This window comes from Salvelinus fontinalis, chromosome 42 (assembly GCF_029448725.1).
Source record: "Salvelinus fontinalis isolate EN_2023a chromosome 42, ASM2944872v1, whole genome shotgun sequence".
Lineage (NCBI taxonomy): Eukaryota > Metazoa > Chordata > Actinopteri > Salmoniformes > Salmonidae > Salvelinus > Salvelinus fontinalis.
The window spans coordinates 22,034,254-22,170,649 of NC_074706.1; the positions used below are offsets into that span (position 1 = coordinate 22,034,254).

Genomic DNA, 136,396 nt, shown 5'->3' on the forward strand with positions numbered 1-136,396 from the left:
GTTTTAAAGTTTTCGCAGACTTTTCTTAGCGTATGTACAATCGTCGCGAATTGAATTATGGGGAGTTTCAGGCCCCAGAGTGAACATAATTGTACACTCGCAAAGCCGACTTAAAACGAGGGCTGAGGGGCTTACGTTGCAAACTTCCCTTGCTTGGCTAATCACAAGATGGCGAAGGGGATTGTCCCAAGGGCATAAGGCGAGGGAGGGTAAGTGGACGAGGGTGTGTCTTAAGTGTTTGAACCGTAAGCCAGTGTCGATCCCAGTACGCAAAACAATTCCTCCCCCTTGCTATTTCCCACATTCCCTACGTCCAATGCTTTAAATATGGTAGAATAATTACATACAAGCTTTTAAAGTATGATTTGCACATGTAAAATATGAGTGGCACCTGTATACTGAGTTTTGCAATTGCAATTTTTTTTTGCAAACATGTAACTTATATTGAGAACAAATTAAACACTTGCAAGTGCATAACTTTATGTGTGAATAAATACAACACTTGCAAACATGTAAGTTGATATGTGGATAAATTCAATAAGATTTGCAAGCATGCATCTACATTTGAGAATGAATGCAACTCATTTACTAAACTTGAGACTGGTGAATCTTCTGTGTATCAAAACTACATTTGCTGATGTCGAATCTGTGCGCTCAGAGTTTTGGCACAAATTTTGCAACTAACCAGTGTCAAAAGTTTTTAACTTGTAAAAAAAAATATATACAGTATTTGTTACATCCTTGGTAGTTATTGCCATGTATTGGAGGACACTATTACATTACACAACAAACAAGACTAAAGTAATTGCTAGGGTCAATTCATGTATGGAATTTGGTAGTTTATTCAATAAATTGACAGAATAAGATTTGGAGGGTGAGGGGCCAGAACACACAGCGAGGCATTAGCCTTCAGGAGAGTTTATAGGCAGAGGTGGAGATAGCAAAGCCTGTATCAAATATTAAAGAGCATCTCTGAAGATGGTAAACAGTTAAATAAAACTCCCCAGTGTTACTGTTCATGACCAACTCCTTATCCCACCTCTCTGAGTGTAAGTCACGTGATTTCATAGAAAATGTGTGTTAAGTCCTGCCTCTCCCATCTCCTCACTGGTTTATAGAAGCAGATACTCCCATACCATCTCCTCATTGGTTCTACCCACGTGGCTGACTGAAAGGCTAACACCGTGTCAGTCACATGATTGCAAAAAAAAAGTTTCTACAGTTTGCGTCCCACTCCAGGCAGACTACAAGTTGCCCTTAGACACAGATCTAGGCTCAGTTTACACAACACCAATACCTACCTACAAACCGTTTGGGGAGGAAACACAACTGATCTTAGGTAAGTTTCTACTGCAAGACTCCTTATGTCCTTGCCACCACGTGACTTCTTATTAACTAAAAGACACTTTACTTTGCCCCGTTGTTGTAGCCTTATGTTACACCCTTATCTTTGCAGGTAGAAAAATTAAGTTCCCATTTCTGTCTTAAAACGTCTTATGGCTGCAGGGGCAGTATCGAGTAGCTTGGATGAAAGGTGCCCAGAGTATATGGCCTGCTCCTCAGTGCCAGTTGCTAATATATGCATATTATTATTAGTATTGGATAGAAAACACTCTGAAGTTTCTAAAACTGTTTGAATTATGTCTGTGAGTATAACAGAACTCATATGGCAGGCATTAACCTGAGAAGAAATCCAAACAGGAAGTGGAAAATCTGAGGTTGGTTGATTTTCAACCCAGCCCCTATTGAATACACAGTGGGATATTGATTATGTTGCACTTCCTAGGGCTTCCATTAGATGTCAACCGTCTTTAGAAACTTGAATGAGGCTTCTACTGTGATGTGGGGCTGGATGAGAGCTCTTTGAGTCAGTGGTCTGGCAGAGAGCCAGGTCCTGGTCACGTCCATTTCACATGAGAGCGACCTGCGTTCCATGGCTTTTCTACAGACAATGGAATTCTCCGGTTGGAACGTTATTGAAGACTTATGATAAAAACATCCTAAAGATTGATTCTATACTTAGTTTGAAATGTTTCTACGACCTGTAATAACTTTTTGAACTTTTCGTCCGACGTTCGGCTGGACCTGTACGAGCGTTTGGATTCCTGTACTAAACTCCCTCACAAAAGTAGCTACTTGGACATAAATAATGGACATTATCGAACAAATCAAACATTTATTGTGGAACAAGGATTCCTGGGAGTGCATTCTGATGAAGATCATCAAAGGTAAAGGAATATTTATAATGTTATTTCTGATTTCTGTTGACTCCGACATGGCGGAATTATTATTTATTTTTTCCTGAGTGCCGTTCTCAGATTATTGCATGGTTTGCTCTTTCCGTAAAGTTTTTTTGAAATCTGACACAGCGGTTGCATTAAGGAGAGGTATATCTATAATTCCATGTGTATAACTTGTATTTTCATCAACATTTATGATTAGTATTTCTGTAAAATTGATGTGGCTATACAAAATCACTGAATGTTTTTGGAACTAGTGAACATAACGCGCCAATGTAAACTCAGATTTTTTGATATAAATATGAACTTTATTAAACAAAACATACATGTATTGTGGAACATGAAGTCCTTTGAGTGTCATCTGATGAAGATTATCAAAGGTTAGTGATTCATTTTATCTCTTTGTGCTTTTTGTGGCTCCTCTCTTTGGCTGGAAAAATGGCAGAATTTTTCTGTGACTTGGCGGTGACCTAACATAATCGTTTGTGGTGCTTTCGCTGTAAAGCCGATTTGAAATCGGACAATTTGGTGGGATTAACAACAAGATTACCTTTAAAATGGTATAAGAAACATGTATGTTTAAGGAATTTTACTTATGAGATTTCTGTTGTTTGAATTTGGCGCCCTGCACGTTCACTGGCTGTTGTCATATCGATCCCGTTAACGGGATTGCAGCCATAAGAAGTTTTGATACAGAAGGTTACTCACTATCCATGTTCAGGCGACATCATCTATATGAACACAGTTGCAACTTCATTAACCTGTCTAGGATGAGGGTGCCGCTAGCGGCACTCCCCCCCCACCCCCACTGAAAAACCAGTGCCGCGAAATTCAATTTTTTTTTTTTTTTAAATATTTAACTTTCACACATTAAAGTCCAATACAGCTAATGAAAGACACAGATCTTGTGAATCCAGCCAACATGTCCGATTTTTAAAATGTTTTACAGGGAAGACACAATATGTAAAGATGTACATCTATTACCTAAAAACACATTAGCATAATCCACCATCTTTTATTTGTCCACCAACACCAGTAGCTATCACCAATTCGGCTAAACTAAGATATTTATAGCCCCTAACCAAGAAAAAAACTCATCAGATGACAGTCTGATAACATATTTATGGTATGGGATAGGTTTTGTTAGAAAAAAGTGCATATTTCAGGTAGATGGCATAGGTTACAATTGCACCCACCGTCACAAATGGACTAGAATAACTACATAGAGCAACGTGTTTACCTACTTACTAATCATCAAACATTTCGTAAAAATACACAGCATACACTAATCGAAAGACACAGATCCTGTGAATACAGACAATATTTCAGATTTTCTAAGTGTCTTACAGCGAAAACACAATAAATCGTTATATTAGCATAGCACATAGCACATAGCAGCCCAGCATTGATTCTAGCCAAAGTGAGCGATAAAAGTCAACATCGCCAAAATATATTAATTTTTTCACTAACCTTCTCAGAATTCTTCCGATGACACTCCTGTAACATCATATTACACAATCCATATAGAGTTTGATCGAAAATGTTTATATTTAGCCACCAAAATCATGGTTAGACAATGTGAAATGTAGCTCAGCTGGTCAGAAAATGTCCTTGCGTCACTTAGACAGTGATCTACTCTTATACATAAATACTCATAAACGTGACTAAAAAATATAGGGTGGACAGGGATTGATAGACAATTTAATTCTTAATACAATTGCGGAATTACATTTTTTAAATTATCCTTACTTTTCAATACAGTTTGTGCCAAGCGAAGCTACGTCAAAAAACATGACGTCCTAAGCCACTAACATTTTTCAAAAGAAACACGATTTATCATAATAAAAATGTCCTACTTTGAGCTGTTCTTCCATCAGTATCTTGGGCAAAGGATCCTTTCTTGGGTCTAATCGTCTTTTGGTGGAAAGCTGTCCTCTTGCCATGTGGAAATGCCAACTGCGTTCGGGATGAACTGGAAGCGTGCCCAGCAATTCACAGCGTTTCAGAAATAAATGTCCCAAAATCGCACTAAACGGATATAAATTGCTATAAAACGCTTTAAATTAACTACCTTATGATGTTTTTAACTCCCATAACGAGTAGAAACATGACCAGAGTAATATTACTCCCTCCACTAATGCTTGGAACAAGTGCGGGTCGATGTCCTCCAGGCGCATTACGCAGCAAGAAAAGAGTTCCTAGCTACAGGGTTTTTTAATTTGTAGTGCCTGTGAACGCGCAATCGACCCCATTCAAATCGTCATCACGTAAAGGCATCCAGGGGAAGACGTAAGCAGTGTCCGTATACTCATAGCAATAACTGTGACCTTTTAACTGACTCCAGATCAGGGGCCAACATTTCTGAAATCTGACTCCATGTCAGGGAAATTGCTGTAGAATGGGTTCTGTTCCACTTAGAGACAAAATTTCAACTCCTATAGAAACTATAGACTGTTTTCTATCCAATAATAATAATAATATGCATATTGTACGATCAAGAATTTTGTGGGAAGCCGTTTCAAAAATTACACGATTAGCATAAATAGTGACAACAGCGCCCCCATCCTCAACAGGTTAAAGGCGTTAAATGCAGTTTATCATAGCGCACTGTGCTTTATTGCACGTGACAGTTTTAGTATTCATCATTGCATTCTCTACCAGAAAGTTGGTTGGCCCTCTTTGATGTCACATAAGTTGATAAATTGCTAGGTTTTCATTTATAAAGCTTTTTACAAAAAGTCCCACTGTATCTAACATCTTTACCACACCTGGTCTCAGGGATGGCTGACTCTGGAAATTCCCGCAGTCAGCAATTAAATTACACAAAACTTGAGACATCGATGACGTTGTGTGACAAAACCGCACATTTTAGAGTGGCTGTAACGCTCGTCGTTGGAATGAGAAGAGGAGGACCAATGCGCAGCGTGGTAAGTGTCCATATTGATAATTTATTATCATGAACACAAAACAAAATAACGAGAACGAAACGAAACAGTCCTGAACGGTGAAATACAAAAAAATACTGAACAGAAAATAATCACCCACAAAACACAATGAAAAACAGGCTACCTTAATATGGCTCCCAATCAGAGACAACGACTGACACCTGCCTCTGATTGAGAACCATACTAGGCCAAACACATGGAAACAGACAACCTAGACATACAACATAGAATGCCCACCCACATCACACCCTGACCAAACAAAACATAGAAACACACAAAGAAATCTATGGTCAGGGCGTGACAGTGGCCTTTTATTGTCTCAAGCATAAGGTGCACCTGTGTAATAATCATGCTGGATAATCAACTTCTTGATATGCCACCCCTGTCAGGATTATCTTGGCAAAGGACAAAACAGAACAAAAATATGAACACAACATGTAAAGTGTTGGTCCCATGTTTCATGAGCTGAAATAAAAGATCCCAGAAATGTTCCATACTCACAAAAAGCTTATTTCTCTAAAATGTCATCCCGGGATGAAGCCAACATTTTAGAGAAATAAGCTTTTTGTGAGTATGGAACATTTCTGGGATCTTTTATTTCAGCTCATGAAACCAACACTTTACATGTTGTGTTCATATTTTTGTTCTGTACAAGTAAAACTGGTTTCCATTGCATTTTCAACTTTACTGATGGTTTTGACAAAACAAATGTTACATTATATAGCAAATGTGACCACTCTGGTCATGGCATGTGCACTCTAGCCCACATCATACAGGGCAGGTATAGCCTACATGATGAGATTATTATTGATAGGAGCTAAAAAATAAATTACAAAATTGTCAAACAGCCAAGCATTCATCATCACATTACCAGAATAAGACCCTCTATATTTATTGGAAAGGAGAATCAAGCTCATCACAATGCACTTTCACCACCCTGTGAAGTTCATAATATATTTAAATTGTAGCCTAATAAACTGCATGCTTTCCCAAGTCGTAGTTGGAGGTCCAGACAACATATCATTGCGTGACTCCGAGTTTACTTCGATATCATGGTTATTATACAAATATTCGCGCATAGACATTTTCACTGCCATTTCTCACATAAGAAATTTTGCAGACACAAAAAGATCCCACCTTGTCTAGCGTAATATTGTTTTATCGATATTTGGAAAGTTTATCAACATAATCGTTGTTTCCATTAGGCCTGTCATGACATTTTTTATCTAACATGTACTTTACTCACATAAAAAGGTTGGATGGAAACCTTGTTAATGAGTCCAAGTATAACTCCTCCAGTTGGCCAGTCCACTGCTAGAGTTGCATCGTTTAGGTTTGATGTAAAAGGTGATGGTTTGACCTCAGCCGTCATCTCTATCTCCCAAAACCACATCAGCCATTATCACATATAATTACATCTAGAACATATAAATACACTGCTCAAAAAAATAAAGGGAATACTTAAATAACACAATGTAACTCCAAGTCAATCACACTTCTGTGAAATCAAACTGTCCACTTAGGAAGCAACACTGATTGACAATAAATCTGTGGCCTGCTGGAGGTCATTTTGCAGGGCTCTGGCAGTGCACCTCCTTGCACAAAGGCGGAGGTAGCGGTCCTGCTGCTGGGTTGTTGCCCTCCTACGGCCTCCTCCACGTCTCCTGATGTACTGGCCTGTCTCCTGGTAGCGCCTCCATGCTCTGGACACTACGCTGACAGACACAGCAAACCTTTTTGCCACAGCTCGCATTGATGTGCCATCCTGGATGAACTGCACTACCTGAGCCACTTGTGTGGGTTGTAGACTCCGTCTCACGCTACCACTAGAGTGAGAGCACCGCCAGCATTCAAAAGTGACCAAAACATCAGCCAGGAAGCATAGGAACTGAGAAGTGGTCTGTGGTCACCACCTGCAGAACCACTCCTTTATTGGGGGTGTCTTGCTAATTGCCTATAATTTCCACCTTTTGTCTATTCCATTTGCACAACACCATGTGAAATTTATTGTCAATCAGTGTTGCTTCCTAAGTGGACAGTTTGATTTCACAGAAGTGTGATTGACTTGGAGTTACATTGTGTTGTTTAAGTGTTCCCTTTATTTTTGGGAGCAGTGTATATAGGATCTCTGTGCATTCCCCTCTCTAGGATGCCAATCTTTGATGGTTGTGACTAGAAGCAGTACAGCTACGACCAGAAGTGACTTTTCGTAGCAGGTTAGGAGAGCATTTTAGCTAACCCTAGCCCCATTCCTAACCTTAATCTAAGTATCCTAACCTGTCCCATTAATTATCCTAACCTTCTGCATAAATTGTCCTCACCTGCTACAAAAAAAGTCACTTCTGGTTGTAGCTGTACTCCCTCTAGTCCAGGGATGGGTAACTTCAGTCCCTGCTCTAACCAAAACCATCTTTGATCTCTGTCATGAAGTCCTAAATTTCCTGTCTGGTGATGGCCTAATGACCCACACCTGTTTGCCTCATTTCCTGATCTTGAAGTGGTACTCCAGTCTCCTTTTCACCTCTAACACCTGATTTACTTAAAAGGCACACCTCAATAGGTGGTTGAGGTATGTCATGACATTGCACAAGTGGGGGGGGGGGGGGGGGGGGGGGGGATCCTATTTTGTTCTCTATTGTTCCTCAAGTAAGGGTGGCCGATGACATCACGGATTCCCATCAGACCAACTCCTCCTGAAGTTGTGTCTAATAAAAACCTTTTGTTAGTACTTTACTGTATTTATACTTGGGATATTGATTATCACCAATTAAAGATCAAAAATCACTGAAGGACGTTTTTAATTTGTCAGTAAACCAAGTTATGGCCCTCTAGTGATGGGATGTTAGTGCTAATTGTGGGTTGGAGTTAAACTCTACAAGTAGACCTGGGTTCTTCCTTCTAAACAATAAAATGCATTCCTTCCTTGTAGTAGTCACTGATCTGATAGGGATTGTATCGGTGAATGCAGTAGTACAATTATTCTATCAACACAAACGTGTGAAAGACTTGAGTCCGAGGAGGAGTTGAAGCAATAGCTTTAATACCGAATTCTAGGTACATGCAGTCACATTCAAAAATGCCAGATGCAGGAGTAAGTCCCAATCTCAAGATCAATATATAAAATACACCTCAAAGTATGCATGTATCATTACACTCATGATTATTCAGGTTCTTTCTCTCTGATATTACAGTCGTCTGTGTTACCTGTTACACAGGATGATGATGATGATATACTTCAGATATATTAAGTTGGGTTAGCAGATACCGTTAGGTTCAGCATTTAAAGCAGGTCACTCAATGGTATGATTGTAAGCAAATTGTATGAGTTCACTTGGCATCCGGGCCATCACTTGCCATCAAGGGCAAATCAAGTCCTATCCTAATATTATTTGCCATGCCACTTTATCATTAATGAAAAGTCATGTGATTTGCAGTATAGTATTGTGGTGCTCTTTCCCCTATTCTTCAGTACTTCATGTCTTGTTCTATTGTCACATGCCTAATGCCATCCCAAGGTTCATGGTTTTTTTTCTGATGACACCACCTCAGAGGATACTACACGAAGAGCTCAAATAGCGCCAATAATTGTTTGTGAAGTCGTTTTGTCCTTCAGCTACAGATCTGGCTGATGCTAAGGTGGTTATACTTAGGATGGCTTGTTGTTTCTTTAGGAACTCTCCTTCATATTTTGCCTTTAGTTCCTCCTCCGCTCTGAGTGTCTCCTCTTCCTTCTCTCTCAAGATCCTCTTCGTCTCCTCTTCAATCGCCCTCTCAGCCTTTTGGAACATCTCAGTGGTGTAGTGGCTTCCTCCATTCATCGTGACCATCTTGTTTATCTTCTCAAGCAGCTCAGTGACCTGGGAGCGGTTCTTCTTATCTCTGTTGTTGAAGTCATGATACCGCCCACCGCAGTTGGCAATGACATCCTGAAGATCTGAAGAGGCACGTAAAAAGTCTTCAATTGTTTGTTCTTCTTCAAGCTGGTCTGCATTTGTGAAGAGGACCATGATGTATCTTGCTGCATCTTTTCCAAAGATTTTCTGAATCATCTCCACTGCGTCTTTCTCTTCCTGTGTGAATCTAACCAAAGCAATCACTACAAGGAACACATGGGGCCCAGGAGCAGAGAAGGAGATGCACTTAGCAATCTTCTTCAGGGTCTTCTCTTGTGATAAGTTAGTGTCAAACAAGCCTGGAGTGTCAATAATAGCAACTTCTCTCCCATTCACCTCCCCTCTAGCCTTGTCACACTCTTTTGTCAGAGAAACAGGGGAAGGTTTAGACTCAAAAACCTTTTTCCCCATGATGGTGTTTGCTGTTGCACTCTTCCCAACTCCAGTCTTCCCAACCAGAACAATCCTCAGTGCCTCATTTTGGTTTTTCTGCACTGTTGGATGACAGAGAGACATTGTTGTTACTTTTCTTCTTGACATCCGAGTCAAACATGTTTGGTCTGTAGAACCTAAACTGTGCACAAATTAGCAATGGCTTTCTATCAATTGAACTGTGTAAATGCAACTGCAACACGAAATGACAATAATCCTGTGCATTCTGCAATGAAATATAAAATATCACAAACAATTAATCTATCAAAACTGACTAAGCGTTATTGTGGTATGCGGTATTAACACGTCATTACACATACACACCAACAGGTGGTGCAGTACTGAATATGAGTTAGTGGTGCTGTTTGTCTACCCCGCACCCGACCGCAGATATCAATTCTGCCTCAAACGAGAGTGAAAGAAGCTGTCTGTACAACAGGATTCACAGCAACGGCGCGCACACAGGCAGAGAAGCACAAGGGGAGGGGGTGTGCGGCGGGAGAGGGGGCGAAACGCTACATCAAGGACCGCATCTGTGTCGTGGCATCGACAAAGCATAATCTACAGTAGCAACAAATCAAGGCCCTAACCCGTGATTCTCGCTGAAAAATAGTTGGCAACACTGGCTGCTACTGCATGTCTGTTACACCATGCTCCAGTTTAGTAATAAAGCAATCTGTTTATAAAGAGCTACTCCCTCACTTCTTCCAAGGCATAAAGAGTTCCATTGGATATTACAGTTATGGTTGAATCAAAAAGATTGTTATTAAAAAGCAAAGCAATGACAGCATTACATGCGTAGATGATTTTTGAAGAACATGAAAAACAAATACTAGACATGAGTTTCCATATGTCGTATTACCATGTAGGTAGGTTACTCACCACCAGCCATATTTGGGTGCTGTAGAGTCGATCCGTCAGGTCCTGTGAGAGAGAATGGATCTGTCCAGATAACAGAACAACTGCTCTTATAGTATCACTCATGCGGTCCGCCCCATAGACACACCCACAGTAACGTTATTCTCTTGGCAACAGCTCATTTTCGAAAGATGTTTCCACAACGGTTGCGGTCCAAACATTTAAAGGACACACCCAATCCCCTCAGCCCTCAAATTACTGCAGTTTAAAAACGATTTTCGTTTTTTGTAAGGGCGTCTCTTTGACGTTTGAGTTTTGTCTTAGGTACAGATATCTTTTCTATTTATTCACAAAACATGTTTATAATTATTTATACCCAACAAGCGGCACCATATATGGTAAACATATCGACTAATACAATCATAATAAAAATTATACTTCAGGCCAACGCAACAAACACCTACCAATAGCTGAAGTTGGAGACATATCTCCCTCACTAACTTTAAGCTTCAGCTATCAGAGCAGCTTGCCGATCTCTGCAGCTGTACACAGCCAATCTGTAAATAGCCCATCCAACTACCTACCTCATCCATCATATTGCTTTTATTAACTGTTTTTGCTCTTTTGCACACGAGTATTTTTTTACTTTCACATCATCATCTGCACATTTATCACTCCAGTGTTAATTTGCTCAATTGTAATTACTTCGCTACTATGGCCTATTTATTGCCTTACCTCCTTACTCCATTTGCACACACTGTATATAGATCTTTCTATTGTGTTAATGACTATGTTTGTTTATCCCACGTGTAACTGTGTTGGTTTTTGTCGCACAGCTTTGCTTGATCTTGGCCAGGTCACAGTTGTAAATGAGAACTTGTTCTCAACTGGCCTACATGGTTAAATAAAGGTGAAATAAAAAAAATAAAAAGCACTAAAATCATCTTTAGACTCATGAAACATAGTGAAGCTGGATGTGGGAATAAAATAAATGTTAAGAAATCCTAGAGGGGGTTAACCCAGATGTTTAAAATGAAAGGTGTGGCTCAACAATGTAGCCTCTAGCACCAACAGACACTTCCTCCCCAAGTGCACAGTTAAGGAAGGTGGCTACCCAAAACAAGTGCAAACTGATTTACAAGAAATCACATGATACAAAAAAAATGGTTCTCCAATTTCACCAGTGCACAGGAAACATGAACGTATCATTTTAGACTTATATTCGTTATAAATATATTGATTTGATCTAAATACAGTTCTACTACTCACAACATAAACATGTATTTAAAAAATGTAAAAATGTAAAGTTAGAAAATCAATGCACGTAGGCTGGCAAACAGTGATGCTTATATTTAGAGTGTTGGAATAGACTACGAAAATACATTTGAAGTTCAGTACAAGCCAACCAGAACTATTTCTGAATCCAACTGGACTTTTGATATTCTTTAGAAAATTCAATGTATATTCAAGAAATAAGTTGCCTTGTCCTCGTTCCTCTTCTTTCAACAAAATGGAGCTGGTTTACATTCATTTCTGGGGTTGGGGCTGGGTAAGCTGATCTGTGTAAGTGACTTCTGCCTAAAGAGAGTAGTGCCTCTGTGTGGATGGACAGGGAACTTCAGCTACAAACCATAAGACCCGTTACTGCTTGATCTTTGTTTTGTCAATCGCTTTGGTGCAATTTTCACAAGTAGCCTATGTGGTACATTTTCACAATGCTTAATACAAATCTCAAAACAGATCATCAAAAAGGCCGTTTCAAACTCTAAGCACATTTTTAATTGACTAAGGCTGCTTTTACACAGGCAGGCCAATTCTGAATTGCCTTCCTTTGTTACTTATTTGTTTACTACAGTATGTCACTTTTGTCACCATTGCACTGTGTGAGAAGCCTGCAAGTACACTATCGGTCAAAAGTTTTAGAACACCTACTCATTCAAGGGTTTTTCTTTATTTTTACTATTTTCTACATTGTAGAATAATAGTGAAGACATCAAAACTATGAAATAACACATATGTAATCATGTAGTAACCAGAAACTGTTTTATATTTTAGATTATTCAAAGTAGCCACCCTTTGCCTTGATGACAGCTTTGCACACTCTTGGCATTCTCTCAACCAGCTACATGAGGTAGTCACCTGGAATCCATTTAAATTAGCAGGTGTGCCTTCAAAGTTAATTTGTGGAATTTATTTCCTTCTTAATGCATTTGAGCCAATCAGTTGTGTTGTGGCAAGGTAGAGGGGGCATACAGAAGATATCCCTATATGGTAAGACCAAGTTCATATTATGGCAAGAACAGCTCAAATAAGCAAAGAGAAACGACAGTCCATCAATACTTTAAGCCATGAAGGTCAGTCAATAAGGAACATTTCAAGAACTTTGACAGTTTCTTCAAGTGCAGTCACAAAAACCATCAAGCGCTTTGAGGAAACTGGCTCTCATGAGGACCACCACAGGAATGGAAGACCCCGAGTTGCTTCTGCTGCAGAGGATAAGTTCATTAGAGTTATCAGAAATTGCAGCCCAAATAAATGCTTCACAGAGTTCAAGTAACAGACACATCTCAACATCAACTGTTCAGAGGAGACTGTGTGAATCAGGCCTTCATGGTCAAATTTCTGCAAAGAAACCACTACTAAAGGACACCAATAATAATAAGAGACTTGCTTGGACCAAGAAACACGAGCAATGGACATTAGACAGAAATTTGACCTTTGGTCTGGAGTCCAAATTGGAGATTTTTGGTTCCAACCGCCGTGTCTTTGTGAGACGCGGTGTGGATGAATGGATGATATCCGCATGTGTATTTCCCACCGTGAAGCATGAAGGAGGAGGTGTTATGGTGTGGGGGTGCTTTGCTGGTGACACTGTCTGATTTATTTAGAATTCAAGGCACACTTAATCAGCATGGCAACCACAGCATTCTTCAGCGATACACCATCCCATCTGGTTTGGGCTTAGTGGGACTAACATTTGGTTTTCAACAAGACAATGACCCAACACACCTCCAGGCTGTGTAAGGGCTATTTTACCAAGAAGGAGAGTGATGGACTGCTGCATCAGATGACCTGGCCTCCACAATCACGCGACATCAACCAAATTGAGATGGTTTGGGATGAGTCGGACCACAGAGTGAAAGAAAAGTGGCCAACAAGTGCTCAGTATATGTGGAAACTCCTTCAAGACTGTTGGAAAAGCTGGTTGAGAGAATGCCTTGATGACAGCTTTGAACACTCTTGGCAAAGTGTGGCTATTTGAAGAATCTCAAATATTTTTGATTTGTTTAACACTTTTGGTTACCACATGATTCCATTTGTGTTATTTCATAGTTTTGATGTCTTTACTATTGTTCTACAATGTAGAAAATATTCAAAATAAAGAAAAACCCTTGAATGAGTTGGTGTGTCCAAACTTTTGACCGGTAGCATACATGACAATAACATTTGATTCGATTTGATTTTATTTGTTGTCACCAGTGCATCCAGGCGACCAGGGCTGGCCTTTGTTATCGGATATATTTTGCACACACACAATTATTTACTGTACTTTTCAGCAAAACTTTTTCAAATTGACAATTTCATAGCTCAGCTTGCAATGCCATGATAGTGGGTTCAATTCCCAAACGACACAAACATTTATTTATTTTTATTATGCAAGCATGACTAAGTTACTTTGGATAAAAGTGTCTCCTCAATGGCATACAGAAAATATTCAGACCCCTTGACTTTTTTCACATTTTGTTACGTTACAGCCTTGTTCTAAAATTGATTTTTCCCTCATCAATCTACACATAATACCCCATAATGACAAGCAAAAACAGGTTTTTAGCAATGTTTGCAAAGTTATATAAAAAATACAAACTGAAATATTACATTTACGTAAGATTTCAAACCCTCTACTCAGTACTTTGTTAAAGCACAATTTGGCAGTGATTACATCCTCAAGTCTTCTTGGGTATGACGCTACAAGCTTGGCACACCTGTATTTAAGGGGTTTCTCCCATTCTTCTCTGCAGATCCTCTCAACGTCTGTCAGGTTGGATGGGGAGCGTCGCTGCACAGCTTTTTTCAGGTCACTCTAGAGATGTTCGATCGGGTTCAAGTCCGGACTCTGGCTGGGCCACTCAAGGACATTCAAAGACTTGTCCCAAAGCCACTCCTGCATTGTCTTGACTGTGGGCTTAGGGTCATTGCCCTGAGCGCTCTGGAGGTTTTCATCCAGGATCTCACTATACTTTGCTCTGTTCATCTTTTCGTCGATCCTAACTAGTCTCTCAGTCCCTGCCGCTGAAAAACATCCCCACAGCATGCTGCCACCACCAGGCATCAAAGGTAAAGATGGTGCCAGGTTCCCTCCAGACGTGACACTTGGCATTCAGGCCAAAGAGTTCAATCTTGGTTTCATCAGACCAGAGAATCTTGTTTCTCATGGTCTGAGGTGTCTTTAGGTGCCTTTTACTGAGGAGTAGTTTCCGTCTGGCCACTCTATCATAAAGGCCGGATTGGTGGAGTGCTGCAGAGATGGTTGTCCTTCTGGAAGATTCTCCTATCTCCAAAGAGGAACTCTGGAGCTCCATCAGAGTGACCATCGGGTTCTTGGTCACCTCCAAGATCAAGACCCTTCACCCCAATTGCTCAGTTTGGCTGGGCTGCCAGCTCTAAGAGTCTTGGTGGTTCCAAACTTCTTCCATTTAAGAATGATGGAGGCCACTGTGTTCTTGGGACCTTTCAATGCTTCAGAAATGTTTTGGTACGCTTCCCCAGATCTGTGCCTCGACACAATCCTGTTTCGGAGCTCTACGGACAATTCCTTCGACCTCATGGCTTGGTTTTTGCTCTGACATTCACTGTCAACTGTGGGACCTTATATACTGTAGACAGGTGTGTGCCTTTCCAAATCATGTGCAATCAATTGAATATACCACAGGTGGACTCCAATCAATTTGTAGAAACATCTCAATGATGAGCAATGGAAACAGGATGCACCTGAGCTAAATTCCGAGTCTCATAGCAAAGGGTCTGAATACTAATGTAAATAAGGTATCTGTTTTTTTGTTTTTTTTATACATTTGCAAAAATTACTAAAACCAATTTTTTCATTTTGTCATTATGGGGTATTGTGTGTAGATTGATGAATAAAAAATGCATTTAATCAATTTTAGAATAAGGCTGTAACATAACAAAATGTGGAAAAAGTCAGAGGTTCTGAATACCCTCCGAATGCACTATATATTATATTATATCTTAGATGCTTGCTAATGAATTTTGCGCTTAGTCACCCTGTGAGAGAGTTTGCTACGTTAACAATGTCCCTTGCTGCAGCAAAAGTACTACTGAAGGTCCCATTTTCAAAAATGTTCAGTAGATGTGAATCTACTCTTCCGTGCCCAATTTTAATTGTTGTAGCTCTTACTTCTCATGATAATGTAAATGTTACATTCTTGGTCGTTGTTGCCATGTATTAGTGGACACTTTATTACGTTACACAACCCGACAAAAGTCCTTGTTAGCCACAATTCACGCATGGAATTGCCCAGTTTATTCAATAAACTGACGGAATAAGATTCGGAGTAGAGGGTTATGCGCCAGACTCCACAGGGAGGCCTCAGCCTTCAGGAGGGTTTATGGGCAGAGGTGGAGATAGCAAAGCCTGTATCAAATATTAAAGAACATATCTGAAGATAGTAAACAATGTTACTGTTATGACTAACGCTGTAACCCATCTCTATGACCGTCACGTGATTTCACAGAAAATGTGTCTTTGCATTTCAACTCTCTGACAACTTTAGACTCTCTCAACTTTGGACGCTCACTTAATAAAATATAAAAAATAATTCATCTTATCTACAAGTCGGCTCTTTATGCGGTACCAATTGAGACTGGGAAGGTTAAGAAAGAATGGGCTGATTTACAACCCCTGATCTAATGCGTCCTTCTCTTTCAGTGTAAGTCACGATTGCAAAGAAAAGGTAGTTTGCGTCCCACTCCAGGTAGGTTTGCGTCCCACTCCAGGTAGTTTGCGTCCCACTCCAGGTAGTTTGCGTCCCACTCCAGGTAGGTTTGCGTCCCACTCCAGGTAGTTTGCGTCCCACTCCAGGTAGGTTTGCGTCCCACTCCAGGTAGGCTACAAGTTGCCCTTCGACACAGATCTAGGATCAGTTTACTCAACACCAATTCCTACCTAAAAAACAACTGATCTTAGGTCAATTTCTACTGCAAGGCTCCTCCTAGGCTTCGGTTACACCCTTATCTTTACAGGTAGAAAAATAAAGTTCCCATATGTCTTATTACAGTTTGAGAAGGTTACTCACCAGCCATGTTTGGGCTCTGTAGAGTCGGTCTGTAAGTCCACAGTTCTGTAATCCCTCAGCCAAGGAATTACCTAATGACCCACACCTGGGTCATGTTCACTATAAAACCAATAAAATACAGGCTCGCAAGTTGAAATCTGTTCATTTATTACTTCACAAAGAGAAGCACCACAAAAACATCAGTGAAATCACTTAAAGAGATTCTCCGGTACTTGTGTATACTTTTTAGCCAGTAGTTCTGAAAGTAATGCTCACGAGCCAAAAGTGGTCCCCGGAAATTGCGTACTACATCACATATGTGCAGATATGTGCACCACGTCATTGCTCGCTCGCTCTCTCTCTCGCTCTGCTGTTTGTGCATCTTGCTAACTGTCACTCAAATGGCGAGGGGCTAAAAGCTCATTGGCTGAACCTCGAATTGCTAGGGGGCTTTCCCACGTGGGTGAAAAAGTATGGAAAATGGCGCCACACAGCTTCCAGAAAACAGTCGCTTTCAAACGTTGGATTTCGTGGCTATTTGAGGTAAGACAGTAGTTATGCATGTATGAACTACACATTGACACATCCAACCCAACGCGGGAGGTTGAAAAAAAATACTTCTTTGTCAAAGTTCCGGAGCATGTCTTTAAATATGACATTTTCTATTCATGGCCTATTTATAATACATTGTTTTGGATCCTCTTAGATTCTCTTCACCACATTGCCCGCATAATATGATCTTATTATTACAAATGTTATAAGATCAGTGATAATAATGGATGTTCTCACACACAGCGGTGGAAATATGTGAAAGTTGCTGTATTCATAAAGCATCTCAGAGTAGCAGTACTGATCTAGGATCAGGTCGCCCCCTATCCATGTTATCTAATTCATTATGATCTAAAAGGCTAAACTGATCTTAGATCACCACTCCTACTCTGCGAGGCATAGTTGGAGAGCAACTGTGATGTGGATGAACCAACTGTTCTTTATCGGATGCGCAAATCAAATAAATAGCAAATCAACTCTCAAGTCTTAAAAAGATGAGAAAACTTCCAACAAGCATATGCAGCAAAACTATGGCTTTACATTCTCATAGTGCATTTCAGGCTTCTATAGGTACTACACATACCGCTACATTGTTCTTTGTGGGAATGGGCACAAAAGTAGCCCGAGTGCCAGTCTGTTCGTGCTATGATGTCAACTTCTTTTCACTCATTGTCATGCCATGTTTGGCTTGACAATGAGCAATGGAGTTGGCAAGAGCACAAACAGATCTGGGACCAGGCTAGCACAAAAAAATACTTGCTTCCCAGGCACTTACAATAAAGCACACACATTTCATTTATGAATAATTCAATTCATTATTACATGACAGTATTATCTTTTAGATTCAAGCGCTACTACATCATACACACTATGTCTCCATTATAAATGGCACCCCATACCCTATATAGTGTATATAGTGCATTACTTTTGACCATAGACCCCATAGGGCTCTGGTCAAAAGTCGTGCACTATATAAGGAATAGGGTGCCATTTGGGATGTTCTGTACCCTAAATAAATAGCCTAGCAGCCACAATGTACCTGCTAAATGAAGCCCTGCTCCAATGAGGTGGTTCTACTGTCGTTGTCATGGGGACAGTGATATTGGGGTTCAGGTGCATCCATCTTACTTCATACAGTACTGTTAACTAGTAATACAGTTTGTTATATTTGACCTCATACCGTACTGTTAACTGTAAATACTGTTTTATTTGACCTCATACAGTACTGTTAACTGTAAATAATGTTTTGTTTTTAAACACTGAAGACGGTTGGTTGACCAGATTCAAGCTTTTGGAGTTGATTTGAGCCAACACATCTGTATATGATTTTCTCTCATACGGTACTGTTAACTGTAAATACTGTTTAAAATTTCAAGATGTTTGGTTGGTTGGTTCTCCAGATTGGATCAGCTTTCGTCAAGTGCTCTTTCTTTCCCACGTTTATACAAATAAATACTTTTTTGTAAAACTAATCTACAGCTCTCCGTAAAAGCGCAAGTGTAATAGCTGACCTTAAAGGTTTCGGGTACTGATTTGGCATTTCTATATAACTACACAGACATTTCACGTTCCAATTTCATGATATGCAACAAGTTCAATAACATGATTCTCTAAAAACAAAATTCCATCAATATTGTTACAAACTAGGCTGTGCCTGCACAACACCTCATACACCGTACCACTGTCCTGAACTTAGCTATGATTGGCTGAAACGACAATGGATGATGATGTCATCTCAAAACCTAGGTTGTGTCCCACATGGCACCCGATTTCCTATGTAGTATACTGCCTTTGAACAGGGTGCACTATATAGGGAATAGGGTGCCATTTGGGACTCATCCCATATTTCGGGTGGACACATTGTGATGCACGGAGACTTTCAAATACTAACTCTGGGATGAACACAGGGACATAGCGGAAGTGACCCAGGGTGTGTCCAAACTTTTACCCTATGGGCCCTGGTTAAAAGTAGTGCACTATATAGGGTGCCATTTCAGACACAGCCGCACACTTGACCAACTGGGCATAGTACTTAGTGGACTTACAATGACAGGTCTGACATGAACATAAAGAAGGGGACACGGGGAAAGATTGCAGGTGCAGATTGATAGTCAAAATAATAGGGATGTGCAGGCCCCCTGGGCTGGTGGTCTAGGCACATGGATTTGGAAACTGAGGTTCCCTTTCTCCACCATTCCCACTTTGTCTCCTCCTAATCTGTATTCTCCGCTGGATGTACAGACAAAATAAAGACAAGTATAGATACAGGGAGGGAACCGGGAAGGACAAACAAACACTGACTGATAAAATATTACTACCAGACTGGCTGCTAGGCCTAAATGAATGAAGTGACTGTGGTGTGGTGAGAGTTGGGTGGGGGAGGTAGTTCAACGTTACACCAGCCAATCTGATGGCGAAAGTGATCCAGTTCCTGTCTACTACAGAATACTGAGAGCTGTGCTTCCGGTTGGTTGAAGGGTGACCTGAAATGGCACTAATAACCTTCATGGAATTTTTGGTCATCGTAAATATTATTGCTTAGTTATTGAATTGCCAAACCTCGATTTCCATTGAGATTTCCATGTTTATAAATAAAATAAATGAGTTAAATGTATATTTTAGGATTTCTTTGGCATGTCATACCTAAAACACTAATAAGTATATTGAGTGTGTATTTTGATGTCAAATTAAAAAGGGCTAAAGGGCGACATGGACCCAAGTCCAAACTCCAGTGCACAACATCGTCATCACTGTCCTTGTTGAAAATGACAACCATCAATGTCATCATCATGACGATGGTCTATAATGATATTTTACAATTAACGACTATGATATTTGACTGTTAGTTTGGTCAAGATTCTTAGGCTTAATTGCTGAGATGTCCATTAGCATGGTTTTTGGTATGGCCATTTTCTGATTGCCGTAAGGTTTCTCTCTCTCTTTCTGATTGGTTAGCGGCCTCCCTGTCACGCTTCTCCACCTCCTCTCGCATCAGGTTCCTGCGGTGATAGATCAGGTATCCAGGCAACAGGAATCCAGCCAATGAGGCAATGAGCAGGCTCAGGTTGATCTGTTGATTGGAGGATAGAGTTAGTCAGAGAAAGAACGTGTTTGAGACATACTGTTCTAATAAATCTTATTGCCTCAATTTTCTGTTTCTGTCCATTCACATGAATCAGTTTTAATTCATTTGCCTTACAATCTCAGTAGTACAATGGCAAAGTACTAGTGTCATCGTGTGGGTGTGTGCCATGTGTGTCTGCATGCATGTATGTGATCTGTGTGCGTGTGCGTGTGTGTGTGTGTGTGTGGCCTCACCCAGTAGGGGTCTCCTCCCAGGTGTCCCACCATGATGATGAAGAGAGGCTGCTGGAGGAGAGCGAACAGCGCGCTGATCATAGACTGCATCCCCGTCAATGTCCCAAAGTGATTGGACGGATATCTGGAAGGGGCGGGATGTAATGGTTACCTCTCCAATCAAAACTGACTGTACCATACCTGACCAAAACAGACACCTTACCTGTAGCACCAATATTTTGTTAAGATAATGCATCTTTTAAAGTTGTATTTTTTGTGTTTGTGCCAATTTGTGACATTTGTGAATTGTATCAAATAATTTAGCTTTTCACTGCTATTGATATGTAATATAGTGTTTTCCAAATTGTGTAACAAACAATTCTCAAAACTCTGACACACACACCTACGAATCTTACTGAGACGATCATAGCGCGGGTGTAATATGCTGGAAAGCAAAAGTCCAACAATGTGTTGTAATGTACTTACACAGCAGCATAGAGTCCTCCAGCACAGGAGTGGACGAAACCTCTGACCATGGTGTGGACGATGAAGGAAATTATCTGGGAGGGAGGGAAAGAGAGAAAAAGGAGAGAGAAAGAGATAGAGAAAGCGGGGTAGTGGGAAAATAAAAGGATAGGGGGATGGAGAGGAAGAGAAATAGTTGATTTTATTTGGCCATTTAAAAACACAATACAACCACACGTGGATACTGCTGCATTTCAAAATCATCAAGGATAACACAAACAAGTTCCATTGTGGTCCTCTTGAAAACACTAAATATATACTAAATATATACACAAAAAAAACATAATCTCATCAATCGAGAGAAAACAGTAAAAGGAATCAAATAGACCAATAATATTCATTAATACTATTATACTTTCTCTCAGCCTGTTCTGTCTTAAAGTATTAACATTTTCTTAAGGTTTGCCTTAAAACTCCAAAGTGCAGGGATGGGTTTTATTTGATTACAGCAAACCAAAGAGAGATTGTTTAAGAACCTGTAGCAGTGTTCATTTCGTCAACAGAAATAGTGACTAAAAGAAATCATAAAACACCTATTTTTCAGTGACACTATAACTGACTAAATAGACTCAGACAAAAACTATAAGTAAACAAAAAGGATTTTTTATTTCAGTTGACTAAAACGAGACAAGATTAAATTATCTTTGATTACAATCTGACTTCTAAGTGGACTGGACAATAGATTTTGGAGAGATTGAGAGCTTTTCAGTGATAACGACAATTAATATTAGCAGCACAGATGTTAAGCGCGGTTCTGTTAAGCAGTGTGAAGGACACATCACACCCAGCAAACACATTCTCCACTCAGGCTCCGCCTCCGATTATACACCACCATTCAAAAGTTTGGTGTCACTTAGAAATGTCCTTGTTTTTGAAAGAAAAGCAATTTTTTTGTCCATTAAAATAACATCAAATTGATCAGAAATACAGTGTAGACATTGTTAATGTTGTAAATTACTATTGTAGCTGGAAACGGAAGATTCTTTAAATGGAATATCTACATAGGCGTACAGAGGCCCATTATCAGCAACAATCACTCCTGTGTTCCAATGACACGTTGTGTTAGCTAATCCAAGTTTATAATTTTAAAAGGCTAATTGATCATTAGAAAACCCTTTTGCAATTATATTAGCACAGCTGAAAACTGTTGTCCTGATTAAAGAAGCAATAAAACTGACCTTTTTTAGACTAGTTGTGTATCTGGAGCATCAGCATTTGTGGGTTCGATTACAGGCTCAAAATGGCCAGAAACAAAGAACTTTCTTCTGAAACTCGTCAGTCTATTCTTGTTCTGAGAAATTAAGGCTATTCCGTGCGAGAAATTGCCAAGAATCTGAAGATCTCGTACAATGCTGTGTACTACTCCCTTCACAGAACCGTGCAAGCTGGCTCTAACCAGAATAAAAAGAGTGGGAGGCCCCGGTGCACAACTGAGCAAGAGAACAAGTACATTAGTGTGTCTAGTTTGAGAAACAGGCACCTCACAAGTCCTCAACTGGCAGCTTCATTAAATAGTACCCGCAAAACACCAATCTCAACATCAACTGTGAAGAGGTGACTCCGGTATGCTGGCCTTCCAGACAGAGTTGCAAAGAAAAAACCATATCTCAGACTGACCAATAAAAATAAAATATTAAGATGGGCAAAAGAACAGACACTGGACAGAGGAACTCTGCCTAAAAGGCCAGCATCGCGGAGTCGCCTCTTCACTGTTGATGTTGAGACGGGTACTATTTAATGAAGCTGCCACTTGAGGACTTGTGTGGCGTCTGACGCTCGTCAGATGTGGCAAGGCTTGAAAACTATTACAGACTACAAAGGGGAGCACAGCCGAGAGCTGACTAGTGACACAAGCCTACCAGAGGAGCTAAATAACTTCTATGCTCGCTTCGAGGCAAGTAACACTGAAACATGCATGACAGCATCAGCTGTTCCGGAACACTGTGCTCTTCGCAGCCAATGTGAATAAGACCTTTAAACAGGTCAACATTCACAAGGCCGCAGGGCCAGACGGATTACCAGGACGTGTACACCGAACATGCGCTGTCTTCACTGACATTTTCAACGTGTCCCTGATTGAGTCTGTAATATCAACGTGTTTTAAGCAGACCACCATAGTCCCTGTGCCCAAGAACACTAAGGAAACCCACCTAAATGACTATCGACCCTTAGCACTCACGTCTGTAGGCATGAAGTGCTTCAAAAGGCTGGTCATGGCTCACATCAACACCATTATCCCAGAAACCCTAGACCCACTCCTATTTGCATACCGCCCTAACAGATCCACAGATGATGCAATCTCTATTGCACTCCACACTGCCCTTTCCCACCTGGACAAAAGGAACACCTATGATAGAATGCTATTCATTGACTTCAACTCAGCATTCAACACCATAGCGCCCACGAAGCTCATCACTAAGCTAAGGACCCTGGGACTAAACACCTCCCTCTGCAACTGATTCCTGGACTTCCTGATGGACCTCTCCCAGGTGGTAAGGGTAGGTAACAACACACCTGCCACACTGATCTTCAACACAGGGCCCCTCAGGGGTGAGTGCTCAGTGCTGTAGGTATGCCGCACGCCATCGCTCATCCATATATTTATATGTACATATTCTATTCATCCCTTTACATTTGTGTGTATTTGTGTGTATAAGGTAGTTGTTGTGAATTTGTTAGATATTACTGCATAGTCGGAACTAGAAACACAAGCATTTTGCTACACTCGCATTAACATCTGCTAACCATGTGTTTGTGACCAATAAAATGTGATTCGATTTGCTGTCTCTTTTATAACTAATGATTAATATTAGTTAAAGCTCAGAAACCAAAATAATCAATAGGACAAGGCTATGTATACACATAGATCACATGGAAGTAAGTGATCTATGTTTACTATAGGTTAATGAGGCGATACAAATGTGATGTGACTAAAATGAAAGGGCATTTAGTTGACTAAAATGACACACCGTTTTCATCATTTTGACTATAACTGGACAAAATCATTATTCAACTGACAAATGTGATTAAGACTAAAATATATTTTTGTAAAATTGACTAAGACTAGACTAAATCTAAACAAGAGTGCCAAAATGAACACTGACATGTAGCCAGGGTTCTTGTTACAAGGTGAGTTATCAGCATTGTATGTTTATTTATCTGTACAGGGGTTGGTAGGGAGGCATGGTCATGTGAATGTGTTCCTGCCTGTATTGGGCCACGTTCAGTAGGGAAATGTTGTGGAACGTTGCAGAACAAAATATCACAAATAGAGCTGACGTGATTCAGTTTTTTACATTTCAGAGAGATGCATGTTTGTCTATATAATATATTGATATCGAAACGTTCCACAACGCTGTGTCCTGCTGAACGCACCCCAGGTGAGGTAGGGGTATGGTCATGTGGCTGTCTTCTTACCTGTACAGGCAGGTTGTCTAGCATCTGGATGACTCCGAAGATGACCAGTAGAACGTTGGTGATGATGAAAGCGCGGATGGCATTGGTCAGTTTCTGGATCTTCCTGTCTCTCTTCGGGGGTTCAAGTTGGCTGGAGAGAAGAGGTCAGGGATAAATAAAATAAAAAAGCATCAGGAAAAATACCACGGGTTGTGTTTATTAGGGAACGCCACGGAAAACATTTTTCAAAATGTTTGCAATGGGGGGGCGGGGGGGGGGGGGGGGGGGGGGGGTGACTCCGTTTTCTTTAGTTAATGTCTAATGAACACAACCCTGCTCTCTCTCAATATGTCATGCTTGGTCTCCTCTGAATTATTTCTCCCTTAAAGAAAGCTGAGGTACCAATATTAGTCAAATGCTGTCCATCTCTCCATAGGGAGCTTATGTCGCCAGCTAGTGGTGATTTTGTATTAATGCATCCCAGGCACCAATAGGCACATACAAGGACATGCAGTTTACTAGGGGGGGCAGGAATGACTAGATGAATGTGTTTAAAATACTTCGGGCCCAGAGATTTTCTTAGTGGACTGTAAGTGTAAACACTGTCCAATCAGCATGATGGATGAGATGAGTGGTTTATAACCGAAGCTCCTATGTTCTCTCTCTCTCTCTCTCTTGGTTCCGGTCACTCTCTGTTTCGCTCTCACTCCCTCTCTGTCACACACACGTGCATGCACACACGCACACCTCTGGTCTACGTCGCACTCCTTCATCCTCCAGTCCATGATGTAGCCAATCAGAGGACAGGTGAGGAGGCAGAGCAGCTGCAGGGAGCCAAACACTGACGAGTAGAAACCCACTGAGGAGAGGAGACCCACGGTCAGAAAACACACACACGTACGTACGTGCGCACATACACAGTCACTAAACATTACAACCCACACAGGCCCTCTCGCTCTCTCTCACAAACCCTTAACGCACGCACACATTCACAAACACACAACTCTCTCCACACACACAATGCAATGTCCAATGGAATGTCTCATTCTCTCACCTTGTTGCTCTGCCTCCATCAATAGATCCTTAGAGGCTGAAAACAGAAAACACACAGAAAGTCATTACGATAACAAATCACAGATGCCATTCTCCTACAACTGTGACCATTCGGTGCAACAGATATTCAAGTCAAATGTTATTTACAGCGCATTTCACGTCTCAATATACTTTACAAACAATAAAGATTAAGATATGTGGCAGACTGACCACTGCGCTCACATTTTGTTTCACGTCACTTAATATGGGAAACAAAATGTGAGCCATTACGAAATCAGTCTTGTTTCACCAGGCTAATTTGACAGTGCCCACAACTTAAAACCGTTACAAGTGATTGGTCCTTACGGTGTGGGTCTCCGTGGGTAACCAGGAACTCCAGCATCCTGTTCATGGCGCCCATAAAGAAGATGATGCGCAGCTGGGTCATCGCCATGGTGATGAGACTCCACAGGAAGATGGGCGAGCAGACTGAACTACGGAACGGAGGGCCACCTGTCAGGGGAATGAAGGGGCGGGGGTAAGAATTAAACATGAGATAATGATACTTGGGTAAGTTACTTTGTCAATTTGTTAACACATTTTTATAAAAAAGTTGAACAGATAGTAGATTTTATAGCAGGGTTGAGCTCAATATCGTCCATTGATTCTGGTTGGTGAGTGAAGCCCTGGAAGACCAGCTCTGACCAGTTCCATTTAACTGTATCCAGTTCTAAGCAGTTATGTCTAGTTCTGACTGGTTCTCTAACTAGCTCTATCTGGTTCTAACAATTTTTATTGTGATCCTATGCTATTCCTCACCCTGTGTCTGTTCTCCAGGTGGGAGCTGCTCTGACGAGGGATCTGGCTCCTGCTGCTTCGGAGCCATCTTCTCTCCCACCTTGGTCACATGACTGTAGAATCTGTCCCCCGTCACCTTGTCATCCATCACCATGCCACTCAGCTTCACCTCCTTGCTGAGGGAGCAAGGAGAGAGAAGGGGAAGGAAGTGAAGTAAGTGAAGTAAGTGAGTGAGTGAGTGAGTGAGTGAGTAATTGGAGCTATGGAGAAAGAAAAACTCCCTCTGTAATTCAATGTTTTGGGTTACTGTAACAGTCTATAACATTAGAGTTACATCATGTAATGTTGTGTTATGATAGTAACGTTGTCATGGATACTGACGTGTAGCTGATCTCCTCGGGTGCGGGGAAAGCCTCCATCGGCCAATTAAGGAAGCAGTTGAGGAAGACGAGACCGGCTAGCCCCGACCACACCCACATGATCACCCTGAAGGACACACCTAGATCATAGATCAACTGGAGAGAAGAAACAAAGGGAGGGAGCGAGAGAAGAATGGGAAAGAGGTTAGCAAATTCAACTATAATATATCACAATGTCAAAAAAGCCATAAAGTAATGCCTTTCTGTGAATCCTCAATCAATCAATCATCATTTGTCACAAGGTGCTTACCGTAACAAACACTGACCTAAACACCCAGAGGGAACTGAGGAGTAACTCTCCTACCTTTACTCCAGGGAACGTGACGGCTGAAGAGGCGTAGGAGCCGATCATTAGAGACAGGATGGTGGAGCGCACGTTCCCAAACATGTTGGGTAACTAGGAGACAGAGAGAAGGAGAGACAGAGAGGGGAGGGGGGGGGGGGGGGGGGGGGGGGCGAAAGGGGTGACAGCAAGAGAGACAGAGAGAGGGAGAGAGAGACAGAGAGAGAGAAGAGAGGGAGAGATAAGAGAGGTAGAGAGAGAGAAGGGAAGGAGAGATAAGAGAGGGAGAGATAAGAGAGAGAGAGAAACAAAAAGATCACAGGTGAGTACAGTGACTGTATTAATTGAGTCCATGTACAGTGCCTTCAGACAATATTCATAACCCTCGACTTATTCCACATTTTGTTGTGTTACAGCCTGAATTCAAAATGGGCTAAATAGATGTTTTTTTTCCTCACCCACCCCTACACACAATTCCCCATAATGACAAAGTGAAAACATGTTTTTAGAACTTTTTGCAAACTGATTGAAAATGAAACAGAAATATCAAATGTACATATCTATTCACAACCCTGAGTCAATACTTTGTAGAAGTACCTTTGGCAGTGATTACAGCTGTGAGGCTATTTGGGTAAGTCTCTAAGAGCTTTGCACACCTGGATTGTACAATATTTGCCCATTATTATTATTTTTGTAATTATTCAAGCTCTGTCAAGTTGATTGTTCAAATCAAATCAAATTGTATTGTACACATGGTTAGCAGATGTTAATGCGAGTGTAACAAGTAATCTAACAATTACCTTATACACACAAGTGTAAATGAATGAATAAGAATAAGTACAAATAAATAAATGGGTGAGCGATGGCCAAACGGCATAGGCAAGATGCAGTAGATGTTATAGAGTACAGTATATACATATGACATGAGTAATGTAGGGTATGTAAACATTATATAAAGTGGCATTGTTTAAAAGCGACTAGTGATACATTTATTACATCCAATATTTAATTGTTAAAGTGGCTAGAGATTTGAGTCAGTATGTTGGCAGCAGCCACTCAATGTTAGTGATGGCTGTTTAACAGTCTGATGGCCTTGAGATAGAGACTGAAAAACAGCTTCTCGGTCCTAGCTTTGATGCACCTGTACTGACCTCGCCTTCTGGATGATAGCGGGGTGAACAGGCAGTGGCTCGGGAGGTTGTTGTCCTTGATGATCTTTTTGGCCTTCCTGTGACATCGGGTGGTGTAGGTGTCCTGGAGGGCAGGTAGTTTGCCCCTAAACCTAAAACTTCCCACCTTCTCCACTACTGTCCCGTCGATGTGGATAGGGGGGTGCTCCCTCTGCAGTTTCCTGAAGTCCACGATCATCTCCTTTGTTTTGTTGACTTTGAGTGTGAGGTTATTTTCCTGACACTACACTTCGAGGGCCCTCACCTCCTCCCTGTAGGCCGTCTCGTCGTTGATGGTAATCAAGCCTACCACTGTAGTGTCGTCTGCAAACTTGATTATTGAGTTGGAGGCGTGCAGTCATGGGTGAACAGGGAATACAGTAGAGGGCTGAGAACGCACCCTTGTGGGGCCCCGGTGTTGAGGATCAGCGGGGTAGAAGTGTTGTTTCCTACCCTCACCACCTGGGGGGCGGCCCGTCAGAAAGTCCAGGACCCAGTTGCACAGGTCGGGGTCGAGACCCAGGGTCTCGAGCTTACTGATGAGTTTGGAAGGTACTATGGTGTTAAATGTTGATCTTTAGTCGATTTGAAAATAATGGAGAGCCGCACACTCTAGGAGCTCAGATGCAAAAATGTTATATCCAACTTTTCGACAGCCAAGCTGTCTTCATCATATTCGATGAACAGCATTCTTACATAGGTATTCCTCTTGTCCAGATGGGTTAGGGCAGTGTGCAGTGTGATTGCGATTCCGTCGTCTGTTTACCTACTGGGGCGGTAAGAAAATTGGAGTGTGTCTAGGGTGTCAGGTAGGGTGGAGGTGATATGATCCTTGACTAGTCTCTCAAAGCACTTCATGGTGACGGAAGTGAGTGCTATGGGGCGATAGTTGTTTAGCTCAGTTACCTTAGCTTTCTTGGGAACAGGAACAATGGTGGCCCTCTTGAAGTATGTGGGAACAGCAGACTGGGATAGAGATTGATTGAATATGTCCATAAACACACCAGCCAGCTGGTCTGCGCATGCTCTGAGGATGCGGCTAGGGATGCCGTCTGGGCCGTCAGCCTTGCGAGGGTTAACACGTTTAAATGTTTTACTCACGTTGGCTGCGGTGAAGGAGAGGCTGCAGGTTATGGTAGGGGGCCGTGTCGGTGGCACTGTATTTTCCTCAAAGCGAGCAAAGAAGTTGTTTAGTTTGTCTGGGAGCAAGACATCGGGGTCCGCAACGGGGCTGGTTTTCTATTTGTAGTCCGTGATAGACCGTAGTCCGTGATTGACTGTAGACCCTGCCACATACCTCTCGTGTCTGAGCCGTTGAATTGTGACTCTACTGTGACTCTATACTGATGCTTAGCTTGTTTGATTGCATTGTTGATCATAGCCATACAGCCATTTTCATGTCTTTCCATAGATTTCCATGCCGATTTCAGTCAAAACTGTAACTAGGCCACTCAGGAACATTCAACGTTGTCTTGGTAAGCAACTCCAGTGTAGATTTGGCCTTGTGTTTTAGGTAACTATCCTGCTTAAGGGTGAATTAATCTCCCAGTGTCTGTTGGAAAGCAGACTGAACCAGGTTTTCCTTTAAGATTTTGCATGCACTTATAGCTGTATTCCGTATCTTTTTATGCAACAACAAAAAACTCCCTAGTCCTTGTCGATGACAAGCATACCCATAACATGATGCAGCCACCACTATGCTTGAAAATATGAAGAGTGGTACTCAGTGATGTGTTGGATTTTCGCCAAACACAACACACTTTGTATTCAGGACAAAAAGTTAATTTCTTTGCCACATTTTTTTCTATGTTTACTTAATTTCCTTGTTGCAAACAGGATGCATGTTTTGGAATATTTGTATTCTGTTCATGCTTCCTTCTTTTCACTCTGTAATTTAGGTTAGTGTATTGTGGAGTAACTACAATGTTGTGGATCCATCCTCAGTTTTCTCCTATCACAACTATTAAACTCCGTAACTGTTTTAAAATCTCCATTGGCCTCATGGTGAATGAGCAGTTTCCTTCCTCTCCGGTAACTGTTACGATGGACACCTGTATCGTTGTAGTGACTGGGTGTATTGATACATCATCCAAAGTGTAACTAATAACTTCACCATGCTCAAAGGGATATTCAGTGTCTGCTTTTTTATTTTATTTTTACAATTCTACCAATCGGTACCGTTCTTTGTGAGGCATTGAAAAACCTCCCTGGTATTTGTGGTTGAATCTGTGCTTGAAATTCACTACTCGATTTAGGGACCTTACAGATAATTGTATGTGCGAGGTACAGAGATGGGGGTAGTCATTCAAAATCATATTAATCACTATTATTGAACATGCAATTTATGTGATTTGTTAAGCACATTTTTACTCCTGAACTGACTTAGGTTTGCCATAACAATGGGTTGAATACTTATTGACTCAAGACATTTTAGCTTTACATTTTTTATAAAATTAAAATAAAGATTCTACAAACAAAATTCCACTTTGACATTATGGGGTATTGTGTGTAGATCAGTGACACAAAATCTAAATGTAATCCATTTTAAATTCAGGCTCTAACACAATTAAATGTGGGAAAAGTAAAGGAGTGTGAATACTTCCCGAAAGGCACTGGAAGTGCTCAAGATGCAATTCTACGAAAGTAACACCAGGGGGCGATATGAGCTGTTCATCTTTATGGAGAGGGTCCTGACACGCAGCATTGCAACACGTGTTAGGTCAGTTACTCTGCTGTTTTAGGAGACACATGCTAGCCTGAGGCAGGGGGAATAGCCTTGCTTTGTATTCACAGCCTCTGACTCGGCATATAATATCACAGTGCTGATTTTAGAGGTTTTTTGGTTCCTGGCACTTTTGCAAAACTAACAGTTTGACTTGGAAAAGGTAGAAAATATGGACATATGGGGTTATGAATAAACAAATACCATACAAGTCGTCTTGTAGATGCCTTCTTTTTTTCCTGACTCCTTCTCTCCCTCCTCTTTTCTCTGTTGGAGGACTATGTGCAAGTACTGAGTGTCTGCGTGCCAAAAATGCATTTGTTGCTGTGAATGTGTGTGAGAGAAATTGTGCAGGTGGCACAGTAGAACCTGCTGAAGCAATGCCCAACACACAGACACACACACACAACAGTTGTGAATATTTCCCCCTACGTCGTGCCAACAACTCTGTGCCAGTGCCAGCCTATGCAGATAAAAAGGACACACCGATAATAACATACATCACATCAGGCTATGTCAACACCACTCTCCCTTTGGGAAAGTTCCTGTTTATCACAGCGGACTTTCCTGGTAGCCTCGCAAGCCGCCTGATCTCGCGAGCTCACGTGAATGTTTGCTGCCACGGAGCGGTAATTAGTCAGGCTACTTTGCTGGTACAAACGCAAGTTAAATATAGTGACAACACATACTGCATTAGCACACTGAGCTTAAATACCTACCAGAATTGTGACGAGATTTCTCTATGGAGGCTTCAATCAAATCTTTGTGATTAGCTTTCTTTTTTATACATTGTATAAAAGTACAGACTCTACAACACTGTTTGCACTTCTCTATATAGACATGTATTACGATTTTAGGTAGCACCCTATTTGCCATATAGTGCACTACTTTTGACCACTATGTAAGGAATAGGGTGCCATTTCAGATGCAAACTGTGTCAACTCACACTGTGCCAAGCTGAGCTTAAAGAGATTTATCAAACAGCATTGTGTTAACCTCTATTTAAAGATGTGCATAACAACCGGAATATATAAAGACTGCATCTATGTAAACAAGTTATATGAATCCTTTATATCAACAATAACTCTGTATACCTTTCCCCTCTGTCATCCCTTCACTATCTGTTCAATACGAATCTAAAATAGGAAAAGGGTGGGAGTTACCACTCCTTTAAAAGAAATAGATTCTTCAAATGCTTGGGCAGTTATCTCTAACAATTAAATGCAACATTGTATTCTTTTTTAAACAGGAAGAAGCAAAACACACACACACACACTTTGATACCCTACTTCAAGATATTTCCTGTTTTCCACATCACTCCCTCTCCCCCCTCCCAATTTAACCCTGCTGATAGTGACATACTAGCCTGTACCACAGTTTCCCGGACCAAGTGACTCGGCCAGGAAAAACCCTGTGCCCTGTACTCACTATATAGAACCCTTTGGGTACTGACTAAAGAACCCTACAAAATGGTTCTATATAGAACCTTAAGGGCTGCTATATGAAGTTATAGAACCATTTTTGGTACTATATAGAAACCTTTTTCTAAGAGTGTAGTTTTAGCCAATAACTAGGGCCTGCAGTTTTCCCTGGTCAGGTCTTGGCAGAGGTACAGATAAAGTCGCCCCATGGCCATTCTCTCTCCAGGTCCTGTAGGTCAGTGTATGGGTCAGGGCAGAGCTCCAGCTCGTTCTTAATGACCTATCTGAGGTATTCAGGGGCCTCAGCTACGTGCCCCCATACACACTACCATGGACTAACAGACAGAGACAGGCAAACAGAACCAAAGGTTGACATTATTTAGATGGATGGAACGAAAGAGTCAATGACTAGGAGGGAAACATGTGAGACGTTTGCCATGTCATGCAGGGCTTTGTAGAGAGAGGGGTAGAGAGACAGAGAGAGGGGTAGAGAGACAGAGAGAGGGGTCGAGAGACAGAGAGAGGGTAGGAAGATGGGTGACTAAAGATGGGTGAACTCGAGAAAAAGCAGGGAGCTTTAAAAACAGAATCGGAACAAGATTCTACAACAACAACAAAAAGAGGAATGGGATATGTCTCGATTGCCCTGTAGAATGTAAGGTCATATAGCTCAGGTACCTCATATTGACTGACGGATTGACGGACGGACGTGTGATTTAGGTCAATGGAACGAAAGGGCCTTTACCACCTGGAAAGACTGCCACAGACCAGGGGGTTTACAGTGTGTGTATATATAGAGAAAGAGGAAAATAGAGATAGAGAGAGAGGGGGGGGGGTAGAGAGAGGGGTAGAGGGAGATAGAGAGAGGGTGGAGAGAAAGAGAGGGGGAGAGAGGGAGAGACGCGTGTCCTTGTGTGTTTTGGGAAGGTGTGGGAGGCAGGGACGAGGCGTGTCGACAGCCCAGTGATCTGATTGGCCGACGGACGTGTGCCAGAATTTAGAGCCAGGAGCAGAACAGCATGTGCTGTGGAGACCCTGAACGGCCAACACACACACCCACTATTAATCACATTTATACGCAAAGAAAAACAAAAATACACACATACTATACAGAAAAAAGTATTAATCCTCCCAAAACACCAATTGCCAACCATATACAGTAATATAGTGTATAATAGCAATAGCTAAAGTATGCCTTATACAGTGCATTCGGAAAGTATTCAGACCCCTTGACTTTTCCAAATTTTGTTACGTTACAGCCTTATTCTGAAATTGATTAAATTACTTTTTTTGCTTATCAATCTACACACAATACACCATAATGACGAAGCAAAAACAGGTTTTTAAATGTATTAAAAATAAAAAACAGAAATACCTTATTTACATAAGTATTCAGACACTTTGCTATGAGACTCGAAATTGAGCTCAATTGCATCCTGTTTCCATTGATCATCCTTGAGATGTTTGGAGTCCACCTGTGGTAAATTAAATTGATTGGACATGATTTAGAAAGGCACACAAATGTCTATTTAAGGTCCCACAGTTGATAGTGCATGTCAGAGCAAAAACCAAGCCATGAGGGGAGGTGACCAAGAACCTGATGGTCACTCTGACAGAGCTCCAGAGTTCCTCTGTGGAGATGGGAGAACCTTCCAGAAGGACAACCATCTCTGCAGCCCCCCACCAATCAGACCTTTATGGTAGAGTGGCCATTCTTGGACTCCAAGAATAAGGCTGTAAAGTAACAAAATGTGGAAAAAGTCATGGGGTCTAAATACTTTCCAAAGGCACTCTTGCAGTGCATTCGGAAAGTATTCAGACCCCTTCCCTTTTTACGCATTTTGTTACTTTACAACCTTCATAAAAAAATGGATTAAATAAAACAATTCTCATCAATCTACATACAATACCCGTTCGGTGCAGATGGCGACACAATCAGAAGCCTTTATGAGTCACAGTGGTGCGGCGTGTGTACAGTCGTGGCCAAATGTTGAGAAAGACACAAATATTAATTTTCACAAAGTCTGCTGCCTCAGTTTGTATGATGGCAATTTGCATATACTCCAGAATGTTATGAAGAGTGATCAGACGAAGCTGACATGTCAGTGATACTCTCGTTAACACAGGTGTGAGTGTTGACGAGGACAAGGCTGAAGATCACTCTGTCATGCTGATTGAGTTCGAATAACAGACTGGAAGCTTCAAAAGGAGGATGGTGCTTAGAATCATTGTTCTTCCTCTGTCAACCATGGTTACCTGCAAGGAAACATTTGCCGTCATCATTGCTTTGTACAAAAAGGGCTTCACAGGCAAGGATATTGCTGCCAGTAAGATTACACCTAAATCAACCATTTGTCGGATCATCAAGAACATCAAGGAGAGCGGTTCAATTGTTGTGAAGAAGGCTTCAGGGCACCCAAGAAAGTCCAGCAAGCGCCAGGACCGTCTCCTAAAGTTGATTCAGCTGCGGGAGAGGGGCACCACTAGTACAGAGCTTGCTCAGGAGTGCATCTGCACGCACAGTGAGGTGAAGACTTTTGGAGGATGACATGGTGTCAAGAAGGGCAGCAAAGAAGCCACTTCTCTCCAGGAAAAACATCAGGGACAGACTGATATACTGCAAAAGGTACAGGGATTGGACTGCTGAGGACTGGGGTAAAGTCATTTTCTCTGATGAATCCCCTTTCCGATTGTTTGGGGCATCCGGAAAAACGCTTGTCCGGAGAAGACAAGATGAGCGCTACCATCAGTCCTGTGTCATGACAACAGTAAAGCATCCTGAGACCATTCATGTGTGGGGTTGCTTCTCAGCCAAGGGAGTGGGCCCACTCAAAAATGTTCTTAAGAATACAGCCATGAATAAAGAATGGTACCAATACATCCTCCGAGAGCAACTTCTCCCAACCATCCAGGAAAAGTTTGGTGACAAACAATGCCTTTTCCAGCATGATGGAGCACCTTGCCATAAGGCAAAAGTGATAACTAAGTGGCTCGGGGAACAAAACATCGATATTTTGGGTCCATGGCCAGGAAACCTCCCAGACCTTAATCCCATTGAGAACTTGTGATCAATCCTCAAGAGGCGGGTGGACAAATTCTGACAAACTCCAAGCATTGATTATGCAAGAATGGGCTGCCATCAGTCAGGATGTGGCCCAGAAGTTAATTGACAGCATGCCAGGGCGGATTGCAGAGGTCTTGAAAAAGAAGTGTAACTTTCGTCTAATTCCTTCCTAACAGGTCAGGAACGTGACAGAACCCCCCCCCCCCCCTCAAGGTGCGAACTCCGGGCGCACAACCAAAGTCTAGGGGAGGGTCTGGTTGGGCATCTGTCCACGGTGGCGGCTCCGGCTCCGGACGTGGTCCACACCCCACCATAGTCAATCCCCGCTTCCGTAGCCTCCTCCCACTGGCCACCCTCCAAATGAACCCTATTGGATTAAGGGGCAGCACCGGACTAAGGGGCAACACCGGAATGAGGGGCAACACCGGAATGAGGGGCAGCTCCGGACTGAGGGGCAGCTCCGGACTGAGGGGCAGCTCCGGACTGAGTGGCGGATCCTGGCTGGCCGGCTCTGGCGGATCCTGGCTGGCCGGCTCTGGCGGATCCTGGCTGGCTGGCTCTGGCGGATCCTGGCTGGCTGGCTCTGGCGGATCCTGGCTGGCTGGCTCTGGCGGATCCTGGCTGGCTGGCTCTGGCGGATCCTGGCTGGCTGGCTCTGGCGGATCCTGGCTGGCTGGCTCGGGCTGCTCATGGCTGGCTGGCGGCTCGGGCTGCTCATGGCTGGCTGGCGGCTCGGGCTGCTCATGGCTGGCTGGCGGCTCGGGCTGCTCATGGCTGGCTGGCGGCTCTGGCTGCTCATAGCTGGCTGGCGGCTCCTGTCTGGCAGATGGCTCTAAAGGCTCATGACAGACGGGCGGCTTTGAAGGCTCAGTACAGACGGGCGGCTTTGAAGGCTCAGTACAGACGGGCAGTTCCTGCGGCGCTTGGCAGACGGACAGTTCAGATGGCGTTGGGCAGACGGGCAGTTCAGGCGCCGTTGGACAGACGGGCAGTTCAGACGGCGTTGGGCAGATGGGCAGTTAAGGTGCCGCTGGGCAGACGGGCAGTTCAGGCACCGCTGGGCAGACGGCAGACTCTGGCCGGCTGAGACGCACTGTAGGCCTGGTGCCGGAACTGGAGGTACCGGGCTAAGGACACGCACCTTCCAGCTAGTGCGGGGAGCAGCAACAGGACGCACAGGACTCTGGAGGCGCACAGGAGGCTTGGTGCGTGGTGTAGGCACTGGTGGTAATGGGCTGGAGACACGCACCATAGGGCTAGTGCGTGGAGGAGGAACAGGACTCTGGAGACGCACAGGAGGCTTGGTGCGTGGTGCCGGCACTGGTGGTAATGGGCTGGAGACACGCACCACAGGGCTAGTGCGTGGAGGAGGAACAGGGCTCTGGAGACGCACAGGAAGCCTGGTGCGTGGTGTAAGCACTGGTAGTACTGGGCTAGGGCGGGGAGGTGGCGCCGGATATACCGGACCATGCAGGCGTACTGGCTCCCTTGAGCACTGAGCCTGCCCAACCTTACCTGGTTGTATGCTCCCCGTAGCCCGACCAGTGCGGGGAGGTGGAATAACCCGCACTGGGCTATGTAGGCGAACCGGGGACACCATGCGTAAGGCTGGTGCCATGTATGCCGGCCCGAGGAGACGTGGCTGGCTGGCGGCTCTGGTGGCCAGATGCGTTGGGCCGGCTTCATGACATCCGGCTCAATACTCAATCTAGCCCTGCCAGTGCGGGGAGGTGGAATAACCCGCACCGGGCTAAGCACACGTACAGGAGACACCGTGCGCTCTACCGCATAACACGGTGTCTGCCCGTACTCTCGCTCTCCACGGTAAGATCGGGAAGTTGGCGCAGGTCTCCTACCTGACTTCGCCACACTACCCTTTAGCCCCCCCCCCCCCCCCCTTGCTTGACTAACAGGCTTCCTACCGCGTCGTCGTGCTGCCTCCATTCACCGGTATCCCTCCTCACACTGTGCCAGAGAATCCCAGGCGGGCTCCGGCACTCTCCTTGGGTCGATCGTCCACCTGTCGATCTCCTCCCACGTAGTGTAGCCCAGATCCTTCTCCTGCTTCCGTGCTGCCTCCTCATACCGCCGCCTCTCGGCTTTAGCTGCCTCCAGCTCTTCACGAGGGCGGCGATATTCTCCAGGTTGAGCCCATGGACCTTTACCGTCCAGTATTTCCTGCCATGTCCAGAAATCCTGCGATCGCTGCTGTTGCTTTTCACGCTGCTTGGTCCTTGTGTTGTGGGTGATTCTGTAACGTTCGTCTAATTCCTCCTCCTCGGATGAGGAGAAGGAGTAAGGGTCGTACCAACACGCAGCGAGGTATGTAGACATGATGATTTTAATAATAATAACGAAGACGAAAATACACTTGAACAAACTACAAAACAATAAACGAAGTCAACAGACCTGAACAAACGAACGAACTTACATAACACGAAGAACGCACGAACAGGAACAGATTAAACAAACGAAACAGTTCCGTGTGGTGACGAACACAAACACGGAAGACAATCACCCACAAACAAACAGTGAGAACAGCCTACCTTAATATGGTTCTCAATCAGAGGAAATGTCAAACACCTGCCTCTAATTGAGAACCATATCAGGCAACACATTTAACCCAACATAGAAACACATAACATAAAATGCCCACCCCAACTCACGCCCTGACCAACTAAACACATACAAAAACAATGGAAAACAGGTCAGGAACGTGACAAGAAGGGTCAAAATATTGACTCTTTGCATAAACTTCATGTAATTGTCAATAAAAGCCCTTGACACTTTTGAAATGCTTGTAATTATACTTCAGTATTCCTTGGTAACATCTGACAAAAATATCTAAAGACACTGAAGCAGCAAACTTTGTGGAAATAAATATTTCTGTCATTCTCAAAACTTTTGGCCATGACTGTGCACTGAGTATACCAAACATTAGGAACATCTTCCTAACATTGAGTTTCACCCCACCTTTTCCCTCAAAACAGCCTCAATTTGTCGGGGCATGGACTCTACAAGGTGTCGAAAGCGTTCCACAGGGATGCTGGCCCATGTTGACTCCAATGCTTCCCACAGTTATGTAAAGTTGGCTGGATGTTGTTTGGGTGGTGGACCATTCTTGATACTCACAGGAAACTGTTGAGCATAAAAAACCCAGCAGTGTTGCAGTTCTTGACACAAACCGGTGTGCCTGGCACCTACTACCATACACCGTTCAAAGGCACTTTATTTTGTCTTACCCATTCACCCTCGGAATGGCACACACACAATCCACATCTCAATTGTCTCAAGGCTTACAAATCATTCTTTAACCCGTCTCCTCCCCTTTATCTACACTGACTGCAGTGGGTTTAACAAGTCACATCAATAAGGGATCATAGCTTTCAGCTGGATTCACCTGGTCAGTCTGTGTCATGGAAACAGCAGGTGTTCGGTAATGTTTTGTACACTCACTGTATAGTTAGTTATATCCATGGAATCTATTTCTATGGTTATAATAACCAACATAGACTGGTCAAAATCAGATCACCTTTATTGACCAAGTACATTTACACATACTCAGGATTGTACTTTGTGATATGGTGTCGCTAGTGATAGACAACATTAAGAGAGAATACAGACGGCGGAGCTTAAACAAAGTTTACATACATTATATACAACTAGGTAGAGTGAGTATAGAGCTATAAGAGAATGAGCAGATATACAAATATATGGTTGACATACAGTGGGTATACGGTCGACATACAGTGGGTATACGGTTGACATACAGTGGGTATACGGTTGACATACAGTGGGTATACGGTTGACATACAGTGGGTATGTATGCGGTTGATATACGGTTGATATACAGTGGGTGTGCGGTTGATATACAGTGGGTATGCGGTTGACATACAGTGGGTATGCGGTTGACATACAGTGGGTATGCGGTTGACATACAGTGGGTGTGCGGTTGACATACAGTGGGTGTGCGGTTGATATACAGTGGGTATGCGGTTGACATACAGTGGGTGTGCGGTTGATATACAGTGGGTATGCGGTTGACATACAGTGGGTATGCGGTTGATATACGGTTGACATACAGTGGGTATACGGTTGACATACAGTGGGTATACGGTTGACATACAGTGGGTATACGGTTGACATACAGTGGGCATGCGGTTGATATACGGTTGACATACAGTGGGTATGCGGTTGACATACAGTGGGTATACGGTTTATATACAGTGGATGTACACATTTACAGTATCAGTATGAATTTATCTACATGCAGAGAGATGAATAGAGTGCAAATGCAGTACAGTGCAGTTATTTTGTGTACAGTTCAGAGATGGCAGCATGGAGTGCAGTCCTTTAGTCTCTATAGGCCACAGCACGGGGTAAGAAACCTTTCAGGTGCCGGGAGGTTTTGGTCATGAGTGGTGGGAGGAGCTACAGGAGGGGCTCATTGTAATGGCTGGAATAGAATAAATGGAACGGAGTCAAACGTGGTTTCCATATGTCCTTCCAGTTCCCTGCTGCCAATGACTGGAACGAACTACAAAAATCTCTGAAACTGGAGACACTCACTAGCTTTAAGCACCAGCTGTCAGAGCAGCTCACAGATTACTGCACCTGTACATAGCCCATCTATGCCACAGTTCGCATTGATGTGCCATCCTGGATGAACTGCACTACCTGAGCCACTTGTGTGGGTTGTAGACTCCGTCTCATGCTACCACTAGAGTGAGAGCACCGCCAGCATCCAAAAGTGACCAAAACATCAGTCAGGAAGCATAGGAACTGAGAAGTGGTGTGTGGTCACCACCTGCAGAATCACTTCTGTTTTGGGGGGTGTCTTGCTAATTGCCTATAATTTCCACCTTTTGTCTATTCCATTTGCACAACAGCATGTGAAATTAATTGTCAATCAGTGTTGCTTTCTAAGTGGACAGTTTGATTTCACAGAAGTGTGATTGACTTGGAGTTACATTCTGTTGTTTAAGTGTTCCCTTTATTTTTTTGAGCAGTGTATTTACTTCGCCACCATGGCCTTTTTTTGCCTTCACCTCCCTTATCTCACCTCATTTGCTCACATTGTATATAGACTTATTTTTCTACTGTATTATTGACTGTATGTTTGTTTTACTCCATGTGTAACTCTGTGTTGTTGTATGTGTCGAACTGCTTTGCTTTATCTTGGCCAGGTCGCAATTGTAAATGAGAACTTGTTCTCAACTTGCCTACCTGGTTTAATAAAGGTGGGGGGGGGGGGGGGGAGAAAAAAAAAGTTTGATACAGTTACATTAATTCCATTCCAGCCATTACAATGAGCCCGTCCTCCTATAGCTCATCCCACCAGCCGCTGGTTCGTTCTGGGAACTTGGAATCTTTGGATATTGTCATTGTTGTGTCCATGTAGAGGAGAAGGATGATGGGTGCGTGCGTGTGCGTGTGCGTGTGTGTGTGTGTGTGTGTGTGTGTGTGTGTGCCTCTCTTACCGTGAGGGAGGTGAAGGTCAGGCAGATTCCTCCAAAGCCGTTGAAGGAGACCGCAATGAAAATGAGGGCCGAGAGTACTGGAGGAGGAAAGAGGAGACAAGAGGACAGAGTGAGTGAGATCTACGTGTGCAGTGTAATGTAATAAGCAGAAGTTGTGTTTAATGTAATTTCCTGTACATTTAGTGTTCATTTACATGTGGTTTCCAGTGGCTTAGGATTCTTACCTTCAGGGTTATAGGCAGCTCCAGCTATCATGGCACAAGAGAAAGCAAAACACGCACTGCAAGAGAGAGAGAGTTGACGATGACGCTGACTGGTGAAGACAATGATGATGACAATGGTTGTGAAGATAATGATTATGGTCACGAAGATGATGAACATGATAATTGTTTAAATACTACTAATGATGACAATGCTCAATGATAATTGCGATGATGATGATGATTGTGATAATAATGACGATGATGGTGCAGATGACAATCCCAGTGTAGATGATGATGATATACTATTATTATAATGATGATGACGACAATGTTTCCCGTCTTTTACCTGCCGAGGAGGCGGAGTGGGCGGGGCCCGTACTTGTCCATCAGGATACCTAGCGGCAGAGTGGCTGCACTCAGCAGGAAGGAGCCAATGGTAAAGCCCAGATTCAACATCTCTTCCTGGTCCACGCAGCTATGCCAGATACCACTGTCCCACGAACTGATGTTACTAAACACTGTCTCATTGTCTGGGAGGGGGGTGGGGAGAGATGGAGGAGAGAGGGGGGAGAAGGAGAAGGGTAAGGAGGTGGAGAGAGAGAGGGGAGTATACAAGACACAGGAAACCACATATGCTATAGACATATATTATCTATGGACGTATACAGGGGCGAATCCCAAGTTCCACAGGAGTTGAATTGACACTTAGTCAAGCATTGATATCAGTGGTAGTTAGGATTCACCCCACAGTATCTATGGACATTTCTATGTATACCTGGGGTCAATTCTATTTCAATTCCAGACAATTCAGGAAGTACACTGAAATTATCTTAAATGCTTGTCAATGAGGAACATTTTGAATTGGCATTTGGTCTTCTTTCTGAATTGACTGGAATTGAAATGGAATGGACCCCAACCCTGAAGTATACCATATCCCTGTGTGAGTGTTACCATGGATGGGGACGTACTTATGCAGAGGTGTGAGTAGAAGCCCTCATTCTTGAGCATGATGAGTAGCGATCCCCAGCCCAGCAGCACAGCAGAGAACAGCAGGTTCTCTATGACCGCAGTCACCGCCATCCACCAGCGCCTACGATAGGCCTGGGCCAGAGAAGGAGCCATAGCTGCTCTGGGGGGAGAGAGAGGGAGGGAGAGAGAGAGCGAGAGGGAGAGAGAGAGCGAGAGCAAGAGCGAGAGCAAGAGCGAGAGAGAGATAGCGAGAAAGAAAGGGAGAGAGAGGGAAAGGGAGGAAGAGAGAGATAGAGGGAGAAGGTGGTGAAAAGAAAAAGACAAGAGGAAGATAGAGAGTTTAACATTTAACAATCCTTTCTTACAGAATTAAGTACCAAACACACTGTCCGTACAGAACTTCAATGTTGCATCAACAACTTCAAAGGTCCACAAAAACTAAAAATACATTTCAAAGCAAGAAAGGATGTTTTTTTTCTTAAAGTATGCAGCTACTTTCCTCCTCACTTTCATCTGAGCTCAGAGAGCAACAAAAAGAGAGGAACAGCAATACAAATTCTCTGTGGGATACCACTACTGAGAGTGAGGTTAAGGTCATTTGAACGATAAATACTTCAATAGACAGATGTAACAGATCCAAGAGAAATTGTTTTTTGAGTTGGATGATCAATTGTGCAAATACTCTGAATGTAGAATTTCTAAGTTTGCAAAAACACATAGATCTGTCTGTGAATTAGTGCTGAGAGATTAACCGAAATGTTGGTTATTTATCGTTTTTGTCAGTTTCAAATATTTGAATTCCATTGTTTTTTTTGTTTTTGTTTTGTGAGCTCAATACGCACATGGCCAGTTCCTCTAGCGATAAATCAGATCAAGACCGAATTAGGGAGTTTTAGTTTCCAAAAGGCGAATATTCTACATAGTTTAGCGCAGAAAACCTGGTAATTACCTACAATGACCATAGTCCATTGTGCGCCTACGTGTCCGGTCTGTGTGTTTCTTTTACGCCTGCTACGTTAGAATGCGTGATCGAGAGCAGTTGCTTTGTGAGGAACTCTACCTGAAAATACATTATCTAAGTGATTGATAATTGTTATTCAGCAGTCATAGAAGTATGCCTTATTTACCTTGAAGAACTACAAAATAGTGATTTTGTCAGACAGCATAGGCAGCAGCTAGAGATGAGATGACGTGGAATGAAACAATAAAGTCATCAAATAAATGTTTTATTATATACACAACTGAAATATTTTATTCAAATAATGTAACTAGATGATGGTTAATAAGTGATAAGCAGTAATGGGCAGTCTACAAATTGTATTCATTGTTTTATTCTGTGTTGTTACAGCATTCAACCCACATAATGCATAGTGCATTTAATGTTATTTTTTGTTGTTGTATCTAAACCAAAATCGAAAACCGTGATTATTGTTTTGAACAATCGAACTGACCCCAAAAAGCACTAAATCGCTCAGCACTGCTGCAAAGACAGAATGGTAGATTTGAGAGTACTCATTTCCACTGTAACTAGAGGTTTAGCCGAGTGAGCAGCTGATTTGTGCTTTGGGAAATGAACAGGATGTGGCTGTGTTGACTAATTTCAAAATCCAATTAAAATGTGGGCTGATTCAGTTCTCAGTAAGTGGGGGTCTGATGTTTTTTGGTTTAAAAAAATGTTCCTGTGGAAAGCAACCAGGGAGAGCAAATGTTGTAGTTTTGGAGATTTCAAATAGTAATTACAAAAAAAGGGAAAGGCTTCCATTCCCACTGAAAGGTGACTTCAAAGCTGTGTGGCTCAGCACAGCTTTCAAAAACTTACCATCTCAGTGTGTTAGAGGCAATAACTTGAAGCCCACATCTTGATATTAGATGAAGTAATCCAAAACGTAATCAGCTGTTTTTAAGAATGTAACTGTAATCAGATTACTTGTGTTTACATATTTTTGGGGTTGATTACAGTTACTTCAGTTTTGTAATCTGATTACGTAATCCCGGTTACATGTAATCTGTTAGTACTAGAGGTCGACCGATTAATCGGAATGGCCAATTAATTAGGACCGATTTCAAGTTTTCATAACAATCGGTAATAGGCATTTTTGGACACCGATTGTGGCCGATTTAAAAAAAAAACGTTTTCTAAACTTTATTTAATTAGGCAAGTCAGTTAAGAACACATTCTTATTTTCAATGACGGCCTAGGAACGGTGGGTTACTGCCTTGTTCAGGGGCAGAGCGACAGATTTTTACCTTGTCAGCTCAGGGATTCGATCTTGCAACCTTCCGGTTACTAGTCCCACGCTCTAACCCCCTGCCTTACATTGCACTCCACGAGGAGCCTGCATGGCAGGCTGATTACCTGTTACGCGAGTGCAGCAAGAAGCCAAGGTAAGTTGCTAGCTAGCATTAAACTTATCTTATAAAAAACAATCAACCTTAACATAATCACTAGTTAACTACACATGGTTGATGATATTACTAGTTTAGTAGGCTGAGAGGCTGAGTAGGCTGAGAGCCCTTGGTTCTCTATGGAGTTGTAGGTCAGGGCGTGACTAGGGTGTGTTCTAGTTCATTATTTCTATGTTGGTGTTTATCTGGTTCCCAATTAGAGGCAGCTGGTAATCGTTGCCTCTAATTGGGGATCATATTTAGGTAGCCATTTCCCACCTGTGTTTGTGGGATATTGTTTGTGTATGTGCTTGTTGCGTTTCGTTTATTGTTTTTGTTTGAAAGTTTCACTTAAATAAAAGATGTGGAACTCTAATCACGCTGCGCCTTGGTCCGTCCATTTTCACGAGCGTGACAGACACATAATGCACTTTTACTTTCTTCTCAAACACTTTGTTTTTGCATTATCTAAACCAAATTGAACATGTTTCATTATTTATTTGAGGCTAAATTGATTTTATTGATGCATTATATTAAGTTCAAATAAGTGTTCATTCAGTATTGTTGTAACTATCATTATTACAAATAAATAAATAAATCGTCCGATTAATCGGTATCGGCTTTTTTTGGTCCTCCAATAATCGGTATGGGCTTTAAAATCATAATCGGTCGACCTCTAGTTAGTACCTAATTCTGACCGTACAATAACTACTTGGGGAAAAAACAGGGACAGTTTCCCTGTTAGTGTAGGTGGAAAGATCTAACTGCCACGAGGAGGGAGAGAGGAATAAGGGATTGGTGTAAAGAGGGACAAAGAAGACAAAAGAGCTGAATGGTGAGTAGAGTAGTGACCCCTGAATTGACCTTATTGCTGTGTCTGACTTCACGCTGTGGACCTATCAGGTATCAGACAGCAGGGACTGACACGAACACACACCCTGTTATTTGCACGTGCCCATGGCACACACATATGCACACGGCCTGACCTAGTGAGGGAGGGTTTAGATTCGTAAAATGTGCCTTGTAAAAAAAATTGAAATTCTAGTGAGGAGATTTTCTTCCTGGTATAACTCACAAATATGCATGTTTGCCTGTGGCCAATAGGCATGAAGTCTGTATGCATTAGAAAGTGGTTGTCAGACATACAGTACCAGTCAAAAGTTTGGAAACACCTACTCATTCCAGGGTTTATCTTTATTTTTACTATTTTCTACATTGTAGAATAATAATGAAGACATCAAAACTATGAAATAACACATATCGAATCATGTAGTCACCAAAAAAGTGTTAGACAAATATGTTATATTTGAGATTCTACAAAGTAGCCACCCTTTGCCTTGATGACAGTTTTGCACACTCTTGGTATTCTCTCAACCAGCTTCATGAGGTAGGCACCTGGAAAGTATTTCAATTAACAGGTGTGCCTTGTTCAAAGTTAATTTGTGGAATTTCTTTCCTTAATGTGGTTGTGCCAATCAGTTGCATTGTGACAAGGTAGGGGTGGTATACAAACAAAAAAAAAAAAAAAATCAAAATAAAGCGAAACCCTTGAATGAGTAAGTATGTCCAAACTTTTGACTGGTACTGTAAGTGTGAATACATTCCAGTCTATCTGTGACTGTGTGTGTAGGTAAAGCAGGTTTGACTGAGGGTCTATTACCTCTCTTGAACACGTGCCTGCAGCCAGACTGGGACTCCTGCCAGCTGGGGACAAAAATAGCTGCAGTGGTCACAGACCTAGTGACACTTAACTACACTAGTACACTACATGGGAACACATCTATGTTGCACAGAATACCTGGTTATTGCAATGGCTGGAGAAATGTTTAATGGGAAAACTCTTTTTCAACATCAAATTGGTAATCTCTAGCACCACCCCAACATCAACATATGAAAACGGCGGGCTTCTATGTTTGTAGTCAGACAGATATACGTTTTTTCCGATACGTTTTTTTCCGATGACATCATCCGGTGTGAATCATGTGATTTTAACCAACTATTAGGTTACTTACTACCACATGTACATGACATAAGGATCTTGTACCTGGAACGTGCTCATACTGAACCCAAACATTGGAGAGTGTTAGACTTTGACCTCCAACCCCTGACCTCTCTGCTCCTTATGACACAGAAATGTATGATGGCGTATTGAAGATGACCTATCTGAACCCTTCAATTTAATTTAGGCGCGTATTAAGCAGACCGGGCTCGGTTCCACGAGGGGCAAAAGAGGGCTTAGCCCACCTCAGTTGAGACGTGTGCTCCCTCAGTTTTAGTTACATGTTCCTATATAAAAATACCCAAAAAGTTCAAATGATTGAGTGACAGGTTGGCGTAAAATCTGTATCTCCCCTGCGCTGTGTCCACAAGCGCCGCCAGGATAATGTCTCCATAGCTCTCTCCACCTCCAACTGTTCCTGACGATCTTGGAACAGAGGAGCCGGCCAGGTTAGCCTAGAATCCTACCCTAACCGCAGGTTTTCTGTCCAAAAACTTTATTTTAACTGGTTCATAGAAAGAGTGGCTGGAATACTCAATATAATTCCAATGCAAGAACCCAAATGACGCCTCTCTGTATAGCTACATATCGGTATGTTTCTTCATAGAAATAGATACATTCTATTATGGTTTTCTTAGTAGCCTATTGGTTGTCGTGCTTGTAAATGGAACTGTACGTATTGGAAACATGCTTATTGTAGGCCGGCATTACTTAATTGATTACGTGGGTCGAATATGACCCGCAGAAGTGTATTGTGCCATATCACGACGTGTTGCTGTACTCATGAGCGGCATGGTTTTCCATGTTTGAAGTGGGCCTATGGGCCCATGGGCCTATTTGTTTGGCAAGACAGTTGTGCATGGCTGCATCTCGTTGTAGTATGATATGTTTTTGGCTATTTGGATCTCCATTCGCCTTTTGAATACTGCGTTTGTTTACTGTTAATGTAACTAGCCTAAATACAGATTGTGTCATCCCTTGATCAATCTGATATTTTGTTTACTATGCTTCCTTGCTACAGTTGTTTTGTTCAGTTCTCAGTCATTCATTCTTATTCGCAGTTGTGTCGGTATTCTAAGCCAAACTGCTTGCTTTTCAGTATTTTAGTTTGCACACATGAATAACTAGGCTACTACTTTCAGCATTTAGTTGGCCTTATATAGTGTTATGCACCTATTACAAACAGCCTATCTATCTTGTAGCCTATATTCATTACCAAAATGGCCCTGCTTCAGTGCTGATACAGCGCAGTGGAGATCGGCTATTTTAAAAGCACTCAATGGTCTTGGAGTCTCGGCATTTGAACTTTATGTTTATTGAATTCAATATAATTCCAATGCAAGAACCCACCAAAATTGTACCCCCTCACTGATTTCAACTACCCCCTTAGTCATTTTATCCTGGTGCCGGGTCTGAAGTGATGACCCCCTCTGAAGAATCCCCCTCTGTCCATTTTGGTTGATCTCTCTCCCCTTAACATCTCTTTCTCCATCTCTTTTGTCTCGATCTCTCTGATTCAGAGATATCTAAGGAAGTCTCGAGCCATTGCTCGCCAGAGGTAGAGTTTCTTATGATAAGCTGCAGACCGAGAGAGTTCTCATCTATATTCTTTGTAGTTGTTTACATACCACCACAGTCAGAGATTAGCACTAAGATAGCATTGAATGAGCAAACAAGAAAACGCTCACCCAGAGGCGGTGCTCCTAGTAGCCGGGGACTTTAAAGGCTAGAGCTGCCGCTTTCAAGGAGCGGGACTCTAACCCGGAAGCTTATAAAAAATACAGCTATGCCCTCCGACAAACCATCAAACAGGCAAAGCGTCAATACACCGGCTCTGACGCTCGTCGGATGTAGCAGGGCCTGCAAACTATTACAGACTACAAAGGGAAGCACAGTCGAGAGCTGCCCAGTGACACGAGCCTACCAGACGAGCTAAACTACTTCTATGCTCGCTTCGAGGCAAGCAACACTGAAACATGCATGAGAGCACCAGCTGTACCTGAAGACTGTGTGATCACGTTCTCCGCAGCCGATGTGGGTAAGACCTTTAGACAGGTCAACATTCACAAGGTCGCAGGGCCAGACGGATTAACAGGACATGTACTGCGAGCATGCGCTGACCAACACGCAAGTGTCTTCACTGACATGTTCAACCTCTCCCTGTCCGAGTCTGTAATACCAACATGTTTTAAGCAGACCACCATAGTGCCTGTACCCAAGAACACTAAGGCAACCTGCCTAAATGACTACTGACCCGTACCACTCACGTCTGTAGCCATGAAGTGCTTGGAAAGGCTGGTCATGGCTCACATCAACACCATCATCCCAGAAACCCGGGACCCACTCTAATTTGCATACCGCCCCAACAGATCCACAGATGATGCAGTCTCTATTGCACTCCACACTGCCCTTTCCCACCTGGACAAAACCTATGAGAGATTGCTATTCATTGACTACAGCTCAGCGTTCAACATCATAGTACCCTCAAAGCTCATCAATAAGCTAAGGACCCTGGGACTAAACACCTCCCTATGCAACTGGATCCTGGACTTCCTGACAGGCCGCCCCCAGGTGGTAAGGGTAGGTAACAACACATCCGCCACGCTGATCCTCAACACAGGGCCCCCCCAGGGGTGCGTGCTCATCCCCCTCCTGTACTCCCTGTTCACTAATGACTGCACGGCCAGGCACGACTCCAACACCATCATTACATTTGCAGATGACACAACAGTGGAAGGCCTGATCACCAACAACAACGAGACAGCCTATAGGGAGGAGGTCAGAGACCTGGCTGTGTGGTGCCAGGACAACAACCTCTCCCTCAACGTGTCCAAGACAAAAGAGATGATTGTGGACTACAGGAAAAAGAGGACCGAGCATGCCCTCATTCTCATCAGCGGGGCTGCAGTGGAGCAGGTTGAGAGCTTCAAGTTCCTTGGTGTCCACATCACCAACAAACTAACATGGTCCAAGCACACCAAGACAGTCGTTAAGCGGGCACGACAAAACCTATTCGCCCTCAGGGGATTGAAAAGATTTGGCATGGGTCCTCAGATCCTCAAAAGTGCTACAGCTGCACCATCGAGAGTATACTGACTGGTTGCATCACTGCCTGGTGTGGCAACTGCTCGGCCTCCGACCGCAAGGCACTACTAAGGGTAGTGCGAACGGCCCAGTACATCACTGGAGCCAAGCGTCCTGCCATCCAGGACCTCTATACCAGGCGGTGTCAGAGGAAGGCCCTAAAAATTGTCAAAGACTCCAGCCACCCTAGTCATAGACTGTTCTCTCTGCTACCACACGGCAAGCGGTACCGGAGCGCCAAGTCTAGGTCCAAGAGGCTTCTAAACAGCTTCTACCCCTAAGCCATAATACTCCTGAACATCTAGTCAAATGGCTACCCAGACTATTCACATTGCCCCCCTCCCCTCACCACTGCCACGCTCTGTTGTCATTTGTGCATAGTCACTTCAATTATCTCTACCTACACGTACATACTACCTCAACTAACTGGTGCACCCGCACATTGACTCTGTACATATTGTTATTTTTTACTGCTCCTCTTTAATTACTTATTACTTTTATGTCTTATTCTTATGTTTTTTTTAAACTGCACTGTCGGTTAGGGGCTCGTAAGTAAGCATTTCACGCTAAGGGCTACACCTGTTGTATTCGGCACATGTAACTAATACAATTTGATTTGATTTGCAATTCTTAAGCCAATATTCTATAAGAAGTGCTGGAACTCAAGAAAATGTGAGGAGCCTGTACATAGTACCGGCGTGTACTGGCCAGATTCAGGCACTGATCATAAGTCATTTTTTTGTTTAGTGTGCTGGTAGAACCAAAGGAAAAAAGGGGGAAATAGTTTATCAAAGAAGTATCTTTCTCTTTCACAGGAAGATGGCACCGACAGAAATGGCAGCTCTGCTTCTAGCTCCTACACAACTTCAGTATTTTTGTTGGCTGTGTGTCCTCCACCCAGTACCCTGCCCTAAACTTAGTCACTAACTGGCTACCACCCAGTTACTCAACCCTGCATCTTAGAGACTGCTGATCTATGTACATAGACATGGAACACTGGTCACTTTAGTTATGGTATCATACTGTATTCTAATCAATGCCATCCTATTCACCTATTGTTGTATATATATACTATTCTAGACATGTACAGTATGTGGATAGAATATTTAGTATGTCTATACATATATATATATTCCTAATATTTATATATTTCTGAATTCCATTCTTTTACTTTTAGATCTGTGTGTTTTGTTGTGAATTGTTAGATATTACTGCACTGCTGAAGCTAGGAGCACAAGCATTTCACTACACCCGCATTTTATTCAACCAATAAAATTGGATTTGATTTACGAGTTGGAAAGCATCATTCTAAGAAATTCAGCAACTTTTGGAAGACAGTGGAAGTCAAAATGTAATCATAAACAAGCACTTTTATCAACTTCCACTACCCTCCAAGAGTTGCTGAATTTCCTATTCCTGATTTAGGCACAGTACATACACTGAGTAAACACACAATTTATAAAACCAGGGGTGGTAAAACCGCCCCACCTCTCTCTCGATCTCTCTCTGTCTGTCACTCTCCCTCTCTTTCAGCTATTTCCACTCGTGCGGCCTGTCCGTGGGTGGTGGACGCGCGTGACCCCTCCTCGTGCTCCCCTGTGTGCGCACTGACAGCTGCGTCCAGGTGTCACCGGTGGTGCCACCTTTTACGTGCACAGCGCATAGATTACGCATGGATTGCCCAGTGCTGTTTCTAAGTATACAAAGTTGATTATAAACAAACTACTGGTCACCCTCCATTATACAATTTTTTTATGGCCAAACGACACCTAAAACGTGGGAAGAGCATTTTTTTATGTATATAATTAGCGCCAAACATAGTGTCAACATATTAACTTTAACATTGTGCTTTAACTTTAACATATAAAATCATCCGTGTCACTCGGTCTACAAAAAAGTAATGCACATTAATAGGATAACAAATGAAAGATTATGAAAAATAAAAAATAATGGGGGGGGGGGGGAAACGAATATACAAGAGAAGTATTGTGCCATGTGCGTAAAGTCAAATTCCTCTTACCAGACACACAAAAGATAAGCAACATATCTGAACATGCACAACAAAAAAATTGAAATTACTTACTTCAGACGCTAATCCCTGAAATAATTTATATCTATGGTAAATGGTTTATTTCCCTTAAACTGTTTGTCTGCTGCGAACACGTTAGTCAATTACTGTGGGTCTTGTGAAACTTCACTACATTCAGTTAGTTCGTCACAGCTTCTTTACATTTGTATGGCTTTAAACCCCTCCTCTCTCCCTCCTAAAGTCTATATAAATGGACCCCCACCCACACACACGCGTTTCCATTTACGTATAAACGCTGCACGCTCAGTTGTCAGTGGCACTTTACAGCTGTCAAATAGAAACCTTGTTCCACTGCGCCACCTTGCGGCGAATATTTAAATACAAATACACAAACAGCATAATAAGGAGACGAATTTCTCTTGATCAGGGCCCAGGCTATAACCAGGACCCAGAGTTGTTCCTGGTGAGATTAGCTGACATCAGGGCTTCCCAAACGCGGTACTGCCCCGCACCTCCCCTGGGTGCACGTTTTGGTTTTTGCCCCATCACTACACAGCTGATTCTCATCAAGCATTGATTATTTGAATCAGCTGTGTAGCGCAAGGGGGAAAAAAACAAAAGGTGCATGCAGGGGAGGGGAGCCCAGGACCGGGTTTGGGAAACCCTGGTGAGGGGCCATATTGGAGACACACCATGGCTTTAAAAATGTGAAGAATACACTAACCAGAGCAATAGATTTAAATACATGGCTCTGATCCCATCTGTCAAATTAGAAACAGAAACACACATTTAAATTAACCATTTTATTGTTGTTTTCATCCCATAAAGCATTTCTCATCTTCCATAAATGAAATAACAGTAGTGTGACAGACAGCAAATGGTACGATTTACAATAAACTAAATACATCCCCACCTTAATTTAGCCTCAAAAAAGATATTTTTAGTTTTTCAAATAACTCCACTGAATGTTCATTTCTTTGAAGTCATTAAATTTTGTATAATTATTTTGCTTACTGATTTCAGATGAAGACAGAGAGCACTCTGTCAGAGCGCCAGTAGAGAAACGGAGAGATGGAAAGAAAAGACCGCTCAGCATCTCCCTCATCCCTCTTTCTTTTGTAAAGCCACCCTGTCAGACGGCCCCTCTGCTCCTCCCTAATCCCCCCTTTTCCACTCCTCTAACTCTTACATCTATTAATGATTTTAATAACTCCCAACTTCCCCCCCCCCCCCCACCCTTTACTAAATTCAGAAAATAAAATGGCACCCCCTAATTCTTTACAGGCACAGTAGGGGTACTACAGACACCACAAGGACAATTAATTAAATCAGAATTACCGTAATAGTTATATCAATCATAATAATAACAAAAAACAATGTTGCATGTCGGGGGGGGAGGGTTAGAATGTTAGCAAATTTGGTCTGTTGTAAATAAAAGACAAATAATTAGTGTTCCCAACCCTACCAAACCCACTACTACAGAGGAAGTGGTATCCACATGAGCAGACTACACAACTTTGTACCTTTAGTTCATGGTGTGATGTCACAGTGGCTGTTAGACTATCAAAACACACAGCCAACTAGTAGAACGGTAGAGTAGCCTAGCTAAAATATGATGCAATTTCTCAGCCTGACAATGAGTCGTCACGATTACACAATTCAATGTCAGAGATGCTGGAGCCCTCCGGAGAGGCAAGTCTACTGCTTCTAGGCCTACGTGAGGATTGTGACGTCGTTTACTTTAAGGATGCAGGTCCAAGCTGAAATCATGTGTAGGACATCAGAACGAATCTGGTCACGCAAAAAAGATGCCAAGCCTGCACCTAACCTGGACAGTTCTAGTAAAGACCAACAGTCAGTGTGTTTGAGAAGGATGAGTTTGAGCAAGGCACAGCGCAGAATCGCTAATCTTGATCACATAATGAGTAGTTATTTAGAAAGCAAGGTGATTTGGAGATCAGTGATTCTGAGCAGTCCAACTGCAGTGCACCAGTAGTCCATCTCAAACATGCATGATGATAAGGAGACAAAGGGTATGATGTCATAAAGAGTAGCCAACCTTTATCAGAACCATACATGGAGGCAACATCCATTCTGCAGCAAAGAAGTTAGGCATAGAAAAATATCCAACAGAAAGAAAAGAATACACATAATTCAGTGTCGTGATGTATTAATAAATATGAATAATGCAGTGAAAACTAATGTAAAATCTTTAACTTTTCAAAATTCAGCTCTGCCAGCCCATAACCCTAAGAATTACACATTAAAGAAGAAATATTCTGCTGTCCTCTTCCCTAGACAGTTTGATGACATCCAAATTAAATCAAATATTAATTGATTGATTTCTGAAGCTGGCTGGAGTGTCGGTGTGGCCAGTCTGACTGATGCTGAAAGGTCTCTCCCTTTTCATCCAGTCATCCCTCCATTCCCTAGACTGGACTGAAGAAGCTTCTTTCTCCCTCACTTTCTCTCTTACCTTCCAACCGGTCACCTTACAGGTAGGGAAACTGGAACGAAATGTATAAAGTACTCTGTTATAAATCATCTATAGACAGTATTTTCCCTTTCAAATGGAATACATACCCAAGCAACAGCCATAGTCAACCAAATCCGCTAACCAGCTTTCAGGGGAGAAGATAAATTGGAGAAGAAAATAAATACTCATTCTGAGCGGTCAGAAAGCTTGTTTGAATCAACTACAAAGTTGCGTTTCTTTTCTGGTTTGTCTCACATTGTAAAAGATTATGTTGTCAAGGGGCTACGTGAACCTAAACGTGCATTATTTCTGCACAAGAGGAGTGGTATTTTCAAGACTTATTCAGGTAACTTGCTAAACCAGGCTTGATTGAATAGGACCTTGAGTTTTGGAAAATCCCTCACTTACGGTCAGGGCCCATATTCAAAAAGTCAGAGTGCTGAGCTAGGATGGATCAGTGCTCTCCTCTTCACTCTCCCTCTCTTTCTCTCACCGTCTCAGATTGTTCACCTTTCATGCCTCCATCCCTGGCTTTATCCCACTAAAAAACAAAATGTTATTTTTCTTTCCCTGCACTCCATCTTCACCTCCATTTCTCCTCAACTTGCTCCCCTATTCATGTTATAGTTCCTTCGCTTTCATTCATAACCCAACCCCCTCCCTCCCCCTCCCCCCCCCCTTCACTCATAGAACATGTTAGTAATATCAGAGTCCAGGCTGTAGATCCAGATCAATAAGGGGAACGACATTAAAACGAACGACCAGGACACGCCCTTGAACACCCTGCTCACAGCGGCAATCATGCCCCCTGACCCTTGACCCCTCCGCCGGCGCTCCCGCTCCTCCTCCTGGCGCTCCACGTCGGTACCCGGCTCGATCCAGTTCCGGGCCAGGAACTTGAGGGCCTCGTCCATGAAGATGACTGGAAGCGACATCTTGAGGACCACAACCCACTGTGGCCACGACAGGGGGCGGATCTGGAACACCACCTGGGTGGGAGAGAAGGGGAGGGGGGTGGTTAGACAATGAGATAGCGAGCACAATGTAATGTAACACACACACAATTCCCTGTGCAGCAGTGGTAATTTTGCCACTTTTTTAGATTTAGTCTAGGTCCCATTTTTGACATTTGAATAATGATTTAGTTTATTTTGTCAAAATAATGAACGGGCCATTTTAGTCAACTAAATGCCCTTTCATTTTAGTCACATCACATTTGTACCGCCACAACCTATAGTAAACATAACTCACTTACTTCCATGTGCACAAACATGCATAGCCTTGTCTTACCAACATATTGTTCTGCATCAGATCCTATTCTTCCAAAAATAAGAATCGATTCCCAAGTCCCTTGTGCTCGAGTTCGATTCACGAGTCCCTATGGCTGAAGTCGAGTCCGCTATATCTGACTGGGTAGCACTACTAGGGCTGGGCTACCCAACGAGTTTTAGAACGGCCCGCGATATGCTTTATGAATGTAAAACGCGGCCTGCCTATGCATGACGGAAAGAGAAAATATATATTATGGGTCATGTCTTTTGAACGGTAGCATAAGGGCTAGAAAATCAAGCCATTCTCTGTGGAAGAGAGGGAGGCTTGGCTACGTTGGTTGCAGAACCTATATACGAAATTCAGTGGGAAAAGTGTGAGTGTTGAGCGAGACTACAAAAAACACTTTTCTATAGCCTACTCAAGGAAGTGGAAAAACATAGCTAGGCTGTTTAAAGTCAATGCTGTTATTGTTTTTAATTTCGTAAAAGGAGCTTGTGTTTCTTAACCAGGCAAAGGGTAACCAACTAGAAGGCTAGTGGTGACTGGTTAGCTACGAGGAAGCAAGAGTCGTCAGCGCGATGTGTATTATCGGAGGGGGAGCAGAGCCCGTCTGCCCACACTCATCGCTTGCTCCCCCGCAGCTCACCAGCTGATGTAGGCTGTGTGAGGCATCGTTCCCACTACTGAACAGAACTCCGCTGCACATCTGTGCTGCGAATATTAATTGTGCATATCACTGAAAAGCTCTCAATCTCTCCCAAAATTATTGTCCAGTCCATTTAGTAGTCAGATTTTAGTCACTGCGATAATTTCTCTCGTTTTAGTCAACTGAAATGAAAAATCATTTTCATTTAGTTGTTTTTTTTCTGAGTCTATTTAGGCAGTTATATTCTCGTCAATTGCCACTGAAATATAGGTGTTTGACTAATATTTTATTGTTGTTGACAAAATTATGCCAGATGCGCTCCCACACACACATACTTACAGGCAGGGGGTCAACGTAGAGGATGAGGAAGTGGAGCGCCATGGAGAGACAGATAGCTCCCACCAGCCAGGGGTTGGACCAAGGAGGCATCTTCAGCAGGGACTGGTTTTCTGACAGACTGAGGACGAGGACACACACAGCAGAGCTCAGAAATGGACCAGAACAAGCTCAAAAGATGACAATAACATATTGTACTAAACACAACAGAACTCTGGAATATCAATACAAAGTCAGTAAAATATCCATACTTCTACTAAATAATCTCTAATATAAATCTGTACTCGACTGAAAAATCATGCATATCATGATCATAAAGAAAGTGTTTAATATGACTTATAAACATCTATGTCTGATGATTGAAAAGAGCAACAGGTGGACAACACATGCCATAGAACTGAACGAAATGTACAGTCGAATGTACTGTGACTAACAAATATAAATATTATCGTACGAGAACTAAACCCGTTCTGTGTCGCGTCATAGATAGTGATCTCTATGACTGACGCCAAGTCCCGCACGGGATTGTGGGAGTTGTAGTTTGAGTAGTGTACCTGTTGAGGGCGTTGCACATCTCTATGGTAACGAGCACAGACAGGGCCATGGTCATGGGGTAGGGCGACTCGAACACCGAGCACTGCACCCCCGCAAACTCTCCGTGACCTTCACCGCACTGGAGATAGTGGGACTGAGAGGAGAGAGAAAGAGCGAGATGGGGAGGGAGTGAGAGGTTAGACACAGTAAAGTAAGAGAAGTGAGAGAAGAGAGGGATGTGTTCTTACCAGTTGGTAGAAGGAGAGTTTGGGTCCATCGTGTGCTGCCATGAACCACCAGGCTGCAGCTCCTACTGTAGCTGCTCCGACGTAGCCTGAGAGAAAGGTCAAAGGTTAGATGTGTATATTCTCAAATCCCAGCTGATATTGTGATGTAAATCAATCATCCACAAACGTTATTTGTATAGAGCTTTTTACAAATACATTTGTCACAAAGTGCTTATGAGGCTACATCTGCAAAGTATACAAGTTCAAAATACAATAACCCTGTCTGTTCATAATCTATAACCTCACGATGCGGTATCTGCCATAGATATAGAAACAGATAAACCAGATATACTCACATCCGACGATGAGGTATCTGCAGAAGAGCCATCTGGAGATGAGAGGCTCCTTGGGGGAGCGTGGGGGGCGGGACATGATGTCCAGGTCAGGGGGATTGAAGCCCAGGGCGGTGGCCGGGAAGCCGTCTGTCACCAGGTTGACCCACAGCAACTGGACCGGGATCAGGGCCTCGGGCATGCCCAGAGCAGCCGTCATGAAAATACTGGAGGTGAGAGAAGGAGGGGGAGAGGGGTTGGGATGGTGAGAGAGAAAGGGAGGGATACAACATAATAATTCAGAAATCCACTCTCACTGTCCCAGACTACTGTTATCCTTCAAGTTAATCCCTTCAGCCATCTCTCCTTTTTAAAGTGTCCTTCTCTCTATTGTCACCTGACCTAAAGCGTACTCCTCTTCTAAATGTGCACCTCCGTTCTGTTATCCTTCCCCTTTATTTAAAACAGTAACCCACCACGCTCTCTTCCTCCCCCATTTCCATCCTCCAACCCATCCCTCCAGTACCACTCCATTCCCCTCTCCCTCCCTCCCCCTCTCCTGTGAAGTATCCTTTAAACTGTTTCATTTTGTTATAGATGGCTCTCCCCTTCCTCTCCTCCAATCCCTCTCGTCCCCCTATCCTCACCAGACAACCTCTCCTATGTTGGAAGATATGAGGTATCGTATGAACTGCTTCATGTTGTTGTAGATGGCTCTGCCCTCTTCTACAGCCGCTACGATGGTGGAGAAGTTATCATCAGCTAAGATCATCTCTGAGGCGGACTTGGCCACAGCTGTGCCTGAACCCATGGCGATCCCGATCTCTGCCTTCTTCAGGGCTGGCGCATCATTCACTCCATCACCAGTCTGGGGGAGAGAGGGATGCAAGGGATGGGAGCGAGCAGGGTCACAGTAGAGCTCTAGACAGGGACACTGCTGCCAACAGAGAGAGATACACACACAACCTCACCATGGCTGTGATGTCATCGAGGCTCTGTAGGTACTCCACGATGCGGCTCTTGTGTGTGGGTTCCACACGGGCGAAGCAGCGTCCGGTACGACAGGCCTGCCTCTGAAGGTGGGGGGGCAGCTCGTCAAACTCCCTCCCCGTCAGGCCCCCTGAGAACGGGTCATCCCTGCCCGCCTCCTCCTCCTCCTCCGTGATGATGCCCACACGACGACAGATGGACATGGCCGTGCCCTTGTTGTCACCTGGGGGGGGGGGGGTGAAGTAAGAGGTTAGATGGAGAGATGACACCCAGCAGGCAAAACGGTTTGAAATCGCGTTATTAGGGCCGGGCCGACACCAGTATCAGGATACTCGTTAGTATCGTGGCAAGTAAACAAAACACAAAGTGGATTTAACTTCTTGAGGAAAAAAGCTCTAATGTCACATTTATTTAATTTTCCAAGCTAAAGCACACAATATTTGAAATACAGCAGTTTTTTAAATGACGTTGTCTGCATCGTGTTTTCATTTTTGTAATTGAAAAAAAATGTGCGATACTGGTATCGTCCCAGCCTTTCACATTATAACATCATTTTAAGGTAGATGAGTGTGAGGCTAGAAATTCTGTTCAGTTAACTTTGTTGAATCCCCTTGGATAATGTGTCTTGGGTCTCCAACGAGCATGTATCACAACACAACAAACAGAGGGAGTGAGGGCAAGGCGTGTCTTACCTGTGATCATGATGACGCGGATGCCAGCCTGCCTACACATGCGGACCGCACCAAGTACTTCTTTCCTGGGGGGGTCCAGCATCCCCACGCAGCCCACGAAGGTCAGGTCCGACTGGGGGAGCATTGTTGTTTATTTAACATTAATCAAATAAAACTGTATTTGAAGTGCCTTTAAAAATCGCAACACTTTACAGTCAAAAAGCTATAAAATAAGAGATAAATAGGCAACCAAAAAGCAATACCAGAGATTAATAAAAGTGCATAAGACAAAGGATACATAAAATGAGTTAACAATCCTAGAAGAAAAAAAAATATTCAAAATCACTCACCTCGTAGTCAGCGAAGGTGGCCGAGTTCTCCAGGTTGAGAGAGCGTATCTCGGGGGGCGAATCCCGGGTCGCCATGGCGAGGCATCGGAGGGTGTCCCGCCCCGTGGCCCACTCCCTGACGGTCCCCTGGAGCTGCTCCCGCCCCGCGGGCGTCATGGGCACCCGCGCGCCCCCGTTCACCCGGATCCAACGGCAGCGCTCCAGCACGCTCTCCGGAGCTCCCTGGGAGAGAGAAAACAAGTCGGTACAAAGTGAGGAGAGGGTGGACAGAGAGTAAGAGAAAGAGCTCAGAAGAAAGAAGCACGTAAGGAATAGAAACGACAAGAAAGAGCAGAGAGAGAAAGGGGGGGGGGGACAGAGAAGTGGAAAAGTAGGAGTGAGAGACAGAGACAGAGAGAGACACAGCTGACCTTGACAAACATCTTGGCCCCGGAGGCAGAGCGGCTGAGTTTGTTGGGAGAACAGAACACTGACATGGACTTCCTGTCACGGGAGAACTCCAACGTCAACTCCTTCCTCATCAACTGTTTTATCACCTGATGGAGAGAAGGATAGAGGGAGAGAGTAGATGTATCATTCAATCACTCTGCCAGGAAGTAAATTAGGTCAGCACGTCTCAATGGTACACACACAAATTTTTGTTATATTACAGACACACACACCGAGCAGCAGGCAGTAGCTCTCTCGACGGCGGACAGTCCTCTGAGGTCTGTGTCGAACACGTTCATCTTCTCCACCAGACAGCACAGGGCCGTCTCCGTGGCCTCGCCTACCTTCTCATACACACCCTTAGACTGGGACACACACCCCCACAGGTTAAGGGTCAACAACAATGACATTATTTGAATGTATTATTTCAAACAGATGCTACTGGACTGGAACAAAAGTAGCTCTTCAGGACCAGAATTAAGAAGTGTCTGTCCATGGTGTGGTGTGTCGTGCAGTGCTTATGGTTGGTGCAGCAGGTAGCCTAGTGGTTAGAGCGTTGGGCCAGTAACCGAAAGGTTGCTGGATCGAATCCCTGAGCTGACAAGTTAAAAATCTGCCAATCTGCCCCTGAACAAGGCAGTTAACCCACGGTTCCCCGGTAGACCGTCATTGTAAATAAGAATTTGTTCTTAACTGACTTGCCTAGTTAAATAAAAGGTTACAATTAAGTGTGTTATCGTGTGTAGTGCAGTGGCTACAGTAAGATCCATTTAAATTGGTGTGTTATGGTGTGCAAAGAAGGCTGGAGCTGTTCTCACCTCGTTGTAGTCCAGAGAGGAATCGTTACACAGAGCACAGATAGAGGCCATCTCCACCAGGCCCTCATACTGACTACACTTCACCACCGTCTCATCTTTATACCTGGGGGAGAGAGAAGGACAAGAGAAATAAATAGAGGGAGAAAATTAGGGAAGAGACAGAAGGGTGGATATGGAAGATAGGGTAAGAGAGAAAGGGAAATAAGTAAGGGATCGTGGAAAGCCAGAAGAGGGGGAGAACGAGACCAGAGAAAGAAAGTTGCGGAGGAAGGGAACCAAATATTAAACCGATAACATTTCGCAGCATCTTTAAGGTCCAGTGCAGTCAGAAACGTGATTTGTCTGTGTTATATACACTGCTCAAAAAAATAAAGGGAACACTTAAACAACACAATGTAACTCCAAGTCAATCACACTTCTGTGAAATCAAACTGTCCACTTAGGAAGCAACACTGATTGACAATACATTTCACATGCTGTTGTGCAAATGGAATAGACAACAGGTGGAAATTAGGCAATTAGCAAGACACCCCCAATAAAGGAGTGGTTCTGCAGGTGGTGACCACAGACCACTTCTCAGTTCCTATGCTTCCTGGCTGATGTTTTGGTCAGTTTTGAATGCTGGCGGTGCTTTCACTCTAGTGGTAGCATGAGACGGAGTCTACAACCCACACAAGTGGCTCAGGTAGTGCAGCTCATCCAGGATGGCACATCAATGCAAGCTCTGGCAAGAAGGTTTGCTGTGTGTCAGTGTAGTGTCCAGAGCATGGAGGCGCTACCAGGAGACAGGCCAGTACATCAGGAGACGTGGAGGAGGCCGTAGGAAGGCAACAACCCAGCAGCAGGACCGCTACCTCCGCCTTTGTGCAAGAAGGAGCAGGAGGAGCACTGCCAGAGCCCTGCAAAATTACCTCAAGCAGGCCACAAATGTGCATGTGTCTGCTCAAACGGTCAGAAACAGACTCCATGAGGGTGGTATGAGGACCCGACGTCCACAGGTGGGGGTTGTGCTTACAGCCCAACACCGTGCAGGACGTTTGGCATTTGCCAGAGAACACCAAGATTGGCAAATTCGCCACTGGCGCCCTGTGCTCTTCACAGATGAAAGCAGGTTCACACTGAGCACATGTGACAGACGTGACAGAGTCTGGAGACGCCGTGGAGAACGGTCTGCTGCCTGCAACATCCTCCAGCATGACCGGTTTGGCGGTGGGTCAGTCATGGTGTGGGGTGGCATTTCTTTGGGGGGCCGCACAGCCCTCCATGGGCTCGCCAGAGGTAGCCTGACTGCCATTAGGTACCGAGATGAGATCCTCAGACCCCTTGTGAGACCATATGCTGGTGCGGTTGGCCCTGGGTTCCTCCTAATGCAAGACAATGCTAGACCTCATGTGGCTGGAGTGTGTCAGCAGTTCCTGCAAGAGGAAGGCATTGATGCTATGGACTGGCCCGCCCGTTCCCCAGACCTGAATCCAATTGAGCACATCTGGGACATCATGTCTCGCTCCATCCACCAACGCCATATTGCACCACAGACTGTCCAGGAGTTGGCGGATGCTTTAGTCCAGGTCTGGGAGGAGATCCCTCAGGAGACCATCCTCCACCTCATCAGGAGCATGCCCAGGCGTTGTAGGGAGGTCATACAGGCACATGGAGGCCACACACACTACTGAGCCTCATTTTTACTTGTTTTAAGGACATTACATCAAAGTTGGATCAGCCTGTAGTGTGGTTTTCCACTTTATTTTGAGTGTGACTCCAAATCCAGACCTCCATGGGTTGATACATTTGATTTCCATTGATAATTTGTGTGATTTTGTTGTCAGCACATTCAACTATGTAAAGAAAAAAATATTTAATAAGAATATTTCATTCATTCAGATCTAGGATGTGTTATTTTAGTGTTCCCTTTATTTTTTTGAGAAGTATATATATATCCATCCACACTGAGGTTGGAATTTAAAAAAAACTGAATTTATGAAAAATGATCATGTCCGTTTGACAAGACTGCCTGAAATGTCAGCCTGTTTTGGAGTTTTGGTGACGTCACCAGGCAGTAAATTAGTTAATACACCAATAAGAAAGAGTTCCAAACCCCTCTGCCAATAACAGCTAGTTTTCATTTTCCCCCTCCCCACTCAGACAGTCATAGCAAAATTGGGGATGAGTGATTCGTCATGACATCTAGTGCTTTCAAGACAACTGGGAACTGCCCAAAAAAACGAGGTCAAATCATGATGTCCCTGATCTTCAGGTCGGAATGTTGGAGCTCTAGAAAGATGCCCGAGTTTGACATAGAATTTCATTTCGGATGACCATTCAAAGCTATTTTTCCCAGCCGGAGCTTGTTTTGTTCCTGAGTTCCCAGTTGTCTTGAACAGACTGAAGTCGGATATTTCCAAGTTCCTAGTTGTTTTGAACGTGGCAATCATCAGTTTAAGGGTTAAGGGTTAAAGGTTAAAGGCACTCACACTTCCCCTTCCGGGGCGTAAGTAGATCCGGTCACCGAAAACTCACTCAGGGCGCATCGCTCCCCTGACACACTGTCCACAACAAATATCTACACACACACACACACGGTTAGAAAATACACTCAATGTCACAATCAGTAAGGTTAGGTGAGCATCAGGCTGAGTCTGTCAATCAACATGCCAAACCATTCCACTTTCAGGTCAGCTCCTATCTCCATTTTCCCCCTCCCTCCCTCTCTCTCTCACCCGGTGGACAGACATCTGATTGGTGGTGAGGGTGCCAGTCTTATCGGAGCAGATGACGGAGGTGCAGCCCAAGGTCTCCACAGAGGGCAGACTGCGAACGATGGCGTTCTTCCGGGCCATGCGTCTGGTCCCCAGAGCTAGACAGGTGGTGATCACAGCGGGTAGACCTGCCGGGGGGGGGGGGGGGGGGGGCAAGATTGAATAGGGTGATGGGACGGTTAAATATATGGTTCCATAATGTTTTTTCTGAGTCATGTAACAAAAGTACACTGGCTGATCAATCTACTGTATTTATCGAGTTAGTCTACATGGACACAGAAAGGAGCTGTGTTCTATTTTTATTTGACTATGCCGAGCCGTGCTTCTACACCTGCATTCTAGCTGTTTGGGGTTTTAGGCTGGGTCTCTGTACAGCACTTCGAGATATTAGCTGATGTACGAAGGGCTATATAAAATAAACTTGATTGATTGACTAGGCAAGTTAGTTAAGAACAAATTCTTATTTACATTACATTACATTTAAGTCATTTAGCAGACGCTCTTATCCAGAGCGACTTACAATGACAGCCTACCGGGGAACAGTGGGGTAACTGCCTTGTTCAGGGGCAGAACGGCAGATTTTAACTTGTCAGCTCAGGGATTTGATCCAGCAACCTTTCGGTTACTGGCCCAACGCTCTAACCACTAGGCTACCTGCCACCCCAAAAGAGAATTCATTTTGGTTTCATATGGAATTTAGATTGCTCAAAATAGAAAGGAATTGAATCATGCTCTACTTTGTGTGTTACTTACAGACAGACAGAAAGTAAGACAGAAGGAAATGAGAGAGAGGTGGTTGGTCCCACCACGTACCCTCAGGGATGGCAGCTACAGCCAGTGCCACAGCGATCTTGAAGTAGTAGACGGCCCCTCTGAGCCAGCTGCCACCGTGGACCGGGTCATTGAAATGGCCTACGTTGATACCCCACACTGCCACGCAGATCACTGTGATCACCTAGAGGGAGGGAGGGAGCCTGTTATCACAACACTGCCACTCACAATAAGGCTGACAGATGAAATAAAAAGAATGAGGGAAAGAAAGAGCAAGAGAAGAGAAGAAAAGTCCTTGTACCTTGGACAGCTGTTCCCCAAACTGGTCCAGTTTCTGCTGCAGCGGTGTTCTCTCTGGGTCTGTAGCAGCCATCTCATCACGAATCTTCCCGATCTCAGTCTGCACCCCAGTAGCTACCACCACACCTATAGCCCTGCCCGCCGCAATGTTTGTGCCCTGGAAGAACAACGATACAAAGCCCAGTGTTGGTTGACAAAGCCCCGTGTTGGTACTCTCTACAACATGAGTTTGATCTGTAAAGCAGCATATATTAGCATTGTGCTCACAGCTCATTTCCAGATCAAAGACACGGCAATAACATTGAAAAAGATTCAGGGGAAAATAATGTATGTATGTATTACCCAGTCAGCACAAGACCAGAAAGACGTCTTTTCAACCAGAAATACATACTGTATTTCCAAAGTTTTGTCAAAGACGTTTAAAACATAGGGCAGATATATTAGAAATCATGAATTGTGTTTGACTATGTAGGTGGCGTGGGGATCAACGACATGCATCCCACACATACGGTATCTCTTAGTGATATACAGAGCAGTCTCAGTTCCAATATATGGGTGTAGCTCTAGTACCAATACAGATGATCCCCGTTAGATTGCTCCACTATCAGTATATTAACCTGGAATACAGTGGCCTCGTAGCTCGTTCACCTGACTCTTTAGAACTGTTAAGTAGATTATATCACACAGTATATTACGTGTGTATGTGTGTGTCCTGTGCAAACAATGCGAGTGATGTTTTATTCAACAAACGGTTGAGTCACACCTTCGACACTCACATCAAAGCATTACAATGCACACACACACAGTCGTGTGTTCTGGTTCCTCTCTCACACCATATCTCCCATTAGATCAATAAACCACACACACACAAACAAACAAACAAACAAATGTGCTGGTCTATTTCTGAATCAGATAATGACCCCCTAAAATACACCCACACACACACTTACAGAGAACAGCATGTTTTTCTTGTCCTGGTTGACGGCTCGCGGGTCAGGCACTGGGTCTGTGTGTTTGATCACGGACACTGACTCCCCCGTCAGGATGGACTGGTCCACTCGCAACGTGGTGGAGCGGATGGAGGTCAGTCGGATGTCTGCTGGGACTTTATCACCCACTGGGGGAAAACGGGGTGGAGGTGATGGTGACGGTTTTTCAAGTCAAGTTCAAGTCTTACATAGCTGAGGATAAACACGACATGGCCAGAAGTATGTGGACACCTCTTCAAATTAGTGGATTCGGTCATTTCAGCTTCACCCATTGCTGACAGGTGTATAAAATCCAGCACACTGCCATGCAATCTCTATAGACAAACATTGGCAGTGGAGTGACCCGTACTGAAGTGCTCAGTGACTTTCAAAATGGCACAGTCATAGGATGCCACCTTTCCAACAAATCAGTTTGTCAAATTTCTGCTCTGCTAGAGCTGCCCCGGGCCACTGTAAATGCTGTTATTGTGAAGTGGAAGCGTCTAGGAGCAAAAACGGCTCAGCCGCAAAGCGGTAGGCCACACAAACTCACAGAACGGAGCCTCCCGAGTGGCGCAGCGGTCTAAGGCACTGCATCGCTGTGCTTGAGGCGTCACTACAGCCCCGGGTTAGATCCCAGGCTGTGTCACAGCTGGCCGTGATCAGAAAACCCATGATGCGGCGCACAATTGGCCCAGCGTCGTCCGGGTTAGGGGAGGTTTTGGCCAGCCGGGATATCCTTGTCCCATCACGCTCTAGCGACTCCTTGTGGCCGGCCAGGAGCCTGCAAGATGACTTCAGTCGCCAGATGTATGGTGTTTCCTCCGACACATTGGTGCGGCTGGTTTCCAGGTTAAACGAGCAGCATGTCAAGAAGCAGTGCGTTTTAGGCTGGGTCTCTGTACAGCACTTCGAGATATTAGCTGATGTACGAAGGGCTATATAAAATAAACTTGATTGATTGATTGGCAGGGTTGTGTTTCGGAGAACGCATGGCTCTTGACCGTCGCCTCTCCTAAGTCCGTAGGAGAGTTGCAGCGATGGGACAAGACTAACTACCCAATTGGATATCACAAAATTAGAGAGAAAAAGGGGTCAAAGTTCCAAAAAATTTAAATAAAGAAAATCAACTCGGGTGGAGGCGGTTAGAGCAGCAAAAGGGGGGGGACCAACTCCATATTAATGCCAATGATTTTGGAATGAGATGTTCGACGAGCAGGTGTACACATACTTTTGGTCATGTCGTGTATTTGTTGTTGAAAAAAAATAAACATGGGTTTTAATAAAAATTCTACGAAAAACAAGCAAACTTATTCGAACGATTCACTGTCCTGTTTTTAATGGTGATAACGTCTGTGGCGCGCATGCAATGCAATCTGTAAGATGGTTCCAATATGTATATTAAACATATGGACATTCTCCCTTTCTCTTTATATTGGACCGTTGTCCAGCTACTGTATTTAGACATAGCCTACTTAAAAACAAGTTGTTTTGCTTTGTTTAGAATTATTCAGTCTCTTTTTAGGCCTTATCAATAATGAATGTAATCTTGCTTATTGACAACATTTAGCATGTCCAAGCTCAGCCATAATGCAACTTACAGTAGACCTAGCCCCTATTTCAGTGTGAATTCTATGTATATCTTTTCACATTGAAGACGTGCAATTACTTAGAACAATGTGGACTGCAAACAGATTCAAGTTAACATACTGTATTTAGCAAAGACGGGACAGGTCTACATTTTGTTATTTTGTTTCTGTAAGCTGTTTAACAAACTATAACGGACTAACATTGGAATTGGAGTTGATTCCAAGGCAATACATAAAAGACCATAAATACAAAACTTGAAGCAACAATATATTTAGCCATCGAGCACGTTCTGATTGGCCAGTGAGGGGCCAAGCCTCAACACACCCAAAATGTGTTTATTCATCAAAACCCAGCCCTTTCGTGCCCTTGCCATTAACTGCGCTATGGTTGTGAAAATAGCAAAAAAAATTCTGACACCGCTAGCGCTTAGATTGACCATTGTGTTAAGTTCGTTCAAATACAACAGCGAAACTAAATCCCGTAGACTATCATCTTATTTCCACATAAAAGCTTTTTTTTATGAGCTGTCAATCAACCAAATGCATTGGTAAACATTTAAAACCCTGCAAGATCATTGGCTCAAAGGGATAGACAGGCATTGATGTGATGATGAGATAAACAAACAGTTGTTGTTTTTTTACAATCCTCCATGGCGGCATCCCAAACAGCCCCCTATTCCCTAACTCTGGTCAATATTAGCGCACTATAAAAGGGAATAGGGTGCCATTTGGGACACATCCCCCAGTGTAAACTGTGATTGGTGTCACAAAGTTCCCATGCTCTTTAAGCCAAACATCGCCACACAAATAAAAAACACGCTCAACCCCCATTTCCTCTGTTACTTCTTTGAAGCTCTAAGAATAGAAACGGATCGCCTTGAGGATTCGACAATTGGGGCGGTCTTAACCCTTCGAGCTGTGTTGTCGCTAAGTCACACAGAAATTTGAAACTGACCCGCAAACTGCCTTTTTAGTCAGAAATGTGTAAATAGTTTCTTGAGAAAATATTTGACCCCGTCTAGCGACATTCCCAGAGCTTAGCAAGATGCAGTGATATTGGTTATTGTAGGCCTCTTCGAATATCAAATCAACTGGCAGCAACTTGATTAAAACTTAATTTCCCATAAAACCTTTCTTTGATTTCCATGATACCGCGAGGGGGGAAAAACCAAACCCATACAGATTAAAATATTTCCAAGGCTAACTAAACATCTTATTTTTGGAAGTTTAAACAACTAACTCAGTCAATAATAGAACACTTTGTGTATGGGATTTGCTAAATGGAATTTGTTAAATGGGATTTGTAGTTTGTTTCCCCCTACATGCCTGCCACCTTCGCTGTGTCTCCACTCCCCGGGTACAATGTATAGAACACAAGGTACCTTTGAGGAGTTACAGAATTTGTAGTTTTTTCCCTTACCTGCTATAGTACCTCAATATCATAGCTGTGTTTTTTTGGAGTTGCTGTTCTTTCCATTATTGGAGGACTTCTAATATATAGAACACTTGGGCCACACTAGAGGATGGTGGGATTTTTCTGCCTAACTGTTATAGTACTTCAACAATGTTATCAGTTATAGTGTAGAACACTGTGGTCCCTAGAGGACTCTGGAATTTGTAGTTGTTCTGCCTACCTGCCACCTCCACTATGTCCCCAGGTACGAGGTCCTTAGCCCGGACCCTCTGGACACTCTTCCTGTCCTGTCGGTACACCTTCCCCATCTCAGGCTCATACTCCTTCAGCGCCTCAATCGCATTCTCAGCATTTCGCTCCTGGAAACACACACGTGAATGATCGTCGTCGCACACATTAATAAACGTGTTTATACATGAACACACACACTTAGGAAGGAACACACACACACACTAATGCAACATGTCAAAACACTGTGTGACTTTACCTGCCACACCCCAACGATAGCGTTGGCGATGAGGATGAGGAGGATGACGAAGGGTTCCACAAAGGCTGTGATGGTCCCCTCCCCTTCCTCGAACCAGGCAAGAGTCTGTCAGAAAAGAGAGAGGTTAAAGAGGAACTTGTTTTCAAGAGCCAAGAGAGTATGTGACAGGGATGGTAATATTGTGAGGATATAAAGAGTGAATAGGAATGCTCAGAGCAAAATATAGAAATAGCTATAAATATATGTCTGAATGGCTTTGGGTAGGCTGAGACTTAGCCATTTATTGTAAAGTTACAAAATTTACAATAGTGTTTGTTTAGGTTGTCTTTCTGTGTGTGTGTCCTTACGAAGGAGATGCAGGCAGCCAGCAGAAGAATCCGAACCAACAGATCCTCAAACTGTTCCAGGATCAGTTCCCATAGCGACTTCCCTGGAAACACAGATATGGAAAGAATGTAAATGCAGGGGAGAGAGAAAGAGAGAGCAAACAGAGAGAGATAATGAACATCTTACCTTCTTCTGCCGGTAACTCTGCATCATGGAGTTCAGAAATTGAGAGAGAGAGAGAGAGAGAGAGAAAATTATAAACATGGTAATAACATTGCTATTATCAGACATCACTGTCAATATCATCATCACATTACTAAACATAGGCCTAACTTGGGTGTCATTACTTTATAATAATCATTGAAACAATTTAATACTTGAGAGTAAGAGTCTGGCGTTTTTTTATTTAAGTGTGAAATAAGAGTCAAGGGTTAGGTTTGCGTCCCAAATGGCACCTATTCCCTACATAGTTCACCATTTTTGACCAGAGTCCAAGAGGCCCTGGTCAAAAGTAGTGCACTACATAGGCAACAGTGTCATTTAGGTCACGCACTAGGACTGTGACATACCGTTTGGGCCCCATCTCTCCTTGCTTTTCCTCAGCTGTTCGCAGCCCAGGCCTGTCGACTCATTCACACAGAAATACCCCAACACCTCCTCGACTGTCTTAGTATGGGCATTGTCCATCCCTGAAAGAGAGCGTGATGGTGTAAGGGAGGGGCAGGAATGGAGAGAGGGGGGAGAGGGAGAGATGATATTGGGGAGAAAAAGTGAAGGGGGATGCACAACATCAGTAGGCTTACATAACATTGAAACTTAACTAGTGAAAATAAAATGAAGAAAAAATAATAGCGTATTCTCCATTCAATTCATACTCTCACTGCACTGAATGAAACATTCCCACAATATGTGGACCGACTTGATTCTGTAACTACGATAATGTTGAGTCTGAGACCGAAATGACGCCTGGGGACATTACAAAAGGAGCCTAGAGAATCAGGTGAGCAATTGCACCTGTTGCATGTAAATTACGTTGATTTACAGCACCTGTTCGCTAGGGGATTCAACAAGACATGATGCAATAAACTTAGCAACCACATAATGTACTATAAACGTGAATCCTCCGTTACATTGTGCTAAATGCATTTATCGATGGTTCGAAGATACAATGTCAGAATGTTCTTGAAAGAATCATCTTCGCAGCATCCAACGCAGGTCAACTACTCACATTATTTTACAAATAAAATAAAAGCAAAGTTTGTTGATATACAAAGACAAAGTCTCGTTGGCGAGCTTTTAAATATCTGCATTGAAGGTAAATATTCCCTTCTAGGCCGATCCGCTGCGACGCCTTCAATACGCTAACATTTGCTAACTAGCTAAATGGCATTCTCAGAAACGGTAACTAGCTAATAATCCTGTTTGTGCAGGACGTTTGCGCTCTAATAATGAAGGGAGACTTACCAGTACAATAAATATCCCGGTATTCCGTTGACTAACAACTAATTCCGAAACGTTATGTAAATAACACAATATCAAAACAAATAGGATTAGAAAACTACAAAAAGAAAACGTTAATTCCTACGACGTATTGAGAAATCGATCTATATTAACTGCTCGGCTATTTCTCTCCCACTGGATCACTAGCTAGCTAACGTTACGTCCTGAAAAATTATAAGGAAGGCATTGTCATAGAATAACAGTAATTTTTCTTCAAGTACAACTAAGGCTTGTTGGAGGCGTATTCCTCTACTTTTATATTTGATTACAGCACCGATGTCGTGCGCTTTAATCCACCCGCTATGTCTTAGCTATCTAAATAGCCGTCGCTTTATTTAATGCAAGGCCACAGAATTATACAGTAGTGCTTCAGTCGCAGAAATCGTAGGAGCCGAAGTTAGGCCAATTAGAGACCTGGGATTTAGACTGAAATGGCTGTACAGCGAATCACATTGCAGCAACTTCTATAAACCCGCCTACCGGCGATTTGCTGCAGGAGGGCGGAACCCCAACCTTGCCCTTGGCTCAGCGCTTGACCAATGGACGTGCTGTGCGACAGTCGTTTTTTGGATGATTGACTTTTAAACAACTCAATGGGTTCGGCAGGACACTCGATTCGCGTTACCCCCTGACCAATAGTAATGTCCGTCCAGCAAAATAGGCGGGACGTGTATTTAAAGGTAAAGCGGATAGCTTCCTCCCCCCAACGCCCATCTGTCACCAGAATACGTCTAACAGCTAATGAGTGACGTGAAATATCGGACTCTTACTAGAGTTCCGACTTTCCGACCTGAAGATGACTGACATGATTTGAGTTCCCAGTTGTTTTGAACGGGGCCTGTCTGGTCGCATATGTGCTTAAGGTACATATGTGGTCAGACATTATGTTCCCCAGCACCCCACCTCCTCCTTCCCTCCCTCTTTCTCTCACACACACCTATCTGCTCTGTTAGACGTCACATTAACAGCAGTAGGCTATTGCTCGTCTGATGCAACACATTAACCTACATCATTTATTCTAGGCTATAACTCAAATCACATTTTATTTGTCACATGCTTCGTAAACAACAGGTATAGACTAACACTTACGGGCCCTTCCCAACAATGCAGAGAAAAACATATAAGTAATAGAAAAATACACAATGAGAAAAGGTAACTTGGCTACATAGCTACATATACACTGAGTATAGAAAACAGAACACCTGCACTTTCCATGGCAGACTGACCAGCTGAATCCAGGTGAAAGCTATGATCCCTTATTGATGTCACTTGTTAAATCCACTTCATCAGTGTAGAAGAAGTGAAAGAGACAGGTTAAAGAAGGATTTTTAAGCTTTGAGACATGGATTGTGTATGTGTGCCATTTAGAGTTGCTGGGTTTTTCATGCTCAACAGTTTCCTGTGTGTATCAAGAATGGTCCACCACCAAAACGACATCCAGCCAACTTGACACAACTGTGGGAAGCATTGGAGTTAACATGGGCTAGCATCCCCATAAAATGCTCTCGACACCTTGTAGAGTCCATGCTCCGATTGAGGTTGTTCTGAGGGCAAAGGGTTACTGTGTAATAGAATGTGTCACTTTCTACACAACCGAAGCAGGTAATAGCAACATCTGACTGTCCCTCTCTCTCTCTCTTCCTCACTCTGGTACATATACAATTTCAATTGAATAGTTTGAAATAGGTTACCTATACAAATATTTATGTAAATGTCTCAAAAGAGTACCCAATGTGTGACAGAGGCAGTGGTGTGTGTTTGTGTGTGTGACAGACCTAACAAAAACTGATATTTTGGTAGAAAAGGGTATTTTAATAAAAACGTGTAGTGTGATGGTAAGGAGTCAAACTGAACAAAAGCAAAACCACCTGAACTTTGGACATTCTACTTTTATCTTCTCTGTCTCTCTTCTTTCCATTTCTCACAATGGATAGTCACTCCACAGGCTGAAAGACAAAACAGTATGAAGACAATATTTTAACAACAAAATATGACAAATGTATAATTTCTCATTACTGTTATGCACAACATTACGTATGATACTGTATGGCTGGAATACATTTTTAATGGTCCAGAATCAAGTGTGTGTGTTTATGAGAGTTTTTTGTGTGCTTTTGACTGTGTGTGTGTGGTGTGTGTACACTCTTAGAAAAAAAGGTGCCATCTAGAACCTAAAAGGGTTCTTTGGCTGTCCCCATAGGAGAACCCTTTGAAGAACTCTTTTTGGTTCCAGGTAGAACTATTTTGGTTTCCATGTAAAAACCCTTTCCACAGGGGGTTCTATATGGAACCCAAAAGACTTCTACCTAGAACCCAAAAGGATTATCCTATGGGGACAGCCAAATACGCTTGTGCGTTGTGTGTGTACTATTCTGATCATAGTGTGTGTGTGTAGTCTGTGTCTGTGCTAAACAGCATGTATCTGATCTCCTGAGGGGGATTTAACCCATGCTGTGCAGCTCTCTCACACCGCTGCAAACGACTGATACCTGAGAGAGAGAGAGTGTGTGAGTACAGTGCGATTAGGAATGCTACTGTAGATCATATAACACTATGAGATACAGGAAGGAAAACAATTGGATTGGATTAAAACGATTCACAAAGCAATACGAAACAGGAGAGGAAACACTAAAACATTACAATGTGGGTTAACTGCCTTGTTAGTCCAACGCTCTAACCACTAGGCTATCTGCCGTAATGCAAACATTAGCTGCATAACAGGCAATTTAGGCGATATTTCGCCACCAATGCAAAGTGTTGTTAGCATTTCGTATGTATTGCTGTCATATGACCAATTCTGCGCGTTTTCATAGGTTTCTTGCACTTGTGCAATTCATTGTGTGCAAAAACGTTTTATCAAACCACTGATATAGTTTTATAACATACTTGTTTGCAATTCTGTTCGATGTCTTTCCCCTTCGGTTTTGGTCTGATGATCAATGTGTAAGTTATCATGAAGAAAACAATCGAAACGCAAAAAAAACGTCAAACGTAACACATACAAACCGTGATTACGTCACTTTCGACGCACACGACGCAAAGACTTGACTTTCTCCCCACGCACAACATTGCAAGTTGACAGCTACAACACAACGGTTAGTAATGTAAACATGACGTTATTCCACAGATCAACTATAATCGGTAAACACCTTCATAATAATAGCACCATTATAGCATGCTGTACTATATTGCGTAAGAGTTTTTACATGTCACAAGGGTTGTCTAAGTCCCAATTTGCTTGACAGCTGACAGCAACACATAACAAGCAAGTTTGGTTGGTTGTTATAATTTTCACTGCAAGGCCTACTGTATTAAGTTGTTGAGACATGCAGTTCATACAGGCTTCCATATAAATCATTTAGATGTATTTAATTCAAGATTTAGGCCACTTCCTGCACATAAAATGTAAATCATTAAAACAATATATATTTTTTACAAATGTATATAAAGAGATAGAAAGATATATATTTATATGAGTTTGTAGTTAGTTTATACTATAGATAATTCAGTACGGTAGATACGGTAATAATATTATAATAATTATATATGCCATTTAGCAGATGCTTTTTTTCAAGGTAAATTACAGTTTTGTGCATACACTTTATTTATGAGTGATCCCGGGAAATCGTGCCCACCGTCCTGGCATTGCAAGCCCCATGCTTTATCAATTGAGCTATAGGACTAGTATAATGAAGGCAGACTCTCTGTGTGTGGTATTAGAGGGACAGTCCACCAAAAGTGTGTTTTTTGATCAGTTTAATAACATGCTTAGGGAATGCGATTTTGGGAAAGAGGTCATCTTAATGGGAGATTTTAACATTAATTATGAAGACAAGTGTTGTAGGAAAACCCTCAAACGGATCACTAATACCTTTGACCTTACACAGCTAGTTAAAGGGCCAACCAGGGTGACTTGTTGCTCTAAAACACAGATTGATTTGGTGTTCAGTAATAAACCAGAGAGAGTGACTAAATCATTCAATATGGTTACTGGGCTATCTGATCATAATCTGACACTTATAGCCAGAAAGCTGTCTAAGAGCAGGTTTAACCTCTCTACTGTTAGAAAGCCTGATCAACTAAGAATACCTAAGAGTGAATTAAGCTATTTTGAAAACGCAATTAAGGGAATTAACTGGAATGATCTCTTGTCCTATACAGACGTGGACGCTGATAGTCAAGTTTTTCTATCCACAATCCAGACTACATTAAATGGTTTCCTAAAGAAAATCAAATCCAAACCTGGCCAAAAGAGCACTCTTCCTTGGCTAAATGGAGAAATCTGGAAATTGATGAAAGAACGAGATTATTATCTAAAAATAGCCTTAAGATCCAAATTAGAGCGTGACAGACGTAGGTTTACCATGTTGAGAAATAAGGTGATGAAAGAAATCAGACAGGCCAAGGCAAACTTTTTTATTAACATAATTGGTGAAGCAAAGGGAAATTCTAAACTGACCTGGGAGAATCTAAAAAACAGGGAAAGACCATAGTAACACTGCAAAAAGACTAGAAATCATGGTGAATAACAATCTAACACAGGATGCAGTCAAAATAGCAATAGCCTTCAATTCCTACTTTATTGACTGTCAGGGTACTGACACAGAACCCCTCCACTGGTTTCTTGGGCTCAGTGCTAGTAAATGATGCTCAACCTGTCTTCATCATAAGGGAGGTTTCTGAGTCAAAGGTGGACAAGGTGATTAGCTCACTAAAGAACTCTAAAGCCAAATATGTGTTTGGGATGGACTCACATTTCTTAAAAACTACAAAGAGTCACTCATTGGCCCCATTACTAAGGTCACCAACACATCTATTGGTCTCGGGGTGTTTCCAAGGGTATGGAAGTCGGCCATAATAATGGCCATCTTTAAATCAGGCAACCCTGCTGACGTGAGGAACTACAGGCCCATTAGTATACTACCTGTGGTGTCAAAGGTTGTTGAAAAGTGTGTAGCAGAACAACTGATTGCCCACCTCAACAACAGCCCCTTCACATTACACTCCATGCAGTTTGGCTTCAGAGCGAAACACTCCACAGAAATGGCCAACTGCTTTCTTCTGGAAAATGTTAAGTCCAAGATGGAGAAAGGGGACGTTGTTGGGGCTGTGTTTCTGGACCTAAGGAAGGCTTTTGATACTGTTAACCATGAGATTCTCATCACAAAATTGTCCAAGTTCAACTTTTCCCCCGATGCCTTGAGATGGAGGAAATCATACCTTGAAGGCAGAACTCAGTGTGTCAGAGTGAGCAATGAGCTGTCGCCCACTCTTAGCTATGATGTGGGCGTGTCCCAAGGTTCAATACTGGGGCCCCTCCTGTTCAGCCTATACATTAATGATCTGCCTTCTGTCTGTACTGGGTCTGAAGTTCAAATGTATGCAGCTGATACAGTGATATATGTGCATGGAAAGAGCAAACAACAAGCTGCACAAGAACTCACTACTGTACTGGTCCAGGTTACAAAGTGGCTCAGTGACTCGTGTTTGCATCTCAATGTGAAAAAAACTGTTTGCATGTTCTTCACAAAGAGGGCAACAGATGCTACTGAGCCAGATGTCTATGTGTCAGGGGAGAAGCTCCAGGTGGTATCTGATTTTAAGTACCTTGGCATCATACTTGATTCCAACCTCTCTTTTAAAAAGCATGTGAAAAAGGTCATTCAAATAACCAAATTCAACCTAGCTAATTTCCGATTTATACGAAATTGTTTGACTACAGAGGTAGCAAAACTGTATTTCAAATCTATGATACTCCCCCACTTAACATACTGCTTGACTAGTTGGGCCCAAGCTTGCTGTACAACAGTAAGACCTATTCAGTCTGTCTACAAACAGGCTCTCAAAGTGCTTGATAGGAAGCCCAATAGCCATCATCACTGTCACATCCTCAGAAAGCATGAGCTCCTGAGTTGGGAAAATCTTGTGCAATACACCGATGCATGTCTTTTATTCAAGATCCTAAATGGCTTGGCTCCCCCTCCACTCAGTATTTTTGTTAAACAGAAAACCCAAACATATGGCAGCAGATCCACAAGGTCTGCCATGAGAGGTGACTGTATAGTTCCCCTAAGGAAAAGCACCTTTAGTAAATCCGCTTTCTCTGTGAGAGCTTCCCATGTCTGGAATACACTGCCATCAGACACACATAACTGCACCACATATCACACTTTCACAAAATGCTTGAAGACATGGCTAAAGGTCAATCAGATTTGTGAACATGGTCCCTAGCTGTGTGTTGCCGCTTTCCATGTCTGTTGTCTGTGAGGTGTGGAAACACTTTGTTGCTTTTATGAATTTTGTCTTGCTGCTTTTTGTTCTATGTTGCTCTGTCTGTATGCTACGTCTTGCTTGTCCTATGTTGCTATGTCTTGCTTGTTCTATGTTGCTATTGTCTATATTGTAATTGTTTTTAATAACCTGCCCAGGACTGCGGTTGAAAATTAGCCGGCTGGCTAAAACCGGCACTTTTACTGAAACGTTGATTAATGTGCACTGTCCCTGAAAAATAAATAAATAAATAAACTCAACAGTGGCTCCTGAGGACCAGAGGAATAGCTGCCATGGGCGATACACTGGAGTTCAGTGACATTTACCAGGAGGTTAAAGGGTCATGGGTGAGTGTGTGTGCATGCGTGTGCGTGTGTGTGTATGTGTGTAAGCGAAAGAGAGATAGAGGATTCGAGGAGATGCTGTCTACGTGTGTTTCTGCACAGCAACACATATCTGACAATGCAGTCAACAGTTAAAAACTATTGCAAACTATTCTAAATGTGAGTGTGTGTCTATGTTAACTTCAGGTGTTGCTATACTGTATATGTATGTCAACACTATTTACTGTGTTTTCCCCAGAATGACGGCCGCCTGCGGTTCGGTAGACAGAGTGTGGTGTATAAGAGCAGTAAGACAGGGAAGGTGGACAGCATCCCAGCTGCGGAGCTGTCTCAGGCCCAGTGGAGACGTGTGTGTCTGGGACAGGGCATCAAGCTGACCACCAGCACCGGGCACATCTACAAATATGACGGCTTCAGAGACACGGTGATGAGAGGGATGGGAGGAAGAGAGAGGGATGAGGGGAGAGATGAGGGTAGAGGAGAGGTGAGGAGAGGAAAGGGGTGGAGGAGAGGAAAATAGGAGGGAGGGAGGTGAAGGAGGGTAGGAGGAGAGAGGAGAGGGATGGAGATATCATTGAGGGGAGACAGAGAGATGGAGGGAAGGATGAAGGGGAGGGGGGTATGGATGATGGAAGAGAGAAAAAAGGAGAAAGGGGAGGAAACAGATGCAGAGGTGGAAAGAGGGAAGAATGGGAATGAAAAGAGAGTAATGACTGAGTTTGGAGTAGGAACGAGATCAGAGAGGAGTGTAGAATAGAATCATTTAAAACAGAAAAGTCAGCATGGAAAATAAACATTGTCTTCTCTCTCTCTCCACCCCTCTCCTCTCTACCCTCTCTCTCCAGGACTTTGAGAAAATCTCTGAGTACTTCAAAGCCCACTACAAAGTGGAGCTGTCAGAGAAGGAATTGTGTGTGAAGGGTTGGAACTGGGGCACCACCAAATTCTCTGGTTAGGACAAAACTACCACATATTCATGTTTTCAGAGGTAATTTTGGTTGTAACATTTTAGCTCCAACACAGTCTAGTTTCTGTCCCCAGGCCCTCTCCTGTCATTCGAGGTGAACGACAGCCCAGCGTTTGAGATCCCCCTGGCCAGCGTGTCCCAGTGCGCCACGGGGAAGAACGAGGTGACACTGGAGTTCCACCAGAACGATGAGGCAGAGGTGTCACTGATGGAGGTCCGCTTCTACGTCCCGCCCGGGGACACTGCCACCACGGAAGAGGGGCCAGAACCCGTGGAGGTGGGAGGCTGTGTGTGAGTGTGTGTCTGGTATAGACTTGTAGAAAGGAAAAACCCACACTCACTGAAATATTCTTCAAGTTTGAATGAAACATTTTAGCAGCGGAGGTCAGAACAAACGTGATGGCAGCATTCGTCAACGTCTGCTATAGTCTTCCATATTAGTCCCGTATTCAGAATCAGATTCAGAAAACGTTAATGTCCTTTAGAGGCAATTCATTTTGCAGCAGTCAAAGTACATACAGACAAGATCACATATTAAAATGTAAAACACAACAACAGAACGAAGCATCTGATATTGACAGAATATTTACATGAAGTCGTCAGGATAATGCATAGCCTCTCATAGCCTCCAGTTTTATGGATGTTTTTTTGTTGTTGTTGTTTTTCTCCCCTTTTTCGTGATATCTAATCTTGTCTCATCGCTGCAACTCCGCAACAAACTCGGGAGAGGTGAATGTCGAGAGACAAGCGTCCTCCGAAAAATGATCTGCCAAGCCACACTGCTTTTTGTACACAATGCTCGCTTAACCCGGAAGCCAGCCGCACCAATGTGTCGGAGGAAACATTGTCCAACTGACGACCAAAGTCAGCTTGTATTATAGATATTTTGGCCTTTTCAGTCCTGCAGAGCAAACTCTTCCCCACAACAAACTTCAGTGTCAGGACTCAGTGACTAGACATCTCTGTCTGAGTAGTGAGACACTCAAACGGCTTGGACTGGCAGTGCAACTGAACTGCCACCAACCGTCAAGTGCAACTTTGTTGGGATAAAAGTTCTACATGTTAAAACTGAAATACATGAGTATCTACAGGAGATTTGAACAAAAGTCTCTGCCAATGCCTCAAATTAATAAATGAAATGTTGATATTGTATGGAATGTAACATGTTTTGTCCTCCTCTCAGGTGTTTAGAGACAGTGTGCTGTCCAAGGCAGATGTGATCCAGGCTACAGGAGATGCTGTGTGTATCTTCAAAGAGCTACAGTGTCTCACGCCCAGGGGCAGGTACATATGCACACACCTTTACACACATATACACACTGAACATTACACACCTTTACACACACACACACATATACACACACACCTTTACATACATGCATACCTTTAAACACACACCTTTACACACATATACACACACACCTTTACACACATATACATACACATCTTTACAGACATATACACACACCTTTACACACATATACATACACACCTTTACACACACACACCTTTATACACATATGCACACACATCTTTACACACATATACACACACACACCTTTGCATACATATACACACACACACCTTTACACATATATATAGTTGAAGTCGGAAGTTTACATACACCTTAGCCAAATACATTTAAACTCAGTGTTTCACAATTCCTGACATTTAATCCTAGTAAAAATTCCCTGTTTAGGTCAGTTAGGATCACCAATTTATTTTAAGAATGTGAAATGTCAGAATAATAGAAGAGATAATTATTTATTTCAGCTTTTATTTCTTTCATCACATTCCCAGTGGGTCAGAAGTTTACATACCCTCAATTAGTATTTGGTAGCATTGCCTTTAAATTGTTTAACTTGGGTCAAATGTTTCGGGTAGCCTTCCACAAGCTTCCCACAATAAGTTGGGTGAACTTTGGCCCATTCCTCCTGACAGAGCTGGTGTAACGGAGTCAGGTTTGTAGGCCTTCTTGCTCGCACACGCTTTTTTAGTTCTGCCCACAAATGTTCTATAGGATTGAGGTCAGGGCTTTGTGATGTCCACTCCAATACCTTGACTTTGTTGTCCTTAAGCCCACGCTTCCTCCAGCATCTTCACAAGGTCCTTTGCTGTTGTTCTGGGATTGATTTGCACTTTTCGCACCAAAGTACGTTCATCGCTAGGAGACAGAACGCGTCTCCTTCCTAAGCAGTATGACGGCTGCGTGGTCCCATGGTGTTTATACTTGCGTACTATTGATTGTACAGATGAACGTGGTACCTTCAGGCATTTGGAAATTGCTCCCAAGGATGAACCAGACTTGTGGAGGTCTACAATTTGTTTTCTGAGGTCTTGGCTGATTTCTTTTGATTTTCCCATGATGTCAAGCAAAGAGGCACTGAGTTTGAAGATAGGCCTTGAAATACATCCACAGGTACACCTCCAATTGACTCAAAAGATGTCAATTAGCCTATCAGAAGCTTCTAAAGCCATGACATAATTTTCTGGAATTTTTCAAGCTGTTTAAAGGCACAGTCAACTTAGTGTATGTAAACTTCTGACCCACTGGAATTGTGATATAGTGAATTATAAGTGAAATAATCTGTCTGTAAACAATTGTTGGAAAAATTACTTGTGTCATGCACAAATGTCCTAACCGAGTTGCCAAAACTATAGTTTGTTAACAAGAAATTTGTGGAGTGGTTGAAAAACGAGTTTTAATGACTCCAACCTAAGTGTATGTAAACTTCCGACTTCAACTGTACATGCACACCTTTACACACATATACACACACACACACACTGTACTGTATGCAAGGGCAGGTAGGCACACACAATCCTTATCCATGCCAAACTACACCTTCAGCTGGGGGTGACGGTATCAAGATGTATCCCTTTCATTTGTGACTTTATTAAACAGCTGAACATGTAACTGGGGATAAGTAGAAGCTGACGGTCAGGTCAGAAAGTGCTGGAAAGGAGATATGATTCTCTGCCATAGGGTTGGCTGTGTAGACACCTAAGCCAAACTCTGCCACCCCTTTTCCATACCTAATCTACCTTTTTCCCAGACAAGCGTACAGACAAGCGTTCAGACAAGCGTCCTACCTACATGTACTAAATAACTCGACCAACATGCAACCCTGCACATTGACTCTGTACCGGTACCCCCTGTATATAGCCTTGTTATTGTTATTTTTATTGTGTTACTTTTTATTTAAATGTTTCTATTTTTACATTCGTTTATTTAGTAAATATTTTCTTAACACATTTCTTGAACTGCATTGTTGGTTAAGGGCTTGTCAGTAAGCATTTCACAGTAAGGTCTCTATACCTGTTGTATTCAGAGCATGTGACAAATAACATTTGATTTGAAATATAAACCTCTTGCACTGTCACCCCCCCCCTCTCTCTCTCTCTCTCTCTCACACTCTCACTCTTTCTCAGGTATGATATCCGTATCTACCCTAGCTTCCTCCACCTCCATGGTAAGACATTTGACTACAAGATCCCCTACACCACTGTGCTACGTCTCTTCCTGCTACCACACAAGGACCAGAGACAGATGTTCTTCATGGTGAGTACTACTGGTGTTTGAATAGTCATCACACGTAAAAACCTCCAGATTGCATACAATTTGTATACAAATGTCTGTCTGTCTCCCTCGCACCTTCCTTCCTTCCCTCTCTCTCTCTCTCTCTCTCTCTCTTTCTCTCTGTCTCTCCCTCACTCCGCCCATCCCTCTCTCTCTCTGTAGATCAGTCTAGACCCGCCCATTAAACAGGGGCAGACACGTTACCACTTCCTCATCCTGCTCTTCTCCAAGGAGGAGGACCTCAGCCTCTCCCTCAACATGACAGAGTGAGAGAGAATGAGAGAGAGACTGTTAGCGGAGGGGATGAGAGACATTGGGGAGATAGAAATATAAAAGTATGAGAGAGGAAGAGAGAGAGAGATGCTATACCGGTACCCCCTGTATATAGCCTCATTACCGTTATTTTATTGTGTTTCTTTTTTTATGTCTTTTTTTTTTTTTTACTTGAGTTTATTTAGTAAATATTTTCTTAACTCTATTTTCTTAAAACTGCATTGTTGGTTAAGGGCTTGTAAGTAAGCATTTCACGGTAAGGTCTACACCTGCTGTGTCCGGCACATGTGACAAATAACATTGGATTTGATTTGATGTGTAAGTGTACGAGAAGGAATGGTACATGTTAAAAGATAATGATCAGATTAGATAACGAGGTTCATATTTCATGCCTTTTGTTTCATTTATTTCTATTGTTTTTCTTCCTCTCGCTCTCTCCTCTCTCCTCTCTCCTCTCTCCTCTCTCCTCTCTCTAGGGAGGAGGTGGAGAAGCGTTATGGGGGGAAGCTCAGTAAGAACATGTCAGGTTCTCTCTATGAGATGGTCGGCAGGGTGATGAAGGCTCTGGTCAACAGGAAGATCACCGTGCCAGGAAACTTCCTGGGGTAAACACTCTCACACACACACGTTTACACACACACACACACACACACGTATGCATGCATGCACATGCACATGCATATGCACACACACACACAGAAACTTCCAGGAGTAAACACACGTTCATACACACCCCTCTAAGACAAGACGAAACAACATGAATGTCAGCTGCGCGCAGTAGTCGACAAACTGTGCCGAATCCACATGTAAAATCAGCTGGAAATGACCGGAACATGACGTACGTAAGGGACGTAAGTTCTGTGGTCAGAGCCGATAGGACAGCCACCTGCTGCACACAGCCAACGTTTATATAGGTCTGCTTCGTCTCCATCACACTCTCATTACACTCTGAAATAGAACTTTCTCTTCAAACTCTCTGCCTCTCTCCCCTCCAGTCACTCGGGCACCCAGTGTATAACGTGTTCCTACAAAGCGTCGTCAGGCCTGCTCTACCCTCTGGAGAGGGGTTTCGTCTACATACACAAGCCCCCCGTACACCTGCGCTTTGAGGAGGTGCTGTATGCCTTTTAGTTTTCCTTATGAAACATTCAAGTATCCCTTTTTTGGAGGTTCTTTCATTCCTTCATGCGTAGGCCGGCATTGGACGATAAAGTCATCTTCTACGTCTTCTACTCCCCCGCCTTCTTCTTCATCCATCCATCCATCCATCCAGGTGTCGTGTGTGAACTTCGCCAGAGGCACCACCACCACGCGCTCCTTCGACTTTGAGATCGAAACCAAGCAGGGCACCCAGTTCACCTTCAGCAGCATTGAGAGGTGACGGATACAAACACACACACACACACACACACACACACACACACACACACACACACACACACACACACACACACACACACACACACACACACACACACATACACACACACACATTATACTCTCACACAAACACTCACACACACATACACTTATGCATGCACACACCTTTGTCATGTCTCTCACCTTTCACTTCATCCTCTCTCTCTATCTCTCTCTCGCTCGTTTTATCTCTCCGTCAGAGAGGAGTATGGGAAGCTTTTTGACTTTGTGACCGCCAAGAAGCTCAGCATCAAGAACAGAGGATTCAAAGAGGTAAACATCTCACCTGTTCACCTGTAAACTACACTATTTCACTCTTTCATTAGATGTTCCTTTCATCCCTTCATCCACTGACCTGTCCTCTCTGTCTCTCTGTGTTGTGGTCCGGTAGAAAAAGGTTGGTCCTGTACAGAGGTGGTGGTTTGGTTTTAAACTGCATGGTGTGTGATTTGGAAGAATGATATGATCAGGATTGGGGGTATTAATTGCATTGCCTGTCTCTTGTGGAATTGAGGTGGGAGGGAGGAGTCTAAATCTGTGTGTGTTATTACTGATGATGTAGCAAATTAACACCTAACTTGGTAAGTGAGTCAGCATTTTACATTTTGTTCACTGTGTATATGTATATTCCCCAGAGTTAGTTAGCATCTTTACATGGGTTGTCTGCGTTTTACAATTAATGATATTGCTGTGTATTACTACAGTACTACTATGTATTTACTATGATACTACTGTGTATTTACTATGATACTACTGTGTATTTACTATAATACTACGGTGTGTTTTCGTCCTGTCAGGGTTTAAAGGGTAAAGATGACATGTTGGAGGACTCAGACGAGGACCAGCACGATGCCTACTTGGAGAGGATGAAAGAGGAGGGCAAGATCAGAGAGGAGGCCAATGACAGCGATGACTCCGATGGAGAGAGCGGTGAGTGACAGGAGGCTTGGCCAATCAGAGGATGAGAACAGTGAGTGACAGGTATTGCTGAGCGATTATTTAGGTTGTTTCAGTTTGATTATTAAAAAATAATCACGGTTTTTGATTTTGGTTTAGATAATTTTTTTAACATATGCATTATGTGGGTTGAATGCTGTAACAACACAGAATAAAACAGTGAATAAAAGTCCCATGATGGTATTGACTGTTCATTACTGCTGATCACTTATTAACCATCATTTATTCACATTACTTCACTTTAATAAAATATTTCAGTTGTTGTGTATATTACATTTGTTTTATTTGATTAGTTTATTATTTCATTCCAAGTCATCATCTCATCTCTATAGAGCTGCTGCCTTTGCGGTCTGACATATTTGAGTAGTTCTTCAATGTAAATAAGCCATACTTTTTTCACCATACTTTTAAAACCCATTATCAATCACTTATATTATGTATTTTTTTAAATACCTCGCCAAGCAACTGCTCTCTACCCCTCTCGATAACGCATTATTCTGTCTCTCGTGTCTGCCCTGACCGGACAAGTAGGCGCGCAATGGATCATGGTCATTGTAGTTAATTACCATGTTTACTGCACTAAACAGTGTAGAATATTGGCCCGTTGGAAACTACAACTCTTTACTACATCACACAGTTCGGGCTTGACCTGATTTATCTCTAGAGTAACTGCACATTGGGATCACAGAAAAAAACGGAAAGAAATGGAACTCAAATAATTGAACCGATGTCAGTCAATTAGTTCAGAGGGTGAGAGCGGTGAGTGACAGGTCCAGGCCAATCACAGTTCTTTCTCTTGTCTTCCAGATGAGTCTTTTAACCCTGGAGAGGAGGAAGATGACATAGCGGAAGAGTACGTATTAGTTTTCAATCCATCACTCTCTTATCTTTACCGCTTTTTATCAGTCAATCTCTTTCACATTCCCTTCTGTCTTCTCATCCTGCCTCCCTCTCTCTCTCTCTCTCGCCTCCTTTCTTTCCCTCTCACACTTTCTCTTTCTCTCCCCCTTCACACTCTCTCTCTCCCTCTCTCTTTCTCTCTCGCCTCCTTTCTTTCACTCTCACACTTTCTCTTTCTCTCCCCCTTCACACTCTCTCTCTCCCCCTCCCTGTCTCTCTCTCTCTTTCCTTTTCCTTCTCTCTCAGGTATGACAGTAAGGCATCAGCCAGTGACAGCAGTGCAGAGGGGGGAGACAGTGACAGAGAGAAGAAGAAGAGACCAGCCAAGAAGGCCAAAGTAGTGAAGGAGAAGAAACCACGCAAGGTAAAGGAGGGGGGAGAAGAGAGAGGGAGGAGAGGTAAAACTAAGTACCTCATCTGAAATGAACCCTCCCTTCCTTTTTATCTCTCAACCTCTCTCCTTATTTTTCCACTTTCCTCTCTTTCTCTACCTTCATCTCTGTTTTTCTCCCTCTTCCCTTCCTCTCTCTCTCCCACTTTTCTCCCCTCTCCCTCCTTTACTCTCTCTCCCTAGAAGAAGCCGAAGGACAGTGGCGCCCCCAAGAGGCCGATGAGCGCCTATTTCCTGTGGCTGAACGCGAGCCGCGAGAGCATCAAAGCAGAGCACCCTGGGATATCCATCACAGAGATCTCCAAGAGGGCCGGGGAGATGTGGAGGGAACTGGGGAAGGAGCAAAAAGTGGTGTGAGAGAGGGAGGGGGAGAGGGAGAGGGAGGGAGAGAGAGAGAGATACCAGTACTGCAATTGTCCTCCTCTCATCCTTCCCTCTTGTCTTTCTTTTGCTCTCCCTTTCATTAGTGTGTGAAAATGTAGTACATTGTAAAATACATCTTGTTGACTTATTGACTATCTCTGTCTTTCTTTTTCTCCGCCCCATTTCCATCTCTCTCTCTCTCTCTCTCTCTCTCTTTATCTTTCTTTCACTCTCCCTCTACCCTTCTCTCTCTCTGTCTGTCAGGAGTGGGATGGGAAAGCGGAGGAGGCGAAGAAGGACTATGAGGTAGTGATGAGGGAGTACAGAGAGAGTGGAGGAGGATCCTCTGCCCCCTCCAAAAAGTACAGTTTCATGTCCCTGTTAAACACCTACAGTTGAAGTCGGAAGTTTACATACACCTTAGCCAAATACATTTAAACTCAGTTTTTCACAATTCCTGACATTTAATCCTAGTAAATATTCCCTGTCTTAGGTCAGTTAGGATCACCACTTTATTTTAAGAATGTGAAATCTCAGAATAATAGTAGAGAGAATGATTATTTCAGCTTTTATTTCTTTCATCACATTCCCAGTGGGTCAGAAGTTTACATAAACTCAGTTAGTATTTGGTAGCACTGCCTTTAAATTGTTTAACTTGGGTCAAATGTTTAGGGTAGCCTTCCACAACCTTCCCACAATAAGTTGGGTGAATTTTGGCCCATTCCTCCTGACAGAGCTGCTGTAACTGAGTCAGGTTTGTAGGCCTCCTTGCTCGCACACGCTTTTTCAGTTCTGCCCACACATTTTCTATAGGATTGAGGTCAGGGCGTTGTGTCGGCCACTCCAATACCTTGACTTTGTTGTCCTTAAGCCATTTTGCCACATCTTTGGAAGTATGCTTGGGGTCATTGTCCATTTGGAAGACCCATTTGCAACCAAGCTTTAACTTCCTGACTGATGTCTTGAGATGTTGCTTCAATATATCCACATAATTTCCCATCTCATGATGCCATCTATTTTGTGAAGTGCACCAGTCCCTCCTGCAGCAAAGCACCCCCACAACATGATGCTGCCACCCCCGTGCTTCACGTTTGGGATGCTGTTCTTCGGCTTGCAAGCGTCCCCCTTTTTCCTCCAAACATAATGTTGGTCATTATGGCCAAACAGTTCTAATTTTGTTTCATCAGACCAGAGGACAGTTCTCCAAAAAGTACGATCTTTGTCCCCATGTGTAGTTGCAAACCGTAGTCTGGCTTTTTTGTGGCGGTTTTGGAGCAGTGGCTTCTTCCTTTCTGAGCGGCCTTTCAGGTTATGTCGATATAGGACTCGTTTTACTGTAGATATAGATACTTTTGTACCTGTGTCCTCCAGCATCTTCACAAGGTCTTTTGCTGTTGTTCTGGGATTGATTTGCACTTTTCGCACCAAAGTACGTTCATCTCTAGGAGACAGAACGCATCTCCTTCTTGATTTTGGGCTGATTTTGGCAGATTTCTCTATATTTTCCAATGATGTCAAGCAAAGAGGCATTGAGTTTGACGGCCGGCCTTGAAATAAATCCACAGGTACACCTCCAATGGACTCAAATTATGTCAATTAGCCTATCAGAAGCTTCTAAAGCCATGACATCATTTTCTGGAATTTTCCAAGCTGTTTAAAGGCACAGTCAACTTAGTGTATGTAAACTTCTGACCCACTGGAATTGTGATACAGTGAGTTATAAGTGAAATAATCTGTCTGTAAACAATTGTTGGAAAAATTATTTGTGTCATGACTTGCCAAAACTATCATTTGTTAACAAGAAATTTGTGGAGTGGTTGAAAAACGAGTTTTAATGACTCCAACCTAAGTGTATGTAAACTTCCGACTGTACATACTACGCTCTTACAAAAAAAGGTTCTGGATAGAACCAAAAGGGGTTCTATGCTTGCTTCATACAGTGCATTCGGAAAGTATTCAGACCCCCTTCACTTTTTCCACATTTTGTTACGTTGTAGGCTAAAAAAAAGGCAGCCAGCTTGGAGTTTACCAAAAGGCACCGAAAAGACCCTCAGACCATGAGAAACAAGATTCTCTGGTCTGACGAAACCAAGATTGAACTCTTTCGCCTGAATGCCAAGCGTCATGTCTGGAGGAAACCTGGCACCATCTCTACGGTGAAGCATGGTGGTGGCAGCATCATGCTGTGGGGATGTTTTTCAGCGCAAGGGACTGGGAAACTAGTCAGGATCAAGGGAAAGATGGACGAAGAAAATTACAGGGAGATCCTTGATGAAAACCTGCTCCAGTGCTCAGGACCTCAGACTGGGGCGAAGGTTCACCTTCCAACAGGACAACGACCTTAAGCACACAGCCAAGACAATGCAGGAGTGGCTTCAGGACAAGTCTCTGAATGTCCTTGTACCCGATCGAACATCTCTTGAGAGACCTGAAAATAGCTGTCCAACCTAGCTATCCAACCTGACAGCCATCCAACCTGACAGAGCTTGAGAGGATCTGCAGAGAAGGATGGAGAAACTCCCCAAATACAGGTGTGCCAAGCTTGTAGCGTCATACCCAAGAAGACTCGAGGCTGTAATCACTGCCAAAGGTGCTTCAACAAAGTACTGAGTAAAGGGTCTGAATACTTATGTAAATGTAATATTTCAGTTTTCAATTTTTTATACATTTGCAACATTTTCTAAAAACCTGTTTTTGCTTTGTCATGATGGGGTTTTGTGTGTAGACTGATGAGGGGGGGGAAACTATTTAGTCCATTTTAGAATAAGGCTGTAACGTAACAAAATGTGGAAAAATTGAATGGGTCTGAATACTTTCCGAATGCACTGTACATGGCTTCTACATGTACACCGAAACCTGAACTATAGACCTCGGTTTAAAAGTTGACAGTGCTTTTACTTTTATTTTATTTTGAATCCTGCGGCTCTGTTGGGCTAAATTGCTGTGAGCGCCGCTATCTATCCCGGTATCCTGCCAGATTCCGTATAGGTGGAGAGACGAGAAAGCCTAGCTGGCTCAGCGGTCTCAAATGGAGGCCGCTATCTAACGCAGGAACTGTGTTTACTTTGCTTTGTTCCGGGACAATGTGGACCACGCTGACTTTCAATGTAGCAACTGCTTGCGGAGGACTACAGGAGCAAAGCAGCTACTCTTAGCAAGCAAGTAGCAAACCTACATAAGCTACTGGGGAACCCACGCCCAACTACTTTTTATTTTTCTTCCACCCCAGTAGCCGGACGCCGCTCTGGTCTGGTGGTAGTTTCGCCGCCATGTCGCGGCTCTCCACAGCTGACTGGCCGGTGCTTGGCAGGGTTACATCCCGAAGGGGTCTCCCCCTTTCCTAGAGAACGGAACTGTTCTCGACCCAACCAACCAGCCATGGAGTTACGTCACTCGCCTTGGAAGTCGAAGAAGGTGTCCTCTGGCAATGGGGGTCTCCATGAGATGTTGAGCCCGGAACTGACACAGACCAAAAACAGATTTGCTGCCCTGGATCCAGAGGTTCCGGCGCCTTCGTCCTGGGTGGGTTCCCAATCAAGATCCTATCCGGAGGTAGCTGCGTCTTCGTCCTCTGTTCTGTCTCCCTCTCCAGTGGCTTCTACCTCGTGTTCAGATCCTCGGATCAGACTGTGAGGCTGCTTGAGAGACCGGCCCATTCGACATCGCCAGCTGTCATCATAGGCAGCTCTATGGTGGGAAACATCTCGGTTCCCAAGGCAAAAACCCTGTGCTACCCAGGAGCACGAGTACAGAACATAACAAGGCTGCTTCCAACTGTTCTACCACAGATGGCGGGAGCTGACACTGTCATAGTCCATGTGGGGTCAAACGACATCAGGAGGGCTAGCTTGGAACATTTGAAAATGGATTTTAAAGAACTGATTTTAGCATTAAAATAATTTCAGGTCCAATACCATCGTTGGGCCGCGGGTGTGAAAGATTCAGCAGACTGCTGGCATTACACATCTGGTTAAAAGACTACTGTAGCTCTGCTGGAGTCACTTTTATTGATAACTTTGACACCTTCTGGAAACAGAAGATACTCTACAGGAATGACGGAGTCCATCCAAATCATCTTGGCTCCTGGACTCTGTCCACGCATTTCAAGGCTGCGTTGAAACAATGACTGGTAAATGATCCAAGACCAGCTCAGTTAATCCCTAACATTGTGACAATAAGTCGTCATAATGCTGCGTCAAATGTACATGATTTTAGGGGCATTGTAATTTAATTGATGTACCCCTAATTGCACCGAATACATCTGTTTATCCTACAGCTATTGTAAGCAGTAATCATGAGCCTATAAACCAGAGTTACACTGTCAGCACTGAGGCGGTGTACAATAGTAGGAAGACCACTTCATGCAGCTCACCCTGCACTATCAGCTCCAATGTAAATAACATGAGTAAGTCTGCCTCTGATAAGCTTCCCAGTAAAGCATTAAAAACAATCAAGCAACCCATAAAAGTGCTAAAAATAGACCATATTAACATATGTAGCCTAAGAAACAAGGTCCATGAAGTCAATAACTTGCTTGTAACAGATGGCATTCATATTCTGTGTCACGCCCTGACCATAGTTTGCTTTGTATGTTTACATATTTTGTTTGGTCAGGGTGTGATCTGAGTGGGCATTCTATGTTGTTTGTCTGTTTCTGTGTTTGGCCTGATATGGTTCTCAATCAGAGGCAGGTGTTAGTCGTTGTCTCTGATTGGGAACCATATTTAGGTAGCCTGTTTTGTCATTGTGGGTTGTGGGTGATTGTCTATGTGTAGTGTTAGGGGCAGCAGGTATTTAGCTTCATGGTTGTTTCTTTGTTATTTTGTAGTGTTCAGTTTTTCCATTAAAATGACAAACACTTACCACGCTGCGTATTGGTCTTCCGATCCTGCAAACTTCTCCTCCTCAGACGAGGCGGAAGACGCCAGCCGTGACATTCTGACTATCTCTGGAACACATTTAGATAATACCTTTGATACAGTGGTAGCAACACATGGCTATCACATCTACCGAAAAGACAGAAATGCCAACGGAGGTGGTGTTGCAGTATATATTCAGAACTACATTCCTGTAAAGCTTAGAGATGATCTCATGTTAAATACTGTTGAGGTAATATGGCTACAGGTTCATCTGCCTCACCTAAAGCCAATTATTGTGGGAAGCTGCTATAGACCACCAAGTGCTAACAGTCAGTATCTGGATAATATGTGTGAAATGCTTGATAATGTATGTGATATCAACAGAGACGTATATTTTCTGGGTGATTTAAATATTGACTGGCTATCATCAAGCTGCCCACTCAGGAAAAAACATCAAACTGTAACCAGGTTGCAAGTCAACCTGCCAGGGTAGTTACAAACAGCACAGGAATTAAATCATCAACATGTATTGATCACATCTTTACTAATGCTGCAGATATTTGCTTTAAAGCAGTATCCAAACACATAGGATGTAGTGATCACAATATAATAGCCATATCTAGGAAAACCAAAGTTCCAAAGGCTGGGCCTAATATAATGTATAAGAGGTCATACAAGACATTTTGTAGTGATTCATATGTTGATGATGTAAAGAATATTTACTGGTCTGTGGTGTGTAATGAGGAGCAACCAGACGCTGCACTTGACGCATTTATGAAAATACTTATTCCAGTTACTAATAAGCACGCACCCATTAAGAAAATGACTGTAAAAACTGTTAAATCCCCTTAGATTGATGAGAAATTGAAAAATTTGTATGGTTGAGAGGGATGAGACAAAAGGTATGGCAATCAAAGTCTGGCAGCCCAACTAATTGGCAAACGTACTGCAAAGTAAGAAATCATGTGACTAAACTAAAGAGAAATAAACTACACTATGAAACAAAGAAAAATTATATAAAGAATGATAGTAAAAAGCTTTGGGGCACCTTATATGAAATTTTCAGGGGAAAGCCAATGCTCCATCATTCATTGAATCAGATGGCTCATTCATCACAAAGCCCACTGATATTGCAAACTACTTTAATGACTTTTTCATTGGCAAGATAGGCAAACTTAGGGATGACATGCCAGCAACAAAGGCAGACATTACACATCCAAGTATATCGAACCAAATTATGAAAGACAAGAATTGTACTTTTGAATTCCGTGAAGCCAGTATGGAAGAGGTGAAAAAATTATTGTTGTCTAGCCACCAGGGTCTGACAATCTGGATGGAAAATTACTGAGGATATTAGCAGACGATATTGCCGCTCCTATTTGCCACATCTTCAATTTAAGCCTACTAGAGAGTGTGTGCCCTCAGGCCTGGAGGGAAGCTAAAGTCATTCCGCTACCCAAATAGTAAAGCCCCGTTACTGGCTCAAATAGCCGACCAATCAGCCTGTTACCAACCCTTAGTAAACTTCTGGGAAAAATTGTGTTTGACCAGATACAATGCTATTTCACAGTAAACAAATTGACAACAGAATTTCAGAATGCTTATAGGGAAGGACACTCAACAACCATAACACTTACACAAATGACTGATGATTGGCTGAGAGAAATTGATGATACAATTATTGTGGGGGCTGTCTTGTTAGACTTCAGTGCAGCTTTTGACATTATCGATCATAGTCTGCTGCTGGAAAAACATATGTGTTATGTCTTCACATCCCCTGCTATATTGTGGATAAAGAGTTACTTGTCTAACAGAACACAGAGGATGTTCTTTAATGGAAGCCTCTCAAATATAATCCAGTTAGAATCAGGAATTCCCCAGGGTAGCTGTTTAGGCCCCTTGCTTTTTTCAATTTTTACTAACGACATGCCACTGACTTTGAGTAAAGCCAGAGTGTCTATGTATGCGGATGACTCAACGCTATACATGTCAGCTATTACAGCGACTGAAATGACTGCAACACTCAACAAAGAGCTGCAGTTAGTTTCAGAGTGGGTGGCAAGGAATAAGTTAGCCCTAAATATTTCTAAAACTAAAAGCATTGTATTTGGAACAAAACACTCACTAAACCCTAAACCTCAATAAATCTTGTAATAAATAATGTGGAAATTGAGCAAGTTGAGATGACTAAACTGCTTGGAGTAACCCTAGATTGTAAACTGTCATGGTCAAAAGATATTGATGCAGTAGTACCTAAGATGGGGAGAAGTCTGTCTATAATAATGCGATGTTCTGCCTTCTTAACAACACTATCAACAAGGAAGGTCCTACAGGCCCTAGTTTTGTCGCACCTTGACTACTGTTCAGTCGTGTGGTCAAGTGCCACAAAAAAAGGACCTAGGAAAATTGCAATTGGCTCAGAACATTGCCGCACGGCTGGCCCTTGGATGTACACAGAGAGCTAATATTAATAAAATGCATGTCAATCTCTCCTGGCTGAAAGTGGAGGAGACATTGACTTCATCACTACTTTTATTTATGAGAGGTATTGACATGTTGAATGCACTGAGCTGTCTGTCTAAACTGCCTTAATATTGCTGGACCCCAGGAAGAGTAGATGCTGATTTGGCAGCAGCTGATGGGGATCCATAATAAATACAAATACATCTGCATTTCTTGCTGTTTGGGGTTTTAAGCTGGGTTTCTGTATAGCGCTTTGTAACATTGGCTGATGAAGAAATGGCTTTATAAATCCATTTGATTGATTAAGATTCAATATAGAACCAAAGTTGATTCCATATAGAGTCCTGTAGGAAACCCGAGGGTTCTATATGGAACCAATTTTGGTTCAGTGAGAAGAAGCCCTTGGGTTCTGATCAAACAACCCTACAAAGGGTTTTATATTTAACCTTTATGGGTACCATATTCATGGATTGCATGTTTCGTCACAATATTGTTTCGAACGTTAATTTTGGACTGATGCCCGACTGAGCATTCAGTGCATTACAGTGGCTTAGAAATAAAATGGCATTCAAAAGGAGACAAATAATTAGTAGGAAAAACTTTTGTCATCATTTCGATGTCACCAGATTGACGTTAGATGCAGCTAGCTAGCTGGCTAAGATTGAGGAGAGGCCATCGGATTTGAGCTCGCTAATGTTAGCATTGCTAGCTATTTTTGACAAACTTTGCCAGCTAATGACAACATTGCAATCTGTCTAAAGTAGATTTGACGACATGATAATGCTGGCAAAGTTGTTTCTTACTAAATATTTGACTACTTTAGCAATGTAATTGTATTTCTAGGCGCTGTAATGTAATTCAAACCCAACAGTAGTTAGCCTCTGTCCAGAATGACTGGGCTTATCACCACTTTAGGGCACCACTATGGCACCACCGAGTGACGGAGGTGCAACCTATGAATATGAAGCAAGCACTAGAACCCTTTTTGGCTCTATCCAGAACCTTTTTTTCTTAGAGTGTAGATACAATTGATGCACTACTTGTATATAATTTGCAGTGTATATAACGTGGGGTGGTTTCCCAGACCCAGATTAAACATACTGCTAGACTAGAAATAATTTCTAATTGAGATTCTCCATTGAGCATGCCTTTTAATCCAGGACTAGGTTTCTGTCACGTCTGCTCCCGCTTCCCCTCTCTGGCGCTCGAGGGCTCCTGTCATTACGTACACCTGTCACCATCATTACACGCATCAGCGCTCATTGGACTCACCTGGACTCCTTTACTTTGTTGATTGCCCCTCTATATCTGTCTGCTCCTCAGTTTGTTGACCATGTCAGCATTATTGTCGTTTTGTTTTCCCCTGTCCGTATTCTGTTCCTGTCCGTGCTTCATTAAATGTTCACTTCTTGTACTTGCTTCTCGTCTTCAGCATCGGTCCTTACAGAATGCTGACACCACTATTTGAATCATCAGGGAGTTTGTATTTTTTGTTTTTGGTGGTGACCGGGGGTGCCTCAGCTGGCTTGTCGGGCTTCCACGCCTTAGCTGGCTCGAGAGGTTTTCTTGCTGCCTCGGTTGGATCAGCAGGCTCCCATCCCACGACATGCCTCAGCTGGCTCATTGGGCTCTTACACCTCAGCCGGGTCATCAGGCTCCCATCCCACGACATGCCTCAGCAGGCTCGTTGGGCTCTTACACCTCAGCCGGGTCATCAGGCTCCCATCCCACGTCATGCCTCAGTCGGTCCATCAGGCTCCCACGCCTCAGCGGGATCGTCAGGATTTCACACCTCAGCCGGATCGTCAGGCTCCCATGCCTCAGCCAGCTCGTCGGGCTTCCACGCCTCAGCCGGCTCGTCGGGCTTCAACGCCTCAGTCGGCTCGTCGGGCTTCTACGCCTCAGCCGGCTAGTCCAGCGCCATGCATCGGCAGGCCCGTCAGGCTTGCCCAAGTGGGACGCCAGGTGGCACCCCTAGAGGGGGGAGTACTGTCACGCCTGCTCCCGCTTCCCCTCTCTGGCGCTCGAGGGTGCCAGGCTGCCCTTCATTATGCACACCTGTTACACGCATCAGCGCTTCATTGGACTCACCTGGACTCCTTTACTTTGTTGATTGCCCCTCTATATCTGTCTGCTCCCCAGTTTGTTGCCCGCGTCAGCATTATTGTCGTTTTGTTTTCCCCTGTCCAGACGCTGTCCGTATTCTGTTCCTGCCCGTGCTTCATTAAATGTTCACTCCCTGTACTTACTTCTCGTCTCCAGCGTCGGTCCTTACAGTATCATAGATTATCATGTAAGAGTTTTGCTGAACATAACAGCAAAAGGTGCATCATATTTGAAGTATTTTTGTCTGAGTGTTTGCTTATTTAGCATGTCTTTAATCTATCACTTCCTCTTTTTCATGTGTTCAGGGAGAGGAAAAAGAAGGGAGGGAAGAGTGATGAGAAGAATAAGAAGGGGGCGTCTAGTGGAGGGAGGGAGCGAGAGAGGGAGAGGACGACAGGAATAGACAGCTTTAAGAGCAGGGAGTTTATCTCCAGCGAAGAGAGTTCCTCAGAGTCAGACAGAGGCAAGGGCAAACGCAAACGCAAGGTGAGGACACATATGCACACACACACAATGTACTTCACATATAAAACATTTTGCTACAAGTATGGCATTTCAGACAATTGTTTTGTTCAATCATGTTTACACCTCTTCTTTTACCCTCTCTCTCTCTCTCCCCCCATCTCTCTCTCTCAGGGTTCAGATGAAAAAGAGGAGGAGGTGGCCTCGACCCCACCTAGTTCCGACTCAGGATCAGACTAAGGCGCGCCTGAGAGGAGAGTGAGAAAGAGAGGGAAGAACATGGAGAGGGAAAAGAGGGAAAAGTGTGGAGAGGGGTTGTGAACTCTCTACCGCCCTCCGTTCCTCTCTCTCATACGCTCATTCTATTCTATTTTAAAGCACAGGAATCAAGTTTGAAGATAATTCATACCGATGTATTCAAAAATATTCTGTCCGGGAATTGTAAAACTATCCCCCTCATCTCAGGAAGCGAAATACTGATTTTAGCCCAGTGCAAAAATCCCATAACCTGGCCAGTGTCATGACTACATTTCCCAGCTACACATGCATGACACTGTCTGTTGGTTTAGGCTGTGAACAACTCAGGTAAAAAACCTTGCCTGCTGTGAAATGTAGTTTTCCAGAATATTACTAAATTAAATATTATAAGTAAATGCTCTTTTCCATGTCTTGAGTGTTTTGGTGCTGACTGGCGTAAATGCTGTCTTTCATATAATGTTACACATGTTCATAAACACAAACACATAAACAACCATTTGCTATTAGCGAAGCACAATAAACATTCTATGGTTATTCCACGTGGTTTAGAAGGATGTGTTGTGTTGGACTGAATTAGAGGAAGGAGAGGGGCTGTGGTTTCAATATACCATGGTGTGGTCAACTATGAGCAGTGAGAATGACGGGGCGGACCGGAGAGAGGGATGGATGGAGGAGGCCTGTCTTTTATGTGTCTGTGCGTAGTCTGATACTGATGACAAGCGCTCTAAAGGATATCAATTCTCTCTCCCCTCTCCTTCTCAGCCAAGCACAACATCTATTTTCTTGTTCTTTCTCTCTCTCACACTCCCTTTTGTTCCCCCTCTCTCAGTTTCTCTGCACACCCCTCTCTCCAACCACAACATCTTCTGTATATGACAGCTACATTGTTTATCTACCACAACACTTGCCCTCTTCTCTCTGCATACTAGCCCTGGATTGATATACCTTTAAACAGTAGATATATGTTTTATTGTCACATACACCGGATAGGTGCAGTGAAATGTGTTGTTTTACAGGGTCAGCCGTAGGACAGCGCCCCTGGAGATAATTTGTGTCGTGCCTTGCACATCGACAGATTTTTCACCTTGTCAGCTCGGGTATTCGAACCAACCTTTCAGTTACTGGTCCAACGTTCTAACCGCTAGGCTATCTGCCGCCCTTTCCATCATGTCCTTTGCTCTTTTTTGTTGTTTCTCTCTCCCCTTATCATTGTCTGTTCTCCATCCCCTTCTCCTCCGTCTTCTGTCTGTCCTCTCCAGCCCTCTCTCTCTCCTTCCTCTCAGACCACTTACTAGGTAATCTAATTGAAGGTGTGGATGAGTTTTATTTATCATCTATTAAGTCCATTTCCTTTCTCTCTCCATCTCTTTCTCTCAGTCTCTCCCCCAGCTGTCTTTCTTTTTCTCCCCCTCTCTCTCGTTCTCCAATTTCTAAGGAAATCTAATAACAAGTTGGAAAGAACTTCCTAGTATCTGTATTCTCTAACGGCGCCACAATCATCATTATGACAAATATAACGCTCTGTGCGCGTCCCAAATGGCGCCCTATTCCTTATATAGTGCACTACTTTTGACCAGGGCCTATAGCGTGTAATTTGGGACTTAGCATCTGTCTCTCTCTTAGCCCAGAGGGTTATGGTGTACTGTACACTTAACAGGGTCATGCCATAAAAACTTACAATCCGTCGTACAGTGCTTGTAATTTGGAGTAGGACACTATCTCTGACCGCTTTAACGCCCAAAAAGGCCCATTGAATTCCTTAACATTTTAGTTGTTTAGCAGACGCTCTTATCCAAAGCGACTTACAGGAGCAATTAGGGTTAAGTGCTTTGCTCAATGGCACATCGACAGATTGTTCCCCTAGTCAGCTCAGGGATTTGAACCAGTGGCCTTTCAGTTACTGGCCCAACACTCTTAATGACTAGGCCACCTCAACCTGAGGAAATGTAAAGAAAAAACACCCCAAAACAATATGTTGGCATTTGTTGATATAGTGCCAAAATGTTTTACATGTCAGCAATCAAGTTTTCAAGATATATAACTTTCAAAACAAAGAAATACATTGCATTCGGAAAGTATTCAGACGCCTTGACTTTTTCCACTTTTTGTTACGTTACATCCTTATTTTAAAATGTATTTAGAAAAAAAAAATTCAACCCTCATCATTCTACACACAATACCCCATAATGACAAGGTGAAAACAGGTTTCTAGAAATCTTTGCAAATGTATTATAAATACAAATTATAAATACCTTATTTACATAAGTATTCAGAACCTTTGCTATGAGCCTCGAAATTCCATTGATCATCCTTGAGATGTTTCTACAACTTGATTGGAGTCCACCTGTGGTAAATTCAATTGATTGGACATGATTTGGAAAGGCACAAACCTGTCTATATAAGGTCCCATGGTTGACAGTGCATGTCAGACCAAAAACCAAGCCATGAGACAGGCTGAGCGCCGAGACAGGATTGTGTCGAGGCACAGATCTGGGGAAGGGTACCAGGGTTCAAAGTTTCTGTCGGCTGAATGAGCGACACTGGTTGAGCATTCCTACAGCATTTCCTTCCAGAAGTCATGAGAAAATTGTCCGGACTGTGCGAGGGAATTTTTACTGCTATCTGTACTTACTGGTGGCACAGACGCTGTTTCATCCTTTCCTACACTTAAATTACCCTTGCCTAACGATTGCGTCTGAAGCTGGGCTTGCAGCACATCTATCCTCGCCATATACAGCCGATCGTTCTCCTGTATATTATGATTACAGCGACTGCAATTAGAAGGCATAATGTTAATGTTACTACTTAGCTTCGGCTGGTGGAGGTCCTGACGAACCGCGTCCAGATAAAGCGTCCGGGATTAAAGGTTGAATGAAAAAAGTTGAGCGAGGGAAAAAATAAAAATAGTCAACGGTAATTAAAAAGTAAAAATCGTAAAGTTGGTAGGTAGCAGAGTGAGGTTAGCAACAAACCGCACAGCAGCACGTAAACAACAAGTCTACAAGTTGTGACCGGAAATGATGTCAAGTGCGCTTGGGTGTTTGCAAGGGTGTTGGTGGAGATGGGTACCCACAAATGTCTGCAGCATTGAAGGTCCTCAAGAACACAGTGACTTCCACCAGTCTTAAATGGAAGAAGTTGGAACAACCAAGACTCTTCCTAGAGCTGGACACCCGGGCCAAACTGAGCTATCGGGGAAGAAGGGCCTTGGTCAGGGAGGTGACCAAGAACCTGATGGTCACTGAATGAGCTCCAGAGTTCCTCTGTGGAGATGGGAGAACCTTCCAGAAGGACAACCATCTCTGCAGCACTCCACCAATCAGGCCTTTGTGGTAGTGGCCAAACGGAAGCCACTCTTCAGTAAAAGGCACATGACAGCCCGCTTGGAGTTTGCCAAAAGGTACCTAAAGGACTCTCAGACCATTAGAAACAAGATTATCTGGCCTGATGAAACCAAGATTGAACTCTTTGGCCTGAATGCCAATTGTCAAGTCTGGAAAAAACAGTGCACCATGTGTATGGTGAAGAATGGTGGTGGCAGCATCATGCTGTGGGGATGTTTTTCAGTGGCAGGGACTGGGAGACTAGTCAGGATTGAGGGAAAGATGAATGAAAATCTTTATAAAAAGTTGCTCCAGTGATCAGGACCTGAGACTGGGGTGAAGGTTCAGCTTCCAACAGGACAACGACCCTAAGCACACAGCCAAGACAACGCAGTGGCTTCGGGACAAGTCTCTGAATATCCTTGAGTGGCCCAACCAGAGTCCGGAATTGAACCCGATCGAACATCTCTGGAGAGACCTGAAAACAGCTGGGCAGTGATGCTCCCCATCCAACCTGACAGATCTTGAGAGGATCTGCAGAGAATGGGAGAAACAGATTCAGAGGAGTCTGCAGTCACATGTGGCGTCCCACAGGTGTCAGTGCTGGGGCTTCTCCTGTTTTTAATTGACATGCTCCCTCTCAGCCAAATCCTCAGAGATTATAACAACAACTTCCACTGCTACGCTGACGATACTTAGCACCTAGCCCACTATTGCTATTTTACCTGCCTTAATTCTAAATGTATCTTGTTATATTGAATATAAATATATATAGACCTTTGAGAATTCCAGAATGAAAAGCGCTATACAATTAAATTGCATTATTATACTGTATACAAACACATATCTCAAATCCAGAGATTCTGCCTTAATCTCTAGTCTACTGTCTTTCAGTCTATGGAAAAGCGCTACATAAATCCAATTCATTATTAAAAGGCAACTACCAGGGCACAAGGCGAGACCCAGATGCAGACACAGACGGCAGAGTCTTAGATGTTTATTGATCCAAAAAGGGGTAGGCAAGAGAATGGTCGTGGACAGGCAAAAGGTCAAAACCAGTTCAGAGTCCAATAGGTACAGAGTGGCAGGCAGGCTCGAGGTCAAGGCAAGCAGAATGGTCAGGCAGGCAGGTACAGAGTCCAGAAACAGGCAAGGGTCAAACCCAGGAGGACTAGCAATAAGAGAATAGAAAAGGCAGGAGCACAGGAAAAACACCCTCGTTGACTTGGACATACAAGACGAACTGGCACAGAGAGACAGGAAACACAGTGATAAATACACTGGGGTAAACAAGCGACACCTGGAGGGGGTGGAGACAATCGCAAGGACAGGTGAAACAGATCAGGGTGTGACAGCAACTTTTCAACCTTATTCACTATCTCCAGCACCAAACCAGTGTCTCCATACGTGAAAACAGAGCATGGTTAAAAAATATAAGATGAAAGGTTCTAGAAAATGCTTCTCTGTGACATCACACGATAGGATTAAAATGAAGACAAACTGTGATTTCCAAAACCTGCAACGAGTTTCTAGCCAGAGAGAGGGTATTTTCTTACTCCCCACGTCACCACGAATGTCATAGCGTTTGAAAATCACTAAATAGTTCAACCTTTGATGATGTAGAACTTTTGAACTTTACATTTTTTTTACAAAACGTTTTCAGATATGTAGACACTGGTATTGTGCTAGATATAATGAAACTAGAGGCTGAAAAGTGGTGGAGCCGTACGTTAGGTTATATGTTCATCTTTCGATGAGCATGGTAAAAGACCAGGTTTGCGTTCCAAATGGCACCCTATTCCCTTCATAGTGCACTACTTTTGACCTATGGACCCTGGTCAAAAGTAGGGCCTTATATAGGGAATAGGGTGCCATTTTGGATGCAGACACAGTTGAAACATCGGGTAAAATCGATTTATATAAAAATGGATCTATATAACATACATGCAGTAGCATGCACTAGCTATGGTCATGGACTTCTAGACCTCAGGTCAAAGGTCAAAGACAACAGATGAGGAAATTAACAATCAAGGTTACTGCTCTTTAAATGTTAGTGTGTGCGTGTGCGTGCGTTGGGTCTGTCATTGATTGTAATGGGATTGTATTTGACTTTGTACTTTTACTGGGGATGCTGACAGACTGACTGGCATCACTCAGGAAATGAATATCCTCCTCCTTAACTCTCAAGTATTTTTCTCCATCTTTTACTGTATGTGTGTGTGTGTGTGTGTGTGTGTACTAACTCTCTGTCAAACCTATTCCCCCACCCCTCCCTCAATCGCTTCCTCCCTCATTGTTCCTCTCTCCCTCCATCTCCCTCCTTCCCTCCCTCCCTCCAGTAAGGGGTAATCACAGATTGAGTTAGTGGATTTAGTCAATAATAATAAAAAATCTAAGTGTCCCTGCTTTGTAGATTGGAGAGGTTGAGTGACGGGGGGGGACGGGGGGGGGGTCTGACCACTTCCTCCTTCTTGGCCCCCGTTCAGGATTCAATATTCCCCCTGGCCATTTCACCATAAAATGACTTATAGAATGTAGTAATTTAAAAGGATCTCTGTGTGACCAGCTCAATGCAGATGTCCATACTTAGATATAGATAACTTCCGTTAGATTTAAGTGAAATGTCATTCATCTGATGTGATTTGGGGTGTAATGGTTGGCAAATAGTGTCTGTATGTGTGTGTGGCGGGGGGGGGGGGGGGTGTATTAGGGGAAGCAGAAGAGGAGAAAGAAAGATAGAGGGGTTGAGAGACATTGGCGAGAGAGTCAATCTGATAAGTGGAGGAAAGACAAAAAGCAGAGAGAGAAAGAGGGGGTAAATAGAGAGATGGAGAGAGGGGGGTAAAAGAGGGAGATGGAGAGAGGGTGGTAAAGAGAGAGATGGAGAAAGGAGGAGGGAGAGAGAGAGAGCTGGAGAGAGAGAGAGAGCTGGAGAGAGAGATGGAGACGGCGAGGGAGAGAGTAAGGACGTTTACCATTTCACTATTTCAGCAGTGACATTGAGGTCTGTTACTTGAACCTTTTTGAAAGAAGTAAAGACAATGATCAGATTGCTTTTTTGGAACAAATAACTGTGTTTTAGTATGTAGGGAAACCAACACATCTTGGGGTTTGCCTTTAGTTTTTTGGGGGGGTAGCTAAGTCACACATACTCTCTGAAGAGGCATTCTGTGGATTGTTGGCTGTGACTTTGGGTCACCGACAGACACAAGTTGGATTTATTGGGTATCCCAGGTTGCCTCAACGTCAGGATGTGGACGTGTATCACGGACTTCTTCACCTACGAGACCACCAAGTCGGTGGTGGTGAAGAGCTGGACCATCGGGATCATCAACCGTGTCGTACAGCTCCTCATCATCACCTACTTCATCGGGTCAGTAGTATCGCTCTATCACTCACATTTTGGATATTCCAGTGAGAGAAATTGGTTGAAAGACGTCTTTTCAACGTCTTTTCATTGGAGAAACAGGAAAAAGGTCTCCACACAGTTCCAGTCAGATGCACATTTCTCATAAGAAAGACTTTAAACCAAACAGATGTCTTTTTAACGTCTTTTCCACATCTTTTCAACGTCTTTTCAATCAAACATCTTTTCAAAGTCTTGCGCTTATGGAGCTGAATCTTATAAATCTATTGTTTGTTCATTAGGATCTCTTTTAGCCCAACAAAAGGCTAGTCTTTAAAGACTCATAGATCATTCATTAGTACTCCATACGTGACAGGAAGAGACGGGAAAATGGGATTGAATGATTTTCCCATTATGTTATCTCAACCCCTCTCTCTCCAACCCCCCCCTCTCTTCTTCTATCTCCTTCTTCCTCTCCTCTCCTGCACCTCTCTCAGGTGGGTGTTTGTGTATGAGAAGGCGTACCAGATCAGAGACACGGCTATAGAGTCGTCTGTCATGACCAAAGTCAAAGGCTTTGGACTGTACAACAACCGAGTCATGGACGTAGCTGAGTACGTCACCCCCTCTCAGGTAACACACGAACATACGCAAACATACGTACGCATGCATACAGACACACACACACATGTGCACACGTAGGTACCCAAGCACGCACACACACACACAGGACACACACACCGACAGGCGACACACACACACACAAACTATGGTCTGAGATATTTGGATTCCTTATGTTAATGTTGGCAATTGGCATTGATAGACAGCCTAAGGAGCCATGTATAGTTGTTGTATAGCCTCTGTCTCCCCTGCTTGCTCAATCTTTGCTTATATCTGGGTTGTTGTAAGCACTTTGTGGGTAATGGATTTGTTAAAAGCCCTGTGAACGTCACTTAATACTTAATACTTAAAAATGGATACCAAATATTGATACTGAGGTATGTGTGGATTATGACATCAGGTCTGATGTGCTGGTCAATGAAAATAAGTTTTTTTTTATTGTGTGTGTGTGTGTGTGGTCTGACAGGGGGCTTCTGTGTTCTGCATCATCACCAAACTCATCATCACAGAGAACCAGGTGCAGGGATACTGTCCCGAAGTGAGACCCCTCACACTTACTCTCCCATTGGCCCTCTGTGCCCCCCCCCCCCCCCACACATGCTCTATCTCTCTCTCTGTGTCTCTCTCTGTGTCTCTCTGTCTGTCTGTCTGTCTCTGTCCGTCCGTCCGCCCGTCTGTCTCCCTCCCTCCGTCCGTCCGTCCATCTGTCTGCCTCTGTATGTTACTCTAACTCTGTACTATGTGTGATACACAGAGTGAGATGAAATACAAGTGTACGCACGACAACAACTGCACTAAGTTCCTCAACAAGCCTGGGGGAAATGGTGAGGTTTCTCCACTTTTTCTGATCAACTTTTTCTCTTCCTTTTCTTATTGTATTTCCTGAAGAAGATAGAAGATGTTACAGAATTTGCCAAACAGTTTCTCCCAAAATAATGGTTTGGTCTTTGTCATTTATTGTCCCTATCCATCCTCCCCTTTTCTGTGTCATATATCCTCTCTCTTTCTTCCTCTCTCTTTTCCCTCGCGCTCTTCCTCAGGTCTTCCGACGGGCAGGTGTGTACGTTTCAGCGACACCCTTAACACCTGTGAGATCAGAGGCTGGTGCCAGGCGGAGATCGATTACATCAAGACGTGGGTAACCGTGTGCGTGCGTGTGTGTGTGTGTTGAGGAAGGAACATGATTCTCTTTCTGACCTTCCCTCAGGCATCCTATGATGGAGGTGGAGAACTTCACCATCTTCATCAAGAACAGCATTCGTTTCCCCCTCTTCAACTTCACCAAGTGAGGATGATTATGATGTTGTTGATGATGATGATAATGATGTTGTTGATGATGATGATAATGATGTTGTTGATGATGAAGACAATGATGTTGATTATGAAGATAATGATGTTGATGATGGTAATAATGATCATGTTAATGATGTTGATGAAGATGCTGATGACAATGACGATGACATTGGTGATGACGGCAATAACGATAATTGAACTCTAACTGGTCTCCTCTCTCTCGCGTTTGTGTGTGTGTGTGTGTGTGTGTGTGTGTGTGTGTGTGTGTGTGTGTGTGTGTGTGTGTGTGTGTGTGTGTGTGTGTGTGTGTGTGTGTGTGTGTGTGTGTGTGTGTCTCAGGGGTAACTTCCTGCCCACTATCACCCCTCAGTACATCAAGGCGTGTAACTTTGACCATGAGAACAACACCTACTGCCCCATCTTCAGGGTGGGGGACGTCATCCGCTATGCACACCAGAACTTCACCACGCTGGCACAGAAGGTATGGTGGTTCACTCCCAGGTATAAAAACTCAGCAACAACATCCTCTCACTGTCAACTGCCTTTATTTTCAGCAAACTTAACATGTGTAAATATGTGTATGAACATAACAAGATTCAACAACTGAGACATGAACTGAATAAGTTCCATAGACATGTGACTAACAGAAATGGAATAATGTGTCCCTGAACAAAGGGGGGTCAAAATAAAAAAAATAACAGTCAATATCTGGTGGTGTGGCCACCATCTGCATTAAAGACTGCAATGCATCTCCTCCTCATGGACTACACCCGATTTGCCAGTTCTTGCTGTGAGATGTTACCCCACTCTTCCACCAAGGCACCTGCAAGTTTCTGGGCATTTCTGGGGGGAATGGTCCTAGCCCTCACCCTCCGATCCACGGTCCCAGACATGCTCAATAGGATTGAGATCTGGGCTTTTCGCTGGCCATGGCAGAACACTGACAATCCTGTCTTGCAGGAAATCACGCACAGAACGAGCAGTATGGCTGGTGGCACAGCGTTGAGACTGCCTGCAATGACAACAAGCTCAGTCCGATGATGCTGTGACACACCGCCCCAGACCATGACAGACTCTCCACCTCCTAATCGATCCCGCTCTAGAGTACAGGCCTCGGTGTAACGCTCATTCCTTCGACGATAAACGCGAATCCGACCATCACCCCTGGTGAGACAAAACCGCGACTCGTCAGTGGAGAGCACTTTTTGCCAGTCCTGTCTGGTCCATCGACGGTGGGTTTGTGCCCATAGGCGACGTTGTTGCCGGTGATGTCTGGTGAGGACCTGCCTTAGAACAGGCCTACAAGCCCTCAGTCCAGCCTCTTTCAGCCTATTGAGGACAGTCTGAGCACTGATGGAGGGATTATGCGTTCCTGGTGTAACTTGGGCAGTTGTTGTTGCCATCCTGTACCTGTCCCACAGGTGTGATGTTCGGATGTAACGATCCTGTGCAAGTGTTGTTACACGTGGTCTGCCACTGCGAGGATGATCAGCTGTCTGTCCTGTCTCCCTGTAGCGCTGTCTTACGCATCTCACAGTACAGACATTGCAATGTATTGCCCTGGCCACATCTGCAGTCCTCATGCCTCCTTGCAGCATGCCTAAGGCACGTTTACGCAGATGAGCAGGGACCCTGGGCATCTTATTTTGGTGTTTTTCAGAGTCAGTAGAAAGGCCTTTTTAGTGTCCTAAGTTTTCATAACTGTGACCTTAATTGCCTATCGTCTGTAAGCTGTTTGTGTCTTAACAACCGTTCCACAGGTGCATGTTCATTAATATTTATGGTTCGTTGAAAAAGCATGGGAAACAGTGTTTAAACCCTTTACAATGAAGATCTGTGAAGTTATTTGGATTTTTACTAATTGTCTTTGAAAGACAGGGTCCTGAAAAAGGGCTGTTTCTTTTTTTGCTGAGTTTATTCATACTGGTATATTTACTTGTCATATTTCTATCATAGGAGGTTGGTGGCACCTTAATTGGGGAGAACAGGCTGGTGTTAATAACTGTAGCAGAATGAGTGTAATGGTATCAAATACATCAAACACGTTTCCAGGTGTTTGATTCCATTTCAGTTGCTGCTTTCCAACATATTATTAGCAGCCTCCTGTCATTTCTATCCACAGTTCTTTCCAGCCATACTAGTCTTTTTTATACTCACATATTATGCTGTCTTTCACCCTTTTTCCTCCCCTTCGGCTATATTCACTCCTTCCCCTTTAGGCTGTCTCTTTCCCACTCTCACAAAGTAGCAAAGAGATTTTTTTAATGTATGTCAACCACTTCCTACAGGGAGGGGTGATAGGTATAAAGATCGGCTGGATGTGTGACCTAGACAAGTCAGAGGATGAGTGTAACCCCTCCTATTCCTTCACCCGGCTGGACGCCATGTCGGAGAAGAACAGCGTCTCCCCCGGGTACAACTTCAGGTAGCCCTGACCTCTAACCTCTGGCCTTTAGAGAGTGAGCCCCATAGAGATGCATAAAGATCTCTAGATGGATATAATCTGTTTTTTGCATGGACACTGCCATTGAGGACTTCCACCATTTTAAAGTAGTCAAATGGGTGGCTATGGGTTGGGAGCGATTAGTAAATGATCAGAGCATTGTTTTCTTCTTCAAATTGGGTTGTCTATGGTTAGTAAATGGCTTTAAGCTAGATCAGTGATTGTCAACCTTTTTGTTGTATAAAAAAAAGAATAATTAGATGACACACCTAAAATATCCCTATTAATGGATTTAGTGTAAATGACCTCCATCTTATCTGTGTCAAACTGCACATCATCTATTTCTGTGACAAACGATTTTATAGATTGAATAGGGTTTATTTGAACTATTTTCAAAGTTCCTTATTCATGATGATACATTTTTCTGATACCCCTTTAAGTCCCACTTAAGAAGTTGTTGTGGGTATCTGTACTTTACTTTACTATTTTTGACTACTTTTACTTTTTATGCACTACACTGTGCATTCCTAAAAAAAAATGATGTACTTTTTACTCCATTCATTTTCCCTGACAACCAAAAGTACTCATTGCATTTTGAATGCTTAGCAGGACAGGAAAATGGTCTAATTCACACACTTATCAAGAGAACATCCCTGGTCATCCCTACTGCCTCTGATCTGGCAGACTCACTAAACACATGCTTCGTTTGTAAAGTATGTCTGAGTGTTGGAGCGTCCCCCTGGGTATCCATAAATTCAAAAAACAAGAAAATGGTGCCGTCTGGTTTGCTTAATATAAGGAATTTGAAATGATTTATACTTTTAGTTTTGATACTTGAGTATATTTAAAACCAAATACTTTTATACTTTTACTCAAGTAGGATTTTACTGGGTGACTTTCACTTTTACTTGAGTCATTTTCTATCAAGGTATCTTTACTGTTACTCAAGTATGACAATTGGGTACTTTTTCCACCACTGTGTATCTCTATGGTGAGCCCTTGACCTTGAGTAGAGGCATGTCCCCATGGTACAACCCATGTGCATTGCCCATGTCCTTACTCTCTGTCCATGTTGTGCTGATAGGTATGCTAAGTACTACAAGATGGACAACGGGACAGATTACCGTACTCTGCTCAAGGCCTATGCCATCAGGTTTGATGTGCTGGTCAATGGAAATGTGAGTGTTTGTAATGCTGTTTGTGTGTTTCTGTGTGATGGGGGATGATTAGAGGGTAGGAGGAAGTGTGTGTTCATGTGTATGTATGTGTGTGTGTGTGTGAGCACACGTGTGTCTGTGTGAGAACATGTATGTCTGTGGTTTGCATGAGTCTAATTGCCTATGTGGGTCCATGACTGTTCTACATGTATGCGTTATTTAGATGAGGACGAGGGGGGTCTGATGTATGTCTGCTTGTGTGTGTGTGTGTGTGTGTGTGTGTGTGTGTGTGTGTGGTTGGTTGTGTGTGTGCGTGTGTTTACTTCTGTAAAGTACTTGACTTGTTTCTTACAGGCAGGGAAGTTTAACATGATCCCGACTCTGATCAACATGGTAGCTGCCTTTACGTCAGTTGGAGTGGTGAGCCCTTCTTTTCAGTTGCTACTTTCTATCCACAAAGTATCCACACCGTCTCTAGGCTAGTTTTAAATGAAAACATATCTGTTCCACCTTCAGTCTCTTAACTTTGTGATAATATTATCCACAGTCTCTATAGGCTAGTTTGAAAATGTCTTTGTGCCATGTGTTTCTCTGTCTCCCCAACTGAAGTTATTTCTGTGGAAAATAGTTATTCTCTTCTTTTCTTTTCTCCTCTTTTCTTCAATTCCATTCTATTCTATTCTACAACCTTGTTTTCTTTCTCTGCCTTGGATTGGTCACAGGGCACCGTGCTTTGTGACATTATACTCTTGAACTTCCTGAAGGGAGCAGAGCAATACAAGGCCAAGAAGTTTGAGGAGGTAAAGTTCGAGGCGAGGCGCCAACCCTGCTTACTGTGATATAGATATTTCTCTTAATAACCAGTGTCAGTCTTTGCAGGCCTGAGGCCGCATCTCAGAGTAGGAATGCTGATCTAGGATCAGTTCCAGCATCTTATTCATTGTGATCTAAAAGGCAAAACTGATTCTAAATCAGTAAGCCTACTCTGAGAAGTTGATACATACGGCCCAGAGGAATAGTTGAAACTTGGGGTCAAATCCTAATTTCCACTTAAATCCTGCATTGATATCAACTAGAGACTAACTGAAAAGTTTACTTAAGTGGAAAATAGGAGTCGCCTGACTAATGTGCTCCTGATGTTCTTCAAGTGTATACAATTAAATAAAGTAATTTCCTCTCTCCCCCCCAATCTACCATTACTCCATTAGGTATCAGACACGCAGATCGAGAACTCCTTATCCAGCAATGGGCTGTATCGGAGTAGGGAATTCATTGGAGTAGAGAAGCAGTCAAACGACTCAGGGGCCTTTTCCATTGGGCAATACGGCTAACAGACAGCCAATTGAATGGAGTGTTTGAGGGGGGAAAGGGGTGGATGGTGGCAATTTGGGAAGTTTGGCTGCAAATGTAGGTTTAGGGTGATATTACCCATAAACCCTAATCTTGGATCAGTTTAACATTTTCCCCACTAAAGGTTATGGTTAGGATTGGGGATAGGGAAGCTGATCCTAGATCTGTACCTAGGGGAGACTTCACCCCGGATAGAGAATGCATGTATATATAGCACTGTAATATTCCTAATATTTCACATGAACCTGTAATTTACCTGTAATATTTTCATAGTGGAGGTTGTATGTGTAATCCTTAACTTTGCATGGACTATTGTATTTGAACTCCTACCTCTACAAAGTATTAAAGTCTACCCACTACTTAAAAAAAAGTATGTGACTTAAATTTTGATTCTGGTTTGATTCTGCCAGAAACTCAAATCCTGCTAGGAACAGACAAACAAAAACTCTAGTTGTTTACTTGCTTAACACTCTTTACTTATATATATTTTTTAATGCATTTTTCAGTTTGCTAAAAGCAGGCACATCTCTATGTGGTTTGGTTTCACTGCAGGAGATCTGTGGGTTGGGATGGTTGGGGAAAGGAGCAGGGTTGAGTCCAAAATGACACCCTATCCTTTATAGTGCACTACTTTGACCAGGGAACCTATGGGGCTCTGGTCAAAAGTAGTGCACTCGATAGGGAATAGGGTGTCATTTCCGTCACAACCCAAGAGAGAGGAGCAGGGGACTGGGTTGGTGTTACACAGACAGACACACAGTCTATACTAACATACCACTGAGAAAGCATGCCCAATATTTTGCTGCTTCATACTAAGTATGTGAGCGTGGATATTCGTCCTCAAACTCTGTTCTTGAAGGAGCACACGTAGCTCTTCTTGGTGAAACACGTGTGGTCGTTCCATTTCCCAATTCCTTGGAGATAGAGAACACATATACAGAGAGAGAGAGAGACAGAGAGACAGAGAGACAGTTCAAATGTGAGTTCAAAATACCATCTCTTCCCACCACCTTCCAAGAAATGTTTCTTTCACGTTTTTGTCATTTTAGCTGTTAGCCAGTGCATTCAACTAATGTAGGTGAAAACAAACACATGTCACAGCCATTGCAAGTAAAAACCATCCATCCATCCCTCTCTCCATCTCTTACTGCTCCAGTTCATCTCCACACAGTCCTCGCGGCTCGTCCAGCGGGAGATGGGCTCCCCAGGGGTCCACGCCTCAAAGTTCCAGCTGGAGCCGTCAGTCCACACAAACTTACCAGACTGAGAAAAGGAGGGAGAGAGAGAAAGGTGGATAGAGCAAGAGAGAGGGGAGTGATAGAAAGACCGGTGGTGATTTAAAAAAAAATGTACAGTGCATTCGGAAAGTGTTCAGACTCCTTCACTTTTTCCATTTTTTGTTACGTTACAGCCTTATTCTAAAATGGATTAAATAAAACATTTTCCTCATCAATCTACACACACTACCCCATAATGACAAAGCGAAAACAGTTTTTGTACAGTTTTGCAAATGTGTTAAAAATAAAAGAAATACCTTATTTACATAAATATTCAGACCCTTTCCTAGGAGACTCGAAATTGAGCTCTGGTGCATCCTGTTTACATTGATCATCCTTGAGCCGCTTCTACAACTTGATTGGAGTCCATCTGTGGTAAAATCAATTGACTGGACATGATTTGGAAAGGCACACACCTATCTATATAAATTCCCACATGAGGTCGAAGGAATTGTCCATAGAGCTCCGAGACAGGATTGTGTCGAGGCACAGATCTGGTGAAGGGTACCAAAAAGTGTATGCAACATTGAAGTTCCACAAGAACACAGTGGCCTCCAACATTCTTAAATGGAAGAAGTTTGGAAACACCAAGTTTCTTCCTAGAGCTGTCCGCCCGGCCAACCTGAGCAATCGGGGGATAAGGGCCTTGGTCAGGGAGGTGACCAAGAACCTGATGGTCACTCTGATAGAGCTCCAGAGTTCCTCTGTGGAGATGGGAGAACATTCCAGAAGGACAACCATCTCTGCAGCACCTTTATGGTAGAGTGGCCAGACGGAAGCAACTCCTTAGTAAAAGGCACATGACAGCCCGCTTGGAGTTTGCCAAAAGGCACCTAAAGGACTCCCAGAGAAACAAGATTATCTGGTCTGATGAAACCAAGATTGAACTCTTTGACCTGAATGCAAAGTGTCAAATCTGGAGGAAACCAGGCACCACTCATCACCTGGCCAATACCATCCTTACGGTGAAGCATGGTGGTGGCAGCATCGTGCTGTGGGGATGTTTTTCAACAGCAGGGACTGGGAGACTAGTCAGGATCGAGGGAAATATGAACGGAGCAAAGTACAGAGAGATCCTTGATGAAAACCAGTCTCTGAATGTCCTTGAGTGGCCCACCCAGAGCCCGCACTTGAACTCGATCGAACATCTTTGGAGAGACCTGAAAATAGCTGTGCAGCAACGCTCCCCATCCAACCTGACAGAGCCTGAGAGGATCTCCAGAGAAGAATGGGAGAAACTCCTCAAATACAGGTGTGCCAAGCTTGTAGCATCATACTCAAGAAGACTTGAGGCTGTAATCGCTGCCAAAGGTGCTTCAACAAAGTGCTAAATAAAGGGTTTGAATACTTATGTAAATGTCATATTTCCGTTTTTTTTGCAAAAATGTCTAAAAATCAGTTTTTGTCATTATGGGGTAGTGTGTAGATTGATGAGGGGGGGAAAACAATTGAATCCACTTTTGAATAAAGCTGTAACGTAACAAAATGTGTAAAAAGTCAAGTGGTCTGAATACTGTAAATGTAGATATTACGACAATCATATGTTCAATGTTAAATGTTGCGCTGCAAAGCTTCTCTCTTTCCCCTTCTACCGAACATGTCACTCTTTCCTCCCACATGAATTTACCTCCCTCCACCCACTATCCGCCCTGTTTTAATCACTCCTTCCATCCATCACTCTTCCTCTCGTACCTGGAAGAGTTCGAAGCCTCCCAGCCAGATGCGAGGGCTTTTGGCGTTGTTCTTCATCACCACGCAAAGCAGGTTGGCGTTGGCTTGACTGTTATGCACCGACACCAGGTGGCCACCGGGGGCAGCAGACCTGCACTGTGTCTGAGAGGGATGAGAGAGAAGAGGAGAAATAGGTGGTGGGAAGAGAAAGAGTGAATTAGTGAGAGAGAAAGAGAGAGTGGGAGGAAGGAGAGAGAGAGCGAGTAAGCAGGTGCTGACGTAGTGATTTGGAGCCCAAGGCAGAGGCCAGTCAGAGGCCACTCTTATGCGCATGCACCATTTTCTTTTCATGGGTAATTAACTATAAACATGCATTACCTTTTAATGTGCCATGAACACAACCAGTCATGATGTTTTATCTGATTGTTAAACAAATCACTTCAAAAAGAAGGTTACCTTCGCACATTTATTCAAAATAATTCCAGCATCTGAGCTGTGCACACGCCAACTTTCCTTCAATTCGCAAGCGGCTGAAACTATCTCACCGGAGAACGCAAGCGAAACAGCGCCACTGTCTTGCTAGAATAGCCCATGTATGACATGTCATACCAGCATCAGAAATGGGCTACACATAGATGTCCTCTGCCTCGACGATGTTGATAAAACGTTTACTGTTGACAGGAGAACAAGAGGAGACAATAGGACGAGGTGGATAATTTTATAATAAGGCCGTTTAATCACATGTAAAGACATCTTAGTAAAATCTTGCAGCAAGGCTCTTTCTGTCTGACTCGTATGGAATCGTCCGGAAAGAGGTAGTTTAAGCAGTTGTACAGTTTTATATAGACAACAAGCAAAGTAGGTTGATCTGGAAGTCTGGCCTTCCGATTGGTCGATCTGGGTCTTGGGTAGTCCTGAACAGGCCTGGTGTCAACGTTCCATTGCTTCCTGAGATAGTTCTTTGTCTTGAGCTCCAACCTTGAGTTGTGTGTGTCTGTGGTTATCATGGGGGAGGGGAATTGTGTGTGTCTGTAGTTGGTGTCTTAATAAGTCCAGCATATGTCCAAGAGAAATGAGGAGTATGTGTATTTTGTATAAAAGATGGCTTATGTTGAAATGTTGTTATTACTAGTTTCCAGTATCTATTACAATTTCTTACAACGACGATGGCAGTATTATCAGCAGCACCTACCGTTTTACTGAAGAAATGTGTATTGTATCCCCTTCGAGTAAAAAGGCCTCGTCGAGAACCAGGCGTCCCTGGGGAGTGAGGCCTAAGAGGGCTTTATGAATAAGCATCAACCAGTGGGTCTTGCGACAGGTATAGAGACAATCAGTTCATAGAGGAGTATAGAGTGCAGTTGTCTTTCTTACGTCCGAGCATTTATTCCAGTTGGATCATCTTTGGGTGTAAACATCAGTCACACCATTGGACGACATAGCTTGGACAGTAGCCTATAAAAGCCTATTCCTGCTCTTTTCCCGCAATCCATCAAACGCATTTGGTGTGTCATCATAGGGGTCTCTGACTTGTGGTCAGACTCGCTCAGGCGGAAACAAACGTAAACTTTTTTCAATGCTGATTTGAATGTCCGTTTTTTTTCCACAAACATCCTTTCTGAATTTAAAAAGTAATCCTAGAAGTAACATCTAGTTTTTCAAAAGTATCTGTTATCTGATTACAATATTTTAGCTGGTAATGTAACAGATTACAGTTACTGTTTTTTTGTTACTCCACAACTCTGGAGTTCGGGACAGCGACGTGATTTGGACGTATGACAACGCGAGATTACTACTAAACTAACATATGGAATTGTTTTAAGATGGTCATACCAAGGATAATTTAGATATTTGATTTAGAATTTTAGGACCACTGTAGGTATAATTTAGGGCTGTTATAATTTGATGAAACATTGCATTTGGACTTACTGCTGTTAGCCAATAGAAATGCATTGAATAACACATTCATACATGGAAAAACAGATAGTCAACATTAAATTAAAAGTAAGATCTGAGAGATATAGAACTAAGAAAGCTAAGGAAAAAATGCTAATCATTTTTACCGCGTTACCGTTTACCGAGTCCCATGACACTTGTGGGCGGGACGTACAGTAGAGCAACCGAAACACCATCGTGTTCGTGACTGTTTTATGTTTCCAATAAGGGGTCATATACATTTTTCAAACCGTTAGGACGCTACAGACATTTTTAATCGAAGACTGATTTTCGAGATGTCTCCTGTAGCTTTACCTCAGCCACCTTCCACCGCCGGTGGAGAAGGACGACATCAGCGGAGGAGGTGGATTGAGACAAAGGCCATGCAAAAACACAGAAATCTCTAGTTCAGACACATTTTGATGGGGATTTTTTTATTTTATTTATTTATTATGCCTCAAACAAAGCATGGGGGGGGGGCCCCTCAGCGGAGAAATATTTATATATTTTAATTTCAATTATGCCCACGTCATGAGGCTTCTTGATTTTTATTTTATTTAACCTCTATTTAACTAGGCAGGTCAGTTAAGAACAAATTCTTATTTACAATGACGTCCTACAAATGATGTGAGGCCTGAGGCAATTGCCTCTTCTGCCTAATGGTAAGTCCGCCAGTGGGAGTAAGATGAATACATTAGAAGACACCTCTAATTAAGACATTGGATTTAACCTTCACTTCACTGTATTGCCATTGTATTGGAATGGACAGGCTGACTGACTCCAGGTAGAGCAATAACATCCTTTGATCATGTTATAATGTCGTTCTCCTGTCATGTAGAATGTTGCTTACCTCCGCTTCGGTGAAGTTGAGTGCAGCCTTGTAGTACTTGATGCAGTAGGAGCCCAGCCTGTACCAGTCTTCATAATTCTTCAGGTCACAGGCTCTGGGCATGTCACACGCTGCAGTCTCCTCCTGGAGATACACTGGAACATCATCGCCACCTAGGGGACAATGATGGAATAACTACTCTCCTGGGGCCTTATATACTTAGAAAACAGCCACAAGCTGAACATTAATATGACACTCACAGGCCGCTAACAGAACTCCCCCATTCCATAATTCACTAAACTGATCAATGCGCACACCATATAGCCCAGGGGCCTAAGAAATGCCTACCTAAGACCTCTTATTTATCCAGGCAAATCAGTTAAGAACAAATTCTCATTTACAATGACGGCCTAGGAACAGTGTGGTTAACTTCCTTGTTCAGGGGCAGATCAACAGATTTTCACATTGTCAGCTCAGGCATGCGTTCTAGCAACCTATCGGTTACTGGCCCAACTCTAACCACTAGGCTACCTGCCGCCCCAATATTGTCATTGTACTATTATTGTTTAGTATATATTGCATATTTTAACATTGTATTATATTAACAGTATTGTTAGTGTTAGTTTAGGGTTTTAACATGTGATCATAATCTATCATTGCAAATGGGTGTGCAATTCAGTCTATGACTGCTAAAAACCAATAACATCTACTGCAAAAAAAAATACTTTAAGTGACTACGTTTGTGTAAAGAATGCATCTCATTTTCATAAGGACATTTTCAACTTTAAAACAGATTATTTTTTAGAATGTGTGGTCGATAATCATCATGAAAAATGTAAATGAAACTTTCAGCACTATCATCAAAACCAGGGGTGCAACTTTCACTGGGGACGGGGGGGACTGCATTTTTGTCCCCCAGTTTTATAATTGGAATGTGATACAAAATGAGGCAACGGTTTGCTTTAGGACAATGCGGACGCCTCAGAGCTGTCGGGTTGGCTGTTTGGACTGTTTATCTGACTGGATTTAAAAATAAATATAATATTAAAAATTTTAAAGTAATGTCTCCCCGCTTCTAAAATCAAAATTGTGCCCCTGATCAAAACACATACTGTAATCAATGCAACTCTCTTACCAGTCCTTCTGTGGAATGTCAAAGCCATTTTTGTCCCAAGTAGTGACATCATCACAATCAGGCTGACAAACTTCATCTTGGCTTCCTCTAATTCTGCGTTTCCTAAAAACAAACAACTCAATCAGTAACAGTTTCCTTTAAATAAATGTATTTAAATAAATCAATTGTATTAACTTTATTTCACCAGGTAAATTAGCTGAGAGCATAGTCTATAGCACTATGCTATGAATGACATTAAAACAAATCTCTTGTTCTCAAATTGACTCTGGCTGGCGATTTATAAGTACCGAGCCCTGACAGTTTGAGTGGCACCGCGCGCTAAACGATTGTAAGTGTCACAGCCTCTGGAACAATCAGCAGTCCCATTTGACAACAAAAGATTTGCTTGCCCCGGTCAATTTGACAACAAGAGTCCGTCGTTTGTTGCCCAGTAAGAAGGATGCACCATTAGAATGCCATTTTGTTTGCTCCAATAAATAAATATTGTGAAACACTATCATTCCACTATTACCGTAGATGTATTAAAGACATTTTCTGAAATTACAATGCAACAATAATACATATAGGTCCTTTTAAAAAATGAATGCAAAACAAATAAAAGAAACATTTGCACAATGTAATCTGAAAAATAACCTTACCAGAATGTGGACTAGGTTGCTTCTCCCTCTTTCTCTCTCCCGCTCTCTCTCTCATTTGGTACTCCCTTCTTTTTATAGCAAATGTAATCTCACCTCCTCCCTGCAAATCTCACCCCGTCCTTACAGATACCATAAAGTCTTTATCATTATCATCATTATCGAGGTCTAATAAATTGTTTGATAAACTGATGGATGGATGGATTCATTGATTGATAAATGAATTGTGGCATATTTTTTTGTATGCAGTTTTGTATACAGTTTGTCATAAATGTTTTGTGTCCTCAAAATACCCTCCCCACCCCTCTAATTCTGCGTCTTAAATGGCACCCTATTCCTGTGGGTTCTGGTCCAAAGTAGAGCCCTATGTAGGGACTATGGTGCCATTCAGGACGCAAACTTCCTGTTAACATTCTGTTGTGGTGTGGCGACACCAGCAATTTTCATGTTTTGTTGTCACATGCACAAGTACAGTGAAATGCTTACTTGCTAGCACAATGAACTACAGTTAAATTAAAGGTGTCTCAGAGGCTGGCTACTGAAAAGTGTTAAAACTCCCCAACACCTCATAGTAGTCAGATCTCTCACTTCTTATGGCCCTCTATCATTTTACCATACAACACAATATACTTATGCTTAAATTAATCAATTTATTCAGATCTTACAGAATCTCATTCATAGTTAGAGAAATAATGTATTTGTGATTAAAAGTGTTGGTAAGACACTCAATATAGAAAGAGAATCATTTGATCAAAGATATGTCTGCTTATTTCTTTACTGTGTGCAACTGCAGTGTTATTGCTTACACACCTAAAACTGTAACGGCAGATTTCTCTTCAGACGAAGAGGAGGTGTAGCAGGGATCGGACCAAAGCGCAGCGTGGTTAGTGTTTATCATGTTTTAATAATGACAAAAACGTGAACACTACAAACTACAAAACAATAAATGTGAAAAAACTAAACAGTCCTATCTGGTGCATCGACACAAAGACAGAAGACAACCACCCACAAAACCAAACACAAAACAAGCTACCTAAATATGGTTCCCAATCAGAGACAACCCAAAACACCTGCCTCTGATTGAGAACCATATCAGGCCAAACACATAAATAGGAAAACTAGACACACAACATAGAGTGCCCACTCAGCTCACGTCCTGACCAACACTAAAACAAAGAAAACACAAAAGAACTATGGTCAGAACGTGACAAAAACTGTAAACACTAAAAAGGTAGTGGCTAGGACCTAGAGGTAGGGTGCAGGTAGGACCTAGAGGTAGGGTGCAGGCAGTGGTGGAAAAACAACTAAATTGTCATACTTGAGTAAGAGTAAAGATACCTTAATTTTATTGCTAGGGGTTCCGCTAGCGGAACGTTTCGACAACATCCGGTGAAATTGCAGAGCGCGAAATTCAAAATAAATTATTCTAAATATTTAACTTTCATACAATCACAAGTGCAATACACCAAAATACAGTTTAACTTCTTGTTAATCCAGCCACCGTGTCAGATTTCAAAAAGGCTTTATGGCAAAAGCAAACCATGCTATTATCTGAGGACAGCCCCCCATCAATCAAACACATGACAATCATAATTCAACCCGCCAGGCGCGACACAAAACTCAGAAATAACTATATAATTCATGCCTTACCTTTGAAGATCTTCTTATGCTGGCACTCCAATATGTCCCATAAACATCACAAATGGTCCTTTTGTTCGATTAATTCCGTCGTTATATCCCCAAAATGTCCATTTATTTGACGCGTTTGATTCAGAAAAACACTGGTTCCAACTCTTCCAACATGACTACCATTTATCTAATAAGTTACCTGTAATCTTGGTCCAAACATTTCAAACAACTTTCCTAATCCAACTTTAGACATTTTAAAATGTAAATAATCGATCAAATTTAAGACTTAATACACTGTGTTCAATTGCGGCTAAAATGAAAGTGGAGCGAGCTTCAGGTCGCACGCCCTAACAAAAGAGTACACTAGGCTGGACCCTCGTTCTGAATAGCCGTACTTATTAATTTCTCTAAAGAAAAACATCAACCAATTTCTAAAGACTGTTGACATCTAGTGGAAGCAATAGGAACTGCAACCAAGTGCCACAGAAATCTAGGTTCCCATAGAAATCCAATTGAAAACACAGTGAACTCAAAATAAAATTCCTGGATGGTTTATCCTCAGGGTTTCGCCTGCCAAATAAGTTATGTTATATTCACAGACATTATTTGAACAGTTTTAGAAACCTTGGAGTGTTTTCTATCCAAATCTACATATATATGCATATCCAAGCTTCTGAGCCTAAGTAGCAGGCAGTTTACTTTGGGCACGCTTTTCATCCGGATGTGAAAATACTGCCCCCTATCCCAAACAGGTTTTAATAGAAAATTACTCAAGTAAAAGTGAAAGTCACCCGGTAAAATACTACTTGAGTGAAAGTCTAAAAGTATTTTGTTTTAAATAAACTTAAGTATCAAAAGCAAATGGAGTTGCTAAAATGTACTTAAGAATCAAAAGTAAATTTGTCACGACTTCCACCGAAGTCGGTCCCTCTCCTTGTTCGGGCGGCGTACAGCAGTCGACGTCACCGGTCTTTTAGCCATCGCCTCTCCACCTTTCATTTTTCCATTTGTTTTGTCTTGTTTTCCCGCACACCTGGTTCACATTCCCTCATCAGACTAATGTATATTACCCTCTGTTTCCCCCATGTCTGTGTGTGGAATTGTTCTTTGTGTAGGGTGTTACGCTACAGGCTGGCTTGCGCTAGGTTTGTTTATAACCTAGATGTGTTTGTTTTGTTGAATCCGGTTCATGTTACCGTGTTTGTGCTTTGTGCTGCCTCGCCTGTGCCTTTGGGCGAGGGTGTATATTAAAATTATCCTGTTATCACTCATCTCTGTTCTCCTGCGCCTGACTTCCCGGCAACCAGTCACTCACCCCGTTACAATATTAAGCAAACCAGACAGCACAATTATATTTTTATTGACAGATAGCCAGGGACACTCCAACACTCAGACATCATTTACAAACAAAGCATTTGTGTTTAGTGAGTCTGCCAGATCAGAGGCAGTAGGGATGACCAGGGATGTTCTCTTGATAAGTGAGTGAATTGGACCATTTTCCTGTCAAAATGTAACAAGTACTTTTGGGTGTCAGGGAAAATGTATGGAGTAAAAAGTACATTATTTTCTTTAGGAATGTAGTGAAGTAAAAGTAAAGTTGGCAAAAATATAAATAGTAAAGTAAAATACAGTTGTGGCCAAAAATTTTGAGAATGACACAAATATAAATTTTCACAAAGCCTGCTGCCTCAGTTTAAATGATGTCAATTTGCATATACTCTAGAAAGTTATGAAGAGTGATCAGATGAATTGCAATTAATTGCAAAGTCCCTCTTTGCCATGCAAATGAACTGAATCTCCAAAAATATTGCCACTGCATTTCAGCCCTGCCACAAAAAGGACCCGCTGACATCATGTCAGTGATTCTCTCGTTAACACAGATGTGAGTGTTGACGAGGACAAGGCTGGAGATCACTCTGTCATGCTGATTGAGTTCGAATAACAGACTGGAACCTTCAAAAGGAGGGTGGTGCTTAGAATCATTGTTCTTCCTCTGTCAGCCATGGTTACCTGCAAGGAAACACGTGCTGTCATCATTGCTTTGCACAAAAGGGCTTCACAGGCAAGGATATTGCTGCCAGTAAGATTGCACCTAAATCAACCATTTATCGGATCATCAAGAACTTCAAGGAGAGCGGTTCAATTGTTGTAAAGAGGGCTTCAGGGTGCCCAAGAAAGTCCAGCAAGCGCCAGGGCCGTCTCCTAAAGTTGATTCAGCTGCGGGATCAGGGCACCACCAGTACAGAGCTTGCTCAGGAATTGCATCAGGCAGGTGTGAGTGCATCTGCATGCACAGTGAGGCGAAGACTTCTGGAGGATGGCCTGGTGTCAAGAAGGGCAGCAAAGAAGCCACTTCTCTCCAGGAAAAACATCAGGGACAGACTGATATTCTGCAAAAGGTACAGGGTAGGGGATAGAGACTGCTGAGGACTGGGGTAAAGTAATTTTCTCTGATGAATCCCCTTTCCAATTGTTTGGGGCATCCGGAAAAAAGCTTGTTCTGAGAAGACAAGGTGAGCGCTACTATCAGTCCTGTGTCATGCCAACAGTAAAGTATCCTGAGAACATTCATCTGTGGGGTTGCTTCTCAGCCAAGGGAGTGGGCTCACTCACAATTTTTCCTAAGAACACAGCCATGAAAAAAGAATGGTACCAACACATCCCCCGAGAGCAATTTCTCCAAACCATCCAGGAACAGTTTGGTGACGAACAATGCCTTTTCCAGCACAATGGAGCACCTTGCCATACGGCAAAAGTGATAACTAAGTGGCTCGGGGAACAAAACATCGATATTTTGGGTCCATGGCCAGGAAACTCCCCAGACCTTAATCCCATTGAGAACTTGTGGTCAATCCTCAAGAGGCAGGTGGACAAACAAAAACCGACAAACTCCAAGCATTGATTACGCAAGAATGGGCTGCCATCAGTCAGGATGTGGCCCAGAAGTTAATTGACAGCATGCCAGGGCGGATTGCAGAGGTCTTGAAAAAGAAGGGTCAACACTGCAAATATTGACTCTTTGCATCAACTTCATATAATTGTCAATAAAAGCCTTTGACACTTATGAAATGCTTGTAATTATACTTCAGTATTCCATAGTAACATCTGAAAAAAATATCTAAAGACACTGAAGCAGTGAACTTTGTGGAAATTAATATTTGTGTCATTCTCAAAATGTTTGGCCATGACTGTACAGATACCCCCAAAAACTACTTATGTAGTACTTTAAAGTATTTTTACACCACTGGGTGCGGGTAGGCCTAGAGGTAGGGTGCAGGTAGGGGCTAGAGGTAGGGTGCAGGTAGGGCCTAGAGGTAGGGTGCAGGTAGGGGCTAGAGGTAGGGTGCAGGTAGGGCCTAGAGGTAGGGTGCAGGTAGGGCCTAGAGGTAGGGTGCAGGTAGGGCCTAGAGGTAGGGTGCAGGTAGGGCCTAGAGGTAGGGTGCAGGTAGGGCCTAGAGGTAGGGTGCAGGTAGGGGATAGAGGTAAGGTGCAGGTAGGGTCTTGAGGTAGTGTGCAGGTAGGGCCTAGAGGTAGTGTGCAGGTAGGACCTATAGGTAGGGTGCAGGTAGGGCCAAGAGGTAGGGTGCAGGTAGGGGATAGAGGTAGGGTGCAGGTAGGGGCTATAGGTAGGGTGCAGGTAGGCCTAGAGGTAGTGTGCAGGTAGGACCTAGAGGTAGCGTGCAGGTAGGACCTATAGGTAGGGTGCAGGTAGGGCCAAGAGGTAGGGTGCAGGTAGGGCCTAGAGGTAGGGTGCAGGTAGGGGCTAGAGGTAGGGTGCAGGTAGGGGATAGAGGTAGGGTGCAGGTAGGGGATAGAGGTAGGGTGCAGGTAGGGGCTATAGGTAGGGTGCAGGTAGGCCTAGAGGTAGGGTGCAGGTAGGGCCTAGAGGTAGGGTGCAGGTAGGATCTAGAGGTAGGGTGCAGGTAGGGGATAGAGGTAGGGTGCAGGTAGGACCTAGAGGGAGGGTGCAGGTAGGGCCTAGAGGTAGGGTGCAGGTAGGACCTAGAGGTCGGGTGCAGGTAGGACCTAGAGGTAGGGTGCAGGTAGGACCTATAGGTAGGGTGCAGGTAGGACCTATAGGTAGGGTGCAGGTAGGGCCTAGAGGTAGGGTGCAGGTAGGACCTATAGGTAGGGTGCAGGTAGGACCTATAGGTAGGGTGCAGGTAGGGCCTAGAGGTAGGGTGCAGGTAGGACCTATAGGTAGGGTGCAGGTAGGACCTATAGGTAGGGTGCAGGTAGGGCCTAGAGGTAGGGTGCAGGTAGGACCTATAGGTAGGGTGCAGGTAGGGGCTAGTAGAAGCAGCTATGGGTTACTTCCTCTTGGTTTTGTCTCTCAGGGCTGTCAAGAACTTGGACAGAGGTGGCTTGGGACTTGAATCTGGCTTTCTGCTGCTTTCAGTGGTCTGAGAGAGAGAAAAGAGAGAGAGATCCATTTTGAAATCTTTGTAGCTTTGAAGTGGTCTCTGCCAATAGCTAGGTTTCCATCCAATTGGTGACAGATTTTCATCTGTTCAAAAATTCTAAAATCTACATAAAAACAATTTGAGCATTTTCTCACCAGAGATGTTTCCTTTAAATGGACTTGTTGTGGATAAAAAGCTGTGCGTGATGACATAGTTCACATAAAAATAACTTGTGGTTAAATTCCCATGTATCGAAAGAAAATACTAGTTAAATAGGTTTCCATCGCATTTTCAACTCTACTGACGGGTTTGTCAAAAAATGTCTTACATTAGGCTATATAACGGATGTGCCCACTCTGGTTTTGGCACGTGCTCTCTAGCCAACTGTTAGATACAGATAGAGTGCTGGTTTAGCATTTATTATGAGATTATTATGGACAAAAAGAACGAGATTATTTTGATTTGTCAAACCAGGATCAAGGTCATCACTGTGCACTTTCCCCACCAAGTAAAGTTCATCATCATTTATTTAATCTGTAGCCTAATAAACCGCATGTTTTCCCGAGTCATAGTGGGAGGACCACACAACATATCACCTAAATCCAAGTTTACTTCGATATGATGGTTATTGTATCAATATCTGCACATAAAGGTGTATTTATTGTCACATGCACAAGTACAGTGAAATGCTTACTTGCTAGCACAATGAACTACAGTTAAATTAAAGGTGTCTCAGAGGCTGGCTACTGAAAAGTGTTAAAACTCCCCAACACCTCATAGTAGTCAGATCTCTCACTTCTTATGGCCCTCTATCATTTTACCATACAACACAATATACTTATGCTTAAATTAATCAATGTATTCAGATCTTACAGAATCTCATCCAGACAACACTGATGTTGATATGATGGTTATTATGTCAATATCTGAGCATAAAGGTGTCTCCACCGCCATTTCTCGCATTATTCATTTTACAGACACAAAAACATCCCACCTTACCTAGCGTATTTTGTTTTGTCGACATGTTTTGTCGACATCAGTTTCCATCAGGCATGTCCTGACATTTTTGTACTTTACTTGCATAACAAGGTTGGATGGAAACCTGGCTAGTGATGCTAATATACATTATTTCATTCCGTAATAAGCTACAGTCTGTATGAAATTGCACCCTATTCCTATAGTACAACACACTTCAGAGACACATGTTAATGTACAGTGTTTGAAAATGTTGCCAAGGGTTACGGGGTCAAATGAACTCTGACCTCAACAGAGAGGTTGTCCTGTGTCGGTGTTGTCACAGGGTCCTGTTCTTCAGCGGACGGAGGGATGTTGTAGAAAACAGAGGACGGAAAGACATAGGAGGTAGAGGAGCAGGAAGAAGGGGGTGATGTGGGAGAGAGGGTGGGAGGAGGAGAGGGTTTGAGGAATTTGATTTCAGGGGCTTTGATTGCAGTGCGTCTTATCCTGAAGGTCTCTGTTTCAGGAAAGAAAGAGAGAACAGCAGACATGTTTTATATTTCAGCGTCTCAGCGTTTGTCCGACTCCTTTCCAGCCGTCTATTTCCACTGATTCTTTCATCTCGTTTTCCAGTCATTCAATCTTACTTCTAGTCTTTAGCCCCGGAAGTCTGTGCTTTCTCTTTTTGCTCAGACGAATTTTATGTTTCTGAGCAGAACTGTCCAGAACTCCAAGGGACTGAGAAAGAGAGAGAGAGAGAGAGAGAGTGAGAGAGAGTGAGAGAGAGACGGTGAGAATAAGAACAAGAGAGTGAGATTTTGCAGTGAGTGTTTTTATACCGGGGCTCTCCAACCCTGTTCCTGCAGAGCTACTGTCCTGTAGGTGTTCAACCCTAATCTAGAGCACCTGATTTTAATAATTAGCTGGCTGATAAGATGAATCAGGTTAGTTACAACTGGGGTTGGAGCAAAAAACCTACAGGGGGGGGGTTAGCTCTCCAGGAAAAGAGTTGGAGAGCCCTGTTCTATAGACAGAGGCCTACAACAGCACTTTAAATGACTACAATGCCCACAATCCCACCGGGTGGCTCACCTTAACACAGGACAAGTCAAGATGGTCCTTCGATTGGTTCCTTATGGGGGACTTAGAGTCATGGATGTCCTTAGATATGGGTCTGGAGTGGTCCAACTCACTCTCCTCCGCTGCATCATTGTCCAATAGTATCTTCGGTTTGATGACAGAAATGGCATCAGCTCCAGTGTCATTGTTGTTGTCTACTTCCTGTTGTCTGTTGTCCGATTGGTTGTCCACAATCTCCTTCGGACTTGTTTGGCTGAAGTGAACATCCTCATATAAAGAATGGCCTATGTCCTCGTGGTTATGTTGAACGTCGTTGGGGAGGCGCGACTCTGGTTCAGTCTTAAATTGGTCGCCTTCATCACCACCGTGTTGGCAAGCAGCCTCTGATTGGTAAACGGACGGTGAGGGGGCGGGACCGTTCTTAATGGACAGGAATGGTGACCACTCCTCTCCTGTTAGAATCTCGTCCACCAAGCTGATGGGACTAAAGTTGAACTTGAAAGAGCTGAAGGAGCTGTAAAATAGAGGCGGAAAAACACTGACTCTATTCCCAATATAGCGCATTACATTTGAACAGGGCACTGATCAAACGTAGTGCACTATACACCATATTCCCTATAAAGTGCACTACATTTGACCTATTAGTGCACTATATAGGGAATAGGGTGCCATTTGGGAAACCGCATATATATTATGTCATCTGTCGTGGGTTGATGAAACCAGTGGTCACATTTCTTTAAACAAATATATATAATAACACTTTTCATTAAGTATGTGGTACATTTTCACAACTCTAGTTAGTAAAAGAACTCAAAACATATCATCTAAAAGGCAGTTGTTTCAAAACTTTAACATTTTCAATTGACAAAGTACAACACGCAAAATGACACAGTCACTTTTTCACAACACTTAATCGGTGTTTAATCTAGAAACACACGTTTCACATTGCAAGACATGTTCGTATAAAGTAATAGCCTTTCACAATGCAGTGTTCACATTACTTTTGATATGATTCTGTTCTCATTTGTTAAAATACATTGTTCTGTTACTCAATCCAACTGCTCTCTAATTGATAATCACTTCAACATTTGGTAAACCTATATTCTAATTTTGATAACTACAGAATAAAATTGTATGTTTGTAAAGTATAAACATATAAAGTATGATATACACTGAGTGTACAAAACATTAGGAGCACCTTAATAATATTGACTTGTACCTCCTTTTGCCCTCAGAACAGCCTCAATTTGTCGGGGCGTGGACTCTACAAGGTGTCGAAAGTGTTTCACACGGATGCTGGCCCATGTTGACACCAATGCTTCCCACAGTTGTGTCAAGTTGGCTGGATGTCCTTTGGGTGGTGGACCATTCTTGATACACACGGAAAACTGTTGAGCATGAAAAACCCAGTAGCGTTGCAGTTCTTGACACACTCAAACTGGAGCACCTGGCACCTACTACCATAACCCGTTCCAAGGCACTTAAATATTTTGTCGTGCCCATTCACCCTCTGAATGGCACACACACACAATCCATGTCTCGTAAAAATCCTTCTTTAACCTGCCTCCCTTCATCTACACTGATTGAAATGTATTTAACAAGCGACATCAATAAGGGATCATAGCTTTCACCAGCTCAGTCTATGTCATGGAAAGGGATGTATACTGTAATGTACAATTATGATGATGGCTATAATGATTTTACTCTACAGTACGTTTTTTTAAATCTGATATTGACAAGAATAAAGATGTACTGTATGTGTCACGACTTCCGCCGAAGTCGGTCCCTCTCCTGGTTCGGGCGGCGTTTGGCGGTCGACTTCACCGGCCTTCTAGCCATCGCCGATCCACCTTTCATTTTCCATTTGTTTTGTCTTGTCTTCCCACACACCTGGTTTCAATTCCATCATTACATGTTGTGTATTTAACCCTCTGTTCCCCCCATGTCCTTGTCCGGAATTGTTTATTGTAAGTGCTTGTGCACGTTATGCCTGGTGTGCGTTGGGTTTTGTACCCATTTATTGATTGTTCTGTTTTCCGGTGGTTTTTCTTATTAAACTGCGCTGTTGGAAAGACAGTTTTTTGCTCTCCTGCGTCTGACTTCTCTGCCGCCAGTACGCACCCCTTACAGTACGCAACAAATACATCACCTACACAGTAAGAATGGATCCACACTGGTCCTACAATGCTGCACATCTCATTGAGTTCCTCCTGTCAAGGAGAATGGGTCACCTATGTCGTTGTGTGGGACAATTCACCACATATTTGTGGAAATAGCACCACGGCGATTGGAAATCAAAACGAGATTGCAAAAATGCCACTTAACTGGACTAACAGCTCGGAGCACAGAATGTGTTTGGTGACATCAAAGCACTCAGGAAGTCATGATAGCTATGGGGAAGTAGTGTCTGAGTTACTGTAACTTCATCGACATAACACACACACAGAGACCAAGGAATGGGTGTGCTCTGCTATGGCAAGCACAGTATCTAAAGTAGAGTCAAGGATAAAGAGAGGGTGTGGTGGATGCAAAATCACCAAGACTCCCCAAGACTCACTTTCCATCACCACTGAAAACGTGTCTCTCTCTCTCTCCTCCTCTTACTCCCTCTCATTCTGTCTCTCACCTCTGAAAACGTGCATGCTGTCCCACAGGCTTCCTCTCCGTCTCAGCTTGGCTGGGCGGCTCCATCATTGGTGGAGCAGCCTCACTACTCCTCTTCTCCTCTTCGTCCTCCTCTTCCTCTATGACGGACATTTTAGTATGCAACCTGACTGAATGTCGATCTTGACGGAGGTTCACCTGTCAAAAGGAGACCACAGCTAAAAATCACACCGTGGTCACCCTAAAAAAAGAGGGCGACTTCGTTCTTAATCAATGTTAGATAGTCCGACTGGATGTCGATCTTGATTGAGGTTCACCTGTTATAACATAACACGGTAAGAGGACAATTATGCAATATTTGATTCATCATTTAATGTCAGATAGTTCATTGTAGTAAAGGAAAGAATACAAATGTAATTTTGTCGCATTAAATGAGCAAGAAAGACTTAACAATGGCATTTCGCTCTCCACCTCTTTTTCTCTGTCGTCCTCCTGAATCTCTCCATTCCCTCTCTTCTCCTCTCGACTCTGCTTCCATCTGCTAATCATCTTCTTGGCAAATTTCTTCACCTTTCCTCCCTTCATTGTCTTAATATTCGGGTGTTTCGACCCAAGCACACCCCCACCACCCCATGTTGCAGTGTCCTGAACCACAACTTCATGTGTGCCTTCTAAATTCCTCCCCCCTTCCAACAAACCTCCCTCCTCCGTGTTACACCGAAACTCGGCAGGGGTTCTGGAGCTCTCGCTCCCATCTGCGATGTGTTCGCTAGGCTCTGGTGGTTCTCTGACTCCCTCTGTCTCTGGAGGTATAGACTGGAGGTCTGGGGGGATGTCTCTCGTTTCAGACCCAGAAGAGGCACTTCCATCTGTGCTGTCCTGGGCTCTCCTCTCAGGTCCCTGGGGCAGAGATCTGTTTCTGTATGGAGGTTGGGGTATAAGCGGCTTGGGTGCGATCGATTCCAACGGTTTGGGTACCCCCATTACCCCCATCCCCACCGGCTCAGAGGCTTTAGGGGGGCGCCCTATATCCTTCCCCCTCAGCTGGGAAGGGTCCTGTGTTGCCACGGACACAGTCGTCTCTAACTGCTGCACCCCCCCACCCCTCTGTGCTGTAGAGTCCAGAGTAGGATCCAGAAGGGGATGTGAGAATCGGTGTTCTGACTTGAGGATGACAGCTGAGTACATAGACAGCCTATCCCCTGAGGATGACAGCATATCCTCCTCCTGGCCTCCAGGCCCTCTCCCATGCCCTGTAGGCCTCAGCTCACAGCCTGGGCCCTCGCCTACCACTCTCCCCCACACAGGGGCACTCTGGCTAGGGTCGAGGGCTGGTGGAGGGGGCGGTGGCGGTGGCCCTGTAGGGTGTAGCGGTGGTTTAGCCCTCCTCTTGGGGGGAACGGGGGGAGGCGGGGGTCTGGCATCCAGGCCAGGGGGACAGGGTAGCAACTGCCTTCTCTCCCATCTGGGAATCACAGCAGGGGATTCACTGGTTTCCTCTTCAACCAGTTTTTTCGATCCTGCATTCAAAAACAGAATGCCGGAATTCCCCTCTTCTCTCTCCTCTGAATCCCTGTCTGATGATTCCAGACCGTTGTCCCTCTCAGTCAGAACTTCCAATTGTGGATCATTATCATCATCATCATCCTCAATCCCTGAAACAAGCTTCCCTTTGACTATGAGCTCTGCATTATTGTGGTCCTGAGGGGTCACATAGAATCCCCTGTCTGTTTCCACTGAGGTTCTGGGGTGTTGGGGTGTGTTAGGGTGTGTGTTACGGTGCGTGTTAGTGTGTATGTTAGGAAGTTGATCCGTGTCTTCTGCAGTGCTCAGTCTGAGCAGCATGGACTGGATCAGAGATATACTTCCAGATTGACTGTCCGCCTCAGACATCTAGAGAGAGAGAAATACAGAGAGATTTTTAATATGTGGTCAATGTGTCCCAAATGGCACTTTATTCCCATTGTAGTGCACTACTATTAACTGGGGCCCATTCCATAGTGCCCATAGGGCTCTGGTCAAAAGTAGTGCACTACATAAGGAATACGGTGCCAGTTTGGAGGCATAGTGTTGTTTCATAACCACATCCCTACAGTAATAATACACTCAGTGTCTGTCTGTCTGTCTGTCTGTCTCTCGACCTGTCTGTCAGCCTGTGTCTGACCAGCGTGTGTCAAAGTCAGCACAGGTAATTGAAGGCATAATTTTACAGAATTATTGACTTAGTTTTATCAACTGAAGCTATTCACAGTTTGGATTCACTTACAATGTCCTATATGCCACTACAGAAGCTGTACAACAACCTGTTGATGTTACCACATCCTCTCTCTCGGTGTAATGCTCATGCACTTCAATCACTGCTTCTTCACTGTTCTTTAGAGATGTATTAGATTTAGGGTTGCAAAATGTCCGAAAATTCCCCCAAATTCCCAGGTTCCCTAGAAATTCCAGTTGGAATATTCCAGGAATCAGGAGAGAATAAGCAGGGAATCCGGAGACCTCCAAACAGGATGTCTGGAAAAGGCCGGAACATTGGGAAAGTTAACAGAATTTTACACCCCTAATTAGACTGAGTATATTTCTCTTACCGCTGTTCTATTCTCTTCCTCCGTCTTTTCTTCTCTTCATCCTCTCCTCCTCGAGCCCTCTCTGCATTGAAAGCTTTCCTCAGCTGCTTTCATTCAGTCCCTCTCTCTCTCTCTCTCTTTCCCACATGTGTTCCTAACAGACACAACTCGAACATGTCTGGCCTCTCTCTTCCCTCCTGTCTTCTCCGTCTGCGTGCTCGCGCGCGTGTGTGTGTAATCATTTCCTCATTGAAACTGCCAAAACCAGTTCTCCCCCATTCCGCGCACAGTGTCAGTGACTCAAAGTTTAACATGGCATGGTATGCTATATTTAACACCGTTTCCAAACACTAGATGATGCACCTTTTCCCTTGAAAATGTTGAGATGCTTTGGGCTTTTGTGACTAAACTGTGTATGGTAGATCTGGCATCAGATGTTAGGTATTTTGATGGATGCACCATGAATACAAGTGCATATTTCTGGATAATATTGAAGAGAAAGGACAACTCTTGTTTGCAAGTGTCTTTGCTGTATACAGTACGTAAGCTATATTTGGCAGAGTACCAAGTATGAGGTTAGCTGAAAGGTATGTGTGATACTCATGCTTCAGCTTCAAACTACAGACACACAGACAGGTGCACAGGTGTGCACGCACGCACACACACACCCTGACTACTTGCCTACTCCTCTGACAGAGTAGGCCAAACAGGGCCGGCTTTAGCCTATAAATTCCTACAGCCAGAAAGTGAGCGGAGTTTGCCGTTCAATATGTGACTACAGCTGTCCTCTCCATTCAGGGGACAGGTATAAGTCCTAGGTAAACCATCTAGACATTACTCCATTTGAAAGACAAAAGCAATAAGGAATTTCTCTCATCTCAAATGCGGCCTTCCACGTTCATGCTAAACACAGCCGTTTTATAACGCAGTTTTATTTTATAAATAACTTTTTTATGTATTTTATTGTACCGTTATTTAACCAGGTAGGCCAGTTGAGAACAAGTTCTCAATTACAAATACGACCTGGCCAAGATAAAGCAAAGCAGTGCGACAAAAACAACAACACAGAGTTACACATTAACAAACAACCTGTCTTGCAGGAAATCACGCACAGAACGAGCAGTATGGCTGGTGGCATTGTCATGCTGGAGGGTCATGTCATGATGAGCCTGCAGGAAGGGTACCACATGAGGGAGGAGGATGTCTTCCCTGTAACGCACAGTGATTGCCTGCAATGACAACAAGCTCAGTTCAATGATGTTATGACACACCGCCCCAGACCATGACGGACCCTCAACCTCCAAATCGATCCCGCTACAGAGTACAGGCCTCGGTGTAACGCTCATTCCTTCGACGATAGACGCGAATCCGACCATCACCCCTGGAATCCGACCATCACCCCTGAGACAAAACCGCGACTCGTCAGCGAAGAGCACTTTTTGCCAGTCCTGTCTGGTCCAGCGATGGTGGGTTTGTGCCCATAGACGATGTTGTTGCCGGTGATGTCTGGTGAGGACCTGCCTTTACAACAGGCCTACAAGCCCTCAGTCCAGCCTTTCTCAGCCTATTGCGGACAGTCTGAGCACTGAGCGACAGTCTGAGCACTTGTTATGCCATGCGGTGTAATCGATCTTGATGAATGGATATCAAAACTGTCAGGTAAATTGTCATTTAATGATGAGATGGATACATTAGTGTAAAATTGAGTGTAAAAGGTAACTTTGTATTTAATACACCCCTTTGAAAGTAAAAATACAATTTTTACTGCGGTTTCTGATAGTTTTTCATCATTGTTGCGATCATAAAGGTTATAAAATACAAATATTTTAAGGCATTTTGGGGCAACACGGGAAGCCATGACCCAAAATGTCAATACAGGTGAATGCATTTTCACCATTGACCTATAGGTGGTGATGAAATGGACCTATATCAGGTTTTGTTCAGCGTGAAAAACTATACAAGTGTGCCAATTTCCACGCTTCTATACTAAATAGAACAATATGGTATTTTTTGGGAGCTTATCTACTGTACTATAACCTCATTGTCCTCTCATAGAATGTTAGTTCCTTTTGCATCCCTTTGATATGTTAAGTAAAAATTGTGCACCCATATTGAATTTTTTAAAACCTGTTATATTCAATGCAGTGCCCTTTAATATAGACCACATGGAGAATTCAATAAATCAGATTTCTAATATGAATAAAGACTAAACTGCCAAAATTCAGAATTTTGACATGTCCCTCTTTGCACCCTCTGTGACATCCAGGAAGATTTTAACCCACTTAACCCCAAAATGTCTCCAAGTTTATCATCAATGTAAGTCCTAGTTATGCTGTTGCTTTGACAAAGTCCTTTCTGAAGATTATTATTGATTCATTTATGTGATTAGTGATTCATTTGAAGATAAAAAAATATAATAATAAACCTGTCCCTCATTTTAAGGTCAACCCTGTTAAGTGAACTAAAGTCTCGTTTGAATATAATGAAACTATTCCTTTTAAAAAATAAAATAAATGTTGAAAGAAAAACATTTAACATCTAACAGTCAAATCATAGTGTAAAAGCAGGTGAGCTGGTTCTACTCTTTTTTTGGTAATTCTCTGGTGTTTTATGGTGAAAAACTAAGTGGATCAAGCATAACACGTCAACCCTGTTACCCATAGACAGACAGGCTAGAAATGTTTTAACAATTGTTTATTTTTTTTGTGGAGCTTGCATTCAATTGCCCTTCCTCTTGCATACAACAAGCTTCCATTCCCTCTTCCATTCCCTCTGGCTGATGGAAGATTAAATCATCAACCCTGTTACTTTATTTGGAACTTACAGTCATTTTTTAAATTATCCTCTTGAGATGGGAAAACATGCTTTTTTATTAAATTGAACATGTGCTCTTTATGACAGAATGTTAAAATGAGGTGAAATGTAAAGTATTTTTTCCACCAAGTTACATATCTCAAAAAGCACCGAATTCTTCGTGAAGTTGAGCAGAGTCTTTTAGTACTTGATGCAGTAGGTGCCCAGCCTGTACGAGTCGTCAAACTTCTTCAGGTCACAGGCTCTGGGCATGCCACACGCTGCATTCTCCTCCTGGAGATTCACTGGGACAGCAGCGCCACCTAGGGGACAATGATGGAATAACTACACGGTTTCACCAGGTAAATTGACTGAGAATAAAGTATATTCTATGACATTACAAAAGAAAAAAAATGAACATTTTCACAATGACATACTAAAGAAAATCTTACCAGAGTGGACCAGGTTGCTTCTCCCTCTCATCCTCTCTTCTCCTTTTTTGTCTTTACATTTTATGTATTATAAAAAAAAGTGTCATCTCACCTCCTCCCTGTGCTTCTCATCCTTACAGATACCGTAACTGTCTTACGTCTGCATTACATTTGGAACACAGTTATACACGTCAATCCAGAGCATCCCAAACATGCTCAATGGTTGACATGTCTGGTGAGTATGCAGGCAAAGGTAGAACTGGGACATTTTCAGCTACCAGGAATTGTGTACAGATCCTTGCGACAAGGGCTGTGTATTATGCGGATGATCATGAAATGCTTTGAAAGGCTGGTCATGGCTCACATCAACACCATCATCCCAGACACCCTGGACGCACTCCAATTCACATATCGCCCCAACAGATCCACAGATGATGCAATCTCTATTGCACTCCACACTGCCCTTTTCCACCTGGACCAAAGGACACCTACTTGAGAATGGGGCCCCTCAGGGGTGCGTGCTTAGTCCCCTCCTGTACTGCTTGTTCACCCACGACTGTGGCAATGCACGACTCCAACACCATCAATAAGTTTGCCGACAAGAAAACAGTGGTAGGCCTGATCACAAACGACGATGACGCAGCCTATGAGAGAGGTCAGTGACCTGGCAGTGTGGTGCCAGCAGTGGCACCATCGATTTGTTGCATGTTTTCCATGTTATTTTGGCATTAGTACATGTCACATATCAGTTTGCAAACAATGTAAAAACACATTTATTAAGTGAATAAAGCCGTATACAAACATGGTCTCTTTCTTGCTTTCTTGAGTAAGGCAGCTCCAAAATGCAGGTGCTTCAGTCTAGCTCAGTGCTTTCTTTGGTGGAAACTAGGAAGCTGAAAATATTTGGCATGGGCCCTCAGATCCTAAAAAAGTTCTACAGCTGCACCATCTAGAGCATCTTGACTGGCTGTATCAACACTTGGTATGGCAACTGCTTGGCATCCAATGCAAGGCGCGACAGAGTGTAGTGCGTACGGCCCAGTACATCACTGGGGCCGAGCTCCCTGCTATCCAGGACCTCTATACCATGTGGTATAGAGGAAGGCTCCATCATTTACGGTGATACAGCCTCTGCAGAAGTCAGGGCATTCATACTTCTTGCGCTTCACGTTGCAGTGCAGAGTTGTTGTGAACGAAGTGAGTATGTGTTTATACAGGACCTCCCGCCCCCACCTACCGTCAACCAATCATGTCAATGCGGAGCCCTCCGTTACAGAATTTGGGAGCTCAATTTGGCCTCTGTGTGCCTCCGGAGGCTCCGCAAATGTGTCACACTCTCCATACGGAGTCTACGACCACATTTTCAGATCAAGCAAAAGTTGGCTCCTACACTGACATCCCAAAACACACATGCATACTGACGCCACACACACACACTTTCACACTCATCCCCTACGTTGCTGCTTCTGTCTATGATATATATATCCTGTTGCCTAGTCACTTATAGCTATTTCAATCAACAACAAAAGGGATACTTTAAAACTTCTCTAGGATAGGGGGCAGCATTTTCACATTTGGATGAAAAGCATACCCAAATTCAACTGCCAGCTACTCATTCCCAGAAGATAAGATATGCATATTATTAGGAGATTTGGATATAAAACACTCTGAAGTTTCTAAAACTGTTTGAATCATGTCTGAGAGTATAACAGAACTTATTTAGCAGGTGAAACCCCGAGGACAAACCATTCAGATATTTTTTTTTGAGGTCACTCTCTTTTCAATGGGTTTTCATTGGGAATCCAGATTTCTAAGGTACCTTCTTTCAGTTCCTACCGCTTCCACTGGATGTCAACAGTCTTTAGAAATTGGTTGAGGTTTATCCTTTGTGTAATGAAGAAGTACGACCATCTTGAACGAGGGTCACTTGAAGTGTACTGTTAGATAGAGGCGCGTGACCAGAAAGCTAGCTACAGTTTGTTTTAATACTGTATTGAACACAGATCATCCCGTCTTCAATTTTATCGATTATTTACGTTAAAAAATACATAAAGTTGTATTACAAAAGTAGTTTGAAATGTTTTGGCAAAGTTTACAGGTAACTTTTGAAATATTTTGTAGTCACGTTGCACAGGTTGGAACCGGTGTTTTTCTGGATCAAACTCGCCAAATAAATGGACATTTTGGTTATATATCGACGGAATTAATCGAACAAAAGGACCATTTGTGATGTTTATGGGACATATTGGAGTGCAAACAACAGAAGCTCATCAAAGGTAAGGCATGAATTATATTTTTATTTCTGCGTTTTGTGTCGCGCCTGCAGGGTTGAAATATGCTTCTCTCTCTTTGTTTACTATGGTGCTATCCTCAGATAATAGCATCGTTTGCTTTCGCCGAAAAGCCTATTTGAATTCTGACATGTTTGCTGGATTCACAACAAGTGTAGTTTTAATTTGGTATCTTTCATGTGTGATTTAATGAAAGTGTGATTTTTATAGTCATTTATTTGAATTTGGCGCTCTGCATTTTCTCTGGCTTTTGGCCAAGTGGGACAGTAGCGTCCCGCCTATCCCAGAGGTTTTAAGGAAAATGTTTTTATATATTTTCCAATGTTTTACTTTTAT

The 136,396-nt window shown here is 43.2% G+C and overlaps 7 protein-coding genes across 15 annotated transcripts in view; 2 read left to right on the forward strand and 5 right to left on the reverse strand.

Annotated features, from left to right (window-relative positions):
* LOC129841276 (GTPase IMAP family member 7-like) overlaps nt 1-11,152 on the reverse strand; it is a 14,850-nt gene extending 3,698 nt beyond the window's left edge. The window contains exons 1-2 of the mRNA XM_055909470.1: nt 10,393-11,152; nt 8,832-9,572 (exon numbers count right to left, since the gene is read on the reverse strand). Coding sequence (XP_055765445.1) covers nt 8,832-9,572; nt 10,393-10,402 — 751 coding nt within the window. The 5' untranslated portion in view covers nt 10,403-11,152. The remainder of the gene's footprint in view (nt 1-8,831; nt 9,573-10,392) is intronic.
* Nucleotides 11,153-16,812: 5,660 nt separating this feature from the next.
* Nucleotides 16,813-51,679, reverse strand: LOC129841125 (large neutral amino acids transporter small subunit 3-like). Of its 2 annotated transcripts, XM_055909235.1 has the most exons (15): nt 51,540-51,679; nt 41,988-42,148; nt 41,366-41,549; nt 41,041-41,096; nt 40,817-40,893; nt 26,982-27,074; nt 26,640-26,773; nt 26,280-26,434; nt 25,827-25,973; nt 25,483-25,518; nt 25,176-25,287; nt 24,450-24,579; nt 20,994-21,067; nt 20,529-20,652; nt 16,813-20,280 (listed from the first exon to the last, which is right to left on the reverse strand). In XM_055909235.1, exons 2-15 carry the CDS (start codon nt 42,139-42,141, stop codon nt 20,077-20,079), a joined length of 1,680 nt encoding a protein of 559 aa, XP_055765210.1. In that variant the 5' UTR covers nt 42,142-42,148; nt 51,540-51,679; the 3' UTR covers nt 16,813-20,076. The 2 variants fall into 2 exon arrangements, with proteins under 2 accessions (XP_055765210.1, XP_055765211.1); XM_055909236.1 differs by lacking the exon at nt 51,540-51,679 and having other exon boundaries at nt 41,971-42,047.
* A 594-nt stretch (nt 51,680-52,273) lies between these two features.
* On the reverse strand, nt 52,274-73,660 carry si:dkey-28b4.8 (sarcoplasmic/endoplasmic reticulum calcium ATPase 2). 2 transcript variants are annotated; one of them, XM_055909605.1, is made up of 24 exons: nt 73,565-73,660; nt 72,547-72,624; nt 69,748-69,867; nt 69,365-69,382; nt 69,199-69,281; nt 68,852-68,956; nt 68,585-68,723; nt 65,344-65,510; nt 64,395-64,550; nt 64,136-64,277; nt 63,284-63,450; nt 63,038-63,126; nt 60,567-60,669; nt 59,982-60,113; nt 59,730-59,855; nt 59,320-59,541; nt 58,991-59,102; nt 58,280-58,521; nt 57,956-58,176; nt 57,333-57,535; nt 56,998-57,083; nt 56,770-56,903; nt 56,219-56,336; nt 52,274-54,950 (listed from the first exon to the last, which is right to left on the reverse strand). In XM_055909605.1, the coding sequence occupies exons 3-24, from the start codon at nt 69,863-69,865 to the stop codon at nt 54,642-54,644; spliced, it is 3,192 nt and encodes a 1,063-aa protein (XP_055765580.1). In that variant the 5' UTR covers nt 69,866-69,867; nt 72,547-72,624; nt 73,565-73,660; the 3' UTR covers nt 52,274-54,641. The 2 variants fall into 2 exon arrangements, with proteins under 2 accessions (XP_055765580.1, XP_055765579.1); XM_055909604.1 differs by lacking the exons at nt 72,547-72,624; nt 73,565-73,660 and adding an exon at nt 70,643-71,059.
* On the forward strand, nt 69,988-96,690 carry ssrp1b (structure specific recognition protein 1b). Of its 7 annotated transcripts, none has more exons than XM_055909609.1 (19): nt 69,988-70,178; nt 77,212-77,295; nt 77,531-77,716; nt 78,138-78,243; nt 78,334-78,536; nt 79,443-79,543; nt 81,692-81,821; nt 82,002-82,105; nt 82,589-82,717; nt 83,108-83,225; nt 83,386-83,489; nt 83,732-83,804; nt 84,329-84,461; nt 85,296-85,341; nt 85,635-85,752; nt 85,963-86,130; nt 86,407-86,504; nt 95,876-96,056; nt 96,207-96,690. In XM_055909609.1, the coding sequence occupies exons 2-19, from the start codon at nt 77,242-77,244 to the stop codon at nt 96,270-96,272; spliced, it is 2,118 nt and encodes a 705-aa protein (XP_055765584.1). In that variant the 5' UTR covers nt 69,988-70,178; nt 77,212-77,241; the 3' UTR covers nt 96,273-96,690. The 7 variants fall into 7 exon arrangements, 6 of the variants coding, with proteins under 6 accessions (XP_055765584.1, XP_055765585.1, XP_055765586.1 ...); XM_055909610.1 differs by lacking the exon at nt 69,988-70,178 and adding an exon at nt 73,686-73,773 and having other exon boundaries at nt 85,966-86,130; XM_055909611.1 differs by lacking the exon at nt 69,988-70,178 and adding an exon at nt 73,687-73,773 and having other exon boundaries at nt 85,963-86,132; nt 86,407-86,448.
* Nucleotides 96,691-102,490: 5,800 nt separating this feature from the next.
* Nucleotides 102,491-110,170, forward strand: LOC129841270 (P2X purinoceptor 3-like). The gene is made up of 12 exons (XM_055909463.1): nt 102,491-102,986; nt 103,457-103,592; nt 104,047-104,118; nt 104,335-104,404; nt 104,621-104,714; nt 104,788-104,865; nt 105,213-105,354; nt 107,162-107,298; nt 108,401-108,494; nt 108,828-108,893; nt 109,196-109,273; nt 109,682-110,170. Exons 1-12 carry the CDS (start codon nt 102,865-102,867, stop codon nt 109,802-109,804), a joined length of 1,212 nt encoding a protein of 403 aa, XP_055765438.1. The 5' UTR covers nt 102,491-102,864; the 3' UTR covers nt 109,805-110,170.
* Nucleotides 110,171-110,280: 110 nt separating this feature from the next.
* LOC129841402 (lectin-like) lies at nt 110,281-117,387 on the reverse strand. The gene is made up of 6 exons (XM_055909662.1): nt 117,309-117,387; nt 116,671-116,772; nt 115,557-115,708; nt 112,793-112,933; nt 110,972-111,086; nt 110,281-110,737 (listed from the first exon to the last, which is right to left on the reverse strand). Exons 1-6 carry the CDS (start codon nt 117,361-117,363, stop codon nt 110,664-110,666), a joined length of 639 nt encoding a protein of 212 aa, XP_055765637.1. The 5' UTR covers nt 117,364-117,387; the 3' UTR covers nt 110,281-110,663.
* A 2,891-nt stretch (nt 117,388-120,278) lies between these two features.
* LOC129841315 (uncharacterized) lies at nt 120,279-131,145 on the reverse strand. Its single transcript, XM_055909525.1, has 7 exons — nt 130,567-131,145; nt 128,450-129,871; nt 128,001-128,176; nt 125,387-125,888; nt 124,942-125,032; nt 124,600-124,811; nt 120,279-123,337 (listed from the first exon to the last, which is right to left on the reverse strand). The coding sequence occupies exons 2-7, from the start codon at nt 129,869-129,871 to the stop codon at nt 123,245-123,247; spliced, it is 2,496 nt and encodes an 831-aa protein (XP_055765500.1). The 5' UTR covers nt 130,567-131,145; the 3' UTR covers nt 120,279-123,244.
* Between the last annotated feature and the right edge of the window lie 5,251 nt (nt 131,146-136,396).

Excerpts from the sequence above, each read along its gene's own strand:
- LOC129841125 (XM_055909235.1), bottom strand. The coding sequence starts at position 42,141 with ATGGCTCCTTCTCTGGCCCAGGCCTATCGTAGGCGCTGGTGGATGGCG. Across the intron at positions 40,894-41,040 it reads AGCTGCCTATAACCCTGAAG|TACTCTCGGCCCTCATTTTC; the intron begins GTAAGAATCCTA and ends TTCCTCCTCCAG. Across the intron at positions 24,580-25,175 it reads GAGTGCGACGTAGACCAGAG|CCAACTTGAACCCCCGAAGA; the intron begins GTGTGCGTGTGT and ends TCTTCTCTCCAG.
- si:dkey-28b4.8 (XM_055909605.1), bottom strand. The coding sequence starts at position 69,865 with ATGGACAATGCCCATACTAAGACAGTCGAGGAGGTGTTGGGGTATTTC. Across the intron at positions 59,856-59,981 it reads GAGCTACTGCCTGCTGCTCG|GTGATAAAACAGTTGATGAG; the intron begins GTGTGTGTGTCT and ends TCTCTCCATCAG. Across the intron at positions 58,522-58,990 it reads CCGCGTCATCATGATCACAG|GTGACAACAAGGGCACGGCC; the intron begins GTAAGACACGCC and ends CCCCCCCCCCAG.
- ssrp1b (XM_055909609.1), top strand. The coding sequence starts at position 77,242 with ATGGGCGATACACTGGAGTTCAGTGACATTTACCAGGAGGTTAAAGGG. Across the intron at positions 79,544-81,691 it reads TGTCTCACGCCCAGGGGCAG|GTATGATATCCGTATCTACC; the intron begins GTACATATGCAC and ends ACTCTTTCTCAG. Across the intron at positions 83,805-84,328 it reads AGAACAGAGGATTCAAAGAG|GGTTTAAAGGGTAAAGATGA; the intron begins GTAAACATCTCA and ends TCGTCCTGTCAG.
- LOC129841270 (XM_055909463.1), top strand. The coding sequence starts at position 102,865 with ATGTGGACGTGTATCACGGACTTCTTCACCTACGAGACCACCAAGTCG. Across the intron at positions 104,405-104,620 it reads CAACAAGCCTGGGGGAAATG|GTCTTCCGACGGGCAGGTGT; the intron begins GTGAGGTTTCTC and ends GCTCTTCCTCAG. Across the intron at positions 104,715-104,787 it reads GAGATCGATTACATCAAGAC|GCATCCTATGATGGAGGTGG; the intron begins GTGGGTAACCGT and ends ACCTTCCCTCAG.
- LOC129841402 (XM_055909662.1), bottom strand. The coding sequence starts at position 117,363 with ATGAGAGAGAGAGCGGGAGAGAGAAAGAGGGAGAAGCAACCTAGTCCA. Across the intron at positions 116,773-117,308 it reads GCAACCTAGTCCACATTCTG|GAAACGCAGAATTAGAGGAA; the intron begins GTAAGGTTATTT and ends GTTTGTTTTTAG. Across the intron at positions 112,934-115,556 it reads TCAACTTCACCGAAGCGGAG|ACACAGTGCAGGTCTGCTGC; the intron begins GTAAGCAACATT and ends CATCCCTCTCAG.
- LOC129841315 (XM_055909525.1), bottom strand. The coding sequence starts at position 129,871 with ATGTCTGAGGCGGACAGTCAATCTGGAAGTATATCTCTGATCCAGTCC. Across the intron at positions 125,889-128,000 it reads CAGCATGCACGTTTTCAGAG|CTCCTTCAGCTCTTTCAAGT; the intron begins GTGAGAGACAGA and ends TCTATTTTACAG. Across the intron at positions 125,033-125,386 it reads TTGACTTGTCCTGTGTTAAG|TCCCTTGGAGTTCTGGACAG; the intron begins GTGAGCCACCCG and ends TCTCTTTCTCAG.